The sequence below is a fragment of the Mesoplodon mirus genome (genome assembly GCF_964341445.2).
Source record: "Mesoplodon mirus genome assembly, chromosome: 7".
Classification (NCBI taxonomy): Eukaryota; Metazoa; Chordata; class Mammalia; order Artiodactyla; family Ziphiidae; genus Mesoplodon; species Mesoplodon mirus.
In genome coordinates, this window is record NC_138983.1 from 47,822,410 (window position 1) to 47,938,885 (window position 116,476).

Sequence of the window (116,476 nt, forward strand, 5' to 3'; positions counted from 1 at the left end):
CTAACAGAATTTTCTTTTGGAAGTAGATAAGCTGATTCTCAAATTCATATAAATAAAATTTAAAAGAATAGCAATAAATACTCTAAAAAAAAGTCCCACCATATATTAAAATATTTTAAAGTTAAAATAACTAAGACAGAAAGAGATCAGTCAACAGAGGAAAAACCATAAAAAATACAGTCAAATACACATAGGAATTTAATATATTATAAAGGTCTCATTTCAAATTATTGGGGAAAGATGGCTTATTCAATAACTGTTAAATAAAAAATGAGGATATCCATCTGGGAAAAAAAATTAGCTTGGAGCCATACCTCATACTGTATACCAAAAATAAATTCCAGATAAATCAAAGATTTCAGTATCATTTTAAAATTACTAACAGAAATCAGGAGGTATTTTGTAATTTCAGAGTGAAGAAAAGGAATAAACAAACTGTCATTATTCACACATGACATGGTTATATACACAGAAAATCCAAAGGAACCTACAAATAAATTACTAGAATTAAAAAGCGAGTTTAAGAAGGTTGCAGTATAAAGACCAAAATACAAATCAATTGTATTTCTATGCACCACCAACAAACAGGAATTAAAATCTTTAAAGTTTCAAATAATACTTAGAAATAAATTCACACCAAAAAATGTGCAAGATATTTGCATAGAAAACTATGAATTTTATTGTGAAAAATTAAAGAAGAACTAAAAAAAAGAAAGGAAGGATATACTATGTTCATGGGTTGAAAGACTCGATTATTTTATAGATAACAATTCTATTATCTATAGATGCATTGCAATTCCAATCCAGATCCCAAGAAGACTTTTGTTTTGTTTATGAAACTCCATAAGGTGATTCTAAAATTTATAGGGACATGGAAGGTCCAATAGTAGCTTAGACACTTTTGAAAAAGAACAAGGTAGGACTAACTGCTTCATCAGATATCAAGATTTATTATAAAGCTATAGTAATTAAGTCAGTATGGTAATGGCAAGGCAAGAAAATAGACCAATGGAATAAAACACAAAGCTTAGGAATGAACTGCCGCATTAACATCTGATTTATCATAGAGGTGGAACTTCAAAACAGTGAGGAAAGGATGGTCTTTCAATAAATGGTACTGGGTCATTAGATATCCATATACTAAAAAAAGGAAAGACAATATACAAAACTCAACACCAGGTAGATTATAGCCCTACATGTGGAAAGTGGAACAATACAACTTCTAGGAGATTGCATCAGGGAATATCTACCTTGAGATAGATGAAAAGTTCCTAAACAGAACCCAAAAAAGCACAACACAGAAAGACTGATCAGTTAACTACACTAAATGAAGAACTTCTATTCATATAGAGACAGCATTAAGAAAATGAAAAGGCAAAGCACAGACTGAGAGAAGATGTGCAACACATATAATCTACAAGGACTTATATCTAGTATATAGGAAAAACACCTACAAATCAATAGAAGTCAAACAACTCAAATTTATAGATGGGCAAAAACCTTCAAAGGCATGTCACAAAAGATGATATCCAAATGGTCAAAGAACATCAGTACTCAGGGGAATGTTAATTACACAATAATATACCACAACATATTCACTAAGATGGCAAGCATTAAAAAGAAAAAGAAGGAAAAGGATGTGGAGCAACATCTTTTCAAACATTGCTGATGAGAATGTAAATTGGTACAACCAATGGGGAAACTCTTTGGTATTTGCTGTGGAAGTTGCATTTATACATACCTATGACCCAGCAATTCTACTCCTAGGAATATACCCAATAGAAATGCATTTACATGTGCACCAAGATACATATACAAGCACATTCACAGCAGCATTCAGCATTATTCGTACGAGTGAAAAACTGGAGACAATCAACATGACCTAAACAGTACAATAAATAATAAATGGTGGCATATTTTTATAACAGAATACTATACAATGGAGAAATAAACCCACAACATATGAGCTAAAGAAGTTAGATATACAAAATATTGCTGTATGTATTATTCCATTCTTAAAGCTCAAAAACAAGCAAAAACTGAAACTATAGTGTTTAGAAATTCACTATTATGCAGTAAAACTAGAAGGAAAGGCAAGAAGTTATTACTATGAAAATTCAGGATGGTGGTTACCTTTAAATGGGAGGGAGTGGGCACAAGGGGGCTGTGGGGATGCAGGCAGTGTACTAGTTCTTGATATTGGTGTTGGTTATATGGGTGTTAGCTTTGTGATCATTCATTGAGTTATACATTTTGTTTTGTGGACTTTTCTGTATGTGCATTATATTTCACAGTTTGAAAAAAGCTTTAAAAAAACCCTTCTCTCTAGAGAGAAAGCAAATATGGCAAAATGTCCAACAATTGCTACAACTAGGTGAAGAATATATGGGTATGGTGCTATTCTTTCAACGTTTTACATTTACAAAAATGTAAATGAACATTTTTAAAAGTTGGAGGAAAAACTCTATTTTGACCTAACTTCTCCTGTGGCTACTACCTAATTTCATCCATTTCCTTATGGCAAAACTCCTTGAAAGTGTCTCTATTTTCAAGGTCTCCAGTTCCCTTACTCCAATGCTCTCTGAACATACTCCTACTGGGCTTTTGCTTCCAGTATAGCAGTGAAACTGATCTTTCAAGTCACCAATGACCTCCACCTCCACATTGCTAAATCCAATGATTGTGTCTCAGTTCTTATCTTTATTTACTATCTGCAGCATTTTACACTGTTGATCTCTCTCTTCCTTGAAACGTCTTCTAGCCTCCAGGACAATTGCCTGATTTTTCTATTACTATTCCAGATACTTTTGTCATTCCCCTTTCCTGGTGCTCTTCATCTTCCTTGACCTCTAAATATTGGGCTCTGCCCCTGGACAGCACATGGACACTTCAAATCTTTACATAAATGTAATTTTTTCAGTGTGGCCTTATCTGGCCCCCCTTATCTAAAATTGCGACCCTACATGTAACTCCTTTTCTTAGTTTATTAAAATATTCTCCTTAGCACTATCTAAAAATGCTATCTATTTTACTTATTTATTTTGTTTACTCCTTGTCTCCCGCACTAGAATGTAACTTTCAAGAGTTACTTTCAATGTTGCATGTCCAGAGCCTAGAACGATGCCTGGCACAGGTTAGACACTCAGTGTTTGTTGAATAGTTAGTAAATTACACTTAAAGTAAAATCTATAGTCCTAGCTTATAAAACCCTATTTAGTCTTCATTTCATTTCATACTCCTTTAATTTCTCTAAACATACCAAGCTCTCCCCCCTCTCAGGGACCTTTCCACTTACTGTTCCCTCTGCTGAGAAAGCTTCTTCCTGGCTTTTCTCATATTGGCACCTCAGGGCTCAATTTATTTATTTTTATTTTAAAATATTTATTTATTTGGCTGCATCGGGTCTTAATTGCAGCACACGGGATCTTCCGTTTTGGTGCGCGGGCTCTTTGTTGAAGCTTGCGGGCTTCTCTCTAGTCATGGCATGCGAGCTCTAGAGCTCATGGGCTTAGTTGCCCCGTGACATGTGAGATCTTAGTTGCCCAACTAGGGATCGAACCCAAGTCCCCTGCATTGGAAGGCAGATTCTTAACCACTGGACCACCAGGGAAGTCCCAGGGCTCAATTTAAATAGGCCCATTCCGACCACTCTGTTTCCCCTCTCTACTTACTTACTCTTTTATACATTACCTGTTTAGTTCTTTCACAGTAATTATCTATCACAATTTTCTTGTTAATTTATTTGATGACATGATTTTTGGTTTTTTGGTCTGTCTACCCTGGTCTAGTCTGTCTGACTTTTTCATTGATATATCCCCAAGATCTAGCACAGGCCTGGTACATAGTTGGTGGTCAATAAATGTCTAGTGGGGCTTCCCTGGTGGCGCAGTGGTTGAGAGTCTGCCTGCCGATGCAGGGGACACGGGTTCATGCCCCGGTCCGGGAAGATCCCACATGCCGTGGAGCAGCTGGGCCCGTGAGCCATGGCCGCTAAGCCTGCACATCTGGAGCCTGTGCTCTGCAACGGGAGAGGCCACAACAGTGAGACGCCCACGTACCGCAAAAAAAATAGTAATAATATAAATAAATAAATAAATAAATAAATGTCTAGTGAGTGAATGAATGAATAAATGATGAAGTAAATAAATGAAAAAAACAACTTTTCAGTGTTTAGAGCAGGGTTCAAATAGAAACCAAGAAGCTATGGCGTCACTATCCAGGAGAGAACAAAGGATATTTGTCCTGATGCATCAAGAGCCCAGGATGACATACTCAGCATTCTTCTACAGTCAACAACCTTTCAAGATCCTTTTCCCTTCTGTATAGTCTGACCAGTTACTGAGGGATAAAGAGCAAATGTGGAAATAGTCCACCTACATGCAATGGGCTCCTTTTGATGTACTAATCAGAGATGGCCTGAAATGCTTGGTTATGGGCAATTAAGGATGACTGGCCTTTAAGACCCAGTAGTTTGTTCTTGAAACAATGATGGTTGCATGGGAAGAGAAGTGGGAGGGTGGCTTCCTGGTTGGGGGCAAAGTACACTGTGTGTCCCACTCACTTCTCCATTTATTTTATTATTATTATTTGTTGGAGAGCAGTTTTACAGCAAATTAAAGTCAGGTTTAAAGGGAAAAAGAAACCACAACAAAGAAAAATGCAATTTGGAGGGGAGAGGTTGGAGGGGCAGAGGGCCGATCAATTTCATGACGAGGGGGAGCCACTAAAGGCCAAGCATATCATTTACATGACACCACTGAACCTTTATAATACCCTTTCATGGTAAGTATTTAGTTCCCATTTAACAGACGAGGAAATGGGGGGTTAGAGATATGAAGAAATTGTTCTAGTTCACACAGAAAGTAAGCAGCACCTTGATTCAAACCTTGATCCCTCTGATGTCAAGCTCATACATTTCCCACCATAACTGGTAGTCTGCCCCTTCTTCCTCCAAATGAACAGTCCTGGACCCCCAGAGCTTTGTACCTGAGATGATCGCCCCAGAGTTCCCTCTACAATGCTATTTTATGATGTATTTCTCTCCATTCTCAGTGACTAGCATAGCACCTGGTACATAGCTGGCTCTTCAATAAAGGTCCATTGAGTAAAAAATAAAAGAATGAACAAATGAACAAAGGAGGTATCTTCAACAATATAGCTTCCCTGTGAATCACATGTTGAGAACCAAAAACACTTAGTTTCCAGGGGTCTTCCTCCCCTCTGCAGCTCTCTAGGGAAAGGATGTCTCTTTAAGAATAGCACAAAAGACCTGGCAAAAAGAGGCTGCAGTTAGTCTGGGGTTGTGCTTCCTCTGCCTTGATCTGGGCAATACTCGGGTTGTAAAGCCTGTGGGATTATCTTCTGGTGGTATAGTAGCTGCCAATAACAATAAATGCCAACAACATTTACTAAGCACATAATATGTGCTAGGCACTCTGCTAAGCCCTTTCCATTTTTTACTTTATTTAATCCTAAAAAGTCTGAGAAAGAGACATAAATCTATTATCTCATGTCACAGGTAAGGGAAAGAAAGTTTTGGCTTGACTATAAAATTTAACTGCCAGAGAGGGGGGGATAAATTAGGAGGTTGGAATTATCAGATACACACTACTATACATAAAATATATAACCAACAAGGACCTATTGTACAGCACAAGGAACTATATTCAATATTTTATAGTAAGCTATAAGGGAAAAGAATATATATATATATATCATGGGTTTGATCCCTGGTCAGGGAACTAACACAACATTGTAAATCAACTATACTTCAATTAAAAAAAAAATCAACGGCCAATTTGTGAAGCAAGTATTTTAAAGTCCCTACTTTTCTTTCTCCTTTCTCTCCTTTGCTTTCCTTCTAAGATGTAAAAATATAATGCCTTTAGAAACAATTGTTTGAGCAGAGAGGCATCAGGAAAAGATTTGCCCAGTCAAAAGACTCAAGAATCTGTAAGACATTGTATTTACCCTGAAAAAGTGGTAGGACAGGGTTGCTCTCAAAAATATGCTGTTTATAGAAGAGAATGCATCAAATTTGATGTCAAAAGCCCTGGATTTGAGTCCCAGCTTTAGAGTTGACTATTTTTGGTTGTCATTAACCTTGAGGAACCTCAGCTTTCTCACATATGAAATGGGGGTATACAAAAGTGCTCCCCATAGGCTTGTACTAAGGATCAAAAGAAGGAATGTGATTTGGATAGAGTGAACCCATCTATAAATGCTGACTTTTCTTCTGTTTGGAGATGTGCTGGGCTTCCCCTGAACTCTCAAAGGTCAGGGTGTACCATGTAGTCCCAGTAGAGTGTCCCTTGACATCAGAGCTGGTGACAGTTAAGTTTGTGTCCAGGATTGGACACAACAGTGCTGAGACTATTAGGAGCTATTTCTGTGCAGAGTTTTAGTTCTTCCTTCTTATCCAGACATTTGTTTACAGCAACAAAGAGCTGGAGACAGGAAGGTTTCTGAAGCACCAGGACTTGGGTTTCAGAAATGGTATTATATTCAGAGCATTAAGAAGTGGGGTGAAAGACAGTTAGTCTGAACATGGAATATTTCTCTATTGTGTCTTCTTTAATGTTTCTGAATAAAGTTTTGGTCTTCTCTCTAGAGATAGACACATCTTTTGTTAGATTATTCCTACGTACTTGTTATGTTTAATGCTATTATAAGTTATCCATTTCAGATACTTTTAAAAACTATTTGTGGGGCTTCCCTGGTGGCGCAGTGGTTGAGAGTCCGCCTGCCGATGCAGGGGACACAGGTTTGTGCCCCGGTCCGGGAAGATCCTACATGCCGTGGAGCAGCTAGGCCCATGAGCCATGGCCACTGAGCCTGCACGTCCGGAGCCTGTGCTCTGCAACGGGAGAGGCCACAACAGTGAGAAGCCCGCGTACCGCAAAACAAAACAAAACAAAACTATTTGTAGCTGGTATATAAAAATGCAATTGATTTTTATAATTAGTCTTGTATGCAATAAACTTTCTAAGCTCTTATTAAGTCTAATAATTTAAATATAGTTGTTTTTGGATTTCCTTTCTCCCTTTCCAATCCTTAACACCTTTATTTATATTTCTTTCTTGCTTTACTGTGCTGGCTAGGATCTCCAGGACAATGGTGAATAAAATAAGTCTTTTATTCTTGATCTCAAAGGAAAAATTTTCATCTTTTAAACATTAAGTATTATATACTTTTAAAAGTTATCCTTTATCAATTTAATACAGCTTTTGCTTCCTAAAGCATAAGTTTTTAAAAAATAGATATCCTTTATCAGCTTAAGAGCTTCTCTTCTAGGAACTTCCCTGCTGTGGTTAAGAATCCGCTTTCCAATGCAGGGTGTGTGGGTTCAATCCCTGGTCAGGGAACTAAGATCCCACATGCCGAGGGGCAACTAAGCTTGTGAGCCACAACTACTGAGCTCGCACGCCTCAACAAGAGAGCCCACGTGCTACAAACTACAGAGCCCACTCATTCTGAAGCCTGCGTGCCACAATTAGAGAGAGAAAATCCGCACGCCACAACTGGAGAGAAGCCACAATGAAGACCTGATGCAGCCAAAAAACAGAAAAAAATAAATTCTAGTCCCAGTTTGGTAAGGTTTTCGGTTTTATGAATGGATGTTGAATTTTATTAAAATTTTTTCTGCTTCTATTGAAATGATGAAATGTGTTTATCCCATCAATCAGTTAAGGTATAAATTACATTTTGATTTTTTAAAATATTAAACCAAACATATTCCTGATATAAATACATGGTTATAATGTACATTCTGGATTTGGTTTGCTAGTATTTTAAGATTTTGTATCCATATTAAAAAAAATGAAATCAGGGACTTCCCTGGTGGTCCAGTGGTTAAGAATCTGCCCTTCCACCACAGGGGGCGTGGGTTCAATACCTGGTGGGGAAACTAAGATCCAGCATGCCATGCCACATGGCCAAAAAAAAAAAAAAAGAAAAAACAGATATCAGCCTATATATCCCATTTATCTTTGCAAAGTGGGTTTTACCATCTTAATTTTAGTTGTGACTCCTAAGAAGTGAATAACTGACCAGTGTCATATGTAGATAGTTGGTGGCTATGCCAGTACTGGAAATCAGGTCTCTCTGAATACAAAGCCTGTTTGTCTCCTCTAAGCCACATAGCTTCCGTGAACACTTATCAAGGCTTCAAAACCAATTGCCCAGCTCCTAAATGTTTTGAAAACATAAGATTCAGAGAAGGAGCATGATAAGGGTAATAGCAGCAAATAGTCGTGGGAGGCTGTGCTAATATTCTGATTCACCAAAGTCAAGAAGAAATAATTCATCTGCATTTGAGGAGAAAACGTGAAGCTAGAAGCCTAAGTAGCTATCCGTGCAATTCCATAGGAATCAACTTCGCAAATAAGCATAAAAAAGAGAGAAAACACAGCAAAAAGTTGCTAGATCAAAAATATGACACGAGGGCTTCCCTGGTGGTGCAGTGGTTAAGAATCCACCTGCCAATGCAGGTGACAGGGGTTTGAGCCCTGGTCTGGGAAGATCCCACATGCCGCGGAGCAACTAAGCCCGTGTGCCACAACTACTGAGCCTGCGCTCTAGAGCCTGTGAGCCACAACTACTGAAGCCCCCATGCCTAGAGCCCGTGCTCCGCCACAAGAGAAGCCACCACAATGAGAAGCCCACGCACCGCAACGAAGAGTAGCCCCCGCTCGCCGCAAAATAGAGAAAGCCCCCACGCAGCAACAAAGACCCAACTCAGCCAAAAATAAATAAATAAAATTTAAAATATATGACATTAGGGGCTTCTCTGGTGGCGCAGTGGTTGACAGTCCGCCTGCCGATGCAGGGGACACGGGTTCGTGCCCCGGTCCGGAAAGATCCCACATGCCTTGGAGCGGCTGGGCCCGTGAGCCATGGCCGCTGAGCCTGCGCGTCCGGAGCCTGTGCTCCACAACGGGAGAGGCCACAACAGTGAGAGGCCCACATACCGAAAAAAAAAAAAAAAAAGAAAGAAAAAAAAAATATATATATATGACATTAGATCATTCAAAAGCCAAGGGTAAGCCAAATTATAGAAATTCAATTCCTCGAGATAAAAATATGGCTCCAGCTAAATACCGCAATGTTCAGAAAATGTGTTAGAGTGAAGGAAGCTATTGATTATATATATAGGCTAACTTGAGGGAGAAATTGAAAACCCACATTTCAGCTCTTGGATTTGAATAAACAAGAGAAGAACATCAAGATGGAGGAAGGATTCCCAATGCAGCATAAAAAATGTATTCATACTTGTTATTATATCTTTATAAAACTTAGTGAAATGTGTTCACTTGATTTAGCAGCACAGCATACAAGATACTGTAGGGATGGTATCTTCATTCCTTGAGGTGTCCCCAGGGTGTCTATGAAAATCTTTGGAAACAAGAGTGTAAATCCTCACATTTTTCACACTTTACCTGAAGTACTTTAACAGCTATTTGCTCATAATATCTCCCATAAAGGTAATCGTCATCTTTTAAGTTAATGAGGTTAATCACCCTTTTTATTGTACATAATGAGCCAGACACTGTGAACAATTTCTCTCTTCCTTCTCTGGGTTCTTGTCAAACCTTGTTTTAGTCAGGGTACACTAACTGCTGTAACAAACAGTCACATCTCAGTGACTTAACACAACGAGTTTATTTCTGCCTCAAATCACAATCCAATGGAGGTTGCAGGTGGTAGGGGGAGAAAGAGAGACCCTTGCATAACGATTCTGCTGGATCCTCTGATAGATGAGGGAAGAGAGCATGGAGAATTGCATGGGAAAGCTTCATGGCTGAGGTTTGGAGGTGGTGTTGATCACTTCTGCCCATATTTCATTGGCCAGAACACAGTAATGTGGTTGCAAAGGAGGCCAGGAAATGTAGTCCCTTTACTTGCCCATGTTTTGATGAACAACTGGTTAGTCTCTACCACACTAGTAAATCAGGAAGATTAAATGAATTCTTGTAAAGAGTTTAGCTCAGCATCTCTGAGCACACAGTGACAGTTCAATAGCATCATGTTAAATTCTTCTCAGTGAGGTAGGTACTGGTGTTAATCATCCTCATTTCAGAGATGAGAAAAAGACTACAAGAGGGTGCTTTCCCCAAATTGCATGACTCGTAAATAGTGGAGCTGGGATTAAATCTAAATAGCTCTGACAAGGTCCGTTTTCTTAAAAAACAGAATGTATGCTTTTGAGCCACTCAGTGAATGTATGTTCTGCCTTTGTACAGACAGACCACACTCTCAAAGGTTCAGCTATGATCCGCATTTCTGATTTCTGGCAAAGTCATGTCATAGCCTTCCCATTTGTCATTCATAAATGAATCTGGACCAATCATTGCTAAAGATGAGACTGGGTATTCCCACTTCATTGCCCCGGGTCCTGTTGCTTAAACCACTGATCTCCAAAGTGGAGTGTGCTCACTCTAGAGGTATGCAAGACAACCCACTGAGGTTTGGTAACAATTTCTGTAGCTTCTACGCATGTTTGTTATTCATCAGAAATAAAAATTAACCTCTATTAATATGAATTGAGCTTGGCATTCCCACACTGTCCCTATATTTGATGTTCACATGTCACATGAGGTATGAATGGGGGTTCTTTCACTTTCAGCATTTAGCGACATATTGCAGTTCAAAAAAGGATTTATGGATTTTTAAAAAATCTAATTTTCACAAAATGAATTGGTTTAAAAAGATTGCTTTAAAAAACTCTGAACTGAAGATGACACATAGGACAAAAAATATGGCAGAATTTATACTTCTACTTAGTGTCAGTCACATTATGAGGCTAAATACAATGGTGATCTAATCAAATCTGACAATTTGACAAAAAAAATCCAAAACTATTAGTGTATTTGAAATATCAATTTATATCCACTATTAATAACAAGGTATAGAATTCTAAGTATACATTTTGCCCTGTGATAAAATTATTTAATTCAACTTCATTTTATCCCTTAAAATCTTTTATTGTATCTACATTTCATAATGGACATCTTATACTAGTAGAGTAATATACATATATTGTATGCCTAAATTAGTTGTACTTAATTTGAGATTACTGACTTAAAGCCTTTCCACCTTTCTGCAGTTAAGAGTTCTGGCCTGTGAACACAGCAGTGACTATAGTACCTAATGATCCTACAATAAGTGTTAGTTGTTATTACTTATATTAATTCAGTTACAAAGCCCAAGGTTATATAGATGCTTCTGATACAGACACACATCATTCATATATAACCCCCACCATTTTACTTCAAGTAAATAACATAATCTGGTCTCTCTGGAGATAGTTTCTTTGCCTGCAACTATAACATTTGCTGCAATTACAATGCTGGATCTAAAAGGCAGTCATATTGACTTGAGGAATTCCAGAAAGGCCTCCTTCTAACCACTCTCCTTTAATGTGACTTGAGGAAACCCAATAAGACCTCTCTTGCAAAAAAAAAAAAAAAAAAAAAAAAAAAGCCCCCAGGGCTTCCCTGGTGGCGCAGTGGTTGAGAGTCCGCCTGCCGATGCAGGGGACGCGGGTTCGTGCCCCGGTCCGGGAAGATCCCACATGCCACGGAGCGGCTGGGCCCGTGAGCCATGGCCGCTGAACCTTCGCGTCCAGAGCCTGTGCTCTGCAACAGGAGAGGCCGCAACAGTGAGAAGCCCGCGTACCGCAAAAAAAAAAAAAAAAAAAAAAAGACCTCTCTTAACTCTTCCTCCATCAGCAAAAGCCTCCTACCTCATTCCTACCCAAAGCCCCACTGTTGGCATTTATTCCTGTGAAGGGGACTCACTTCATTTCCCCCAGCCCCCCAAGTTCACCTTCCCTGCTCTGGACTTCCAAGCACCAAGTACAGTTGTCTCTCGGTATCTGCAGGGAACTGGTTCCAGGACACTCTGTGGATGCTCAAGTCCCTTATATAAAATGGTCTACTGTATAAACCTCAATAACAGCACTTTGAATATAGATACTTGTTGATGCGTCTGCCTGCCTGCAGAATAACATGCTCCAGGGGGCATAAAGGTTATCTTATTCACAAACTTTGGAGTTAGTGCTGACTAGAAAAATCTTAGGCATGTTACTAAACCTCTCAAGACTAGGGTCTCACTTATAAAGTGGGAAAATACTTCATAGGGCTGCTGTGAACATTGAGACAACACATTTTAAAAAATATCTGGCTCATTTTAGGTGTTCAAAGAAAGTTCTCTATCCCTCCCACCGAACACACTAATAAATGCCTTTTGGATGTATGTTAAGTGAAAGAAAGTGAAATTAATTAATTTTAAGCCTTGAGATTCTCATAAAATATGACTTTTCTCTGAATAATGACTGTTTCAAGAGTGTTTATTACTACATCTTAGGTACTGTGATATATGCTTTATACTCATTTAATCTTCACAATAACTATATAAAGTAGATACTGCCTTAATCCCCACTTCACATGTGAGAATACTGAGGTTTAGTAATTTATCCACAGTTGAGTGGAGGAGTCAAGACTGGAATCCAGGTCCATCTAACTCTAGGGCCCATATACTTTAAAAAATATGTATTTATTTGGCTGTGTCGGGTCTTAGTTGCAGCACGTGGGATCTTCCTTGCCGCGGGTGGGATCTTTTAGTTGCAGCATGCGTGATCTAGTTCCCCGACCAGGAATTGAACCTGGGCCCCCTGCATTGGGAACTTGGAGTCTTAGCCACTGGAACACCAGGGAAGTCCCTAGCACCCATATTCTTAACTGCTTATTTACTACAGAGGAATACTTAAGGTTTAATACCCAATTTTCAGCCATGCTTAGGGCCGGCCCTGGGGTTTTTATTGCCAAACCCAGAAAGAGCTGTATATATCTGGATTTAGAGCAAACACTGCACAGGCCTTTCACAAACACCTCATGGAGACTATCCTGTTCTTTCCCCAACAAGGCTGTGCCCTCTGAAAAGCAATGTGCATCACAGTGTCAGGAATCAGATCCTTTGAAGTATACAGCCCATGAAATAAACCTGTCTGGGCTTTGGTCAATCCCTCAGCTCTGAGTCAGCTGACAGGCAAAAGGCCCAGAGGCTCAGATGTAATCAGTTCCTGGACAGGCTCAACCATGCCACCTACACCTTCCTCAATCTTTCTTATCCTTCCCACCTGATGTCACTGCAAGAAACTTGTAGTGAAATGCACTTCTTTCAGAAATTGCCCAATAGCACCCCCTTAATCCTCCCCTTACTGACTCCCTGCCATGGACAGCCACACTTACTCCATAAATGACAATAGCGATTAGAGGTAATTAACAATGGAAGCGTTGGTAGTGGATTGGAATGGAGTAACAGACTTTGGTGTCAAATAAGCCAGGATACAAAGCCCGGGCTTGGCGATATTGCTGAGCAAATAGCCTAATCTCTTTAAATTTCAGTTTTCTTATTGATAATTTAATGATTACAATATTAACAGTATTTTAGTGAGTTGTTATAAAGATTGAGAAACACGTGAATGGAATGAATGTAATGCCCTTGGAGCAGCACCTTCGCTTACAGTAAGCACTCACCTGTTAGCTATAACTGTAGCCTGGGGTGAGTGAACAGTGGAAACCCAATTACTCTTCATCCAGAAAGTTCTTGTGTAAATTAAAAAGCCACTGGCACATAGTAAGTGATCAAAATATTGATCCATTTGATCAACAAACTTTTTGTTTTCCAGCTTAATAATAATACTAGTTCCATCACAAGCCTGGGTTAGATGTAGTCTTGCTGTCATGTATAAAAGGGACAACACTATTGGAGATTAGGTAAACATCCAAATAGCTTCTCTAGTTAGACTGTACTAGGCTCTGAGGATTTTATAAAAAGTTAGGGGCTAGATGTGTTTAGAAAACTTTATATTTTACAAGCCATTCAGTTTTCCCTTAACCAATTTGGCCCTCACAATTTTATGGGGTAGTTATCATTCCATATTTGGAATTACTTGGAATGTTTGTTTTACACAACATTCTTCTCCAACTATAAGACAAGGACAATTTTTTCATCATATTTCTCTACCCAGATGAAAATTCAGATAAAAACACAGGCCTAAGTGTTTTAAGTGGGTTTCTGAATGGGGAGAGGTTAAAAAAAAGAAATAGAAATCATTCCATCTAGAAAGCCAGAGATATGTTACCAACATAAAACAAGCTTTGGTACAAACCTTAATTTGTAAAATTACATAACCTCTACTTCAAAAACCTTAAAAAGATAAAGAATGTAATGCTGATCTTTTGGTTGGCACACAAATTAACGAACTTAAAAGCAAGTTGGATATAATTTCTGCTCATAAAAGGCAAATTGAACATGACTGTCAGTTAATGATCAGGAGGCATGGAGTAATTTTCTCAAATCTATAAAGGACGGATAAAGGACGGCAGCACTATACAGTACTAGAAGCACAACAAATTAATGGAATATGTATCTAAGCTGCCTAAATACCCAGAGATGTTTCCAGGGCTGTGTTCTTACTCAGGTACATGAACGAGTTACAGAGGGGCTGAAAACATTCCAAAATTATGGGTTTTGCACAAATGCAGATGTGGAATTAGGGCAAGGAGAGGGACTTAGCTGTTTCTTTTTGTGTGTAATAGGAGAGGTGACATCCTAGATGGGTCCACAGATTTTTCTAAAATCCTTAAGAGGTCCATGGATCCAGAAAATCCTTCTAGGGCATGAGTAAAATCCCTATTCATTCAGCAAACACCTGTCTAACACTTACTGTGTAGAGGCTTTCTGTGCCCTCATAGTGGAGAATGACATGAAAAACAAATATTCTGAACAATTCCCATGAATTCCTATGTCTTGTTATCAAGACAAATAGGCTCCCCTTTGTGATGTCTACCTATATGCTTATCTCAGTGACCTAAAGAAGATAGGTGTATATAAAGTGCCTAGCACATAGTAGGCCATCAACTGTTAGTTCCTTTCCCTTCACATATCAATTTAAAGCCATATACATCTTCCCCTCTCTAGTGCTACTTCTAATATTCACTGAAATGGGATCTTGCATATGGAGGAATGTTTTCTAGGATGAGGCATGGTGTGAGTTTCCCATACCTGTACACATATAAAGGTCAGCAGCACTATAAAAATCCTTAAATAATGTAGGTAAAATACCCTACATTAAAAGTTCCGGCACATAGTAGGTACTGAATGAATAGTGGCTCATTAAAATTAAAAAAAAAATCAATGTCAGAACAGGTGAAAACCCAGAGGAAGAGAAAATAGAAGTAACACTGGTAGTTTTAATAGGTTTCATAGTCATAAAATGTGAGAACTACAGGGAACCATAGAGTATATACAGTCATTCTATAAATGAGAAGACTGAGGGTCAGCGAGCTGTGTCACTGAAGCCCAATTCAGATCAGCCTTAACTGTGCTCTGCAGCTTCTGACATCAAACTACATAAAATTTTAGGGGATCATAATGCGTGCTAGAGTTTGGTTATTGTTATCTACAGATGGGTCTCTTTAGTTGAAACTGGAGGACAGAAATTCAGAAACACACACACACACACACGTTTGTTTCTAGTTGAAGAAAACTGAAATGGGCTTTAGAATATACTTAATCCAAACTTTTTTATAGATGATGAAACTGAGGCCCAGAAAGGGGATGTGACTTTTTGAGAACAGGTTACTGGCAGAATCAGTACTAGAATCCCAATTCTGTAGCTCCAGATAAAAAATCATCTTCACATGAAGACCTCCTCTTCAGGGCTCATCTCTTTATTTGGTGTTCCTTATCTCTGAGAACCCAGTGACCTTATACTAAACACAAAACACACTACCTATATCTACCCTTCCATGTACACAGTTCCACTGTCAGGCCCTAATCTCCAATTCTGCCCACTGACCCCTATCCTCTTTCTAACCTAAGACACACACACTACATACACCATGCACCCTTTACCTTTTCTGAGTCCTAATTCCTTTCAACAGCTTCATCTACAAACCAAGGTGTGGATGACTAACAATGGTATGATGATTCAGCCCCTCCCTGGATATCTGTATTTCTAAAGAGGCTTAAGATAAAAGGTGCTGTCCCAAAAGACATACTTTTTTTAATTAAGAGTAGATATACATAGAACATTCCAGCATTAATTTTAAAAAAATAAAATTAATCTTTATCACAACAAATTATAAAAAGAGAATTTTGGGGGGTGATCAAACTGTTCTATATCTTGATTGTGGTGATTACATGACTGTGCATTTGCCAAAACCTGTAGAATTATACATCAAAAAGAGTGAATTGTACTATGTAAATCTAAAAATTAAAAAAAAAATTAAAAAAGGGGAATAAAAAAGTGATTTCACAGCCCATTAATATCCTTTAGTTTTCCTGCCCAGAAGCAGCCACAGTGCAATGTCTTATAATGACATTCTAGTGGTGGAAATTTAGTCACTGAGTCAGATTTACTGGGGAGATGTTTTTGGAAATGATTTTTTTAGAACTCTTAAACCAGGAAATCATCTATTCCACTATAATATTACACTGCAGCTTTTTTGACTTACAGATCTATTTTTCCACTTCTCCTCCACAAGACTGTTAGACTCCGAATAGCATGTTCCCTGTTTAGTTACCTTGGTGTCCCCAGATCTACCTAGTATAATATCTGACACCTAGTGGATACTCAATGAATATTCATTGAAGAAACAGAAGTCCTGTTTTAAGCACAGAAGGAAATGTGAAAATAAATACGGTATAGCTCCTGGTCTCAAAGAATCTTCAAACTTAGTGGTCATGTTACCTCAATATAGTTAGTAGTACACAAACTAAGTGGGAAATAAGAAGACAAAAGGTAGGGAAAGATTTTTGTGTAGGCTGATAATGGAAGCTGTCATCTTATTTTAATGTTCTATAATGAGCATTAGTATATTGTAACAGGAGACCCTTCAATGTCCTTTCATAGAGCTGTGATTGATGAAAAACCTGGGTGATAGGAAAAGAGACCAGATGGAGGTAGTCTATCTAAAAATGTTTTACCTAATTGCAGAGTATTTTTTTATTTTTAAAGAAACTGAGGATGGAAGTCTTTGACGAAACTGCATCATCTTGGAATCTACAAAGAATCAGGTCCCAAAGGAAAACAACAACTAATATCACTAAAAACCAAGTCATTCTGGAAACATTTCACAGGCTTCCTTTAGAAGATAAACTTAAGTGTTACAGTAATGGCTTTATGGTCATGACATTAAACATATGATATAAAGCTCAGCTATTAATATTTTTATTCTTAAATATCAAGGCCCTCTCTGCACTGGGAATTAAGGATTCCAATTTAGTCTCCTGTCCAGGCTATCTAGGGTTTCATAAACAATGTTCTATTTCTTTCATTGTCTGTAACAGTACACTTCACTAGCTAAAATCTGTCATAAAAGAATAAGGTTATAAGAGGTGATGTAAGTCAATTATTACTTAAAGGATTAAGCAATCCATCAAAGTGTTATAATTTAACAACTTATTTATCCATTAAACCATTGCTGCATGCCTAACTGCATATGTGCCAGGCAGAAGAAAAAAGCGTATTACCTACTGTTAACAATAACATCTGGTGGCCAAAGGCAGTTTACTGGTTTATGACCCAGTCACATTGCAGCTTTGCGCTGAAAGGGGAGAGGTTAGAAGGTAGAATATTGTCACTGTATTTATGCTATGCTTCTAAGTACCAAATCACCTAGATGACTATTCTGGAAAGAAAGTAACTACAGGTCAACAATCCCTTATTGTTAAGCCCTTGGGACCAGGTGTGATTCAGAATTCAGAATTCTGAATGGCAATAAGGTCCATATACCACGTATTATGGAATATCTCCAGCAGGGACTGGGGCAGCATGCTGTGTTCAAACAGTATTTCTGCAGTGAAGTGAATGAATGCTCACACTAAGCAGCATGGATAAAGCCTATAAATGGTTTCACATAAGTACAGGCCAAGCCAGGTTTTACTTCCCAAGTAGCCAATTTCTTCATATGTAAAATGAAGTTCTATTGAACTTCTCCAAGTTATGGATTGACCAACATGAATGCTGAGTCAGAATTGAAATATGTATCTGTATCATGCATTAATTTAGATACTGGTCTAGTGCTCCCCATGTGGATCAAAAGGGCTTGAAAATCACTCCACTTTCATAAACATTTCCTTAGTCTAAACAATGATGTTTTTGTCTAAGCTGCTTTACTGCCTTCTAAACAAGCTATATGAAAATATACCCATTGATACTGGTGGGTATAGGTAGGAGAATGGGCATTAAAGAATCCTTTTAGCTGTAAATTACCAACAGAAACCCCAGAAACCCTGAAATGTTTTTCTTGGAGGGCAGAATAGAAAATATGAGAATATCAAGTACTAATACATTGTGAAAATAAAGCAGAGATTATTGCAGCATAAACTACAGCTTACCTATATTTAAAGTTTAAAAAATGTGTATTTTCAAATGAGACTTTAAAAAATGTGATTTAGGGGCTCCCTTGGTGGCGCAGTGGTTGAGAGTCCGCCTGCCGATGCAGGGGACACGGGTTTGTGCCCGGGTCCGGGAGGATCCCACATGCTGCGGAGCGGCTAGGCCCGTGAGCCATGTCCGCTGAGCCTGCACGTCTGGAGCCTGTGCTCCACAACGGAAGAGGCCACAACAGTGAGTGGCCCGCGTACCGCAAAAAAAAAAAAAAAAAAAAAGAAAGTGATTTAAAAACTTACTGAACTTCCGTTTTGTCATCAAAAGGCCTTGGTGTCACATGGTTGTTGCACCTCTGAGAAATGAAGGGAAAAAACTACATTTGTAGTCTTGGCCAAATGGAAGCCTACTTAGGTCTGGGACATTTACTTTTTCCTTTTTTGTTTCACCTAAAAGCAAAAGATACTAGCAGCAGTTCTTGTGTAGACTTAAAAAATGTCAAACAAACCTGGGTTCTATTTTCAATTCCTCTCTACTTGTTAACAGGTGACCCTCAGCTGATTTGTCCCTTAATTTTAAAATGCAGGTGATTTCTACCCTGAAGTACTGTTGAATGAAAATGGTAGCTAAACATATATTTATGGGGCCTCCCTGGTGGCGCAGTGGTTGAGAGTCCGCCTGCCGATGCGGGGGATACGGGTTCGTGCCCCGGTCCGGGAGGATCCCATATGCCGCGGAGCAGCTGGGCCCGTGAGCCATGGCCGCTGAGCCTGCATGTCCGGAGCCTGTGCTCCGCAACAGGAGAGGCCACAACAGTGAGAGGCCTGCGTACCGCAAAAAAAAAAAAAAAAAAACAACAAAAAAAACCCCATATATTTATGGCAGTACTTACTAGCTTGCTGAGAAAAACAATATCCCTCGATTCACTTATTGAATGTCTAAGGAAGAGGTATTCTTTTTAATTTCCATAGTTGCAGGTAGGTTAATGTTGAAATGTTTGAGCAGTGTCTAGAGAAATAGAGGTACCACAGATTTGAGGCTGATTAGGTAAGAATAAACTAGTTGAGCGTGCCAGGAACTTTCCTAGGTTTTTGGAATATATCAGATACAGTGAAAAAACAGACAGAAATCCTTCCCTCAGGGAGCTTACACTCCAGTACGACCACTTGAAGATACTAGCCCTATTCTTTCATTCTATCTATAAGCGATACTAGTTACAAACACCTCTAATCTGTTCACTTATGGAGCAGAGCATGTACTCCCTAGCATGGTATTCCATTTTTCATGTTACACCTTGATGAATTTAATATTCTCTAAAATTGTGAACCCCTTATGGTAAAGGTTCATTCATTTATTCTGTTATCAAGCTCTTAACCACGAACCAAGTATAGCAGATATAGACAAGCTTGGATACTTTCAGAAAACAGCAAAGCAGCCTCTTTCCCTGCCTGCCCCCACGAAACAAATGGAGATAATTTAGTACTTTCTAAAAGTATCTATGTCCTCAACATGAGAAATTTGAGAACTTCCTTAAGTCCACTTTATGGTGCAACTATTTTGATTTTGAATATATGAGGTAGAGCGTCACAAGTTTTTCAGCGCTTGGGTCTCTAAAGATCTTAATTGGGTCTTGGGTACAACAGTGAAAAAGAGAAAGTTCCTATATCATCAAAAAATTTAGCCAGGGTTCTTAATCAGGGGTTCATAGTCAGAATTCAGGGGTCCATGAAATTGGATGGGGAAAAATTACATCTCTATTTTTCAATAACTTCTAATAAAATTTGAATGCAGGCAACAGATCACAGTAGTGTTAGGCGTAAAAGTGTCACAGCTGAACTCTGATGTTTTCCTATTACGAATGTTGCAGACAACTTGCTCGTTAACGAATTATAAGGCATATATATATTTCTATGTCCAAAATTTGTTTAAAATTTTGATAATTATTTCAATATTATTGTCTCCCTTTATTATCCAATATACTGTATTCTATGGTTTTTTTTTTTTTTTTTTTTTTTGCGGTACGTGGGCCTCTCACCGTTGTGGCCTCTCCCGTTGCGGAGCACAGGCTCCGGACGCGCAGGCTCATCGGCCATGGCTCACGGGCCAAGCCGCTCTGCGGCATGTGGGACCTTCCTGGACCGGGGCATGAACCCGTGTCCCCCGAATCAGCAGGTGGACTCTCAACCACTGCGCCACCAGGGAAGCTCTGTATTTTATGCTTTTTAAAAACTTTTTTGAAAAGTGATACATAGACTTCACTAGATTAACCAAGGGGTATATGACAGTAAAAAGGTTGAGTCTAATGGTCTAAAGGGTCATAGTAATCTTTGTACCTCCACAGCCTCTCACTTGGTAACTAATCAATACATATGTACAGAACGAAAGAAATGGATTTAGAACTGGTTGAAACAGTGCCCCCTATCCCCAAATACTGACACTCTGGGTGTCTATAATAAGAAGTAGGGCTGCTTCTTATTCAAAATTTTTTAATCAAATGCTTTAGGTGAAGACATGGATCATATAATTTGTTCATTTCCCTAAAACGAACACCTGAATTAAGCAATACTTGATGTGTGTTAAGTATTAACACACATTCAGTATTATTGATGTGTTAAAGAAACATTTAAAAAGTTTTGGCAACTGTGTCTTGGAATTGCAGCAATAAGAAGTAGTGAGCACAATGGAAAGTAGAGTTAGGAACACAAAAATGAGAAGAGGCCTATGTATTGAGGCCTGACTTTGGCAAGTTAATTTACCACGGTGCTTTCAAGTAAAACTAGGTGAAGAGGAAATCACATGGTGAGTGCCTTAAAAATACAGGTCCCCAGGGACTTCCTAGTGGTGTAGTGATTAAGACTCTGTGCTTCCACTGCAGGGGGTGTGGGTTTGAACCCTGGTCAGGGAACTAAGATCCTACATGCCACGTGGTACGTGGCCAAAAAAACAAAAAAAAACCTATGGATCTGGTGTCCTATGTTAAATGTTACTGTATTTTTAAAGATAAGGAAACAGATTCAAAAGTTAATTTGCCTAAGCTGATACCCTACTTCCTAGTTTATTAGACCAGAAATCCAGAACCCAGGCCTGACTCAAAGGCAGTTCTTTCAAACTATGCCTTTGGAATGTCTTACAGACCTAACATTCTTAAAGTGAACCATAAAGATTGAACTCACTTCAGCTATTTGCAGACCAAACCCTGAAAATGGTTTTATTTTAGACAATACTTTCCTTATCTTCTCAATCTTTAAACTGTGATAGAATCCCTCAGTTAATTGTAAATTATGGTATGAATATCACACATATATATGTTATGCATAAAATAGAGTATAAAGTATCATTTACTAAGCTAGGTATTTGGTAAACTGTTAAAACTGATGAGGCATTAACTTATAACATCTAAAGCACAGAGAACCATACTCTTCATGGTTAAAAATGGTTTAATTTTGAAGGATGTATGTACTTTCAGCGAATCCTAATACATGGTGAGTAGATTTTCAAAAAACTAGTTTTTGCCTCAAGTGATCTCACAGGCGATACTGCTTTATATATGCATTCAATTCTCACAGCAAGCCAATGAGGGAGGTACTATTCCCACTGCACAGATGAAGCTGAGGCAGTTAAATAACTTGCTCAAAGTCAACACAATCGGCAGAAGTGTGACTTCAACCCAGGCTGACTGGCTCTGAGACTATGCTCTAAGCCACTACACTATACTGCCTTTTGAGAGCTTATTAAATTTCATATTATTTTCTTAATTCTTCAGAAAACTCAATGAAGCTGACAAATACTATTTGTATAGGATTCAAAGTCTCAGACTGATGAATATACCCCAAATCACTTAAGTACTGAGATTCAAACCCAGGTCTTTCCATTGCTAATGCTCATACTCTCAACTACTAAATCAACTTCTCATAATCCTATGGTGATGATCTTAAGTGGATTTAACCATCATAATGCATAATATAAACAAATACAATGTGACAGATAGGCTGTAGGTCTATTTTGACTTCAACTAGCACAAAAATATTTTAACAGCATGTCCTTGCCAGTGTTATCAGAGGAATTACTTTTCAGTTATTTGAACTGTTAAGTGCATTTTAAGTGAACTTTACACAGTATCAAGATATATTCTAGAAATTTAGGGTTCTCTCAAGCTATGATGGGTTACACATAACTTTTAAGTTTCTACTCAGATTACTGAAAAGCAGAATGGGTTCAGGTATGTAAATTAACAGCCTATATGAAGTTTATCTTTATCTGACCACTGAGCAGGTATTAATAATTAACAATTACATAACACCTTAAATAATTAACTCAGCAATAAACAGGGGTGTCCAATAACTTTCTGATTCTGGGTATAACTTTGGGCCCATGACAATTACTCTAGTAACGTTATTTTATCTTTTCCTCTCTCCAGATGGTTGAAGAGGTGGGAGACTGTGAGATAGTCTTAAATTTGTTAGAAATAGGTTATTAGGGCCTCCCTGGTGGCGCAGTGGTTGAGAGTCCACCTGCCGATTCGGGGGACACGGGTTCACGCCCCGGTCCGGGAAGATCCCACATGCCACGGAGCGGCTGGGCCCGTGAGCCATGGCCGCTGAGCCTGCGCATCCGGAGCCTGTGCTCCGCAACGGGAGAGGCCACAACAGTGAGAGGCCCGCATATCGCAAAAATAAATAAATAGCTTATTAGTCTGGACAGTCAAGTTTTAGCCTAAAATGGGGCATCTTGCTGGATGTATGGAGGCTTGTACTATGCACTGCAATCCAAAATGTAACTTATAGCAGAGAGCAATTCACGGGTAGCCCTAAGTTTGTCTTTTCATGGAAATACCTCAGGTTATTTCTTCTGGTACATCTCATGAAAAGCAATGAAACCTGGGTTACTGTGCCAAGATCTAGTAATAACCAACACCTTTGACATATTTTTTGATTATACAAAATCTTATCTGTCTTACCTGCTTCCTTCTTTCGCTGACATCTTTCCATTTATTCTGCCAGTTAAACTCCCAGAGAGAAACAGCAGCTCATTTACATTACTGGGTAATGGGGTGTGAGTGAGTACAGGTTATGGAAAATTTAGTTCATATCAGTCAGAATTGTATTTTCCACTTTTGTGGAGGGCCTGGTTGTCCTAAGGTGTTAGTTGCTTTTCTCTCCTTGTGACAATTATACCCTCCTCATTTAAGTAATCTAAAGAATTTGACTATCTCAGATTTCTACTCCTTTAGGTAAATGTACATTGATAAAATCTTAGCTGGGCAAGAAACAGACACGTCTTGTTGAAGTCTAACCTCCTGGTTCAACTGAGCACCATTTTTTCTAAAAGTGGTTGTGAAGATCATCCCAGTCAGTCTGGCTAGGAAGAATTAATGATGTAGGTATAAAGGGCAGATACCACCTTTTAGATCAAGGCATTTTTCAAAAGAAGCTGAGGTTCATGGTCATTGCTATGCTTTTTTTGGAACTGTCATAAAAACCACTATTCTTGGAGTACAAGTTAGGTTAAATGAAAAGACCTGAAAAAATAATCAAATCAAATGAAAAGCACTGAGTATTATGTACAAAAAAAAAAAAATCACAAAAATACTTCAGAGCTCTTCCTCCTCTCCTCCTGGCCTGATTTCAGGGCAAGGTAGAATTTTAAGTCCTGATTCCTTTGGGAAATGATCAGACTGCATGAAGTAGAATGTGATTTTGACCCCGAAGTAGGAAGATTTAAATATAAACCCTCTTTCAATCCCACATGCCCTCTGTAAACTCTTCTTTACCTCTTTTGAAGCCAAACTTTTTTTTTTTTTTTGCGATACGCGGGCCTCTCACCGTTGTGGCCTCTCCCGTTGCGGAGCACAGGCTCCGGACACGCAGGCTCAGAGGTCATGGCTCACGGGCCCAGCCGCTCCGCGGCATGTGGGATCCTCCTGGACTGGGGCACAAACACGTGTCCCCTGCATCGGCAGGCGGACTCTCAACCACTGCGCCACCAGGGAAGCCCTGGAGCCAAACTTCTTAAAAATTATCTACATGCAGTGCCTACTTCTTTCCCCATTCCTTTCACTCACTCCTTAAACTCCTGAAATCTGGATTCCTCTCAGTACTCCATAAATATTAGAATTTCCATATAAGAACCCAGAACTGCAACAAATGCAAAACGGATTCCAAGAATGAGAAAGACGAGAGTGCAGAGTTTATCCGGAAAACAAGAAAATCCAGCAACCCATCTTAGGCAAATAGACTGCCAGATGAAATGCTACAATAATTGCTCATAAATGATCTCAGGACTAGTAAGAAACAAAGAAGCAAACAATTTTAGAAAGACAAAAACATGAATACTGAAAACAGAATAGTCATGGGACTGAAACTCAAGAGGCATAATACCCGATATTAAAGATACAAAGAGTGAACAAAGCAGAGTTGAAATGGGGATTCTTCCATTGAGCTTGCCAAATGTAAAATAAATAAATGTAAAGTTCATCATCAAAAACAGTACTTCATGTACTTAGATTTCACATGACCTTTAAAAAACTGAGACTGCACGTTAGTATCAAAATCAACTTTTCAACCAAGGTTTTTTGCCTTCCAGGCCAATTCTCTTCCTACAGATGTGTTACCCACGCTGGGCACAGAACAGGACATTTCTGTCCCTTCATCTCAGGGACCAGATTTCAACCAATCCACCTAGCTGTCCTCAGGCTTTGCGTCAGAACTCTCCAACCTTTGCAACTTTAATATCCCAAGCTCAAAGAAAAATGTCATAAATTCCAAGTATAGGCTTTTTAGTAAGCCTATCCCCAGAAAAGGACCAGCATTTCTATCATGTTTTATCTAGCCAAGAAGAAAATCCAACTCCTCTGAAGCACCTCTGAAGCCTTCCTTTTAGTAGTTCGTATGGATTTCTTTATTCACTCATCAAGTCTTTGTTAATAGACTAATATTTGTCAGTTCTGCAGTTACTTTAATATTTCAGATCGTTCTGTTTAGAATGCTTGCTAACAGATCACTCTGATAGATATGCTTAGGTGTTTAGTAAATGTTGCTAAATTCCCCAAAGGGTATTACACAAACACATATAGAACTGTGTTGATTACTTCAGAGGTATCTTATGCTTTTTGATGGAGTTTTTGGTGGAAGGAACTGTATTTCAGATGTTTGTTTTAATCCATTGCAGTATTAGAAAAGTTATCTTTCTTGTACATAGTAGATGCTCAGTAAACATCTGCCGACTTGAAATACAAAAAACAAACAAAAAAAGCACTTAATTTTCACTACATTCTCAATTTTGGGGACAGAGTAAACGCTGTACCATCCTATTATTAGGAAAGTATTTCACTGAAATAGCATAGGACTGGTAAAGGTCATTTATATCACACTTATGTAAGACGTTATTTAGTTGCAGCTTAGCAATTGTAATGAAGTACTCTGTTAACGTTATTTGCAATTGTATACTTTTGTACATCACCACTTAGGCAATTGCTTTATTTCAGCATGTTTAAAAAATAAGCTTTTCTATAATTTTTCTGTCTTGTATATAAAATATTATGAAACGTTCACAAGAAAATGGCTCTACATATGCTAACACTGAGCCAACAGCACAAATGCTGTCCAGTTCAATGGGGACAACTGCCAAGAAACTACGAAAGATCCCACTTAATACTACATTAATGACTAAAAGTCTGGTGGTGCAGGGTAAGGAAGGAGGAAAGCTGAGTTTTATTTTGCCTCAAAGGTGAAAAAAAATTATCATTTAGGTTATGCCAAGCGTTATGGTTACTGAACTTTATCTTATGGTAGTGGAGTAGCTCAAAAAGTCTCCAAGCTGTTCCATTTACAAGCACCTATGTGCCAAATTCATCAAATCATGACTTAGGTGTAAAGAGGGTGACTCTGACAAACATTTCCTAAAATGTTTTAAGACAGAACTCACTGAGGACTAATCTTTACAGCAAGTTCAAAAACATACAGCACCATCAAATAGTCCATATCAAATTAAGAATTATGAATATGTACCAACTTACTGTACATTAATTGCTTACAATTGTATATCTCTGCACTTTCCTTAAGTGGCTATATTCATTAACATATTTATATTGGATTCAGTTCATCTTCATATTCTTGTGAAGAAATGTTTTTCTAGTGCCACTTTAATTATCCAAACCTATTAAAAACTGAAAAATAAAAATCATAGGATAGAGGGCTCACTTTTCTGGTTAATCATTAGCTATGAGCATCTTGATTTTGCATCTTGACATAGGGATATTTATATTTACTACATATACCTTTTGTGGCATATTAAACCCAGCAGGTAAAATTATGCCAACTTGTTACAAACACAACAGTGGGTCAACTAAACAAGACTAGAAAACATACGTTTTAGTTTTCTGAATGTTGTTAAAGTAAAATGCTTAAAATATGAAACATTAAAGTTTGCTGAGTGAGTTAAAGATCTTCCCTGGAGAAACTCCAACTGCTGAACCCTGTATGACAGGCTCACCTGTGTCTACTTTAAAAATACATGCTGTCAAAAACATTTAACTCAATATAAAGCTATAATATAATTATAATAATTATAATATATAATATAAAGGTAACTTTTGGTAAAATGTTTTTCATTTTCCCCCTTAAGTTTGCTTGTCTCAATTCTGTGATCAGCTTAAAATAATTCTTACTGTAACTGCTGGGTTTACATCACCTTTGGGTTGCCGGCATTTCATTTCTGAGAATGCTAAGAAAATTGGTTCTATTTTGGAAGAGACACAGACAGGTGGACAACATAACTGACGGCTGTTCTCTCAAATTTCATAGCTTAAAATATAAAAGCATTTTAGAACTTTGAAGGCATAAAACAATTCTAACATTTTTCATAATTTAGGACATCATCTTTTACAGAATTAATTAACTACACTGATTCTCAGTAAAGACAGGGCCTAATTTTCATAATCAACTGTCGGGATTTTTCAAACTATACAAGAACACAAACAAAATTTTATTGTAATGTAATTTTTTTGACTTCAGCCACCCCAGGCACTACCACGATCTCAATAACAAGAATTTTACATTCCTTACGTGGTATGGGCTGAAAAAAACTGTTGCCACTTTATCAAAGGAGAAACGGGAACTGTATTTTCCTAAGAATTTGGTCATACAAGTTTGACTTATCAACAAATTGTTAAGAGTTCAGCTGAGGTAATCCCTGTCCTTGGGTCCTAAGTACTTTGAGACTACTTTTTAAAAACTTAAAAAAAAAAATCCACAAGAAACTTACATGTTCCAAAGTCCTCTGCTAAATGCTTTACATAACTCTGTTTAATCCTCACCATCACCCCCACGAGGCTGCTATTACCACTGAGGCTTAGAATGTTACGAATTTCTGTAAAAAAAAATTAGCAAGCCATTCAAGATAGATTTAAAACTGAAGCAACAGGAGTCCAGAAAGGCCACTAATGTTACTGTCCAACACACTAAAGTCAGTCTTCATATACCATCTCCAAGAGGACCTCCCTCCTCTGAAGGAAGACTTACTGAGTGTTTGACTCTTGGGGCTGCTTTAAAATTTTCATATGCTTGTTCTCTTTGTCTTGTTTTTATCCTTTAGCAGATATGAATGAAAGAATGTTACATGATTTTGAATGTAAAGATCACAAATGTAGTAATGAGTCAAAGAATTTTGAGCTAAAAAAAAAAGATACTCTCTTATATATCATGTACCCAAATACCAAGAATACTACAATAGGGCTTCTCTGGTGGCGCAGTGGTTGAGAGTCCGCCTGCCGACGCAGGGGACACGGGTTCGTGCCCCGGTCCGGGAAGATCCCACATGCCGCGGAGCGGCTGGGCCCGTGAGCCATGGCCGCTGAGCCTGTGCGTCCGGAGCCTGTGCTCCGTGACGGGAGAGGCCACAACAGTGAGAGGCCCGCATACCGCAAAGAAAAAAAAAAAAAGAATACTACAATAACATCAATAATTAAAAAAAATTAGGATGTAGGGCAAGGAGTTAAAGAAAAATTATTTTCAGAAAATTCTAGTATCTTTTTGCCTCTGTCTAGATACTTCAGTTTCTTTTAAATATCTTAGTAACTTTACCATAATTACCATAATTCTGTCATAGCTTTGAGCTCTTACTGGTTAAGTGTCTCTTATGATCAGACCTTCTTCGTATTAGACTAAACCCTCACTCTAAGAAATATCCAGGAAGTCAGGATATTGTGGTATTCTTAAAGCTAAAATTGATGTCCCCTCCTCCACACCATGCATAAATTGATCCCTAGGTCATCTACACATCTTCAAAATTCATTTATGAATGTATTTAGTAATAAACCTAAAATCCTTGCCAAAACTTACAATTATTACTTGTGTGACACACCACAAAAAACCACAAATATGGGATGTGGAAGGCTGCTCTACCCCACCCCTGTGCACTCACCTCTAGTGTTTTAAAAATACAAAACAGCTGGTTACAACCCTGGACAATAATTCAGCTGGATGAATGGTGGGCAACAGCTACACATTTCTAGAGTTCTACAGGTGATCCAGACACTTGACCCTGTTGAAAAAACCCTTGATATAACAGCAACTAACTCAATACTCTTTAATGAACTACCTATAATTATAATACAAATCAATGTCCTAACTCCCTTTTGACAGAGAAAAAGAAGGTAGATTTCTTTATATACTTAAGACATTCCTAATTCCACTTTTCAGCTTTCTAACCCAGTTTTTTCTCTGGGACACTGAGGTTATTCTTTCAGAAGCTGGCATCATCAATTCCTCTAACACTAATTTTTTAAATGAAATTTCTATACAGAGTACATAATTTTTTTTCCTAAAAGTTAAGGGTCATGGAGTTGTTTTTTGAGATAGTAACTAGACTTGTTTCATTTCTTTATGGTTAGATGTCCATTGAATATAAGGCTGGAAAAATTTCTAACTACCCAATCACATGACAAATTATAGAAATCGCTACATTATACAGGTCTCATTTCTCACATACAGTATTTCTGTGAAATCTGCTGGGTCCCTCCCCCCCCACCCCCCGCCATTTGTCTTCCATAGTAACTCAAATTGAGGAGGTTATTGCTTACATAAAGCATCATAAAATGAACAAGATAAGCTCATATAAGACACAACACCACCCCTGAATCACCAAGCCCTAAAAATAATTTGTAAGAGTTTGAAACTAAGCCTAAATGTAAACCTGTTCAGTCTATTTCATCTCTATTAAGCTTAAAACACGTCTATAGTTATACTGATGATCAGAAAGAAAATAGTAAACATTCTGTACCTTTTCCTATACTTACCAACATTACTTGCAAAGAAGGTATTTATGAATAACAAATAATTTCATAAGCTCTTCCCATTGTTGTATCCATGGATAAGTGAGGCCAATACATATTACCTTTGTTTAAAAATGAAACAAAGCCACTCATCTGCCTTGTTCCCAGAAACATGACATATATAAGATCATTCTTTATAAAACTGTTTTTGTAGTTATCATCTGCATACATTTGAGACATGTTTCGACCATGCTTTTGTCGTTTATAATCACTCTGCCTAGTCTTTCCTTGATACGATAATCCATTTATCAGCTATAATTTTAACTAACAAGTGAAGTGCATACCCCTAATGACCCAAAGTGTCAGTTAATTTTTTCAGGATAATGCACAAAAGGAAAGGAGAAAAACAGCACATATATATCGGCATTTTTAGCCCTTCGGACACCCTCAGGAAGAAAGAAATTTCCCATCTTTTCATAGTGTAGACAGACTCTGAAAAAGAACAAACACACAGCATTGTTTTAGTAACACAATTGAGAAAAAAAACACAGTCCATTTGAAATACTGGGCAAAACAACTTAAAGACCAATGACTTCGGTTTCAGCTACCGAGTTTAAGAGAAAATTAGTTCCTAAAGTGGTCGTATATATGGAGTTCCACAAATTAAACACTAAATGTATTTTTTAAATAAGTCCGTGATCCATGCTACTGAAGATCCCGTCTCCGCAGTATTTTTAGCATAACACTCTAGGTTTATTCAAGAATCCCAGTTACTCCGGAACCAATCGCCAGCCGCCAATAGGTCTACCATCAATATTCCCTTTCAACACCTCCCTGCTTTCGTTGGCATGTATGAAGATGACGTTTTAAACCGGGTGTGTTACTCCTGTAGGACGCTTCCTGTCTTGTCTTTATTTCGGGGCCAAAGCACCGTCCCTTTCCACCTTAGCTACCTTCCAACATCGATTTCTTTGGGACCTTTTGCAAATCATTCCTGTATGAAAAACCAATGAGGGTACGACACCCTGGGAAAGGGTAAGGATGGTTGAAAAATGAATGATAAGAAGATAAAAATAAATTTGGGAGAGCCCAACTCCGTAGGTGGAAGCTTCTCCGACCAAAGGCGGCAGAATCGCCACCCGGGGTCTCCGCACCCCCCAAAAATCACAACCGCCCCGACTATCCTATTAGCGGGTCTCAGTGATGCTCTGAGCCCAGGAGTAAACTGACTCCCTCAATCCCTTAGTTATAAAATGGAGCAAGAGGAGTAGAGGGCCTCCGCAGCCCCTGCAAGACCGTGAGGTCAAGGCCCACTCGGTCTCACATGCCGCCACCAGACGGACGCGTCCTACTCAGTCCCCAGATGCTGCCTCCATCCCCCGGTGCCCAGGTTTGGAACCCAGGCTCTCCGACTGGCTTGTGCTCCTCCTCACCGTCCCCTCTGCACCACCACTCGGCTCCCGCGTTCCCTAAAACCTCAGACGGCTCCGCAGAAACGTCCTAGCACTCCTAACATGGCGGCCAAGTCCCCTTCTCTCCCTTTGCCCGCTCTGGGCGGGTCCGACCTTGGCGCATTTTGGGCATTGTAGTTCCGGCAATAGCCTCTGTGTCCCCGCCAGGCCTTGAGGAGACTACAATTCCCAGAATGCATCGCACCTGAGCATGGCTATTGGGGCCTTTTGGACAGAGGGATGATGTCATTGCAAAAACCCCACTGCATTCATTGTGCTAAGGTCTATCCACCCCCCTGCTGCTGCTAGGCTTGCGATTGCCGCTCGCTCCAGCTGAGCTAAGAGTAGCAGCAGCACCAGGGCAGGGACTGACTCCAGCCCTTGGACTTAGGACATCGCAACACCTTCCCTTGCGTGCGTGACTCATTCGCACATCCTTTCTGTTTATGCCTGGGGTGGGGAGAAAAATCCCAAACCAGGTGAGTTGAAGTGATTTATTCAAATGGTTCTTACCAAGTTATTCCTCCCGCTTAGTTCTCAAGCCTTTCTTTTGGGAAGATGGGGGCGGGAGGACTGGGGAGGTGCTCGCAAACGCTACTAAGCGAAAAGCTCTGTGCAATTTGGGTCACTGCAAAGAACAACTCCAGCAACCTTCCCCCGCCGGAGGACCTATGCCTGCCAGTTCCCTAGTCGCAACTCCCCTCAACCTTTTTGGAGGCTGGGAGAGGGGGCTGGGCTGGGGAGGACGTTGGGAAGTGCTCTTGGAAAATCAGAGGAAGGCAGAGGTTGGGGGACTGCAGTCCTGTCACACACGGCCCTAGTGCTGAGATTTGAGTGGGAAGGGGTGATGCGTGGGGAGAAATGGAGACAGTGATTTAATGTGGTCGCACTACTTTGGAACATTTCATGTCACTTGGGCGAGCACACACTATTCATTTTTAAGATGAGCGTGCTTCTGAGTAGGTTAAGTTTTGTGGGGCTTTATTTTATGTATGTGTGTGTGTCTACGTCGTTTGTCTCGCCTTTTCTGCTGATTTGAGGTGACAGTGTCCTTTAATGGTGCACTCCGTGCCTGTCAGAAATATTTCACGTGTCTCGTGAAGGTTCTCTTGGGCTTCTAGATGCAGCATTTTTGTTAGTGTTTTTCTTCTCCCAACTGCAGGATTTCAGGATTGTTTGGAAGTGGAGCCGACAGATTTGTGCTTGTGTGAGTGTTTTAAATTACATTGCAATAGGCTCCTTGCCACTGACAATGGTACCATAATGAGCTGCCGTTTCCTGAGGCACAGTCACCAGTAACGGTTTGGAGAAGAGATCATTAGGGACACTCCGGTTCATTTTAAAGCATTAGGGAAAGGAAAAGTTAGAAGCGCCATTAACCTTCATTTGCCATTACTGAAAGGTACGCATGGAAGAGTGATCCTGGAGGTTGAAACCGAGGAGGATAGTAGAGGTTTTTTTTGCTTTTTGGTTTTGGTTTTTAAACAAACTGACACGTTTAACAAGACAGAGAGCATTTTGACCCGTATGATATTGGCTCTCTTCTTGTAAGAGTTAGTAGGATGATTAGTACAATAAATATGTTATTTTGAAATAAACAGCTGGCTGACTCCAGAACAGATGGGGCCAGTCTTAGCTGAGAGATCTACAACCTTGGAAATGAATGGACCTGGGGTCAACCACACCCCCTCTTGGAATGTCAAAAGGAGAAATGCCAGAGTGTTTTATGCTTAACTTCAAAACGCTAAACCTTTCATAGCCAAGGCAGGCATTGGGGGAAAGTCATTACTGGTTGTCTTCTGTTGCTGAACCAATTTTGTTCATTTTTAATTCAGACCCTTAGGTCTCCAAAGTTGCAGCTGGGCGATGCTTCGTTAAATGCTGCTTGTTACTGAATGCAAAGGACAGTCCATTATATGGGCTTTGTGGTAGAGTGATTTATTGGGATGCAATGAGCAGCTTTGGGATTTGGGAAAAGATGGACTGCCTGGCTTTGCTTCTCTCTCTGTTTTTCTGTTGCTTACTGTCTGCTTTGCTGAGCATCCCTCCCGCTGTACCTTCCTTTCCCCACCCCTCTGTGTCTCTTGAAGTTCTTCCAGTTTCTTTCCCTGCCTCTCCATTTGCCATTCTCATTTTTCCTCTGTGTTTCAAAATCTCCCTCTTATCGCCAGTAGATGACATCTCTTTCTCTAAGTCACTTTCACTTTTCTCTGAATACCCTCTCATCCATTCTCTTCTTCACCCAGAAACTCCAGGGTGGATGAGAATGTGCTAATAGTTATTCTACAGAGTCCTCATTGAAGAGGCTTTGCCTTTTCTTTTTCTTGCAGTTGGTGCTTGGCAGGATGAACAGCAACGAACCTGACCCCTTGGCCTGGTTTGTGGCTTCTGTGACAGACATAGTTTGGCCTCAGCAGCACGTGGACAGTGAACTGTTGCGGTTGAGCCCATGCCACTTTTCCTTTCCTTGGTACCTGTATTAAGAGCTGCCAATGCATTAGCGAGGTTTTTAAATGCTCTACGCAAAATGTTCTCATAATTCCCAAAGAATAAGTAGACTTCGAATGGCTTCTGCCTCATTTAATACTTTTTTTTTCCTTTTCCTGCTTTAGTATGTGGTGGGAAGGCTGTCTTTTCCCCTCCCTTCCCTGTTGATTGCTGAGGAGCAGGTCCAGGTGGCCAAACTAGCCATTTGGGTTTTCTTTTTTCTTAAGGTGCTTGGAGCAGCAACAGCTTTTCCTCCTGTTATTTCTTCTCCTTTGTGGATGAAAGAAGTTTGTTATTTTATAAACTTCCTATTAAGGAAAAGGATGTGGTAGTGGTTATGTTTGTGTAAGACAGTGCTTCTCTAGGCATGAAAAGTCTAACTGCTGCCCATCTGGAGGCAACTAGTGTGACAGGCAGATTCAGAAGCTGTCATCTTGGACCTCTCACTCCTCATCTTTTCATCCCTCTTCTAAGCTGTGCCCTCTCCTACCCAGGGTTTTTAGTGTTTTAGGGAGGAGAAATGAGCAGAATGGAAGGTTAGTTTTGGCCCTATCACTGCTATCTCTGTGACCTTGAAAAACTATGCATTTCTTTCTCCCTTATTTTATTTTATTTAAACATTTATTTATTTATTTATTTTTGGCTGCATTGGGTCTTCATTGCTGCATGCGGGCTTTCTCTAGTTGCGGTGAGCGGGGGCTACTCTTTGTGGCGGTGCACGTGTTCTCATTGCAGTGGCTTCTCTTGTTGTGGAGCACGGGCTCTAGGCGCACGTACTTCAGTAGTTGTGGCACGCAGGCTCTAGAGTGCAGGCTCAATAGTTGTGGCGCATGGGCTTAGTTGCTCTGCGGTATGTGGGATCTTCCCGGACTAGGGCTTGAACCTGTGTCCCCTGCATTGGCAGGCGGATTCTCAACCACTGCTCCACCAGGGAAGTCCTCTCCCTTAGTTTAAATCCTTTGCAAAGGGATAAGAATCCTTTCCCCTTGGTTTACTTGGCCTGATGTTATGGCCTCAGGCTGTCCTTCTGTCAGCAGATATGGTGAGCAGCTACTATAGTCTAAGGACTGGATACCTCAGTGAAAAGAGACGCTTCCACTGCCATCATGGAGCTTATGTTCTAAATAGGGGAGATAATCATTGGAGAAGTAATTGCAGGTGTGATGAATGCTCCTGCCAAAGGGGGATGTACTACAAGGTGGTATAGAAGTGCCTAATGTGGTGTGCTTCCCTTGTTTGGGAGAATCAGGGAAGGCTTCCTGTAGGAAGTGACATTTCAAGAGACTTGAAGAGTGAGTGTAAGTAATTTAGGACTGCAATGGGAGGTGCTGAGAATGGGAACAAAGGGCAACTGCATGTTCAAAATACAAAGGAAAGCGATAAATATGAGGATTTAAAAGGTTAGTATATGGAGGCAGAGCAAGGGAGAGAGACCGGAATGAAGACAAATGAGGCTGGAGAGGTGGACAGAGTCTAGAGAGTGGGCAGTTTTCTGAGCCACAGGTGAATTTGGTCTTTATCTTAAGTGAACGGCTTTAATTAGCTAGATGAATTACATATGCAGGTAGAATGATGTTAAAACCATCACGGTGGCTGTTAAGTGGGAAAGAGACTGGAGAGAATTAGCCAAAGTGAACGTGAGATGAGGTAGCACGTCATTTTTGTAGTCTACATGTGGCATGGTGGTGGCTTGGATCTAGGGTGGTGGCAGGGGCTAGGAGAGAAGGGAAGAGATTGGAGAGACACTAAGTTTGAAGATTATAAGTGATAAGACTGTAGACTGATTGGATGTGGGTGGGTATAGGGAAAAGAGGGAGTCGAGATGACTTGAGTTTTTCCTTGAGCCACTGGAGATGCTGCTTACAAGAGAAAGGTAACATTCGCTGGGGACCAGATTTTTGTTTGTTTTTTCAGGGAGGAGGAACTTTTGGTCATATTGAGTTTGAGCTTCCAGGAAGACATCTAAGATCTCTCACTCACCCTGTCTGTGTGTAGGATGCAGCATGGTGGAATGGAAGAGAGCTCTGGTGAGGCTTTCTAAGACTGAGTACTACTTATTTATTAGCTGTATGATTTTGGACACGTCATATTTTTTTGGTGAGCTTTAGTTTCCTCATCATAAGATATATTTATTCCACTAATTTATACTGATCACCAGGTATACGTGCACTGTGCTAGGAATACAGCATTGAATAAGATAGTATTTGCTTTGGAAAAATTGCTCAGGTGAGGGAGCGGAACATAAACATATAATCACACACAGAGAGGTTTGTAGGCAGTGCTAGGAAAGCACAGCCCCAAGGAGGACGGACTTTCATGCTTCCTTGGCGGGGGAGGAGCAGTGTTCACAAAGTTGATGGTGACCTTTGACCTGAGACATGGAGGCCAGAAAAAACTCACCAGGCTGGGTTCTCAGGCACCTAATAGAGTGCCTTGCACAAACTGGGGACTCTGTGAATGTTTGTAGATTGAATAAACTAATCTAAGTCATAAGGGCCCATTCAAAAGCAGGAAATATCAACATATCGGAAGATGGCAACGAGTAATGCAAATATAAAATATAAAATGGGGGCTTCCCTGGTGGCGCAGTGGCTGAGAGTCCGCCTGCCGATGCAGGGGACACGGGTTCGTGCCCCGGTCCGGGAAGATCCCACACGCCGCGGAGCGGCTGGGCCCGTGAGCCATGGCCGCTGAGTCTGCGCTTCCGGAGCCTGTGCTCCGCAACGGGAGAGGCCACAACAGTGAGAGGCCCGCGTACCGCAAAAAAAAATTAAAAATAAATAAATAAATAAATAAACAAAACGTAAAATGGTTTTAACAAATGCATTAAAATGAGGACACCCAAGCTTCTGAAATGTTTTTTGGATGACTTAAAGGGAAATTTCAGAAATATTTCAGATCTGGTTTCTTTTTGGGCTGAACTTCATTTATTCCAGTTAGTTTCTCAAAAATAATTTTGATTGTATAGAATTCCCTAGATCAATGGGGACTTTTGAATTTTATAGATAAGTAAAAATACAAAAAATAAGATAAAATTGGGTGAGTTGTTGCCAAGGGTTATTTTTCTGTAGTAAAGATATTTTAAAAATATGTCCTCCTTCGCTTTATCTCATGAAATAAAGGACATTTTATATCAAAAGTTGTAGAAAGAACTTAATTTTAAAATTAAAAATATATTTAGCTTTGTGAAAAATTCTCTATTTTTTTTCATTTTGTTGCAGAATAGTAAAAAACAAGACAAACAAATACCAGAATGTTAAAATAATTTATGGAACCATTGCCCTATTTTCTTGGCTATGGTGGAAAGGTGGCCCATCTCCAAATATTTCCAAGTTTGGAATAATTTTGTATTGACCACAGATAATTTATTTTCAGTTTATTCTTCACAGGAATTCAACCCTTGAAAGCTAGGTAGGACTCCTCAAGATTAGTTTAAGGTAGGGCTTTTTTTTTGCTGTACACGGGCCTCTCACTGTTGTGGCCTCTCCCGTTGTGGAGCACAGGCTCCGGACATGCAGGCTCAGTGGCCATGGCTCACGGGCCCAGCCGCTCCGCGGCATGTGGGATCTTCCCGCACTGGGGCCCGAACCTGCGTCCCCTGCATCGACAGGCGGACTCTCAACCACTGCGCCACCAGGGGAGCCCTAAGGTAGGGCTTCTTAACTTGTCGCTGGAAGATCCTCAGGGAGACCATGAACCCCAGAGATCATTTGTTTGTGTGTGTGTGTGTGTGTGAGTTCACATGTGCATGTGTGCACTTTCCTATCACTACATGTGTGTCCTTGGGCAAGTGACTTAACCTCTTTGAACCTCTTTCTTTGCATGATTGTCCTGAGGTTTAAATGAGATAATACATTTTGAAATGTCTGGCACTGTGCCTGGAATAGCTGGTGCTCATTGAAGCTGTTTTTGACATTATTTATTACTTTACATATTTTATTTATTGGCTGATGCTTTCTTCGTACCCACAGTGACACAATGAAGAAAAAGATAACTCAGTGTAACTAGACAACTTGATGCAATGGGAAGTACACAACATCACCAAGGTAGAATTTTTGCCAGAAATGTTTAACCTAAATCTAATCATGAGGAAATAGTCAGGCAAGTCCAGATTGTGGGACATACTGCAAAACAGCTGGCCTGCGATCTTCGAAAATGTCAATGTCATGAAAGAGAAACAAAACAAAAGAAAACAAAATGAATGGGGGACTAATCTAGATTAAAAGAGACTAAAGTGCTGTGACAACCAAATGCCACATGCAACCCTTGATCGGATCCTGGACTTAAAAAAAAAAGCTATAAAGGACATTGTGGGGACAGTTGGGGAAATTTGAATGGGAGCTGCATAGGAGATGACAGTGTAACAATATTAGTTTTCTTGGATGTGATAATGATTCTGTCTGCTTAGCCTGCCGCATTGTGGATATTGGTGTCCAGGTCAGTTGCCCATTCCTGAATGTCATGTTTAGGAATGTCACAGCAAAGCTAGAAGACATCAAGGCCTGCTTCAGAAGATAGTGATTTTCTTGATAACTGCACATATTTAATTAGCCTATGGGCTGGAATACCATTTGTTGGCAGATATTGTAGGTGACCTTTTCTGTCCTTTCTAACCATGATTCTGTCATTCCCTAAGAGTGCAAACTTCTACAGCCAGCACTCTTTATTTCTAGAGGTAGTAATATAGGTAGAGCGCTAGCGGTTTCCAAAGTGAAGAGCAAAGATAAGCGGGGCTATAACTCAGGAGTAGAGCATTTGACTGCAAAGAGGAAAGGCCACGAAAGAGCACATAAATATATATCTTAAATTAGTTTTTTGATTCTAGACATAACATAAGATTAAGCAAAATTCATTACAGAAATATACAACGAACTACTGTACAAAGGGAAAATTCCCTTAATTCCACCCCCCATAGTCAACTGTTGCGATTTTGATGTGTATGGCGGTCATTTTGTCCCACACATATGCTAATGATATTATTATAATACGTATTCTGCTTGCTCTTTTACTTAATATATTTCAGGCATTTGCCCCGTGTATTTGCATGTTCCTCTAACTTGCCCTTTTCAGTGGCTGTTGGACACTGCTGCAGTGAGCATTTGAGCATGCATCCTTTTGTAATGAACTTGTGGGAATATTTCTGTAGGATTCATTTCTGGGGTAGAAATGCTGGGTCAAAGGGCACGGACAGTTTCCCTTTAATTGCCCCCTGATTTAAATTCTTATCGCAGGGACTTCCTTGGTGGTCCAGTGGGTAGGACTCCGAGATCCCAATGCAGGGGGCCCAGGTTCGATCCCTAGTCGGGGAACTAGATCCCTCATGCCTTAACGAAGACTGGTGCAGCCAAAATAAATAAAATAAGTATTAAAAAAAATTCTTATCGCAGTCTTTGACACTGCCATTTGTCAAGTCCATTAGCCACTTGGGCTACCCTCTCTTACTAAGGGAAGGAATTTGTGATGGGTGGACAGAAAGTGGGGGAAAATGGAATTAAGAGTTCCTGCTGGTTTTTGTGATGGCTGTAGTAAAGGTTGATATGTAAATAACATGGAAACCTCTGGAAGAGAGAAATAAAGTATATTTCCCAGTCTGCAACACAGCAGGGTGTTTAAAAAGTGATCTGAGGGCCTCCCTGGTGGCGCAGTGGTTGAGAGTCCGCCTGCCGATGCAGGGGATACGGGTTCGTGCCCCGGTCTGGGAGGATCCCATATGCCGCGGAGCGGCTGGGCCCGTGAGCCATGGCCGCTGGGCCTGCGCATCCGGAGCCTGTGCTCCGCAACGGGGGAGGCCACAACAGTGAGAGGCCCGCATACCGCAAAAAAAAAAAAAAAAAAAAAAAAAAAAAAGTGATCTGAAATAGTAAAGCAGCCAAGAATTTTCCCCCAGAAAATTCTGCAGAAAAATTTTATTTTTGAGTTAAGGTTAACTTCACTAAAATGCGGACACCATCAACCTTGAAGTGAAAATAACCTCTTCTGCTCACTTCCTCTCCATCTCCGTCACATAACCACACAAGAAAGGGGAATTTAAGCTCCACTGTTTTAATATCTGAAGCACGTGGTAAAAAGGCCTGATTTTTCATCTTTCTGAATATCCACAGAAGCAATCCCAAGGCAGATTTTTGGCATTTTTTTTTTGTAGAAAAGGTCTGAGTTTAGGAGTGGCCATCAGTGACTCACTGTCCCAACAGAGACCCTGGGATCGCTGAGCTGTGAATTATTTCCATTCTTTTAGCCAGTTATTTTCGTTCTTCTGTGGCTGGGTTGAGCAAACACAAATTTGAGTTGTGTGCTAGGTGGGTAATTTGTCTTTTCAAGCCTCAGTTTATTCATCTCCAAAATGGGGATTATTGTGAGGCTCAGATGAGATAATGTGTGTAATAGGGCTTTGGCAAATTTATGTGCACATAAATATGTGTTTTTGTTAAGGTGTTGCTGTCTCTGGCTGGGCCAGCTCATATTAATCTTTCCTCTAATTCCAGTGGCATCTGTTACCCAAAAGACTTTCTTTAGGCATTCTGTCTCATAATGTCTTATTATTATGTCTTCATCCAATATTTGTGAGCATAAGCTAAATGCAAATTCTTCTGCTGGGTGTTCTGATAGGGAAACAAAGGTGGAACCACCCAGGAGCTTTCCTTCTCTGCTTTTATTCTAGGAGACTAATATCATTTTTTTGAGACTAATATCTTTTAATGAGAGTCTTCAATAATATATACTTTACAAAGGTGTATTATGTACGCTGTCTTATTCTGTCAACCTGGGCGGTAGATTTTAGCTCCACTTTTCCATGTAAATGAGGAAACAAATTCTTAGTGACGTTAAGTAACTGGTTCTGTTTTGTTTTTTAAAGTTACCTAACTTAAAAAAAATTTGCAGTTGTAGGCCCCAGGTAGATTTTCTGGAACCGAAACCTTACTTCATCTCCAGCTGCTTCCTGTTTTTGCCTTGCCATCTGATCAGAAGTGTAAGCATTCTGAAGGCAGGACTGGCTGGCTGGTGGTGTTTACTTTGATTTGGTTTATTTTACCCATGGGCACAGGGGAGGAGCTTTTTGTAGTTGTATTGAGTTAGTTGAAGCCATGATGGGAACAATCATAGCACCTACTAGGTGTCAGGTGGTTTACATGTTTGGTTTGATTTTTTTTCCCCAACTTATTTTGAAAATTTTCAAACATATAGAAAAATTGCAAAAGTATTACAGTGAACACTCTTACACCCTTCATCTAGATTTGTTTGCTTTACCATTCTGCGCATGTGCACACACACACACGCACACATACACACACACACGCACGCACATACTCACACACACACTTTTTTTTTTTTTCTAACCCATTTGAAAGTGAGTTGCAGACACCACAACACTTTACCTCTAAGCATAGGAGCATGTATGTCTAAAGAACAAGGACATTCTCCCCTGTAACCACAATATCATTATATTGAAACAGTAATATTTTTCAGATTTCCCCAGTTGTTCCAATGTCGTTTATAACCTTTTGGGGGGAGGGGGACCCAGGATCTAATAAGGATTACTTACACAATGTAGTCGTGTCTCTTTAGTTTCTTTTAATGTAGCAAAGTTTCCCTGCCTTTTTTGTCTTTCATAATATTGACATTTTGATCTAAGCTGCTTTGTAGACTGTAGATTGGATTTGTCTGATTGTTTTCTCATTCTTAGACTCAGATTAAACATTCGTGGTAAGAATTCCCTGGAGGCGATGCTGCATCCCTCCCCTTGCATCACATTAGGTGACACATTCTGTCAGTTTGTCATGTCACTGGCGACATGAGGTTTGTATTTTGGATGAGGTGACATTGCCTGATATCTGCACTATAAAGGAACACTTTTCTCTTTGTAATTAATAAAATTGTCTGTGGGGTGATACTTTGAGATTGTTTGGATATCCTGTTCCTCAAAAACTTTCATTCAGTGGTTTAAACATCTATTGATAATCCTGGCCTAGGTTAATTAACATCTATTAAAGGATGATTTTCTAATTCGCTCTTCCGTTCTGTATTTGCTTCCTGACATTTTTCTTTTTTCTTTTGTTTTTTCACACACACACACACACACACACACACTGTATTTTATTTTTACAAGAGATAAATAAACTGACACCAAGCATTGTAAATGGATGACCAAAACAAAAGCAACAATGATTGCAATTGCCAAACACGAAACACACTCATACTATGTCATAATATTGACATTCAGTCCAGTAATCCTCCACTGTAACAGCTCCTATACTTTGCAGTGAAAATTGGTTTGTATATTTTTTGCCTCTGAGTCCTTGTGGGATTTTTTTTTTTATTCAAACAGAAAGTCACAAAAATTATAATCATCCTCATCAGTTCACTCAGTCCCATGTAATTAATTTTTTTTCATCTTGATCTTTTGTTAGAACTTTTATGAATTCATCAGTTTTCCATTAGAGTTCTGAAAATGCTTATTCATTCAGTTCAGCAGTATAGTCAGTTACCAGAAACCTGTACTTGTCAGAGTCTGACATTTTTCTTTTTTTTTTAATAAAATAAATAAATTTTATTTATTTTATTAAAAAATTTAGGCAGTAAATTTTTTCTGTATTTGTTTCCTGGCATTTTTCTGATAGATTAGCTTTCAGCTCCCCTCCTCTTTTTTTTTTTTTTTTTGCGGTACACGGGCCTCTCACTGTTGTGGCCTCTCCCGTTGCGGAGCACAGGCTCCAGATGCGCAGGCTCAGCGGCCATGGCTCACGGGCCTAGCCACTGCGCGGCATGTGGGATCTTCCCGGACCGGGGGACGAACCTGTGTCCCCTGCATCGGCAGGCGGACTCTCAACCACTGCGCCACCAGGGAAGCCCCCCTTCTCTTTTATTTTTGTATTTTTATTTTATTTTTTAGTATCACTTGGATTCCTGGATTCTTTCCCCCCCAATGTGTTATAATCCATTACCAACCTTCTGCCTCCCCTCCCCCAATATTTACGCTTTTTGATACAAAAATTGTCCCAAGTTTGGCCGGTGGGAGCCAGTCTTATCTTATTGAGCCTTAAAAGCAAACTGATAAAGTAGGTGGAATTTTGCCCACTTTATGAAGTGAGGAAATTAAGGCTTGGAAAATACAAGTAACTTTCCTAGAGGCATGTAGCTAGTAGCTAGTTAGCAGAGGAGGTTAGATGCAGACCCGGTTCCAACTAACTCTGAAGTGGTTCCTGCTATTGGTGCTGTCTCCTGACAGTCCAGGAGCAGAATGTTACCTGATAAAACCAAGTTAAAAAGAAGGCACACCCTGGTGGTGCAGTGGTTGAGAATCTGCCTGCTAATGCAGGGCACACGGGTTCGAGCCCTGGTCCGGGAAGATCACCTGGAAGAATCCCACATGCCACAGAGCAACTAGGCCCGTGAGCCACAACTACTGAGCCTGCGCGTCTGGAGCCTGTGCTCCGCAACAAGAGAGGCCGTGATAGTGAGAGGCGCGCTCACTGCGATGAAGAGTGGCCCCTGCTTGCCACAACTAGAGAAAGCCCTCGCACAGAAACAAAGACCCAACACAACCAAAAATAAATAAATAAATAAATTAAAAAAAAAAGAAAGCACAAACATTGTATCATTGTTGCTAATAGCAAATGATTGGAAACAACCTTAAGTGTGCATCAGTGGGAAACTGGTTAATTAAATGGGTATGTTCACAAAAGGGAAAGCTATTAAACTACAAACAAAAATGAGGGTTTCTCTAAGTATTGATATGCAAAGATCTCCAAGCATATTTTAAGTGAAAGAAGGATGATCCAAAAAGAAGAAGAAAAGAAGAACGCTGGTGTAGAAGAGTGCATACTTTGTGAAAGAAGTGGGGATAAGAAAATACATTTGAGGGCTTCCCTGGTGGCTCACTGGTTGAGAGTCCGCCTGCCGATGCAGGGGACACGGGTTTGTGCCCCGGTCCGGGAAGATCCCACATGCCGCGGAGCGGCTAGGCCCCTGAGCCATGGCCGCTGAGCCTGCGTGTCTGGAGCCTGTGCTCCGCAACGGGAGGGGCCACAGTAATGAGAGGCCCGCATACCGCAAAAAAAAAAACATTTGAATTTGGAAGGATATAAGATAACAGAATGGTTACAGGTACAGGGCAGTAGGAGTGAATGGGGTGTGTGTGTACATAGTGAGCTTTCTTAAGATTTACTATTTTATATAACACTGCCTTTAAAATTTTTTTAAAAAATTATTTATTTTATTTATTTTTGGCTGCATTGGGTCTTTGTTGCTGCACGCGGGCTTTCTCTAGTTGTGGTGAGCTGGGGCTACTCTTCATTGCGATGTGTGGGCTTCTCATTGCAGAGGCTTCTCTTGTTGCAGAGCATGGGCTCTAAGCGCACGGGATTTAGTGGTTGTGGCTCGCAGGCTCTAGAATGCAGGCTCAGTAGTTGTGGTGCACGGGCTTAGTTGCTTTGCTGCATGTGGGATCTTCCCAGACCGGGGCTGGAACCCCTGTCCCCTGCATTGACAGGCGGATTCTTAACCACTGCGCCACCAGGGAAGCCCTATAATGCTGACTTTTAAAATAGCTTTATTGAGATGTAATTCATACATCACACAATTCACCCATTTAAACTGTACATACAATTCAGTAGTTTTTTAGTATATTCACAGAGTTGTGCAGTCATCACCAAAATCAATACTTAGAGCATAGTGTTGTTGTGAAGATTAAACAGGGCCCTGTGTTTCAAGTCTCACCCTGGTGCCCTTCACCTAATGGACCTCGACGTCATTTGGGTATCCTGGGTGGGTAGGGCAGCAGTAGCCCTTAGCTGTTGTTTGGGAGCCAAATTAAAATTGACACGTAGCATATGGGGAAAGTATTGTTCTGAATTCAAAATTGGAAGGTATGGTCTGACAAAGAATTTTTACCCTTATTTATAAGTTAATTGCAAGGTCTTACAAAATATATGTATATCATCACATTTAGTCATCCATTTAACAGATCATCTCAGCACAGAGTTAAATTTACATGAAGTCATGATTGTCCTAGGAAAGTTAGGAGTTATGGTCCCTTGGGGTCACATTTGGGCCAATATTAGCATTCGGGCAACTTTGTCTTACCTTCTCTTTTTCTTCCCTTCCCTCTCCTCCACCACACAACTGAGTTTCTGATTTTGTCTCAGAGAGCCATTTAAATTAGCCATGGCAAATGTTAATTGTTTTGGCAGACAAAAAGAAACTCGACTAAGCTTTTCCTTCTAAGATTTAAGAACTCTACTTTCTAAGAGCTAACTTTGGAAGGAATGTTTCTGGTCTGGAAAATTTGGATAGCAACCTCAAAAGAAATTCATGTCCAAGAAGATCTGGGAGTGGCGTGGGGACACTCAATTTCCTTTGAGACAGATCGAAATAAATACTTCTGTCTGAAATAGTAATAAAGATCTATTTATTTCTTTCATCGTTTTGTTAAAATGTTCAAAACATGAATGATCAAATTCAAAATAGATTTAGCCCAGGCACCAAAAAAAAACCCTCAAGTCATCCTGATTAAAAAAACGTTTATGAGGGACTTCCCTGGTGGCACAGTGGTTAAGAATCCGCCTGCCAATGCAGGGGGCACGGGTTCGAGCCCTGGTCTGGGAAGACCCCACATGCTACAGAGCAACTAAGCCCGCGAGCCACAACTACTGAGCCCGCATGCCACAGCTACTGAAGCCCACGTACCTAGAGCTCGTGCTCCGCAACAAGAGAAGCCACTGCAATGAGAAGCCCACGCACCGCAATGAAGAGTAGCCCCCGCTCTCCGCAACTAAAGAAAACCCACGCGCAGCAACGAAGACCCAACACAGCCAAAAATAAATAAATACATAAATTTATTTTTTAAAAAAGAAAATTACAAACAAACAAACAAACACAAAAAACGTTTATGAGATCTTAGGCTGCTTTGCTGAGTGAGATGATTCTTAGTACAACATTTAAGTCTGTCCCTTTGATGTGACAAAGTTTCCAGCTCCCAGAACCGCAACTGTGTAGCTCAAGATTCCATGTTTAGTGATACCAATCTGGATTCATTGTAACTGCTGTATAGTGTCTTTCTGTTTTGACTATGACCTGTCATAAATTGTTTGGTTTCAGAATTCTGTACGTTCTTTGCTTTTAGAGTCATCTTGGCCAGGAAGCTAAATGGCATGTTTGTATGTGTAATAAGTTACTTTTATTATATAACTTTATAATAATAATATTGGCAAACATTTTTTGAGTTTATGGTGTGCCAAGTGCTGTGCTAACTGCTTTACATAAGTTATAGTATTTAATTGTGGCAAAAACCACATAAAGAAACTGAAGCTCTGAGAGCTTAAGCAACATGTCTAAGATCACATGACTAAGAAGAAGCAGATCCAAGACCAGAAATCAAGACTGTCTTACTGCAAAGACTGTGCTTTTCTGCTGTGTAATACTGCCACTTTGCAAATTTGTGTGTGGAAGATCATTACTTTTTTCATCTTTGGAGCAGATTACTGTCTTATTTATTTGATAGGTATTTATTGAGTGCTCATCATGTGTCAGATATCTTGAGAACTATAGAGACCCACCCTTTGTCATTGAAAAATTCACACTTAAGTAGAGGAGATAAAACAGATATACCTCTATACACCCATGTTCATAGTAGCATTATTCACAATAGCCAAAAAGTGGAAGCAACCCAAGTGTCCATCAACAGATATATGGATAAGCAAATGTAGAATGTACATGCAATGGAATATTGAATAATCATTCAATGTATTCAGCCTTGAATGTAGTTCAAAGCTGAATAGCCTTGAAAAGGAAGGAAATTATGACACATGCTACAACATGGATGAACCTTGAGGACATTACGCTATGTGATATAAACCAGACACAAGTGGACAAATATTGTATGATTCTACTTATATGAAGTACCTAGAGTAATTAAACTCCTAGAGACAGAAAGTAGAATGGTGTTTGCCAGGGTATGGGAGGAGGAAGCAATAGGGGAGTCGTTGTTTAATGGGTATAGAGTTTTGGTTTTGCAAAATGAAAAAGTTCTGGAGATAGGCTGCACAACAATGTGAATATACTTAACAGTACTGAACTGTACACTTAAAAATGGTTAAGATGGTAAATTTTACATTATATGTATTTTGCCACAATTTAAAAAACCAAACAGATACACCCCTCTACTCTAGGGTGGAAAGTAATTAGTGAGACAGGAAGGACTGAAGACATCATAGGAATGAGAGAGGGCTTTCTAGACAGGGCATATATAGCTGGGTAATGGAAGATGGGTAACAATTGTGTGGCAATGAGGAAGGTAGCAAGGGCAACCCAGGTGAAAGGAACAGTGAGCAACATTACAGAGGCTACTTGGCTTTAAAATCCAATTCCAGCAAGAAACAAACTCCAAGTACATGGCTCTATAATTATGGGTGTCCCAGCCACCTTCCACGTGGGCAGAGATTTAAGTATAAAGTCTAAGCCAGGATCATGAAGTCGTGGTATGCTATACAGGGACTCATTCATGATTCATTCAGTAAACATTTGTTTAGCACATAGTGCTGATGCTATGCAAGGCACTTTATGTATGTTGGCAGATTTAATACCCCCAACAACCCTGGAGTTGTTAATAGCCCCAATTAGCAGATGCAGCCACTGTGACTCAGAGAGATGTAGCAATTTATCCAAAATCACATGACTGATAGGTAGCAGAAGACGTCTCCGGGGAGCCCATGCTGTGTCTACCAAGCTACACTGCCTCCCCTTGGGGGTGAGTGTGAAGTGATGTCTGCCTTTGAACTCACAGTCAAAATGGCATGTGACTGCCACCACCTGTCATCTTCTTACTGCCTTTGAGGCTACCTTGGCTGAGTCATCTTACAGCTCTGAGCCTCAGCTTCCTTATCTGTGAAATGAAGCCCTTGTATTCGACTAGATTATTTCTAAGGTTTCTTGCAGATCTAAAAACACTTTTTGTTTATTCATCCATCTATCCATCCATCGATCCAATGTTAATTCAGTATCTGTTACGCACCAGGTACTGTGTCGGTAGTTTCTGGTAATCGAGATTTGGTAGAACACTGTTCTTGCCTGAAAGGAGATTGTAGACTAGTGAAGGAGGCATAAAATAGATGACTATTGTGTAGTACAGTCAAAGCACTGGTAGTGGTATATACAGAAGACCTAGAGGAGGGGCATGGCCCTGTCTTGGATAGGTGGATGTCAAGAGGAAATGGTCCCAAAGACCAGGAAGGTAATGAAGAAGAAGACCACAAGATCCTCATCCTTCCTGTTGTCCCTGTGTTCACAGGCACACTACATACTGATCAAATTCAGTAAAGCTTTGGTGAGCTCAAAACTCTTTTATTTTAAGCCTTGTGGAAAGTTTAGTCGAATTTGCCAGTTGTTAAGTGCAGCTATGTGCTAAATATCCATAAGGTTTGGATTCTCTTTCAGACTGGAGAAAGGTTATAAGGTTGCAGTTGTTTGTTTGTTTGTCTAAGGGAATTTAGTAAGCATGAAGTAGACTAATAAGAGGCCCAAGGGCCTGGAGTTATTTGAGATGTTCACAGCTAAAGTCGCAGATGCTTATATTTCAAAGAGGCAAAGTGAAATGGCCAAGATATTGGATAATATACATGATCCTGTCAAGACTACTAAGGACTGGTGAATTACTAAGAATTAGAATGACCAAGTATTAGAATTCTAACACTAAGGAATTGAAGTGAGGATTGAGGGGGAAAAGAACTAATATTTATTGAGCAGCTTTTATATATCAGACACTGTGCTATGCCCTTTACATTAATAATTTTGTTTTATCCTCCCCACAGTCCTGTAAGGTCAGTGTTGTATCCTTTACAGATATTGAAGCTGAGGCTCAAAGAGGTTGTGACTTGCTTAAAGTCCCAGCTACCAAGAGACTGAGCAGTGGCTCAAGCCCAAGTTGTTCAAATCAAGGCCTTTGCTCCTTCCACTATCCCATGTCTCTTCAGGATCCTGGATTTTTCTATTTCTGGGAGAACTGTACCAGGGTACAGGACCTCCCTCTCATCCTTGGAGCCTGGGAAATAGTGATATTCAGGAGAGGCCCACTCCTCAGTTTTCCCAACACCCCAAAGGGCAGCTCCCCCAATTTCCCATGTCTTCTTTCTGAGGTGGTGGATCACCAGCTGCCAGGGATGAATGGCTTTTACTAAAGCACTTTTTTTTTTTTTCCTTTTTCGTCTTTCCCAGGTAATATGTATGTGTTTGATCTTGGCAATTTGTCTCTCAGAAGCGGCTCATGAAAATCGTCTGAGAGAATGCTTTTTGAGGCCAGCTAAGTTTATGCATTTGATCCCCTCTCCCTCCAAAGCAAAGAGTAACTTCAGTTCATTTGCTCCAGATTCTATCTTTGGGGTCCTGAGAGAGCTTGCTGCCTGATTCTCAGAGGCTTCCAACCATGAGTTTCTGCCAGGATTACATGAGGGGCTCAGCACTCCTAACCCCCTGCTTCAGGCTCCTTTCTCCTCTGTCAAGGCCTCCCTGTGGGTACAAGCTGCGGTGTCTTGTCAGGGAGTGTTTTCCCAGCTAGGTTTGCAGGCAGACCAAGCATTTATCCCAGGCCCTTTAATGCTCCGCCACACCCCCCCGGGAAAGTTCCCACATATGACTGCATGAAACATAGAAAACTACCCTCCAAATGGGTTGATGAATTATGGTAGTGGGGAAAAGTCTTCTCCAGCTTTCTCGGCCCTGGCATTCCATAGTCTGGGTGACAATGAAATGGACAGAGGATATGGGGTCAGGAAATTGGAGCTCAAGTTTTGGCTCAAACCACAAATCCTGGGGCTGTGAGCACTTGACCTGTCTGAGCCTGTGTTTTTAGCTGTAAATGGAGAACTGACGACAATCCCAGCTTCCTACTGTCATTGTGAGAGTCAGATTACTCAATGTATAGTGTAGAAGTGCTCTGTAACGAGCCCCTAGAAAGTATTATAGATGTCGGTGCTTGTTATAAAAGAAACTTGGGCTCATTGAGAGACATTTCTGGAAACTGAGCAGGATGCATGCTCTGTCATTTCTGGCTCCCAGTTCAGGCAAAACTTTTCATTGCTCACGTAGGCATTCATGGCGTTACTCTTCTGTTTATTTTTATAATCTTTTAATTATAGTCTTATAAATGCTCCCTTAAGCTTTGGTGGTTCCTGAATATTTATTTTTGAAAATTCTGGTCAGGCTTGTATACTCATACCCAGGGCTTTGTGCCCCAGAGTAATTATCTGACTTTCTGGAGTTACATGTGGATCCATTTCCCAATAAATCCTGGGACAGCAGGGCTGACTATGTATGGTAAGTGATGTTTATCTTGCTAGGATTCTAGATGGGTGAGAACTCATGAGGGTATACCCTAAGGCAGGGTTATTACAACTTCATACATGTTTCTGTTAATAAAATGAGAATGGAGAGAGTATCTTACTGTAAGTGGCTTATGAGTTCAGAGCTAGAAGCCCTTAGAAACTGAAAAGAATCTTTTGTGATTTGTCATCAGTTTGTTGGAATTATTACTCTGTTCTGAGAAATATTCTAGGTGTTCCCTTGACACTTAGGGATTGTTGCTTACTTTTATCTTCTTGCCACTTCAAATGACGGCAGTTCATTTTTCTTGGCTGTGTTCTTCAGAATTCTTCGAGTTGTAAATGAAAGACACCCAACTCAAACTAGCTTGGGCAAAGAGGGAATTTATGGGAAGAATCCTGGCATGTTTTATGTAACCATAGGAACGTTGGGTGCAGCTGGAACCAGGAAATATTACAGTAGGCAATTGCCTTAACAATCCCCCCAAATTTCAGTGCTTAACACAAATGAAGTTTATTTCTCATTCATACAACAGTTCAACATAGTTTTTTTCTGGTTAGGCTACCTTCTATGTTTAGGGACCCAGGCTCCTGCCATCTTGTGGCTCCCATCTCTTTTAGGTATCTCAGAGTTCTCTCCTTTTAACCTGAAGATGGAGAAGAAGATTGAAGGATCTCACGTGTGAGGTTTTCATGGGCCAGGTCTAGAAGTGGCTTATATTAGTTCTGTCCTCATTCCATCAGTTATTACTCAGTACATGACCGCACCTAATGGTAAAGGAGGCTGAGAAATATGGCCTAAGAAGAAAAAGAAATGGGTTTGGTGAGCATGTAGCTAGTTTGAGCCACACAGGCACTCAAATGATATCAAAACTCTGTCTCTTGCCTTTGCTTCTCTCCTACATGACAGGGAGCATGGCCAGGGATTGCTCCTGAACGCTAAATCTCACTGTTGCTAACATCAGAGACAAACTGACCTACACTCTCATTGGCTTCAAGTAAAAAAACCTCAGGGCTTCCCTGGTGGCGCAGTGGTTGAGAGTCCGCTTGCCGATGCAGGGGACACAGGTTCGTGCCCCGGTCCGGGAAGATCCCACATGCTGCGCAGCGGCTAGGCCCATGAGCCATGGCCGCTGAGCCTGCACATCCGGAGCCTGTGCTCCGCAGCGGCTAGGCCCATGAGCCATGGCCGCTGAGCCTGCACATCCGGAGCCTGTGCTCCGCAGCGGGAGAGGCCACAACAGTGAGAGGCCCGCGTACCGCAAAAAAAAACCAAAAACCAAAACTCAGAGTAATAATGATTGGCTCGCTTTGGATCATGTGACCACCCCTGGACCAATCAGTGGTAGGCGGAAGGACAGGGTTATTTAGCATAGACTGGCCATTGGCCTGCTTTTAGAGAAGGGGCAGTCATTCTGAAGGGCATAGCCACTCCACTTGCCAGCCACTAAGAAGTCCCAAGCTCTCTTTTTGTTTCTACTCTTGTGGAAAATTCAGTGCAACTTTACACTCACCTTTCCAACCCTTCTTACTGCAGCCACATCAAATGATTGTATTTCACTGAATCTATGACTATTATTTTTGAACGTGTAAGACTATTCTATGTACCACTGAGAAAGAAACAGAAGGTTCCAAATAAACTATGACACAATGCCAAGATGCCATCCACTGTAAAATATATCCTAATTTCTAAGCTGTCAAAATGTAAGAAAACATGTTTTTAGAATTGACGAAAGATGATATTTATTACTCCACAACCAAGCTCTATACTTTCATGCCCTAGTACCACTGGTCTTTTATTTCTTCGGTACATCCATTCATTCAAAAAATATGTATAGGCCAGGTAACAACGAATAAGACAGATTCAGTTTCTGCTCTCTTAGTACCTACTGCATCTCCTGCTTTTCATCCTGGTGTTATGAAGTACCTGCTGGGTGCTAGACAGTCTATTGGACACTGAGGACTCAAGAAAGAATATGGGGGACTTCTCTGGTGGTCCAGTGGTTAAGAATCCACCTTCCAGTGCAGGGGACACGGGTTCGATCCCTGGTTGGGGAACTAAGAGCCCACATGCTCTAAGCCCGCACACTCTAGATCCCATGCGCCACAATTAGAGAGAAGCCTGTGCACCGCAACGAAAGGTACCTCGTGCACCGCAACGAAAGGTACCCCTTGCCGCAACTAAGACCTGATGCAGCCAAATAAATAAATAAATATTAAAAAACAAAGAATATGATGGGGTCCTTGTCCTCAAGGGACTTACAGCCTGGAGTAGTGGAAGCAGTGGGGTGTGGGGAGATGATCATACAAACAAACAAGTAAATAAAGGGTCACAGTTCCTGTTATTAACATCCTTACAGGGTCCAGTGGGCCCACAAAGTAGAGGAAATGGTCATTTCTGCTTTGAGGAGTGAGAATGGTTGTACCATGTTTACTAAGATGATTGTGCACTGTTAAAAGAATAAGCAGTAGTGTATTTTGAGTATTAATATGCAGTTTTCTCATATATACTTGATGATAATATCTGAGTAGTCCAATGTGTCTTCCAACACCTATTTGAATCACCTCAAGCTTCCTATGAAACTTTACATTCAAAAGGCACGTGTGGGTCTCTTTTCTTTGTTCAAATGATAATGAATAGTCTGTGAAACCTTTTATAGAGACAGAGTGAGTAGATATCAGATTTATCTTATGGTGGAGGCAGTCAGTCTGCGTTTCTGTACATTAATTACCTAGACTCCTTCCAGGGATTTTTTAAAAACCACGTGATGATTTTTTTTTTTTTGGCCCTAGTGGTTCTGAATCACATGCTCCAGCTGGGAGAAGAGGCAGGAACAGGTGCTCAGGGCTGTGCTGGGTCCCGCAGCAGGGGTTACAGTGATGGAATTTGGAGAAAATGTGGGTGAGGCTATTTGGCCCTGGGATCATTGCGGGGGCGGAGGGTCTTAGAGCTCCGATAATATAATCCAAGTGTTGGATTCTTTTTTAAAAAAATTAATTTATTTTATTTATTTATTTTGTCTGTGTTGGGTCTTCATTGCTGTGCACAGGCTTTCTCTAGTTGTGGTGAGCGGGGGCTACTCTTTGATGCGGTGCACGGGCTTCTCATTTTGGTGTCTTCTCCTGTTGCAGAGCACGGGCTCTAGGTGAGCGGTCTTCAGTAGTTGTGGCGCACGGGCTCAGTAGTTGTGGCTCGCGGGCTCTAGAGCGCAGGTTCAGTAGTTGTGGCACATGGGCTTAGTTGCTCTGCAGCATGTGGGATCTTCCTGGACCAGGGATCAAACCATGTTCCCTGCATTGGCAGGTGGATGCTTAACCACTGCGCTACCAGGGAAGTCCCCAAGTGTTGGCTTCTTATCTTTAAAGCAAAATGCCAACTGGGATTAAACCCTTTTTATTGGTTGAAAAACCCATGAAAACAAGACTGAGAAGGAATGGAATTTTTTTTAATTTTTTTTTTTTTTTTTTGAAGCTCATGCAGAGGTCAGCAGAGGGTCAGTGTCTGTCTGTCTGTTCTGGCTATTGGAAAAAGCTTACCTAATGAGTCAGGAAGAGAATCCAAATAAACTATTCTTCTCTCCTCAGGTTTCTGAAAAGCCTGGAATTAAGGGTTGAGATATACAGGTTGTTGTTGTTTTAACCTTCCGGGCCAGTATATTTGGAGCATGGTGCCTGGGGGTGGGGATGGGAGTGAGATGTATGAATCCACCTCTGTGGGCGCCTTCAGACTCCTCTGGTCATCTGGGAGAAGAGAGAGCTCTAAGTAGCTTCTTTAGCAGAGACTGTAGAGGGCAGAATCTCCAGATCAACTTGGTTTTCCTAAGGGACAGTCTGACAAGGGAGGTTGGGGTTGTGTGTGTTGCATGTGGACTGGAGATGCTCAACTGAGGGATTGTAGACAAGCACCCCCAGGTCCATTCAGGACTCCTTGGTAGCATCCAGAAAGAGGAAGAGTGAAGGTAAGGAAGAAAAAAAAAAAAAAGAAAAACCAGAAACCCCCTCTTTGAAACCAGCAAAAGATATATGCCCAGGAGTGATTTATGGGTGTACAGAGAAGGAACATTAAAAGAATAACTGCTAGCTGTTTATTTTGGAAAAGTATGTGTAGTGAGAGTGGAGGTAGGCCTTATTGTCTCTGTTACCTTGCTCCAACTTCCATTAGTGATAATAGGATCATATATTCTAGACTCTCCTTGGCTGGCTGCCCTGACATAAATGTTTGAATTCTTGTTTTGGTATTGTGTATTCTTTTTCTTTTTTAAAATGTATTAATTTATTATTTATTTATTTTTGGCTATGCCGGGTCTTAGTTGCAGCATGCGGAATCTTTGTTGCGGCATGCAGACTTCTTCGTTGTGGCATGCAAACTCTTAGTTGTGGCATGCGGGATCTAGTTCCCTGACCAGGGATCGAACCCCGGCCCCCTGCAGAGTCTTACACACTTAACAAGAGAGGAAAAGAGAAGAGAGGAAAAGAGAAACAGAATGTTGGGAGCTAAATTATCCTATATGCCTTATTTTGGATGGGATTTATTCTCTTGGGCCCATGGCTATTAAGATTATCTGTTTAGATGATCTGTGTTTCTGATAGCTACTTCTAGACAGTTTTACAATTTGCCCAAGGCGTCTGTTCAGGGGATGGCTAAGTGTATTTTTTATTTGGTGGAACAAGGTGAATCTTAATCCTGGTTATCTGAGCTCTGGGCCATTTTTGGTGCCGCTGTCATCCAAAGGGCCAGTAGAACTGCTGCATGGTCCCCGTGTTGTATCATTTGATACACATTGACCCAGTGTACCCTCGTGGTGGGGGATTTAGTTCTTAGGGTTACTGCTGTAGAATCCATTTATTCAATTAGACAAATAACAATTGAGCTCCTGCTGTGCGTACTGATTCAGACTTGGGAATGCTCTGTGTGCAGAGCCAGAATGGGATTGATTAAGCAGAATTAGAATGCTAACACTTCTGGGTTTAAAGGGACCTTAGAGCTCATCTAATCCAGGGTCAGCAAGCTTTAAAGGGCCAGAAAGTAAATATGTTTTGTTTAGAGAACCGCATTGGCTTAGGGGGGTCTCTGATGCATATTAGTCTTTATTTGCTTCATAACCCTTTCTTTTCTTTTCTTTTTTCTTTTTTTTTTTTTTTGCGATACGCGGGCCTCTCACTGTTGTGGCCTCTCCCGTTTCGGAGCACAGGCTCAGGATGCACAGGCTCAGTGGCCATGGCTCACGGGCCCAGCCTCTCCGCGGCATGTGGGATCTTCCTGGACCGGGACACGAACCCGCGTCCCCTGCATCGGCAGGCGGACTCTCAATCACTGCGCCACCAGGGAAGCCCTTGTCACAATTTTTTTCTGATTATATCAGGGAGAAAACCTCACTTAGGGATTGCTTGCTACTTTTAAACTGCAGTACCCCTGGTTTACTGCAGTTTCTATCTGTTCTGTCTCCCCCTTCAACAACAGTAGTCTCTATCTGTTTAAAGGGATGGGAGGCGGAGGATGGCAAAAAAAAGGATGAGAAGGATCTGTTCACTACATAGTGGTGTGCTGGGTTACCAGATAAATATTTAATGTCACCATGTTCTGGAGATAGGTGGATAATTTTTCTTTCTAACTTTTTATTTTGGAAAATTTCAAATGAACAGATAAGTGCAAAGAACATTCAAAAACTCTTAGATTTACTAATTGTTAACATTTTGCCACATTTGCTTTCTCTCTATATGCAGATTTATGTTTTTGGGGGGCAGACATCATCATACTTGGTCTCTAAATATTGTCAGTATTTATCACCTAAGTATAAGGACATCCTTCTGCGTAACCACAATACCATTATCATGCCCTAGAAACTTACATTGATTCCCTAATATTGTCTAATATACAGTCTATATTTAAATCTCACTTTTGATCAGTTACCTTTCACTGCATAATAAATCCTGCCACAACTTTGTGGCTTAAAACAACTACTATTTATTAATGCTCATAATCCTATGGGTCAACTGGGTGGTTCTTCTAATGTGGATCAGGTTCAGCTAACCTGGGCTGGGCGCCCTCAAAATCTGCAATCTGTGCTGGATCCACTAGGGGCTGGCTGGTCTGTGTTGCCTCAGTTTGGATGGCTGGTCTCTACCCTAGAGGGTCTCTCAGCCTCCAGCAGTACAGCCCAGACTTATCCACGGCACACAGGCAGATTCTGAGAGAGTGGAAGTGTGCAAAGCCTTTTGAGGCTTAGGCTTGGAGCTGGCACAGCATAACTTCTGTTGCAGTCTTTTTGCCAAAGCAAGGCACAAGCTCCTTTTGAAGGGAGGTGCTGCAAAGTCATATTGCTCAAGGGCATGGGTACAGGGGAAAGAACAAGTGCAGGCATTTTTGCAAGCAATCTGTCACACCCCTATTGTCCAAATAATAGGAATAATATTGTTAACTTTATAATGCTGATAACAGTTAATTGTCTTTAATCCAAGAGCTAATCAAGGACTATGCATTAAATTTAGGTACGTATCTTTAGTCTTTCGCTCTCTGTGTCTCTCTCTCTTAAGTCTCTCTTATTTTTTTATTTTTATTTTTAAAATTTATTTATTTATTTTTTGGCTGCGTTGGGTCTTTGTTGCTGGGCACGGGCTTTCTCTAGTTGCGGTGATCAGGGGCTACTCTTAGTTGTGGTGCACGGGCTCTAGGCGCGTGGGCTTCAGTAGTTGTGGCACATGGGCTCAGTAGTTGTGGCGCTCGGGCTTAGTTGCTCGGCGGCATGTGGGATCTTCCCGGACCAGGGCTCGAACCCGTGTACCCTGCATTGGCAGGCGGATTCTTAACCATTGTGCCACCAGTGAAGTCCCCTTTAAGGCTCTTTTAATCTGTGATTCTCCCTTCCTCTTTTTTGTGTTTCATGACACTGATATTTTTAAGATCCCAGGCCTGTTTTCTTAAGAATATCTCACAATCTGAATTTGTCTAATTATTTCTCCATGATTATATTCAGGTTAGCCATTTTTGGCAAGAATTCTAAATAGCTGATTTACTTCCCACTTCTTTCACAAGGGGAGGCACATAATGTTAGTTTACCCCATTACTGGTGATATTCAGTGTAATCACTTGGCTAAGGTAGGGTCTGCAAGATTTTGTAATCCTAAAGGTGCCATTTCCTATAGATAGATTTGTATTAAATCTGAACATTGGGTGCTAAAGTTTTTTCAATCACATAAACATGTATTTATTAGATACCTACTGTGTATCTAGTCTTGAATTTAGTGCTATGGCAAATCTAAAAGAATGGTAAGGAATGTTGACTGTCAGAAGGAATATATAGTTTGAGTTTGAGTTACTCTTTTAAAAACTGAACAGAATACAGGAGTGGTGATTCTAAGTTAATGACTGGTTTATGAAAACTTTATTGAAGTATAATGTACATACAGAATAGTGCATGTATAAGCATATAGCTTGATGGAGTTTTCAAACTGAACATACCAGAGTTACAGTACCCAGGTTAAGAAACAGAATATAAGCATATCTCAGGAAGTCTGATTTTTAACCATAGAGAACTTATATCAAAATGATGGTTATCTTTTTTTTTTTAAAGAAGATATTGGGGGTAGGAGTTTATTAATTAATTTATTTATTTTTGCTGTGTTGGGTCTTCGTTTCTGTGCGAGGGCTTTCTCTAGTTGCGGCGAGTGGGGACCACTCTTAATCGCGGTGCGCGGGCCTCTCACTGTCGCGGCTTCTCTTGTTGCGGAGCACAGGCTCCAGACGTGCAGGCTCAGTAGTTGTGGCTCACGGGCCTAGTTGCTCCGCAGCATGTGGGATCCTCCCAGACCAGGGCTCGAACCCATGTCCCCTGCATTAGCAGGCAGATTCTCAACCACTGCGCCACTAGGGAATCCCGGGTTATCTTTTTTAATACTAATTTTTGAGTATTAAGAAAATCAGTGTCATTTTGATACTGATTTCAAAATGGTGTTATCTAACTTGATCACTCTGTATTCATCCAGCTTGATTTGGAGCCTCTTTCAGAATGTCCATACACCAGTTTCTCCTCCTTGATTCCTGTCCCAGAGCAGGAGGTGACCTCTCCTTTCCCAAGGGTAGCCTTTCCCTATGCCTTCTGTCCCTCCCTTCGTGACTTCCTTGGGTCTGATCCTCCTTCTATTTCTTTTGTCTCCTCCATCTGTCTTTTGTCTCCTGCTCCTTAACCTTCTATACTTGTCAGTGGTCCTTCTGCTTCTCCTCATCAGGCTGCTGTTCTTTCCCTCTCCTTTTTATCCCCAAACTTTTTTTTTTTTTTTTTTTTTTTGCGGTACGCAGGCCTCTCACTGTTGTGGCCTCTCCGGTTGCGGAGCACAGTCTCCGGATGCGCAGGCTCAGCGGCCATGGCTCACGGGCCCAGCCGCTCCGCGGCATGTGGGATCTTCCCGGACCGGGGCACGAACCTGCGTCCCCTGCATCGGCAGGCAGACTCTCAACCACTGCGCCACCAGGGAAGCTCCCCAAACTTCTTAAAAGACTGCCTCCTCTTCCTCTTTAACCCATTCATCCAAACGCCTTATGCGACTTGGTTTCTTTCCTCACCATTCTAGTGAAGTTCATCAGCAGACTCCGAGTTACTAAGTTAGCCTTTTGTTCTCTTAGATTTCTGCTTCCTTTGGAAGTCTTACTCATCTTTTCTTTGAGACTCTCTCTTTCCTCAGCTTCCATTTATCGTGTGCTCTTGGTCATCTGCCTACTGCTCTGAGTGTCCCTCTAACAGTTTTGACTTAAGAACAACAGTAATTCCAGCTTCTTTTGGCCCATATGAGAATGACATTTCATAGTACCTTTTTTCATGGACTATGGGTCATAGTTATCTGCAGTTTGAAGATTGTGGTTCTAAAGGCAAATTCTCAATTAAATCGATGTAAATTCTCTATAACCTTAGTTTCTTGATGCTGTGCCTGGTAGGAAATCAATAAATGTTTGTTGGAATCATTTATTCATTCAATTATTCATTTATATGTTCAAAAATATTTACTAAATGGATTGAATTGTTTGTGAAATTTAACAGTAAGTTACTTTTTTTCAAATTATTGAAATATGCCTTCTTTGTCTTTTTCTTTCAACCTTTATTGAAGTTTGTTTATTTGCTTGTTTTTTTCCTAATTTGAATAATTACTATCTATATGACTCTTGGATAAGTTATTTAAGCTCTAGAGTCTGTTTTCTAATTTTAATACAGGGATAATAAGTGCCTACCTTCTGGGTTGTTGTAAGCATTAGATGGAAAAAATTCACTGAGAACACACAGCATATGCCTAGCATGTAGTAATAGCTCAATAAATATTGGTTATCATTATTATTCTCACTATAATGTGTCAGATGCTGGACTTGGGTCCACACAACAAACATCCTAAATTAGGTATTGTTTTTCTCATTGTTCAAAGAGAGAAACTGAAACTTAGAGGATTTAAATATGTTGCCAGATGTCACAGAATTCATAAATTGCAGATCTAGGATATCTGATTCCATAGCTTGTACCTTTTGCTTTTACAAAAAGCCTTTCATCATCTTATATGACACTTAGAAGTAAACTAGGAGTCACTTTACAGTGAATGAAATAAGCTAATATTGTTCTCATTTACCTTCTAGAGGGTAGGAGGGCTCTGCCCTGTTGAGCAAACTCCAGTCCTGAAGGTCAGATTAATAACATTTTATTGTAAAACCATAGAATTCTAGGGTTTAGAAGGATTTTAGGTTTCGAAGGATTTGCCCACCCAATTATTGAATTCTCTAACCATCTAGCCAAGGGGTCATCTGGTTTATTCTTTAACTCTTCCAGTGACAGGGAAGTCGTCATCACCCCAGGACACCTCATTCCACTTCCCACAGCTCTGACCACGAGACAGCCCTTCCTTACATATAACTGAATTCTGTTCCTAAATCTCCCTTCCATTCGTTGGTGCCGCTGTGGCAGTGATGGATGGCCCATGAAGTAAGTGGAACCCCTGTTTCCTAAGGCATTTATTCTCCATTTTCACCCCCAACACCTTTTCTTCACCGTTAAGTAGCTTCAAGCCTTTAATTCACAGCTTTCCCTGAGCAAACAACTGGGTCTACTTTTTTTTTTCTTCTTGATGTGATAAGAATAAAAAGCATGCTATCTCATGAGCATTTTGCTTTTTCTCTAGTCTTTCTCATAATACATGGTACTTCCATCTACCCAGTTGTTCAACCTAGAAACCCAGGAGTTTGTTTCCTTCCCCATTCACATACAGTTCATCATCGAGTCTGTTCAGACCTATCTCCAAATATAAAACCCACCTCTACTGCCATCATCCTGGGCCAAGCCACCATCATCTCTCCCCTGATTCCTAACTCTTGCCCCCTCCTTGCTCTCTGTCCTCCACACAGCAGCCAGAATCATCTCTTTAAAGCACAGATCAGATCGTGTCACCGCTTTAATTAAAACTCTTCTTTGATTTCCCATGGACCTCCCGACAAAATCCAAACTCTCTTCTGTGGTCAGCAAGGCCCTGCCTTATCTCAAATGTTCTTTCTTCCCTGTTGCTCACTCAGCCTTGGTCCCTGGTGTCCTTTATGTTCTTCAGCTGTCCCAAGCCTTCTTCTGCAGGCGGTACTTGCCCTTCTAACATATTCCTTCTGCCTGCACTCTTCTTCTAGTTTTGCAAATGCCCGGCTCCTTCTCATCTTTCAGATCTCAGCTAAAATGCCACTTCTTCAGAGCAGCCTGCCCTGATCACCCAGTTGAGGTCCTAATCTCATCATCTGCACCTCTCTTTCAGATCGCCTTGTTCTTATCTCCTCATGAGAACGTTAAGTTCTTGGGTAACTGGTCCTACGTTACATGTTAGCAGTCGGATCTTCTACAAGTGGCACAATAGCTTCCCAGAGAAGGTGCTCAGTAGATATCGGAGGAATAAATGCATGGCCTCATGACTGAATGTTGGAGTCCTATTAAAAACGCATTTGAATCTGAGCTTTGCCATTTTCTGTGTGACTTTTGGCAAATTATGTTACCTCTCTGGGCTTCAGGTGCCTCATCTGTACGATAGCCGTCTTATCTACCTCACAGCATGTTATGAAGATTAATCAAGATAGCGGCTGTGAAGGTACCTGCCACAGCACCTGGCAGTATTAAGGGTTCAGTCCTCCTCCAAGCCTGGTGCTTAATTCTAAACATGTGGAGGACAGTTCTATCAAGTTTCAGCCTGATTAATGGAACTGTTTGTATGGTGTGCCTGTGTGTGCGTGACCCCGTAGCCTGGGTGTAAGATGCCTGTGACTCCCCTCAGGTAACACTTGCCTGCCTGGGAAGACAGTTCCAACCCTGCATATCGGCTGTGGTACAGAGTGTTGCTCAGTCCGATAACTCAGAGGTGCCAAGCCCAGGGCCTTCACTGGGCTGCTGAACAGAGACTCCCAAAAAACTCAGTGAGCAAACATGACATTGTGTGGCCCATCTCTTGCCAGGATGGATTGCGATGCTCTGTCTAGACAGTAGTCTCCCTTGGGAAATCACAGTTGCTCTAAGAGAAGGCACATGGTCTCCTGTTAGGAATACGAAATAGGCCTGTGAGCTATTGATGGGAGAGGGAGGGGGGTTGCTGTGAGGTGTGTGGGCTTATGGAGCAGAGCCTGCAGAAAGGAGCTGTCGGCTTCTACATGCACAGGTATCACAGGCTACACCGTCACGGTGGTGGCCTTCTCCTTCATACTTGCAGTGTCAACAGAGCCCACGGGAAACAACCCTATCAGCCTTCCCAGAGCCACGATTCTGTGGATTGCTTGGAGGAATTGAAAGGTAACCCCAGAATGTGAATTACCTGCTGCGAAGCTGGCAGAAGTCTCTATGCAACTTGCTTGCTGGGCATGATTGGCCTCTGTGATTCCCATCTGTAGGCTGTAGGGTGAATGGTTTCACATGGGGGTGGGCTCTAGAACTAGATAGACCTGGGTTCAAATCCTGGTGGTGTCATGACCTTGGCCAAGTTACTTAGCATCTAGCCTTAGTTTCCTCATCGAAAATGGGGATAATAATGACCCCTATCTTGTCTGGTTGCTGTGAGGAGTAGATGATATAGTGTGTACAGAAATCTTAGCTTACTTCCAGGCACATAATTTTTTTTATTAAACAGGACAGGTCAGGATTTTGAGTTTATTTATGATGAGCCTCACCCATATTGAACTTTGAGTCTTGGTTCCCCACTTGCCAGCTGTGTGCCTTGGACAAGCTATCTAACTTCTCTGAGTTAGGGTCTTTATCTGTTCAATGCAGTTTACAATTCCCACCTCATAGTCAAGGTGGAATGAGACCAGAGTGCCTGACACGTAGTAAGTGATCAAAATATTCATTTCCTCCCTTTTGGTTCTTGAGTATCTGAAATACGGTCCCTTTAAGCTTGTTAAGATTCCTCACTAGCCTCGTATGCAGCTGTGTTCAGACAGCTTTGGCAGAAGGAAAGAGGCCCTTTTTTTTTTTTTTTTTTTTTTAATGACTGTTTCATAATCTGTTGGCTCAGACCTGCTGTTGCCACACCCTGTGCTTCTCAGGGTCCCTTGGTCCTGTTGCAATTAGCGTGTGCCTTGCCTCTCACCTAAATTACCCCGGAAGGTGGCTGCTATGGAAAGCATTGCTGAATAAAAAATGGATCTTCCTCCCTGCTCCTTGGGGCGAAGCTGGCTCAGGGATTCCTAGCAGCAGGGGGAGGGGCTGGTGGGCCTGGACTGCAGTTGGACTTAGTGGCCAGGAGTTTTCTGGTTTTCATTAAAATTCTCTGGCTGTCTTTTGGGATTGCTCCATAGTCATTGGCTATGACTCTGCAATAGAGCCAGTTGTGCTGTTCTCTCAGCTACACAGGCCCATCAAATCACAGTGGCCCCGAGGATGAGAGAAAATTGAAGGTGGGGAACAGGCTGGCTAAGGGGTCTTGCTCAGCAGTCTTTGTGATAAGGGACCCCCATCTACAACTGCAGAACTTGAGTTTTGCAGATTCTTAAGTACCGATGTGGAGATAGACAAAGCTGAGCTGGGAATTGGTAGCAGAGAGAATCCCCTTAGAGCTTACTCCTAATGACAGACTTGCTCTTGAGAGCAGATAGAGGTTTCTTGGCAGCTGTCAGAGGATCCCCAAATGTTTAATGAATGAAATCATTCTGGTCAAATCATTTTTCTAAGGTGCTGATACCCTCATATGCCCAAGGGATTGGGGTTGGATGTCACTTCTCTGAGGGTGACAGACGGTATTAGAGTAAAGAAGATTCTGTTTTTAAATGTTAATCTGTGGTGGCTGAAGAAATCTCACTTGAGATTGAAACTTGAATCTGAAAATCTAGGTTCAAAATCATGACTTTGCTGTTGACTTGCTCTGTGACCCTGGGCAAGTGACTTCCCTGGGTCTCAGCTTCCCAGTGGGGTTGTAAGGATTAAATGAGATAAACTCTGTTAAACTCTTGGCATATCATATATTCACAGTAGATGGTAGATGTTGAGATAAATTGGGCTAGATTTGACCTGTCACTCCAGCTCACCAAGATATATCCCAATTCTGTCATCTAAAACATTTGTTCCGTGTCCCTCTCAGCTTTGTGTCTTTTTTTTTTTTTTTTTTTTTTTTTTGCGGTACGCGGGCCTCTCACTGTTGTGGCCTCTCCCATTGCGGAGCACAGGCTCCGGACGCGCAGGCTCAGCGGCCATGGCTCACGGGCCTAGCCGCTCCGCGACATGTGGGATCTTCCTGGACCGGGGCACGAACCTGTGTCCCCTGCATCGGCAGGCGGACTCCCAACCACTGCGCCACCAGGGAAGCCCCTTCTTCTTCTTTTTTTTAAAAATTTATTTTATTGAGGTATAGTTGTTTTACAATGTTGTTAATTTCTTCTATATAGCTAAGTGAGTCAGTTATACATATATATGCGCTTTTTCATATTCTTTTCCATTGATCTCCTTTCTTCTTATAAGGACATCAGTCAGGTTAGATTAGGACCTACCCTAAAGGCCTTATTTTAACTTAGTTACCTTTTTAAAACCCCTATCTCCAATTATAGTCACATTCTGAAGTATACCAGCACATAGGGATTCAACATATAAATTTTTTTGGGGGGAGGGCAGATACAGTTCAGCCCACAACAGCCTAAGTATAAAAAGGCATTTTTGAGATGGTGGGGAAATTTTGTTATGGACTGATAAAAAGGAATTATCATTAATTTTTCTAGGCACGATAATAGTAATGTGGTGTTAGAAAATGGTAATGTAGAGATGGATTCTGAAGTATGCCGAGGTGAAATGCTATGATGTGGAATTTGTTTTAAAATATTTAAACAAAGAAAAAAATAGAAAAAAGAGGATAGATTAATTAATAGGCCAAAACATTCATAATTGTTGAATCTGGGTGATGGGTATCAGGAGCTTACTTTTGAGTATGCTTGAAAATTTTATAATCATGTATTTTAAATATTTAGGTCAACAATAGCCAAGAGGGTTTAATGGCAGTGGGGTTGTTGGTGATGACCGTCTTCAACATGTCTGCCCTTTGAGTTGTACTTCTCCAGTCTGGTTGACTTCTTTATGTGGTCCTCTTGGGGTCCTCTGTTGCCTGTCTCTACTAGATCCACTGTTTCTTTTATACAGCTTGGTGAAGGACCTCCTACACAAGCTTCTTAAGAAAACGTTCATGGAATGTGAATTTCTGAGATCTTATATACCTGAAAATGTCTTTGTTCTATTCTCATACTTGATCGATAGTTTGACTGGGTTCTTAGATTTCATTCTAAGTTGGAAATCATTTTTCTTCAGAATTTTAAAGGCATTGCTCATCATCTTCTTGTTTTTATTGATGCTGTTGAGAATTACTATCTTGTTATAATTTTTCTTTTTTCTGTTTTCTCTTTCTTGGAAAGTTCTCCTATTCAGACATTGGGCCCCCTGTACTGGTCCTCTAGAATATTCCTAACTTCTCTTTCCTGTTTTCCATGTCTTTATCTTTTGATTTTACTCTCAAGGAGATTTCCTCAGTTTTGTCTTTCAATCCTTTTGTTGAATTTAAAAAATTTCTGCTATTAAGTTGTCAATTTCTAAAAAAAAAATTTTTTTTTTGTTGGTGTCGTTCTCTTAGTGTGTCTTTTTTTATAGTGTCCTATTTTTGTTTCATGGGTACAGTTTTATTTCATTTTTGTGAGAATATTAATGGTATTCCCTGCCGCAAACCCCACTCCTCTCCACATAGTAGCTGTTTCCTTCAAGTTGCTTTTATGTGTTTGCTGTGGTCTGTATCTTCATTAGAGACTTCCCCAGTATGTCACTCTGAATGTGATCCTTGGTTGTGTTGCTTCTAATTAAGGGCAGGGCGGTTGGATAAAAAAAGCTGTTGAGACCTTGACATTTTGGTAAGTGAAAGAAGCCACTCACAAAATACCACGTAGTGTATGATTTCATTTATACGATATGTCCAGAATAGGAAAATCCATAGAGACAGAAAATAGATTAGTAGTTGCCTGAGGCTGGAGAGTAGGGTGACTGCTAATGTTATACGGTTTTCTTTGCGGTGATGAAAATGTTTCTAAAATCAATTGTGGTGATGGTTGTACAACTCTGAATATACTACACACCGCTGAATTGTACACTTTAAAAAACTGAATCGAGGGCTTCCCTGGTGGCGCAGCGGTTGGGAGTCCGCCTGCCGATGCAGGGAACACGGGTTCGTGCCCCGGTCCGGGAGGATCCCACATGCCACGGAGCGGCTGGGCCCGTGAGCCATGGCCGCTGAGCCTGCGCCATGGCCACTGAGCATGCGCGTCTGGAGCCTGTGCTCCGCAATGGGAGAGGCCACAACAGTGAGAGGCCCGCGTACCGCAAAAACAAACAAACAAAACTGAATCGAGTAAGTTACATGTTAATAAAGCTTAATATCATAGCTTAATAAACCACCCCAGTGGTGATGGTTATACAACTGTGAATATACTAAACACCATTAAATTGTACACTTTTTAAAAGGGTGAAATGAGTTGTGAGTTATATCCTAATAAAACTCTCAAAAAAAAAAAAGCTTTCGGTGGTGTGATGAATTTGGAGATTGGGATTGACATTTATACACTAATATGTATAAAATGGATAACTAATAACAACCTGCTGTATTAAAAAAAAAAGCTTTCAAGAAACCAAATATAGGATGGAGATCATTATCTCTGGGCCTCCCTGTAGCTTGAACTGGGTGGGCTGTTTGCTGGGAGCCCCTGGGACAGCATCTTCAGGTTTTCCCTTGGTTCTGTTCACCCAGGAGGACTCTTCCATCCTCCTAGCAGAGTGTGGTCCACTTGACAACGTTCTGGAAGTCAAGAGGAGAGGACATATGAAAACCTGTTACATTTCACCTTCAGTAGACACAGCGCCCTGTCTTTTTCTGTTCACCTTCAACTGTGCTGGGTATTCCTGGGCCAGAGACACTCTTACTTTTTCTTATGGGAAATTTCAAAGATTTACAAAAAGTTGAGAGGATAGTGCAATAATCCCCTATGTTCCTATTACCCAGGTTCACAAATCATCGCTTCATGAACATTTTCCTTTCATCTGTATCCCCCATCCCCTTCCTCAGATTATTTTAAAGCACATACTAGACATTTCTGTTTTATACTTTCTAGAGACTGAGCCTCCAGAATTTCGTCAGTCAGCGGGGGTGGGAGGTGGAGGTGGTGTCTGGGGCTCTAACTTCTTTTCAGGCAGCTTTCACTGTGGTCTCTATTTAAGCATCCTATACGCCTGCTCTAGGGATACCGGGTACCGCCAGTCCTGGGCCTGGTAAAGATTCTGTGGTTTAAATCAGCCAAATTCTCAGCTTTCCTTGCATCTGGTTTAGGATTCAGATTTCTTGAGTCTGCAAAGTCTGTTAACTACTTATTCATCTGTTTCCCAGGCTTCCCAAATTTGACACCATAATCTCTCCTGCCTCCCTGGCCTGAACGGTTTTGTTATTAAGAAAAAAAGCAGGGGTCAGTGAAATTAGATGCATCTGTTCAGTGTGCCCCCTTCTCAGGAAGATTGGCTGCTTTTTTTTTTTTTTTCAGTGTTGCTATGTCCATCCCTATTCTACTCAAACCTAGACCCCTCTTTTATTTATTTACAGATGATTGATTTATTTGCCTGGAAAACTCCTTTCCGATCTTCTGAGAAGTAAGAGGAATGTCCTTGTTTTAACACGCCTCTCTTCTGACCTTATGGCCAGGCAAAGTTAAGGAGTCCCTGCATTTATGCCTTGCTGGCATTTTGTCCTCACGTCTGATTCTAGCAGTGTTTGCCTGAGCTCCGCGTGCTGCATTGCAGTTGGTTTTTACCTGTCTTCCCTGTTGGTCTGGGAAGCAGGACTTGTGCCTAGGACTATATCTTGTTCTTCTCTGTATCATGAGCACAGTGCCTTGCTCCCAGTAAACATTTGTTAACCCCCAGACTGGGTAATCGAGCACCATGCTTCCAGGGTGGGGACAGGCAAGCAGACAATGCCCCTTTTCTTCTTGCCTCTCACAGGTCATGACTGTTTGATAAATATTAAGGAGCAAAACATACCTTGTTGGCTTGTTGTTATGCAACATTGTTCCCTTTGCTTTCAAGTCTGGTGTTTTTTTACCCAGTCAGCAGGTTGGAGAGGGTGGGAGGGCTGCTGTAAGGGTATAAACATCCTACCAAAGAAGGAATGGACTCACTCAGAAGAGGGTCATTTTCCCTCCCTTGATTGAAAGACTTGTAGTCTACACTCTGCCTCTCACTAGAGAAGGGAGGGAATTCATTCTGTCTCAGCTACTCACTCAGCCCTGCAGGGTCTTCTTCCTTTTGGACATGATGCCAGGAGAATTTTTTAAATTGCTGATTATGTTGTTAAAGAAATATGGTGTTAAGATATTATTTTGGAGAGGTCCTGTTAAAATGCAAATATATAACTTTGAAAGGGTACCATTGAACTTGTTTCTTAACATATGATCCTCAAGATGCTATAGATATCTTCCAGGGGGGAAAGAAATGGAGAACTAGCGGCTGAACAAATATGGGATGTTACATTAAGCAAAGTTAAATAGGGTCCCTTCCAGACCTCCCAGAGCCTTGCTGCTGTGTATTGTGAATCTCCTAGAGGGGTATGCAGTAGGCAGCATTTCCTAAGTTTAGTTTACTTTTCATCTGAGGGGCCAAGAGCATTTTAGTAACGTGTTTTGTGGAACACATATAACTCTAGAAACAGCCCCTCAACTTAAGTTTATCCTTTGAGGTCCACTTGAAATGCCACTTCCTCTAAAGCCTTCCCATCTTCCCCTAGAGATATCTAAACTTTTCCTTCTTTGAATTGCCCAGGCTTCATTTGTTTAATTGTCTCCCTACCTCTTCTCTACCCCCTAGTAGGTCATAAATTCCTTGTACATGTTGCGTCAGTTTCACTGCATCTGGGACATTGTCTTGCACAGAGGTACTCAAGAGATGGTTGCAGTACTGCTTTAGTGCCTTAACTGAGTCATCCTCAGAGTTCAAAGGGCACTGTCAGGGGTAGGAACCAGGGCTATGGACCAAGGAGAGGGCTCACAGTGAAGGCACAGGGCCAGTGTAAGAGCCTGGGCATGAAGGACAGAAAAAGAGAAAAATCTGGAGATGCTGAGAATATAAATCAAATGTACTGAAGGTCAGTTGTGTGCCTGACACTGTGCGGTAACCTCTGAATATTTAAACTTAATCCTGACCTTTCAAGTAGGTGAAATTCTTTCTGTTTCCTAGATGCAGAAATGGAGCATCAAAAAGGTGAAGCAGAAGTCAGTGCCTGTGCTGGGGATACAAAGATGAATAAAGCCCAGTCCTTTTCCCCAAGGAACCCTTGTTTTATGGAGTAGGTGGGCCTGTAAATAAATAATTATAAACAGTGGGGTAACTACAGAGATTAAGCTGTGGTCAGGGTCATATGGGAGAACCAAATGGGAGAACCTAACCTGTGTATGTGGGGAAAGGGTAGAAGCTGACAAATCCAGGAAGGCTCCCAGGAGGAGAGCAACGCCTGAGCAAGGTGGGTTAAGAGTGCAGGGACAGCAGGGACCAAAAAAACAAAAGCATGGGCGTGAGAAATCTCATGAGGAATTCATTGTTACTACAGTACGGGATGTGAGGTAGGTGAGAAATAAGGCTGGAGAAGTTGATAGGATGTAATAAACAGGTTGAAGAGTTTGGGACTTGATTTTGAAAACCATGGGAAGCCATCATAGGGTTTATAGCAGAAGAGTGGGCTGTCCAGCACATTTTGGATACCTACCTAGGTGGTGGGTGGTAGGTAGTAGTATTCCTGTTTTCTAGGTGGGGGAACTGAGGCTCAGAAAGTGACTTGCTCAAGATCACTCAGTGTATCAGAGGTGGAACAGAGCCACAATTTCAACTCAATCTGGATCTTTCCTCTCAAAGTAACAGTGGCCAACAATTGCATTGAATTTCCTACTGAAAAGTACTCTCATTCTGATATTTGACTCAGAGAATAGTTTTAAGACTTAATGTGATCAAGGAGTTCGAGTCTTTTGAGCATGAGCCACCCGTTCTTCTTGCTTGGACCTTGCAGTAAACCTTTTTCTGTTCCCCTCCCCACAAAAAACAAAAACAAACAAGAAAAGGCTTAATGTGAGCAAGAGCTAAATTTACATGGTACTAGTACTTAGTGCTCTAAAGTTTCAGAGAGGGAGAAATCAGGGAGGACGTCATGGGGGAGATGGCATGTATGTTGCCCTGAAGGAAGAAGTAAACTAGAACAGATAGTGAGAAACCAGGTGAGAGAAAGATGGGGCTGAAGGGGTGGTGCTGTACCCATGTGGTAAAGCAGGAGTGGGCATGGGAAACAGATGACAAGAGGCCACTTCCTGGCACAGCCATAGTCACTTGCTTCCTGAGGTCGCTATGTAAATAGGAAAGAAACAAAACGATCATATAATGATTTCCATCTTCACTTTGCTGAATATAAATACACAACTAACCTTCTAAAAGTATGTTTAACTACCTTATTACAGTCACTAGAGAGTTTATTCCCTGCAGTGTTCCCCCTTACTCTGCTCTGTGATTTATCTCAGCGTCCCCTTCCCCTCCTCAAACCCACTCTTTACATTAAGGGGCAGTGTTGGAGAGTCCTGCCGCTAGTAGGACTACAGCTAGATGTGCACTCATGAATGACATTTGAGTGAAAATGCAATAATAGAATTCTGTATGATGAACAGAGCTTGGTTACATACAAGAAGCGGTGTGTTTGTGTTAGCTCTCCCAGGTTCTCTTAAGATCCCTTCTAACTCTGTTCTGATTAGCTTCAGAGCCTGGAGTTGTGATCTTTTGCAAATGCTACTCTATTAGATTACAGTCATTGGTGTGGTGGAAAAAGGATGCATGTATGAGTCAAAACAGACCTGGATTAGTATCCCATCTCCCTGCCTACCATTTCTTTTGCCTTGGGCACATTATTAACTGTGTTAAGACCAAGTCTTGTAGATTCTTGATCTTCTAATTATGCCCCCTCTTTCTGCCATCATGAAATTTACCCTCATCACAGGATAATTCTCAGTAGCAAGTAAGCATTCTCTAGTATTTCTTACCTGAAAACAACCCCCCCCCCAAAATCCAAAATGTTTTCTAATTTTGTCTCTCAAATATTACAAAACAAATTCGTTATTTAATTTAAAACTCTGTTGACCTTATACTCCCCCCTAGCTATCTTCTAGTTTCTTTGTTCCCTTTCTCAGTAAAACTTAAAAGTTGTCCATTGTTTTGGTGTTGACTGCTTCCCCTGACTCTAATCTCTTCTCATCATTCCACAGGGACTATTCCTGTCTGTGTCTGCCAGTGACCTTGATGTTGCCAAGTCGAAGGTCACTGCTTTGTTTTAGTCTTACTTATTCTCTCAGCAGCATGTGACAAAGCAGATCTCTGTTTTCTTTGACACTCTACTTTCCTGGGTCTATTCCTACCACTCTGGACTCTCCTTAAGTCTCCTTCTCTTCTCAGCCTCTAAATGGAGATGTGCCCCATGTTCTGAAATGGCCCCCTTCTCTTCTCTATTTATTCACCCTCCACAGATGTCCTCTTCTAATCCAATGGCTTTCCCTAACATCCATTTGCTAATGACCCTCAAATCTGTAGCTTCATCCTCAAACTTTTTTCTGGAACTCCAGATTCATGTCCAGGTAGATCTCTAAGAGACATTGCAAATTTAATGTGGCTGGAAGAGAACTCTTGATTTAGTCTCTACCCTAAACTTGTTCTTTTTTCAATCTTCCCCACCTCAGTAAGTGGTGCTAGTTTTCCCTCCAAGTGCTCAAGCCAAAATATCTAGACATTACTTTTGATTTCTTTCTTTCTTCACCATCATCATCCAATCCTTCAGCAAGTTCTGTCTTCTCTATCTTCAGAAACATTCCCAAATTTATCTCCTTCCCTCCATCTTCATTACCAGCACCCTAGTCCAAGCCACATCATCTCTCACCTAGACTACTTGCAGTAACCTCCTAACTAGTTGCCCTGCTTCAACTGGTATCTATACCGCAATACCCTCCATTGCAGGGACCAGAGAAATCTTTCAAAAATGTTAATTGGTTTATGTCACATTCCTAACCACCCTTCTCCCTCCAGGTGGCCTCCTGTTGCACCCAGAATGAAGTCTAAACTCCTTGTCCTGGCTGACCAAGCTCTATGTGACCTGCCCCATGTCAGTCTCAGCCCTCTTCTCCTTGACCATGCACCCAGCCTCATTGTTCTATTTTTGGCTCCTTGCACATGCCAAGTCCATTCTTGTTTTAGCGCACTTTGCATAGTTATTCCTCCAGCCTAAAATGCTCTTCCAGTCTTCATGTGCTTGTCTTTTTCTTATTCAAATCTCATCTTAAATAGAGCCGCCTCAGAGAGGCTTTCTCTGACAACTCACTCTAAAATTGCTGTCTGGGTACACTCCGTCCCTTCCTTTACTTTTATTTTCTATTAGCGCTTGCTACTGTCAGGTATTTTTCTTGTTTATTTATGTATGTGCTCATTTCCACATTCATTCATTGCTCTCTTTTCTGCCTAGCTAGAATGTATACTCTATGAAGGTGTGTGGCGGGGGAACTTGTCTGCCTGTTCATCACTGTATCCTCTGCTCGTGGGTCAGTGACTTGCACATAGTACGTGCTCACTACAAGTGTATGGAATGAGTGAATATGTTTATCTCATCTGTAGAATGCGGAGGCTAATACTTATGTCTCAGAGTTGTTGAGGACTTGCATTATCAAATTTGATAATGCGTCTAAAGTGAACGGTTCTGTGTCTGGCACTTTCTGCTTAATAAATAGAAACTATATTATTTTTAAAGTATCTAGCTCATTATAGACATTGAGCAAAGATTAAGTCTCTCTTTTTCTTGCAGTCTGGGTCCCCTGCAATATTTTATATTGAAATAACCTGCACTCTGAACAAGGTAAAAAATAGTTCCCAATCAGCTTTTTATTTTTCCCTAAAGAAAAGGTTTAAAAAGTGCTGTTCAATGACTAGTCAACATCAGTTAGTTTAGAACCATTATTAATGTCACTTCTCCCTCCCCCTCCTCCAGTACACACAGAGACACTTCATTATAACAAGGTTTGGCTTTCCCCTGGGAAATTATCATTTTCTTTTCTTTGGTTATATGATCTTTGCCAATTAACTCTCCTTAGGATCAAAGTGTTTTGGGCTTTGCTTTCCTCATCCTTGTGTTTAGGTTCTCTGAAAATTATTCCTAGCTTTTGCATGTTCTGATCAATATTTCTTTTGCATTTATTTAATAAATATTTATTCAGGATCTCCTGAGTGCCAGGAAATGGGGATACAGATAGGAATTCATAAGAGCCTCTGTCCTTAAGGTCTAGTGGGGGAAGCAGGATACCTAAACCAATGAGGATAATGAAGTATCTATGAAGAGAGTCTCCATAGAACACAGTGGAGGCGTAAAGGAGAGAGCGGCTAATTCACATGGGGAGAGGGGAGGAAGGTTCCGGAGCTATGTGGTTGCTTGCCAGCAACAAGGAGAGAATGGCCCCATGTGAGTAAAGTTGTGGATGAACCTGCCTTGGGGGCCACACTCTGGGAGCTGGGCATGGCTATGTGATCATCGTGGTGATGGTAACTCAAAGGTCATGAGAAATGAAGCCAGAGATATGAGCAGGGGCTGGGTCATGGGTGGCTCTGTATGCCCTGCTAGGGAATTTGAACTTTCTCCAACAGTGACAATAATAAGAGCAACACCTAAGGTTTATTGGGTCCTTCCTGTATGCCAGGCTCTCTTCTTCATGCTTTGTTGTATTAATTCTTTTCAGCCATACAGTAACCCTATGAGGTAGGTACAGTTATTATCCCTATTTACAAATAAAGAAATGTAGGCACCAAGAGGATAGGGAACTTGCCCAAGGTCACCCAACTCATGAAGGGCAGAGGCAGGACTCAGACTCGGGCAGTTTGGCTCCTACGTTCGCCCTCTTCACCAGGGTCCTGTCCTTCCTCTCACAGAGGGCTTGTGTAGGCAGCCGGGAGCCCTGAGGAGACTGAAGTGTGGGAATGACATGGTCAGATTAGTTCTTTGGAAACGTAGTGGAGTCGCATTGCATCTTGTCCGGGGGTTAGTGTCTAAAAGCCTCTAAAGCAAAGAATGCAGCGTGACATTTTTCCTTGAAGTGGGGAGTATCTGAGTGAGGTTTGCTATGTTAGCGGTGGCATCTCATTGTCTCAATCAGCCCAGCAGCTTTCCCCCAACCTTGCAACAGAAGGCAGAGACTTTGCTAGATACGCATGTAAGAGATGAATAGTCAGTTTGTATTGAGGGGCCCTGTTTTTTTTTTTTTTAACATCTTTATTGGAGTGTAATTGCTTTACAATGGTGTGTTAGTTTCTGCTTTATAACAAAGTGAATCATCTATACATATACATATACATATATCCCCATATACCCTCCCTCTTGAGCCTCCCTCCCACCCTCCCTATCCCACCCATCTAGGTGGTCACAGAGCACCGAGCTGATCTCCCTGTGCTATGCAGCTGCTTCCAACTAGCTATCTATTTTACGTTTGGTAGTGTATATATGTCCATGCCACTCTCTCACTTCGTCCCAGCTTACCCTTCCCCCTCCCCGTATCCTCAAGTCCATTCTCTACGTCTGCGTCTTTATTCCTGTCCTGCCCCTAGGTTCATCAGAACCTTTTTTTTTTTTTTTTTAGATTCCATATATATGTGTTAGCATACGGTATTTGTTTTTCTCTTTCTTACTTAACTTCACTCTGTATGACAGATTCTAGGTCCATCCACCTCACTACAAAGAACTCAATTTCGTTTCTTTTTATGGCTGAGTAATAATTCCATTGTATATATGTGCCACATCTTTATCCATTCATCTGTCAGTGGACACTTAGGTTGCTTCCATGTCTTGGCTATTGTAAATAGTGCTGCAATGAACATTGTGATACATGTCTTTTTTTTAAAATCTTACAATTAAAAACTCTATTTTACCATGAATTTGGTTGAACTATGGATCAAATTTTACTGAATATGTATAGATTGAGCCATTTCTAGAATTTTTTTTGAATTTTATTTATTTATTTTATACAGCAAGTTCTTATTACTTATCTATTTTATACATAGTAGTGTATATACGTCAATCCCAATCTCCCAATTCATACCACCACCACCCCCCGCAACCCCGCTTTCCCCCCTGGTGTCCATACGTTTGTTCTCTACATCTGTGTCTCTTTTTTCTGCCTTGAAAACCAGTTCATCTATACCATTTTTGTAGATTCCGTATATATGTGTTAATATACGATATTTGTTTTTCTCTTTCTGACTTACTTCACTCTGTATAACAGTCTCTAGGTCCATCCACATCTCTACAAATGACCCAATTTTGTTCCTTTTTATGGCTGAGTAATATTCCATTGTGTATAGGTACCACATCTTCTTTATCCATTTGTCTGTTGATGAGCACTTAGGTTGCTTCTATGACCTGGCTGTTGTAAATAGTGCTACGATGAACATTGGGGTGCATGTATCTTTTTGAATGATGGTTTTCTCAGGGTATATGCCCAGTAGTGGGATTACTGGGTCATATGGTAGTTCTATTTTTAGTTTTTTAAGGAACCTCCATACTGTTCTCCATAGTGGCTGTGTCAATTTACATTCCCACCAACAATGCAAGAGTGTTCCCTTTTCTCCACACCCTCTCCAGCATTTATTGTTTGTAGATTTTTTGATGATGGCCATTCTGACTGGTGTGAGGTGATATGTCATTGTGGTTTTGATTTGCATTTCTGTTAATGATTAGTGATGCTGAGCATCCTTTCATCTGTTTGTTGGCAATCTGTATCTCTTCTTTGGAGAAATGTCTATTTAGGTCTTCCACCCATTTTTGGATTGGGTTGTTTGTTTTTTTGATATGGAACTGCATGAGCAGCTTGTATATTTTGGAGATTAATCCTTTGTCAGTTGTTTGAAAAGCCCCAAAGTGTTACACTCCTGCAGAAACCGAGCCCCTCCATGACGACAGCATACTCAGCCTCCCCTCACTCTCTCCAGGGACCACATTCAATGGGCAGCAAAGCCCAGGCATTGCTTACATAGTGATTTTCCCTGTTGCTGTTTCTCTCCCTGGAGGGGTCCATGCTGGCTTGGATATCAGTAGATATCAAGGAGGTTAACTATTCTGGATCAGCTGACCAATTGGATTTGATCCCTTCAAACTTTTTCTGATCTGAAAACTTAGTCCATTGTTATATCTATTATCTTTTCCAAGTCTGAGAAAATTCCTTCTAATTTCCAACGATGTCAGCTTTAGTAGCACAGCACTCTCCATGCTCCCCACTTATGGTTACTGATACTGGCCTGCGAGTCTTCCGCAGGTGTTAGGAACTTTGATCATTCCATGTGTTCTGTCACAATGGTGCGATATTGCTGTTTTTTGCTTACAGTCAGACATTATATGAGGTCATTTCTCTTGATAATATTTCAAAAAACCCATCGCTGTATGTTCCTACAGGCCTTATGTTACGTTCTCCTGTTTTTAAAAATTGAAATGATTTTGTGACTACTTTAAAGAAAATGTTGTCATGATTACATTGTGATCAAAACCAAACCAAACCATTTAGTGCACAGGAAAAAGAGACAGGGAAGAACACATCAAAATGCTGGCAGTGATTGTGTTCCTTTCGGTAATTCATTTTCCCTTCTTCTACGTTTTAAAAAAATGTTTCTGTGGTACATGCAAAATGTTAAAAGCTTGTTTAAAAAGCTGGTGTGGGGGGGGAATGAAACTTAAAAAACAAAAAGCTCCCTGTGATCTCATAATCCAAACACAGTATATGTTCTTGCTTTTGAAATGTCCTTGTTCACATACATGCTTATTTTTTTATAGCTGCAGTTCTGACAAATGCAGCTTTGTGTATTCTTTTAATTTTACAGCCTATTTTCAACATTATTTCATATTTCTACATAGTTTTCATAACTGGCATGTCTAATGGCCGCCCTGCATTCCATGGTGTTGATGTTCCATACAGAACTATCCCAAGTTGGACATTTGGATTGTTTCCAGTTCTTTTAGATAAGATGTAATGAGAATTTTTGATCATGTTGCTTTTTGAGTTTGTTCAGTTCTTTCCTTAAAGCGAATTCCCAGTAGTGAGCCCTTGGCATGGAAGGTTTGAACTCTTTTATGGCTTTTGGTCTGTACCAAGGAAGATGCTGCTTTCTAGAAGAGTCAGTTGAAAATGTGGATGATCACTAGCTGGGTTTGTGTGTACCTGTCTCCTGTTTCACTAACCAGTATTGAGTCCGTGTATTTTAATAAAATGTATTGTTTCTAAATGTCATGTTTATTGATGAAAATTTAGAAAAGATATAAATATATAAAGAAGAACATCTATAACCCCACCACCCAGACTAAGCATTTTTAAAATGTATTTTCTAACTGAAAGCATTTCCACTAAGATCAGGAACAAGACAAGGATGTCTGCTCTCGCCACTCTTATTCAACATTGTTTTGGAAGTCCTAGCCACAGCAATCAGAGAAGAAAAATAAATAAAAAGAATACAGATTGGAAAAGAATAAATAAAACTGTCACTGTTTGCAGATGATATGATACTGTACACAGAAAATCCCAAAAATGCCATCAGAAAACTACTAGAACTAATCAATGAATTTGGTAAGGTTGCAGGATACAAAATGCACAGAAATCTCTGGCATTCCTATACACTAACAACAAAAAATCAGAAAGAGAAATTAAGGAAACAATCCCATTTACCATCGCAACAAAAAGAATAAAATACCTAGGAATAAACCTGCCTAAGGAGGTGAAAGACTTGTACTCAGAAAACTATAAAACACTGATTAAAGAAATTAAAGATAATATAAACAGATGGAGAAATATACCATGTTCTTGGATTGGAAGAATCAATATTGAAAATGACTGCACTACCCAAAGCAATCTACAGATTCATTGCAATCCCTATCAAACTACCAATGGCATTCTTCACAGAATTAAAACAAAAAATTTTACAATTTGTATGGAAACACAAAAGACCCCAAATAGCCAAAGAAATCTTGAGAAAGAAAAACGTAGCTGGAGGAATCAGGCTCCCCAACTTCAAACTATACTACAAAGCTACAGTAATCAAGACAGTATGGTACTGGCACAGAACCAGAAATATACATTAATGGTACAGGATAGAAAACCCAGAGATAAACCACGCATATGTAGTCACCTAATTTACGACAAAGGAGGTAAGAACATACAATGGAGAAAAGACAGCCTCTTCAGTAAGTGGTGCTGGGAAAACTGGACAGCTACATGTAAAAGAATGAAATTAGAACACTCCCTAACACCATACACAAAAATAAATTCAAAATGGATTAAAGACCTAAGTGTAAGGCCAGACACTATAAAACTCTTAGAGGAAAACAAAGGAAGAACACTCTTTGACATAAACCACAGCAAGATCTTTTTTGACCCACCTCCTAGAGTAATGAAAATAAAAACAAAAATAAACAAATGGGACCTAGTGAAACGTAAAAGCTTTTGCACAGCAAAGGAGACCATAAACAAGATGAAAAGGCAACCCTCAGAATGGGAGAAAATATTTACAAATGAAACAACGGACAAGGATTAATCTCCAAAATATACAAACACCTCATGGGGCACAATATCAAAAAGCCAAACAACCCAATTAAAAAATGGGCAGAAGACCTAAATAGACATTTCACCAAAGAAGACATACAGATGGCCAAGAGGCACATGAAAAGATGCTCAACATCACTAACTATTAGAGAAATGCAAATCAAAACTACAATGAGGTATTATGTCATATGGGTCAGAATGGCCATTATCAAAAAAATCTAGAAACAATAAATGCTGGAGATCAATGGAACAGGATCGAAAGCCCAGAGGTAAACCCACACACATATGGTCACCTTATTTTTGGTAAAGGAGGCAAGAATATACAATGGAGAAAAGACAGCCTCTTCAATAATTGGTGCTGGGAAAACTGGACAGCTACGTGTAAAAGAATGAAATTAGAACACTCCCTAACACCATACAGAAAAATAAACTCAAAATGGATTAAAGGCCTAAGTGTAAGGCCAGACACTATAAAACTCTAGAGGAAAACATAGGCAGAACACTCTATGACATAAATCACAGCAAGATCCTTTTTGACCCACCTCCTAGAGAAATGGAAATAAAAACAAAAATGAACAAATGGGACCTAATGAAACTTAAAAGCTTTTGCACAGCAAAGGAAACCATAAACAAGACGAAAAGATAACCCTCAGAATGGAAGAAAATATTTGAAAATGAAGCAACTGACAAAGAATTAATTTCCAAAATTTACAAGCAGCTCATGCAGCTCAATATCAAAAAAAAAAAAACCCAATCCAAAAATGGGCAGAAGACCTAAATAGACATTTCTCCAAAGAAGATATACAGATTGCCAACAAACACATGAAAGAATGCTCAACATCACTAATCATTAGAGAAATGCAAATCAAAACTACAATGAGATATCACCTCACACCAGTCAGAATGGCCATCATCAAAAAATCTACAAACAATAAATGCTGGAGAGGGTGTAGAGAAAAGGGAACCCTCTTGCACTGTTGGTGGGAATGTAAATTGATACAGCCATTATGGAGAACAGTATGGAGGTTCCTTAAAAAACTAAAAATAGAACTACCATATGACCCAGTAATCCCACTACTGGGCATATACCCTGAGAAAACCATAATTCAGAAAGAGTCATGTACCACAATGTTCATTGCAGCTCTATTTACAGTAGCCAGGACATGGAAGCAACCAAAGTGTCCATCGACAGATAAATGGATAAAGAAGATGTGGCACATATATACAATGGAATATTACTCAGCCATAAAAAGAAACAAAATTGAGTTATTTGTAGTGAGGTGGATGGACCTAGAGTCTGTCATACAGAGTGAAGTAAGTCAGAAAGAAAAAAACAAATACTGTATGCTAACACATATATATGGAATCTAAAAAAAAAAAAAAGGTTCTGATGAACTTAGGGGCAGGACGGAATAAAGATGCAGACCTACTAGAGAATGGACTTGAGGACATGGGGAGGGGGAAGGGTAAGCTGGGAAGAAGTGAGAGAGTGGTATGTACATATATGCACTACCAAATGTAAAACCGATAGCTAGTGGGAAGCAGCTGCATAGCACAGGGAGATCATCTCGGTGCTTTGTGACCACCTAGAGGGGTGGGATAGGGAGGGTGGGAGGGAGGCTCAAGAGGGAGGGTATATGAGGGTATATGTATGCATATGGTTGGTTCACTTTGTTGTACAACAGAACCTAACACAGTATTGTGAAGCAATTATACTCCAATAAAGATCTATTAAAAACTGTATTTTCTTCCAAGTATATATTTCATAGTGTTATATCATGTTGCTCAGTAAAAGTGTAACCATTTCTCCATTGTTGGATAGAGGCTTTACTCGCTCCATTTTGGGGGTCTATTCTAAGTAATACTGGAATGAACTTTCTATGTGTGCTACTGTGAATAAACCGTTGTGCACATCTTGGAATCATTCCTTAGGAAAATTCCCAGAAGCAAAATTGCTAGATCAAAGAGTGTGGATGTTTTTAAGGCTTTTGATAATATTGAAAATTTGCTAGTGAGGAAAGTTGTGCCACTTTATACTTCAACTGCTTAGACGTCACTGGCTGGGTGAGAGGTGACAAGGGCCTGAGCCAGGTTGGTGTGGTAGAGACAAAGATAGTGCAGAGGGGGTATTCAAGATACATTTCTGACAGCACATCTGCAGGCCTTGGCGACAAATGGCTTATGGCAGGCTGTGTGCTTGTGCGTGTGTGTGTTGGGGGACCAGGCTAGAGGAGAATTTCTACCCATCTTCCAGATAGGAATTTGCTAGGATGCAGATAAGATAATTTACAGGACAGCACCTAGCAAACTTGAGGTGCTCTATAGATGTAAAAGCTTATTGATAGTAAGTACGAAATCCCACCCAAAAGGCTGTTTCAAGGATGAAATGGGCTGGTGTGTATGAAGCCTCTAAGCTCTAGGCAAATAGTCATTCTCCTGTGACCTGGCACAATCTTGGGAGATAAACTTGGGAGAATTGCTACATTTTATCCTCATCCGTTTGAGTCATAGAGCACGTGGACACTTGCTTTACTTTTCCTTTGTCTCCTGCTTCCAGTGAGGAGGGAATCAGCTTAAACAGCTGAGGGTAGGGTCCAGCCTGGAGTGACAGGGAAGGAGATACCTCCATCCTTGGTCTGCCTTGGGTCCCTAAGGCAGAGGGAAGTGCTTGGGGCTGCAGCTGTGACCTCTGGCCTCCTGGCTGGGCCACATTGTGCGCTCACCCTGGGGGAGGAGCCTAAAGATGCTGATAATGAGGCCCTTCCGGTGCAGCCAAACAGGCGCAGGAAAGCTTCTGCAGAGGAAAGATTAGACACAATCCCCGATTTAGAGAACACGATGGCGGGAACAAACCTCCTCCCCCTCCCCGGAGCTCTTTGTGGGTGGTATTGTTTATTGTTGGAGGAGAACAATAGAGGGAGCCTGGCCTGGGCTTGTGCAGAAGCTGGAAACAGCAAGTTGGGTCTGGGGAAGGCCTTTTTTAGATCAGTGCAACAAACATGTTTTGCAGACTGAGGCTCCCAATCTTGGAAAGGGATTAATGAGTGGGAAGGGTATCATCCTTTTCCCCTGGAAATCAAGGTGCCAATACTACCAAGTGCATCCAAGGCTCTTGGTCAAGCACCTGCCCCCAGGTGCTGTGGTACAAAATAAATTAGCTCTGCCTGGGGAATGAACTGAATGGGGGCCCAAGTGGGTCCTCAGCAGTGGCCCTCCCTCCTCCTCTCACTTATATGTGGGAAAACACATTTGGGCTCAGGGCAGTGACACCTTCTCACTGTGAAAGGTGAAAGAGCATTGTTTACTTTAACAAGATCATTTGGACTTGTGCTTTGGTTAACGTTCTGATGAAATGCTGTTTCTTGGATTACTTTTCATTTTTCTTCTTTGTCTGGTATCCCAAATACATTTTGTATTTCGAGGAAATAGGAAAATATAAAAGACAATATGTACAAAGAAGAAGGTAAAATATTTTACTGTCTTGGTTTTGAAAGTAATATTGTGGAGATCTCAGGCCTACTTTATTTATTTATTTATTTATTTGCATGTCTTAAAAACTATTCCCAAGGGCTGCTTTTTTTTTTCTTTTTCCTCTCTTCGAGATTCCTTTCATTGGACGTAATATCCCTCCCAGTGCAAGCAAGCCAAGGGCTGCTTTTGACCTGCCTTGCATCCACGGGTCCATGCCAGCTTCCACTGGTGGTTAGGCCCGTGGCCTCGCCCAGTAGGGATTTATATTTGCAGACTTTATTTGTCCTGGCGGCAGCTTAGCGTCAGGAGACCCACGTGTCTCTTCTGACTCTGTTGCTTGCATGCTGAGTGGCCTGAGGCGAGTCACTCTCCTACTTTCAAATGCCATTTCTGTGAAATGGGGAGAAAAGGACAGGCTTCTCCTGCTTCCTCAGGAAGATTCTGTGTCAGGGTACAGTGAGAGTAATTTCTGAGTGGTAATACATGATTTACATGGGTGAGAGTTTTGTTTTTATTAGTGACAAAAATAGACTATTTTTCTGTCCATTGGATTTGGCTGTCATACTTGGTACTTGGTTTTAAGGGAAGTTGATGTGAAAGAATGAGCCTACCATGTCGAGTCTCGCTGCTCTGAGACATGTTTTTATATACACCATGAACTAGAAAAAGCAACTGCAGAACCTGGGTGGGACATTCCTTCCTGAGTCTCTGTCACAGGAAGGGGTGCAGCAGGGCAGACAAAGAGAAAAACAAAAAGAGACAGAGCACCCCAAACAGATAGTTTTAAAAGGGCACCTTTCTCTGTATTAGGACAACTACCTTGCCTTTTAAGCACTATTGTAGACTGAATGAAAGGGCAGAGTCTATTAAGAGTTAGAGGGGGCTTCCCTGGTGGCGTAGTGGTTGAGAGTCCGCCTGCCGATGCAGGGGACACGGGTTCGTGCCCCGGTCCGGGAAGATCCCACATGCCGCGGAGCGGCTGGGCCCATGAGCCGTGGCCGTTGAGCCTGCGCGTCCGGAGCCTGTGCTCCGCAATGGGAGAGGCCACAACAGTGAGAGGCTCGGGTACTGCAAAAAAAAAACAAAACAAACAAAAAAAAAGAGTTAGAGGTTATCTTCTTTCCCAGAAAGAGCTACATACTACAGCCTCTCCAGAAGCAAACACTGTTGCTAGTTTTCTTTTGTATTTTTCAGAGATATTTTATGCATATGCAGATAAATAATTATATGCCCCTCTTTTCATACTATACACACCATTCTCCACCTTGCTTCTTTCACTTAATGTATCTTACAGATATCCATTGTGGGCTGCGTGGTATATTGATGTATAGTTTTCACCATCTGTACAACTATTTTCCTGCTGATGGATTTAGGCTGATTTCTTATTTGCTATTACAAACATTGTTGTAATGAATATCCTACTTCATGTGCCTTTGCACATGTGTATCAGTATAAGTGTAGGACAGATTCCTAGGAGTGAAATTGCTGGGTCAGAGGGGTTATAATAACAGCCCTTTTAGTTTTAACTCAGTATTGCCCTCCATAGAAGTTGCATTGATTTGCCTCCCACCAGCAGTATTCAATGCCCCATTTCTCTACACTCTGTCCAATACAGAGTGAATGTTGCCAATCTGATATGAAAAATGGCCTCTGATTAAAAATTGATTATAGTTTTCATTATAAATTATTATTTATAATTATAAATCATTATAGTTTGAATTTACTCAAACTATATGAGTGAGGCTGATCTTTTTTTTTTTTAATGTAAGTACCATTTTAATTTCCTTCTTGTAAACTATCTGCTCATGTCCTTTGCCCTTTTTTTCTATTGGGTTATTCATTTTTTCTTATTGATTTGTAGGAACTCTATGCACTTAAGGAAATTAGCCCTTAATTATATGCATTTCAGGTATTTTAGTCAGTTTATCTTTTACTGTTTTGCAATGCAGAATTTAAAAAAAATTAGTCAAATGGGTCAATATCTTTATTTTATGGCTTTGATTTTGAGCAATTCTTAGAAAGCCTGCCCCACTTTAAGATTTATATATTTATGTATATCCTGCTTTCTTCTAGCACTTTCATGTTTTCATTTTTAAAAATCCAAATCTTTAATCCATCTGGAATTTATTTTAGTATAACTCTCACAGAGTTCCAACTTAATTTTGTCACAGAAAAACTTGGATTTTGAATCCTGATACTTTTACTCATTAGCTGTGTAATTTTGAACAAATAGGTTAACTTCTCTGAACCTCAGTTTCCTTATCTATATATAGGAATAATAAGCCTACCTAGAAGGAAGAGATATGGGGATATATGTATATGTATAGCTGATTCACTTTGTTATAAAGCAGAAACTAACACACCATTGTAAAGCAATTATACTCCAATAAAGATGTTAAAAAAAAATAAGCCTGGGGCTTCCCTGGTGGCACAGTGGTTGAGAGTCCGCCTGCCGATGCAGGGGACACGGGTTCGTGCCCCGGTCCAGGAGGATCCCACGTGCCTCATAGCGGCTGGGCCCGTGAGCCATGGCCGCTGGGCCTGCGCGTAGCGGCTGGGCCCGTGAGCCATGGCCGCTGGGCCTGCGTGTCCAGAGCCTGTGCTCCGCGGCGGGAGAGGCTGCAGCAGTGAGAGGCCCGTGTACAGCAAAAAATAAATAAATAAATAAATAAATAAAAAATAAGAAGGAAAAAAATAAGCCTACCTAATGAGGTGGTTGAAAAAGTTAAATAAGATTATATATGGAAACAGCACAGTTCCTGGCACATAAGTGTTCAAATCATGTTCCAAATACCCAGGAACCTGGGAAAACAGTGTGTTCACGCAAGAGGGAGAAGTTCTAGGTGTGTAGGATACAGAGGTCACCTTGCAACTCACCAGTGTGTGACTTAGGATGAATCACTTCATCACCTAAACCCTCGGTTTCCTCACCTGCCTAATGAATGATAAGAACCAGTTCTTGTCGGCAGGTCCAGATTAGATCATGTCTGTGAAAACATTTGGTAAACTGTAAAGGGCCGAAAATGCTGGGGATTATGGCCTGATGAATGAGGAGCAGCCACGGCACAGGTGGGTGTTTGCCATCCCTGGCCAAGAAGAATAATTAACTTACAGTAACTTGAAATTAGCACTGATGTAAAGCAAGTGAGCTGCAGCAGTTGATTAAAGTAATGTTTAGTAATTGCCTTCTAGTAATTAAGCAATAATGACTTTCCTGAGACAGAACCTTGTTAGAGGAAAAGACAGATCAAACAGTTCCAATTCATCCTATACTTCTTTTTTTTTTTTTTTTTTTTTTGCGGTACGTGGGCCTCTCACTGTTGTGGCCTCTCCCGTTGCGGAGCACAGGCTCCGGACGCGCAGGCTCAGCGGCCGTGGCTCACGGGCCCACCCGCTCTGCGGCATGTGGGATCCTCCCGGACCGGGGCACGAACCCGTATCCCCTGCCTCGGCAGGCGGACTCTCAACCGCTGCGCCACCACGGAAGCCCCCATCCTATACTTCTTGAACACAGCCAGTGGAGTATGCAGACACGAGTATCTTGTTGAAGTGTGGTCCTTGTCTTTAAGGACAGACAGTAGGAGCAATAGATGTGTAGGGCATGGCCCCTGCCACCAGACAGAGCACGTGTGGATATGTACTTGGAGGAAGGTCCACAGTGCCCTGGGATTGTCCAGGAGGGAGAGCCTTACTTGCTCAGCCCTGTGTGCCAGTCTGAACCCAGTCCCTGGAGTCTGGCCCAGATTCTGAAGAACCCCAGCTCAGTAATGCTTTCTTCAAATGTTACTTGCTGCCCTTTTTTATTCCTTGTTTGGTTGTTTTTGATGTTTCTCATGTCCTGCCCATCTTCCTCCACAGCTGGGGTTGTGCTTAGGGCCTCTGTTTCTCCTAGACCTGATGAGTCAAATTTTCCCTGGGTAGGAGTTGCTAGATAAAATATAGAATGCCCAGAGACTTCCCTGGCAGTCCAGTGGTTAAGACTCCACGCTCCCAATGCAAGGGGACCTGGGGTCGATCCCTGGTTGGGGAACTAAGATCCCACATACTGCAACTAAGCCCACAAGCGACAACTACTGAGCCTGCGTGCTGCAACTACAGGAGCCCATGTGCCGCAACTAGAGAAGCCCACGTGTCGCAACGAAGACCCAGCTCAGCCTAAAAAAAGTATTTCATAGGAAGTATTTGGGTCATACTTATATACTAAAAAATTATTCATAGGTCCCATGTAATATTTGGAGCAAACATTAAAATTTATTTGTTGCTATCTGAAATTGAAATTTAGCTAGGTTTCCTCTTCCTTCCTTCTTCCCTCCCTCCTTCTAGCAACCCTACCTGGGTAGCCCTGATTTCAAATGCTATAAAATAGCATTTACCACACTAATGTTTCATGGAGGCTTAGAGCAAGTGATGTTAAAAGGTATTAATATAAGAAAAGATTTTTCAGCTAAAGTCATGTTTGGTAAATCCTGGATTAAACAGTTAGCCAGTTTTCTTCATTGTGGAAATTTTCAAAACCTTTTAAATCTCCAACATTGGGTTATAGTATTTAGTATTTCTCAGTTATGTCACTATCTTCCCCCTCCCCCTTCCTGAGTTTTTAGGGTCATAGGAGCAAGTGTTGAGTGAAGGCTGATGGGCATTCTGGGTGTCCATTCTTTTTGTAGACCGTGAGTTCTGATTCTGGGTTTTGGGAAAATAGCACTCTGTAGAAAACAAAAAAAGTTTTGTAATATTATGATTGTTTTTGTTTTAAAAATCCATAAATTAAAAAAACGCATAGATGTGAGAATATATATATTAAAAAAATTAGAAGGATGTATGCCAAAATATTAACTGTACTTACCCCAGGCGGGGTGTGGGTAGGGAAAAAGATTTTCCCCAAGTGATTTTATTTCCTTTTTGTTTGGCTATGTGCTCTGCAATCAGTATATGTGACTCTTGTCAGAGGGTTGGGGAAAAAAATTTTTTTTTGATTATTATATTTTTTAAAACATTTGATTATTATACATTTGATTATGAATCAGTTTTCCATATATTACCTGATTTGCCTCTCAAGCAACTCAGTGGTGTAGGTTCTAATACTATCCCGATTTTAGGGATGAGGAAACTTTACAGGGCTCTCTCGCAGACCCAGGTCTCTTGGTTTCCTTCAGCACTCATACTGCCTCTTTGGGTTAGAGAAGGGGCAGCACACACCGTCCTGGGGAGGGGCTGTCCTGGGGAGGGGCTGTCCTAGGAGGGGCCCTGGCGCCTGTTCACCCACCCCCTCCGTTTATAGACCAAGGTTGAGACCTTGAAAGAGAAAAGGACCTGCGTGAGACACACGTTTTTTGAACAAGGCCAAGTGCCCTGAGTATCATTTTCTTGGGCAGGGGCTGGGGGTCAGAAGGCAGGGCAGGGATCTGTCCCTGTGTTCACCAGAAGCCTTGACTTTATCTGTTACCCTGAGCCCAAAAGGGCAAGGGGAAAAAAATGTTCTGATGTACAGCAGTGAATACAGTTTGTTTTTTAAAAAGGTCACTTTGATAAATGGTTTATGTTGCCAAAATCACATTGCTTAGAATGTTTTTTTTTCTTTTAAGCTTTTCATAGTACATCTTGTTTCCTTATCTTTTTTAAACTCATTTTTTTCTTTTCTTCATCTATTTTTTCCTTTTTTGAATCTTCTGTACATATCCATTTATTTAGAGCCATTGTGGTGATAATGATATTTGAGGTTTGGCTTGTTTATCAGAGTAGTGTTCCTGTTTATATTCCCTGTGCCGATACTTGGTTACAGTGACATATGGTGACTAAATTGTGGGTGTGGTTTTCAAGGAAAAGTCTGGGTCCAGCTCCTAAAAGAGACCTGGGCTTTGAGGGCATCATGAGGAGCTGTGCTTGTACGACCTAGAATCAGTGTGTGGTCCTTTCAATGTGGGTGAGTTGCTCCTAGACCAGGGAGGTTCCAGAACACTGCAGCTCCAAGGGACCTCGGGGCACATTCAACTGACCCTGCAGTCCTCATGACAGTTACAGCAACACTGTCAACCACGAGGCAGGGGGCAGCAGCATCCTATTTCAGTAGGAGCCGGGCTCTGGAGTCAGATGGATCTGTCTTTGGGTCCTGGTCCTAAGACTAACTAGCTGCATGACTTTAGGATAAACTCTTTGTGCCTGTTTCCTCTGCTATGATTAGGGATGGTAATCATGGTACCCTACCTCATACGGTTGTTGTGAGGATTAAATGAGTGAATGCATGTAGAAGAATACCTGGCACATAATAAACATTGAATTAAGTGTTAGCTATTATTAACAATAATAGAATATACAGTTCTTAGATTTGTGCCTGGCCAGTAGCATATCTTTTGACATGTTTGCTCCCCAGACAAGGTGCAACTTTTGTTGTCAGTTTTAGGGCTGCGTGTAACTAACTGCTACTGAGTGAGATCCCCCTCCTTGGACGCTGTCTCATCACTTGGTGATTGGTGATGCCTGAGCTGTTACATTATTTCCCAGACAGAAAGGCTTCCTCAGAGCGTAGTTTCCAGAGATTCTTGTGAGCTTTTCATCCAGCAATGTGTTTTCTATTAGAAACAGAACAGTAACCACAGCCAGTAACCTGAAGTTTACAGTCCAGCCTTAGCCACAGGCAGCCTGCATTTCTAAAGAGACCAGACACTTTTCCCCCAGAAGTTTATTTAAAAAAACATTCAACGGAGCATTGAAGTAATTCCTTATAGAAAGGAGAAGGGCCTTCACTTTTTTTTTTTTTTGCGGTTTGTGGGCCTCTCACTGTTGTGACCTCTCCGGTTGCGGAGCACAGGCTCCGGACGCGCAGGCTTGGCGGCCATGGCTCACGGGCCCAGCCGCTCCGCGGCATGTGCGATCTTCCCGGACCGGGGCACGAACCTGTGTCCCCTGCATGGGCAGGCGGACTCTCAACCACTGCGCCACCAGGGAACCCAGGGCCTTCAGTTTTAGTCTGTGGCTTGCTCCAGGTGGTCTCTACCCGAGACTTGACTATGAACGTGACTCTGGCCACGTAACTCTTTGCCTTCCCTCCCTGAACGTGCATAATTTGGGCACTGCTGACCTTCTCTTAGGAGCCCTGTTTTTCAGATCTTTATTTTTGGACATTCTTCTCTCGATTCTCTGCTTTGTTTCTTTGACCTCTGCCAAAGATGGAGAAGTAAATGTGTTGCAAACGATCTAAGCACAGAAAAAGAATGTGGCCCAGTACTGTGTTCACTTTTTGTTGACTTAGGAAGCAGTGAGTTGTGGTCTGTGTATGAGCCACAGAGCCTCACATCTTCCTGCTCTCCTTGCACCTAGCCCTGAGATTTATTTCCTTTTCACTTTTAACAGCTTTATTGAGTTTTAATCCCTGCGTTTTTAGCCAGAGTCTGACCTTGATTCTTATTTAAAAGTGTGGTAGAAAGAGTTCTGGATTTGAAGCCAGAGGGGAAGAGAAAAAGGAAATCACATTTATTGAGTCTTACCCTTCATCATTCCATTTCTTCAGATCTTTCTTAAGATGCTATTATAAGCCAGGCATTGTGAAAGGCACCGTAGGGCAGTGCTTCAGGAATGTGGGAGGTGGACCCAGGCTATCTCAGTTTGAATTTCACTTCCATCAGTGAAGTGGGACCCACCATTAAGTAGGACCTTAATGACTTCTTATTTAACTTCTCCTGTGCCTCAGTCTCCCCATCTGTCAAGTTAGAATGCTAATAGTGTCTACCTGATAAGGAGTGTTGTGAGGATCAGTGAGTTAATAATAAAAAATGAGGTGATGATGTTGACGACGGTGACAATGATGATGATAGGGAGGGGCTGGGGTCAGGGCTCAGTCAGACAGAGACTTCATTGCTCTCATGCTGTTCACAGCTGTGTGTGCGCATGCACGTGCATGCTGAGGGATGAACTTGGAGTGTGAGACAGATATAAATAATTAAGTACAGTAAAACTTGGTGAGTTACTATAGGGCAGGGGAGGGGACTGTGGGAGCATATGGCAGTGAGGCTTATTTTGATGGTATGTATACCTTCTGAACTTGAAGTCTGGCTGTTAGCTTTATGACTTTGGGTGACCCTCAATTTACTCACCTGCGAAACAGGTAACATAAAATACCAGCCTCGTAAACTTGTAAAAACAAATGGAAATAGACATAAAGTGCCAAGTATAGTGCCTGGCATATAGTGAGTTCAGTGACCGTTTATGGACCCAGATTCTTGACAGAGAGATATTTTTCCTTCACAGTCCCGGTGAACAGAGACAGAACCCCCTGGGCTGCCACCTGCATGTTGGCTTGGCCATCAGTCATCTTTCCAAGGATCATTGGAATCCGCATAGAAACCACCTTTGCACACAGGGAATCTACTCCCCTGGCTCCTTCACGAGTCTCAGTGCAGTGGACTCTCCTTCCGTCCTTCCACCCTGCAACCCTCAGCGCTTTGAGCTTCAGCTGGCTGGTAGGGGTGACTCTGGGCTGCTTTAGCCTCCCAGGCACCCTTACCGTCTTGGGCTCGCCGGTCATCCTTTTCCTCTTCCTCCAGAGTCCCTCGGGCTTGTTCTGCCTTCACCTTATGAAATGAGGTTTTTTCTGGTTTTCTCAATTTTATTTAACTTTGTTATTTTTTTTTTTTAATTTATTTATTTTATTTATTTATTTTTGGCTATGTTGAGTCTTCATTGCTGTGCGCGGGCTTTCTTTCTAGTTGCGGCGAGCGGGGGCTACTCTTCGTTGTGGTGCGTGGGCTTCTCATTGCGGTGGCTTCTCTTGTTGCAGAGCACGGGCTCCAGGCATGCGGGCTTCAGTAGTTGTGGCACATGGGCTCAGTAGTTGTGGCTTGCAGGCTTTAGAGCGCAGGCTCAGTAGGTGTGGTGCACGGGCTTAGTTGCTTCGCGGCATGTGGGATATTCCCAAACCAGGGCTGGAACCCATGTCCCCTGCATTGGCAGGCGGATTCTTAACCACTGTGCCACCAGGGAAGCCCTGTTATTGTTTTTTAGCTTTTCTCACGTTGGTTTCAAGGGCAGAGACTGTCTCATCTCTGTACTTCCTATGGTGACTAGCACAGTGCTGTAGTAGGTACTCAATAGACAATAATTGTTTTTACCAGGATAGGGCTTTATGGGTAACCAAGGCTCTTTTGTACAGTTTTTTTTTTTCTTTCAAATCTGCACCACAGTCCTCTGAAGTAGACAGAGCAGGTAGTATTCTTTTTAGTACAATTAAGAAACTAAGGCCTACACTTCAGCCATAGGTCCATTAATTAATTATTTAATTCTACAGAGAAGCTATTTACTGAGTGTAACTCTGTCCCATGGGCTAGGAAAATAGAGCTGAAAGACATCATCCCTTCCCTCAAGGATGAGGCAGACGTTTGAACAAATAATTGTATGAAGTTTCAGGACAGAGGAACAGTGAACGTGTTTATTGGGGGAAGATCAGCGAAAAATTGAGAAAGAGATGCTTGCATTGGTCCTTAAAAGGGTTGACTTCACAACACAGAAAGAGTGGGCGGTAGGGCATCCCAGGTAGAGGAAATACCATGTACACAGCCTATGGGAATGAAAAGACCAGCACCTTGGGAGGTACTGCAGCATCAGCAAGGCTGGCAGGAGGTGTATAGCAAAGGGGTGGTGATAGAAGGGAAGATGGCGGTAACTCCCACTGGTAAGACCCCAAGACCCCCAGGACTTGCAGGAGACTGGAAGCTTCCTCCCTTTGTTCAGTCTCCCAGTTTCTAGCCCTTCCTCCCAGAGGCACTCACAGCATGTACATAAACCACCTTTCAGCTTTGGATGGGCTCCCCTTCGCTCTGCTTCCTTACACCCCCAGCTTGTCTGCACAGAGATTTGCAATCTCCTTTTAATGCTAAAAGAAAACATCTTATCACATGAGAGACCTGCGACCTGACTGCTTGGAAGAATAAAGTTTACCAGGTGAAATGACATCTGTGTCATTTGCTCTGTGGCGTGAGGTGACTGGGAAGGAATAAAGTCCGTCTGTGACCAAACACCTGTGTTCCTCTCTCGCTGGCAGGGTCACCAGAGGGGAGCGTTAAATTGCTCCTCAAATGAGTCAGCCCTGCTGTTCCCGAGGAGACGGGCTGGCGCAGCTTGAGCTCTGTGGGCAAGTCTGACCAGGCCCATCTCACTCGTGCCTGTGTTTGCCTTGCAGCTGTGTAAATGAGTATGGAAGATTATGATTTCCTGTTTAAAATTGTTTTAATCGGCAATGCTGGTGTGGGGAAGACGTGCCTAGTCCGACGGTTCACTCAGGTAAGAAGTCTGAAGTCTGGGGTCGGGTTTTTCCATCTGGCCTTCGGGGTTAGGGGATCCTGACAGGATGGGTGAGTGGTACCCACGCCAGCCTCTTGTCTGCCAGTGCTTAACGAGCCCTTTGCAAGTGTACCAGCTCCATAGCCTAGTCTAGAGGGTTTTTTTTCAACATTTAAAAATTTTCATCTTATTTGAAGTCTCAGCAACGGTGAACATGACCACTATTTTCTCTGTGAAATATCCTTTGCTCTTTCTTTTAACTTTTTAAAAAATTGAAGTATAGTTGATGTACAGTATTATATTACAGGTGCACAACATAGTGATTCACCATTTTTAAAGGTTAGACTCCATTTATAGTTATTATAAGATTTTGGCTGGATTCCCAGTGTTGTATAATATATCCTCACAGCTTATTTATTTTATACGTAAGAGTTCGTATAGACTAGAGTTTCTGAACCATTTCCAGGGAGCACGGCTCAATGGGTCTCCACCAGCCCTCCCACGCCTCTCTTGTGGCTTCTTTTAGTAAAAGGGGTGAGTGGTTTTTCTTTCAGTCCGCAGTATCAAAAATAGCTTATCAGATAAAAAAATAGATTACTCATTAATAATAATCCAAAGGTGGAAACAAACGAATCTGGATGTCAAGTTAAACCTAAATGTTAACTTTTTAAAAACTCAAATTCAAATTAAACCCCTCAAGCTCCCTGCTGATGCCCTCTCAGTTCCTCCCAGAAAACTGATCAAATCGTTTTGGTTTAGAACCAAATATGCTGATTTTTCTAATCTATTCCTCGGGAATGAAATGAGAACAGTGAAGGACTATTTGAACTAAATTAAATGTTCCCTCTGGGTTGAGTCCTTATCGTTTGTTCTAAGTACAAGTTCCCTTTGGGGCTGCCCTTTTGAGAGTTACTGCCAGAGATTATATACCTGATTTCACACAGAAATGGGTGGGAAGTCATTCTGAGGTTGACCTTCTTCTGTGTTTTCCTGGAAAATTATGAATGGCATCCTTTTCAGGATTTATCATGCATGCATCTTGCATTTTCATAAAGTGCTAATGGGGAAGGTTGAGAATAGCTCTTCTGTCTAAGGCACAGGGCAACCTGGTGCCCAGGAGAGAACACTGGCTCGAGAGTGGAGACACGGGCCCTCGTCCCAGCTCTTGCCCCGTGAGCCTGGGGAAATTCCGCCCCCTTGCTGAGCCTTCCTGCCTCCCTGTGATCTCCAAGGCCCCTTCTAGCTCTGACAGTCTGTGGTTCTCTGGAAAACTGGAGAGACAGATTGGATAACACAAACAGCTTGAGGGCAGAGAGTCACCTTTGGAAATGTCAAGGTTTTTCCCATGATAATGAACGCAGAATAGGACTTTTTACTAAGCCATGGCCTGGTGAAATCAAAAGTAACAAGCTGACAGGCATCTGGGCTCAGTCAACCGCCATGGCGTAATATTGGAAACTCCAACTGGTTTTACTTCCCCCTACCATTAGTAACCTTTCTGCTTTTGGCAGGAGGACAAGACTGCAGAGATGTAAAGTTTTCAGTCCCTTTGTCAGAAGTTCCCTTGACCTTGTCTAATTACTGAAAGTTCCCTTACAGACTTTTAAGCCCACTCTTCTCATTTTATAGGTAAAAAACTCAGGTCTTAGAGGGATGAAATGACTTATTAGCATCTCATATCATGTTAGTGGCAAGGCTAGGATTAGAATCCAGATCTTCCGGTTCACAGTGTGATATTTTTTATCTTTTGCATGTTCTAACCTCTGAGACCATAGGAGTCTGGCTTTTTTTTTTTTTCTTGGGTTTGCGGGCCTCTCACTGTTGTGGTCTCTCCCGTTGTGGAGCACAGGCTCCAGTTGCGCAGGCTCAGCGGCCATGGCTCACGGGCCCAGCCGCTCCGCGGCATGTGGGATCTTCCCAGACCGGGGCATGAACCCGTGTCCCCTGCATCGGCAGGCGGACTCTCAACCACTGCGCCACCAGGGAAGCCCTGGCTTTTCTTTTTAAAAGCATAATTCTTGTCATTAGGGGTAAAAATACTTTGATTTTTAAACAGTAAGTTTTACCAATAAGCACACCACCCCTTATTTTTCTTTTCTGTTTACTTTTTACCACTCCCAGTCCCTCAACTCCCCCCAAAGTTCATATTTCATAGACAGGATTATGTTTAGTTTTGTTATTTAGTCGACAGTTAAAATGAATTGGATTCAGCTGTTTTTGAGGCATGAGGAATTGGGGAACAAAATGATGAGGGAGACACTGGGAAGGATTTGTTTTCTTTTTTGGCATTTGTTATACTGCAAAACAGCTGGAGCTGTAAACTTGAAGCTTGGCAGCCTTGTGTTTGAGCCAAACCAAAATAGAAGAAAATTGATTCAATATTTGTAAGCAAAGTTATGAATGTTTATATTTACATCTTTTGCAGACATGCAGTGGAACAGTTTCTGTTGGTCTGATGCTCAGTCTTTTAAGATCAAACTTTAATTAAAGAACTCTCTTGTTAGGGAATGGACTTAATTAAAGATGCCCCAGTCTTAGCTCCCGGAGCTAATGAAGTCCATTTTACTTTAATTTCTGGAAATTCTGGAGTATGAATGTGAAGAGGGAAGAGAAACTAGGTGAAGGGTTCTTTCTTGATAGAATTCCTTCCCACTTCAACTCCCTCCCTAAGCTTACGGGAAATATTATGTGACAGTAAATTACATTATACATGTAATTTTACTAAAATCATACCTTTCTAGTTCAGCTTCCAATTTGATGTAAAGCTTTGTTTTGAAATACTTACATCAGACCAGAGAGAAGGACTGGTTTGCCTAAGGTCACTCAGAGATCCTTAGGCTGCTGCCTCCTGGTTTGGTGCTATTTCTACTATACTGTCTCCCTGGATGACTGCTTTTCTTCAGTTATCTTCCCAGGGTCATTGGCCCTGATCTCATATAGTTATATCTGTATGGTACAGAAATAGTTATCACTCTCAGGGCAGACGGAAATTCAAAGGATCACTGTCTCATTCACGTTTCTTGTGTTGAGTTCTTGTTTGTTTTTTCATCTTGGTTGTTCACCCCCATGGCTGTCCATGCCCTAGACTAATAGCCAGTTTTAATCTTCCTTGATCTTACCTTTTAGAGCACCTGTCCATTTTGCCCCCACCCAGACCATCCCAATCTCATCCCTGCAGCTCCGTGTCTTATCCTTGTGTCTGATTTTTCTGTTTCATTCTTTGAAGTCAGGTCCCCCGTCCTTTCCCAGTTCTCTCTTCCTTTACCCTCTCTGTCTGCTTCCTCCTTTCTTTGTCCCCCTTTCCCCTTCCTTCTTCTTTCAGCATTTCTCTCTCCCCCATGCACCCTCCTTTCTCCTCCCCTCAAAACATATATACAAAGTTAAATTAAACAGGGTTCCCATGACACTAACCAGAGTTCTCTCTTCTACCAGTTAACTCAGCCAAAGGAAGGAGCTGGCGATGGGTAGTAATGGGGTGGGGTGGGGGGAGAATCTCATTTAATTGAAAGATTTGCTTATTGTTATTTTCTATTATTTCTGCTTTAGGGTCTTTTCCCCCCAGGACAAGGAGCCACAATTGGAGTTGATTTTATGATTAAGACAGTGGAGATTAATGGTGAAAAAGTAAAGGTAAGATACTAAGTGTTCAATAGGGTTTCATTGTGTTGTGTGAGAGGAAGTAGTGTTTTCATAACATTTATTAAATCACCTAATGGAAACCCACACTGAAAATAACATACTCAGCCATGGCAGCTTATTTCCAAACAGAGTTCCTCTCTTCCGTTTATAGGGGCAGGAAGGGGTTATGGGTGATGTGTTTACAAATGGGAAGACAGCGAGAGAAGAGCTAAGGCAAGTTTGTCCTGTCTCTTGTCGTGTCAGACTTCCCTGGTGGTCCAGTGGTTAAGACTCCGTGCTTCCACTGCAGGGGGCATGGGTTCGATCCCTGGTCAGGGGACTAAGATCCTGCATGCTGTGTGGCATGGCCAGAAAAAAAAAAAACAAGGAAGAAATTTCTTTTGGGGATCTCTTGAGTTGGGCCATTATGCAGAGCTATTTCTTCTTCTTCTTCTTTTTTTAAGTTGGAGTATGATTGCTTTACAATGTTGTGTTAGTTTCTGCTGTACAATAAAGTGAATCAGCTATGTGTATACATATATCCTTTCCCTCTTGGACCTCCCTTCCCCCACCCCCATCCCACCCATCTAGGTCATCACAGAGCACGGACCTGAGCTCCCTGTTTCTTCTTAATAGCAGCTTCATGAAAGAGCCCCCCGATTCCTACATTCACTATGGGTCATTCTGTTGTATGAATCATTTATTAGAATTATTCTGTCTACCACCCTACCCCTATCCCTAGTAAGGAAGAAATACTAAATGAGGGGTCCAGGAAGGGTCCATGATCTGCCCCGTCCCCTTTGTGGCCTCTGGATGGTTTGGTACCTGTATGAGCTATGGTGTCTGAGTTCAGTAACAGGAGAAGGGAGGTAGTATTTTTCCAGTGCCTAATATGCATCAATCCCCCTGCTACCTATTTTTACATTTAACTTAATCCTTATTGTAAACTCTGTGAGGTAAGTGGTAAATTGTCTTCATTTTATAGTTTTCAGAGAGGTTGAGTGACTTATTTATCCACGGCTACACAGTTTAGCAAGGGAGGTAGGCAGGATCTGAAGCGGTTTTGTGTGGGCCAGTGCACCCCACTGCCTCCCTGGCAGGGGTCTCTACTGCTCTGAGAGCAGGGGAGAATGAAGGCATAGTAAGCCCATTATCTCGGAGCAAGGAAAGAGGGAAGTGATGGAAAGAAGTGTGCAGTAAGACTAAATTACTTGGGGGACTTCCCTGGCGGTCCAGTGGTTAAGTCTCTGTGCTTCCACTGCAGGGGGCACGGGTTCGATCCCTGGTCAGGGAACTAAGATCTCACACGCCGCGTGGTGTGGCCAAAAAAGAAGAAAAAAAAAGACTAAATTACTTGGAAGGAGGGTAGAGATACTGATCTTTGGCACTGTGCCCCTCAGAGTTAGTGAAATTCCACGGTCAGATCTTTCAGAGTTGAGTCCCATGGAAAGAAGGGATGACCTTGGCATCAGCAGCACAGTGAGAACCATGGCATCAGAGTTCCAGCCAGATCCCAACCCCAGCATCCCAAGTTTGAGTCCATGCCACTTGCATCCTTCTCCCATAGGTACCTGCACTCCTACCTTCAGATGCCTCAGGAAGGGCAGAGAAGCTCTGGGGTGCTCTTACAGCATGTCACAGACATACAGAGATGTGTTTAGGATGAGGCTTCTGAGTGGGGGACAGTATCTTTTCTAGTGTCTCTTCCAGCCTTGACTCTTCAAAGGGTTTTTTTTTTTTTTTACTGCAAAGACATCTACACCAAATACAGTAGTGATGGAGAGCTGGGGGCTCTGGAAAATAAAAGCAGGGTGTGGAATCCACATAAATGCCAACTGGAAAGGTCAGAAAAACTGTGCGTTGGGGTGGTGAGAAGGAGCTGGGTGGGGAGAGAAGGGAGCCAGGAGTGTGCACTCAAGAGGCGGCGGCAGGAAGAGCCACTTGTAGTTCTCTCTTGTTCCAGCAGAGGCAGGTGGTGCCATCCCAAGGAGCTGGGTTAACATAACTTCTGTTTTAGGCATTGTATTTCCAGATATTTGGGTTTCCCATTTATATACATATATATGTATGAGTTCATTCCTTTGACCAGAAAGGTTCATGCCTGCCATATGCCAGGCCCTGGGAATAGATAGCAGTGAATAAGAAATGGTCCCCATTGTTAAAGAACAGGCTTATTTTTCCTTCCTGAATCCTCAGATTTAGGTATTACATTTATGCCACTTTCCGTGAACCATAACCTCGTTTTTAAGTACTTATTATACTCAGCTAAAATCCATCTTTTTATAGCATCTAACTCTACCACGAGACCACAGGCTCCCCAAGAACAAGGTTTATATCTTACTTATCTTTGTATCACAGCACAGTACCCGTTCCCATCATCACTTTAGGCCTCTGGACCTTCGTCTATGAGAAGTGAGAGTTGGTTCATCTCCGAAATCCAGTCCTAATTAATTTGCCTGGGATTTTTTCTAGCCGTATATGTAGAATCAAGATAGAAAATGACCCTCTTCAACCACATTAGTCCAAGGGTCTCATTAACACTTGGACACGTGAGAAGAGCAGCCCAGGCTTCACTAAGGAAGCAGTTGTTGTCTTATTATTGTTGGTGTTCTTTAACATTAACTGAATACCTCTTTTTGGTGAGAGTTAAGTGTCTTTTTGCTAGTAGTTTGCAGGCTTTCTCAGGGCCCCATAGAGCCAATGGAAAGAGAATCCACCCGTGGTTTGTACAGGATCACCCACCTGGCAAGTGGCAGGGCAGGACCAGAACCCTGGTTTCTCTCCTGACTGCTCATCATCCACCCTCAGCCTCTCCTACAAGTCCCATTCTTTCTAGGATGACTCCCAACATCACAGGCAGCTAAGCAAAGGTGTTAGAAAGATTCTCATAGCTGTTAAGTCTTAGTGCCCAATCAGTAGAGGCAAAGTTGAGGAAGAGGCCCTTCTCTTAAAGTGGTCTGTATTATGAAGGTGACCTTGGGTAGAAAATATAATTTAAACTTATATAGAATTTTCTCCTTACCACTGATTTTTTTAGCCTATCATAAATTAATGAGTAATAAGCAAAACTCTAAGCTCAGTCTATGACATTTTAACCTTAGGAGATTAATTATAATAGAAGTAGAAGATTTGCTGGATTTTTCTCTCATCAGGTATATATTGCATAGATAGGAAAGTCTTGAAAGTATGCATGTGTATTTCCTCTTTCAGCCATCTGTCCATCCTTTCATTTATCCAGCCATCCTGTGTTAGGGTGGATGCTTTGTGCCAGGCACTGTGTTAGGTAAAGTATCTTTGTTCCCTAGTAACTTACTGTCATCTTGCTGAAATGTTTCATCTGTGAAATCTTCTTTAATACTCTGCTAATCATTTAAGCAGAATGAATCCATCCTTCCTTTGTGATTCCACCATCCTTTGTTCATTCAGTGAGCCATCATTCCAATGTGTCCACCACGTACCATGGCCTGTTTTAGGAAGGCAGTAGGGGTATAAGGTTAAATATAAGGCAACCCTTACCCTTAGAGAACCTAGTCTAACAAGGGGACATAGTAGTAAACCAATGATTGCAGTACGTTCTTGTAGCAGTGAGGCAATAGAGGTGTAAGTGGTGGTACAAAGAAGAGAGTAGACAATGGTGCAGCCCCATACTGGAGGTGAGAGTGGTTAGAAAGCCCAGGGCAGTGGTATTGAGAACATATTCATGGACATAAGACTAACACCAGGAGACACGCTCCTGCTGGCCCCTCTTTAATAAAACATCTCATATCTTACCATGGTTAGTCAACTATGTATTCATCCTCCCTGTACTAGGAGCTTTTTGAGATCAGGGACCGTGTTTTATTTATCTTTGCATCCTCTCTGTGCTTAGCACAGTGTTCTGCATCTGTTAATGATCTATAAATGCTGAAAAAGAGCAAATGAATTGCAGAGAGAATAGTGAAACCATTGAATAATAATAGTGAAACCATTGAATAATAAAGGCAGTGGAATATGGATCTCCTCAGGAATTAACCATAAGGCTAGAAACAGGCAGCCCCTTTGGGAAAACAGCCGACATCTCAGCCAAGACATACAATCACTATTCTAGAAAATATCTCAGTGGTTTTCATTCTCAGAGCTGTTCTCAAGATGTGCCAGTCATGAGAACATACTGATTTCTAATGATTGGCAGTATTAAATCCAATCACAAGTGTTTTTCGAGGCTCCGTGCAGCATTAAAATAATAGTCTCTTGTTCTAAGACACAGCCTGGCAGAGGGGAACCATGTCCCTAGGTTTGAGGCAGAGAAGAGAAGTAGCTTTTGTCCTGGCAAAAGCTGTAACATCTGTATGGTCGCCTTCAGCATACACAGGCTTTCATGTACATCATCAAAGGGCAGCTGTGACTCCAAATCAAAGGAGAGCCTGTGTGCCGCTGATTGGTGGCAGGGACCACCGGTCACTCATCAGCTAAACTGGTCTGAGCAGAGGGTGATACCAACTGCCTCATCCTCTTTGGATGCAGATGTACATTTAAATCAGTCTCTGGCAGCAAAGCAGCACGGTGTATGGACTGAGTCCTCTCCTGGGAGTCAGAAGGCCTGGAGTCTGCGTCCCAGCCTTGCGAGTAACCTGTTAATGAAAGAGAGGCATAAATTTGCCTACCTCACTGGGTTGTTGAAAGGATGAAATGAGACCGTGAATAAATATTTGAACATTTACTCTTTGCCAAACACTGGATTTGGTATAGGGGATAACGGAGAGTAAAATGGACCCCAACTTCCCCCTCATGAAGCTTTCAGTCTAGTGAGGAAGACGGTTCTGAAACAAGTTATTACAAGTAACTAAGTGATTCAAGTGTGTCAGGTGCTGTGAGGGAGAATTGCAGGGTAGGTTGCAGGAGAGATTATTTGGGGGTGGGGATGGGGAATCTGGCCTAATCTGAAGGTTCCAGAAGGTCTCCCCTGAGGAAATGATGTTCTGTTAATGGGGGTGAAGGCATTTTGTGACATGTGAAATTGATGCAGTTAGAAGGGAAGATTGTTGTTGGTGTGATTTTTCAAGGCCTTGGATTTGTTCTGCACTCAGCAGTCGCTCTGGGGAAGAGTTCTCTTTCAGAGGTCTGCTCTGTGCAGGGAAATTCAGGTTGAAGTGAGAAGTGTTTTGCCTTCTTTGTTATTAGAACCATCAGGTAAATGACTTCAGCAGGTTTGCATATTATTAACCTCTTTTTATAAAGAAGCCACCGAAGCCCAAAGAGATTAAGTGACTTGCCCAAGGTCACAGAGCTTACAAGTGGTGGAGGGAAAGTATTTTCTTTGCCTGCCATGGCATTGTTCCTGTTTTCATTAACAAAGATAATACCTTAATATATTCATTTGAATGGATTTTTTTTTTCCCTCTCCAGTTGCTGACTGAAATGCCAACAGTCACAGTGACAGCTTGCCCTGGATCCTGACTTTTGTAATAGGGCATTATGATTAAGAGCAGGGACTCTGGGACCACACTGCCTGGTTGAATCAGCTCTAGGACATATTGGCTGTGAGACATTGAGCAAGTTAATTAATCTCTCTGTGCCTCAGTTTCCTCATGTAAGAAATGGATATAGGAATAGTACTTACCTCATAGAGTTGTTGTGAGGGCTAAGTGAGTTATTCTATGTAAAGTATTTAGAATAGAGCTTGGCATGTAAGTGCTCAAGAGTTTGGTTGTCTTTTTTTCTTTTTATAAAGAATAGAGGGGATTGCTTATGACCAAAAGGAGAACATTTGAAATATGTTATATGAATGTAAAGCTTTAATAAGACATAGGAGGGCTTCCCTGGTGGCGCAGAGGTTGAGAGTCCGCCTGCCGATGCAGGGGACACGGGTTCGTGCCCCGGTCCGGGAAGATCCCACATACCATGGAGCGGCTGGGCCCGTGAGCCATGGCCGCTGAGCCTGCGCGTCCAGAGCCTGTGCTCCACAGTGGGAGAGGCCACAACAGTGAGAGGCCCGCATACCGCAAAAAAAAAAAAAAAAAAAAAAAAAAGACATAGGAATATACTTTCTGATTTAGAAAATAAACAAAATGGAAAATTAAAGATATGAGCAATGAAGAGTCTACAGATAAAAAAAGCAATTCTTATGGGAAATAGGCTTATAATAAAAATTAAGTAGATTATAAATACCCTAATTTCACTTTTTAAATGAAGTTATACAAAAATAATCTAAATGCCTTTAAAAAAAAGAATAAAGGGGAAACTCAAAATAATTTAACAAAGAAAAAAAAATCAAAGTGAATCCCTATCTTTAACCAGGCTCACCCAACAAATCTTTAAAAAAATTGTAGGTGCCTTTTTCTTAGGGCAAAAAATAACCATGAAATTATTTGGGTGAAGGTGCTTCTGTTTCTAAACTAAAGCAAGGCAGTGCTGTCTTTCTTTTTTGCTTCACCAACCTGATCCTTCTCTTATGCCTTTACAGCTCCAGATCTGGGACACAGCAGGTCAAGAGAGATTTCGGTCCATCACCCAGAGTTATTACCGAAGCGCCAATGCCTTGATCCTCACCTATGACATAACCTGTGAGGAATCCTTCCGTTGCCTTCCTGAGTGGCTGCGGGAGATAGAACAATATGCTAGCAACAAGGTCATCACTGTGCTAGTGGGTAAGTAAGGACTAATGAGGAGGGACACTGATTTGTGAGCATCAGAGAATTTATAACCACGTAAGGCCACATGCCTTGGAATCTTCCTGTATAATTCATGTGGTCAACGTTCAGTTCTTCTAAATGAAATTGAAGAGAAAATGAAATAGATCCTATCCCATGGTGATGGTTTAGAAAAGTAAAGTAGAAAATGTTGCTGATTGATTTTCCTATCAGTGCAGTCTCTAGGGAAGAAGGTGGATTGCCATGAAAGTTATGTGGGCTGCTAAACATTACAAAAAAATCTAGGCCATGGAAACTGCTGGTCTAGAAGTAAAATATATCTACGTTGATAAGGAATTCATTATTGAAGCAATTATTTTTTGCCTAAAAAATGGACTTTGGTTAATTTTTTCCCTTCTTACATTTATACTGATTTGGAAAATTCTAATTTTCAGAAAGAATAAGGGAAATTCTACAGTTTGTTTCCTCTTGTAGGAGGGTAGAACCTCTATTTAGTATGGGGGGAAAGCAGAAAATAACCATTTTTTTGTGTGTGGTGACAAATGCACCCATTAAAAATGAAATTGCGGCAAAACAGATTAGATTGTTAAAAATCCTCTATTGGTGATGGAAAAATGTTAATAATATTTGATTGTTAAAATGTTTTCTTCTCGAGAATTCCCTGTCAGTCCAGTGGTTGGGACTCTGAGCTTCCACTGCAGGGGGCACAGTTTTGATCCCTGGTCAGGGAACTAAGATCCTGCATGCTGTGCTGTGTGGCCAAAAAAAAAAAAAAAAAAAGAAAAACAAAGTTTTCTTCCTAAGAAGGAGCATTGTTGTATATTCTAGAAAGACCTGAATTTTGGAAATCCAGGAGAGAACCTCAGAAACATTAAGTTAAAAATCATGGTTAACAGTAAGTTAAACACTTTATAGAAAGCGTTATAGCTAGTGTATATGTGCCAGGAATCATATTAGGAATATTATGTGTCATGATCCCAAATTTACAGATGAGGAAAGCAAGGCTCAGACAGGTGAAGTTCTTTCCCCAGGGTCACTCAGCATGTAAGACTGACTTCAAAGCCTGTGTTTAACCAACTGTAATGTGCTGCCTTGTAACAGATTGCTGGACTTTTCCTTCAGGCTGCTGGGTTAAGTATCTGCCTCTCTATGAGCATTAGCTCGGTCCTGAAAACCCTCCTGCACACTGGAGAACCTTTGCTGTGAAGAGCTTGAAAGACCTCCACTTTGGACATAAAGCCCTTGAGAACATGAGTCAAAGCATTACTACTTGGGATTCTATCTAAGGAAGTTAAATGAAGATATGAGGGGACATAATCAGTCAGCTCAGTATGAAAGAGGCACTACCTTTTTTTTTTTTTTTGCGGTACGCGGGCCTCTCACTGCTGTGGCCTCTCCCGTTGCGGAGCACAGGCTCTGGACGCGCAGGCTCAGCGGCCATGGCTCACGGGCCCAGCCGCTCTGCGGCATGTGGGCTCTTCCCGGACTGGGGCACGAACCCGTGTCCCCCACATCGGCAGGCGGACTCTCAACCACTGCGCCACCAGGGAAGCCCGGCACTACCTTTTTATTTATTTTTTATTTTAAAAGAAGTTTGTTTATTTATTTATGGCTGCATCGGATCTTAGTTGTGGCATGCAGGATCTTTCGTTTCAGTGCATGGGCTTCTCTCTGGTTGTGTGCGGACTCCAGAGCACGTGGGCTCTGTAGTTATGGTACACAGGCTCAGTAGTTGCAGCACAAGGGCTTAGTTGCCCCGTGGCATGTGGAATCTTAGTTCCCCGACCAGGGATTGAACCTGCTTCCCCTGCATTGGAAGGTGGATTCTTAACCACTGGACCACCAGGATGGTCCCAGCACTGGCCTTTTTTTTTTTTTTTTAACATCTTTATTGGAGTACAATTGGTTTACAATGGTGTTAGTTTCTGTTTTATAACAAAATGAATCAGCTATACATATACATATATCCCCATATCTCCTCGCTCTTGTGTCTCCCTCCCACCCTCCCTATCCCACCCCTCTAGGTGGTCACAAAGAGGGGTGCTCTCCCTGTGCTATGCGGCTCCAGCACTGGCTTTAAAAATTTTTTTTATTATGGAAAATTTTAAACATAAGCAAAATAGAGAAAACAGTATAATGAACACCCATATACCCATCTCTCAGATTTGACAATTAACAACTCATAGCCCACCTTATTTTATCTTTTCCCCATCTCTTCTGTCTGCCTTCCCCTTCAGATTATTTTGAAGCAAATCCCAGATGTCATATTAATTCAATTTACATTATTTCAGTGTGTATCTCTATAAAAGATATAAAAATTTTTAAAAAAGAGAACCTAACTGCAATGCCATTTTCACACCTAAAAAATATTAACAGTTCCTTAATAGCATCAAAAATTTAGGCAATGTTCAAATTTCCTTGATTGACTCATCCATCAGAAATTTATTCAAATCAAGATCCAAATAAGGTCTGTATGTTGTAATTAATTTTTATGTCTTTTGATTCTCCTTTTAGCTGTAGCTTATCCCTCCATTTTTGCTCCCTGGGAATTTATTTGTTAAAGCATTTGTTTGTCCTGTGGAGTTTTCAAGTCTGAATTTTGTTATTTCACCCTGGTGGTGTCATTTGATATGTTCCTCTATCACCTAAATTTCTGGCAGATATGTAGGTAAATCTAGAGCCTGGTCAGATTTAGGTTTTGTTTTTCGTTTTAGCAGATATACTTTATAGTTGGTATTACAAGGTACTGTTCTCATAGGACAGTCAAGAAAAATGCTTGATTCTTTCTTTTCCATTTATTACTTTCCAAAGTAATGAGTTGGTTCCCTAGATTTCCAAAAGCAACTATTGAAGTTTGTTTATATTTTGAATATTGCTATAGATTTAAATATATTTGATGTATTCTAGCCCCTTGTAATTATTATTATTGATGCTTCAGTTGTTCCAACTTTGACAGTGGGAGCTTCTTCAAGTGGGCTCCTGAGTCCTTTTGACATGACCCAGGAATCTTTGATAATTTTCTTGATTTCTGGGATGACAAGTGTTCGAGGCACATCCAGTGCATTTCCTGCCCCAGACCTGGAATTAGCCATTTCTTCAGGAAGCAGTGTTTCTTTTCAATGGGAAGTTGTATTTAGAGGCTACAACCAAGGTGATAGGAATCGTCTTTACTAGGTGATGGCTTTTAGGCTTTTCAGTGGACAGAGCTGGTGTGTGTGTGCGTATGTGGTGAATTCTGTAGCATCCACAGGGGGTTGTCTCATTAGGCTCTGTGAAACATTTTGACTGACAAGACTACCATAGGCCACATGGTATCACAGTCACTTAGAAGGATACAGGACAGGAAACACAGCTTAGTAGTAAGCCAGCATCAAGCATTCCTCTTCAGTGGAAGCATCCCTCATAGCAGTCCACAGAGCTGTCCAGGACCTCCCGGGACAGTTGAGATGTGAAGGGAAAAGGTTCACTTCAGGCAAGTGCAGGATCTGCCCTGGCTAGAAGCCTCAATGCCCCATAGGAGCCCATCTCTCTTGTAACAACCCGACAGGCCTAACTTTCAGGGTCTCTTCAGATGAAGAATCATCACACTCAGGGAAGCCAAAAGTTAAGGCTTTCTATTAGGTATTTATAATTCATACATAGAATTCCCAGGCTGGATGGAATTTATCAATCAAGGGTCACTTTTACCATGAGCAATGTTGGGAAGTAACACAGTTGACATATCACCTTTGTCAGATTTCCAAAACAGAAGTAGAAAATTTTTTAAAGATAAAATAACACCATGAATTATTCACACTGATACTTCCATTTGTAATTCAGGACTACAGAAATTTTACTTAACCTCATTAATCTTATATCTGTATTTCCATTCTCCCATGCTAAAAATCCCTGTCCTAATGCCACTGGCGTAATTACTCATTTGCTTTATCCCCTAAAACATGTATAGCAGCCCCAGAAAAATGATGCCAACACTACCACCGACAAGATAATCACTGCGACAGTTCAAGATTTTTTCCTTCAATTCTTTTTGTCCTTAGGGTATGTGCCACTGGGGATACATGGTTAAATTACTGGTTACATTATCTTCAACTCACCTGAAATAGTTCCTCTTTGTGTGGTTATGCCACTTCATGATAAACAGGTTCATTTGTTTAATTTTGCTTTCAACTTTAGGAATTGCTTTTTAAATTTAATTTCATATTAATTGTGTAATCGTGTAAAACATTGATAAGATTCTGAAGTCAAATCTATAAAATGAAGTATATTTAGAAAGGTCTGGTTTTCATCCCTCAAACTTGTTCCTTTCGTAGGTAACCATTATCTTTAAAATTAAAATTTTGTTTTAGTCTTCCATTAAAAAAATAAGAATAAAGTGTATTTTTTCATCCCTTTTTCTTAGAGAATTGTATATTATATACACTTTTTTCAACTTTGCTTTATTTGCTTAACAATATATCCTAATGTCTCATTCCATGGCAGCCTACAGAGATATTCCTTATTGCTTTTTACGGTGCTAAGTAGCTCCAAATAACTATGGATGTGACATAGTTTATTCAGCCAGTGCCCAACTGATGGGCTTTTGGGTTGTTTCCAGTTCTTTGCCATTACAAATGGCATTGGTATTTTATTTTATTTTATTTTATTTATTTATTTATTTTTTAAATTTATTTATTTATTTTTGGCTGTGTTGGGTCTTCGTTTCTGTGTGAGGGCTTTCTCCAGTTGCAGAGAGCGGAGGCCACTCTTCATCGCGGTGCGCGGACCTCTCACTGTCAGGGCCTCTCCCGTTGTGGAGCACAGGCTCCAGATGCGCAGGCTCAGTTGTTGTGGCTCACGGGCTTAGTTGCTCCGCGGCATGTGGGATCTTCCCAGACCAGGGCTCGAACCCGTGTCCCCTGCATTGGCAGGCAGATTCTCAACCACTGCGCCACCAGGGAAGCCCGGCATTGGTATTTTAAAATAAATAATCCAGGAATCACAGTCACATTGGTTTTGCTTTACTTGCCCATCTCTCTGGTTTGACTTCAGATACGGAGTTGAATTTTGATGTTTCCAAACTTGCAATAAAGTCAAATGACGATTCCCTCTTTGATTTTACCGCTATTTTAGGCAACAAGATTGATCTGGCTGAAAGGAGAGAGGTCTCCCAGCAGAGAGCTGAAGAATTCTCAGAAGCTCAGGACATGTATTATCTGGAGACCTCAGCCAAGGAATCCGATAACGTGGAGAAACTCTTCCTTGACTTGGCGTGCCGCCTCATCAGTGAAGCCAGGCAGAACACACTTGTGAACAATGTATCCTCACCCTTACCTGGAGAAGGGAAAAGTATCAGCTATTTGACTTGTTGTAATTTCAACTAAAGGCTGAGGCAAGGAGAAGCAAGAGGAATCAGCAGTTGCCCTGATGGGCCACCAGTTGCTGGGGAGATCTGGCGATGACTATGGGTCCCGCTCTAGGACCTTCTGACTCCTGTGGGCTCCTGAGCTTACAAAGCATGGCAGGCCAAGGGCCTTGTCCACAGGCCAGCATTAGCAGAACATATAATGGTTTCACCCTTTTGCAGTCTGGAGTCGGATCAAGGAGAAAATTGCACTAGGCGCTCCATGATCTGCAGAGCATGTTGCTTTTGTTTTTTTTAAAAAAGCAAGTAAAACGCATTCCTGAACACAGTCCAGGGGGAGACGTACTGTAGGGATCCCTCCTGCACGTCAGTGGGTGCATGTGGGGGCTGCTCTTTAGGGCTTCTGGGGGCCCTGGTTTTCTTGTCTACCAGGTAAACCAAAACTGGGAACGCCAAGTCCTGTCTCTGGTGCGTGCTGATGGCTCCATGGAGATTTTGAAAAGTGTTATTTCTCTTTCCCATGGGCACTTTCAAGAACTTTGGGATGTAAAAATGAAATGAAACCTTTACCCGTGACAACAGTAGCAATCATTGTTTTATTAATGTATACAAGCTCCATGACTCCTTTTGGTGCTAATGATTCCACTCTTTCACAGACCAAACGTTTTAGTACATTGATGTCCTTAAATACATTTCATAGAAATAAAAACAAAACAAAACAAAAAAAAAAGAAAAAAGGGAAGTCCATGTCTTTCTCAAAATCTCATTATCACCTTTTCTAGGGTAGATTTGTTGGGAAAGAGAATACTTTTCCTTTCCTGTTCCCCTCTAAATCTCTACCACTTTTTTCTTCCATTCTCCCTTCTTTCCTGCCCTTTAACTAAATGAAAAAGTTTGAAAAATGGAAAAAAAAAAAGAGAGAATGGTGGATACCCTAATATAAAAGATGAGCTCTAAAACATTATGAGTAGTGTGAGAAAACAGACCCGATCTGACCAAAATACTGTGGATTAATGGACTGCCGTGCAGAGTTCCAAGCAGAGCACAGTCCTTGATAGCAGGTCACGTCTTTTACTTCCTGGTACTATCCATCTTGGACAGACCAAGGCTTAGGATTTTGTAGGTGTTTTTAGTACGGTAAGTGAGAATAGCAACAGATGAAAAGTCTCACGATTTTTGTATCTGCAATGATAACCTTAGAAAAATTCTGCTCGTAGCAGCAGATTGAGTAGTCTTTTGTCATCTCCTTGTAGTAATGTTACTTTCAGACTCATGACCATTCATTCTTTCCTGTTTCTTTTTCTTTTCCTTTATTTCCTGGTCTTCCCTTTTTACCTCCTCTCCTCCTTATCCCCCTCCTTCCCTCCCTTCCTTATATACATGTGTTACTACAAATCTCCAATTCAAATGGAGGTATATATGCCTTTACTTAGCCAATTTAAAAACAGAACTCAAAATGGAAGCCATGCTGCTGAATATGTGTTACTGTTTCTTCAGTGCCATACTTTGATACCTTCCAATTTGTTCACTGATATAAATGCAAATTGGGAAAGTAATTAAACGTATTTGCTGTTGATGCTGTCAGATGTTTCTGTAGCTTGCTGCTTAGTATAATTGAGGGATGAGTTATGGGATAAGGATATGATACATAATTCCACTGTTGCTGTAGATGGTGGCAGTCTTGGTCCTGATATATTGATGTGTGAAAGCTATTGAGTTTTAAAGCAATGAGTCATGTAGAGACGCAATATTGGTGAAGCCTTTCTAGCGTTTCTTTAGTAGGTTTCAGAGCGACCTATCTGCTCATGGGGACTGTACATATTGTTTAAGGGACTGATACTTATGGTTGGCCTCACCATGCTTGTCCTGATCCTATGGGTAAGAGAAAGAGATCCCAGAAGTTTGAATTGCTTTTATTTTAGAACCTATCTCTATAGGAAAGAAAAATCATTTTAATAAACACCAAACAAAATAATTTATCATGGTTGCCTTTCCCTCCCCGTTTTCCCCACCAAGCCAGCAAGTAAAGGTGTTCAGAAAAGTTCCTCAAAGTGGGCAGAAGAACTCTTTTTAAATGTTGAGGAAATGTCCCTAAGTTTAGGTTTACTATCTTTCATTTAGGGCAAAAATCCAAAGTCCCCAGCACATCATGACTCAACTTTGTCTTACAGAAGCAAGTGTGTTGAAAATAAAGTTGCTTTATGAACTTAGAAAATAGAACATTGTTAGACTGGACAAATTTAGTTGTAAAATAACAGGTTGTAGGGCCACTCTTGCATTCTGAGATTATTTCCTAGGGCTCAGTCTCCTTTATCTACTCTTGGCCAAACTCAGAAGGGTATTAGAAAGCTCTGCTCTTGGCCCCTTTCTTCCCTGTTACCCTTCCCAGCCTTTCTGTACTTACAGTCACCCATCTGTGGCACATCAGCAGGGACACATGAGAATGTAGGGCTTTGTTTCTTTTTTTCTCTTAGTTGTATGAATTCTAGATTAGGCCTTATGGACACTTGTTCACTGATGTATCTCAAGTTTGAGAACAAGCCCTGACGATATTGTAGGTGCTCAATAAATATTAGTTGAATAAACAACTTAGCGCCAAGAGGAGCTTTTTCAGTCAAACAGAAATTTATCAAATAGAACTTGAGAAAGGACACTAATTAAATGTGGCCATCTTAACCCAGGCCAGGACCTAAACTTACTGGTTTGCCTACTAGTCCTTATTGTCTTGGCAATATTTGCTAAGATGAGCCTTCTTAAATAAAAATGAATTCTCATTTAATGGTGGATGAAAAAGAGGGTTGCTTTCTCATAATTCAGTATGGCTTGATCTGACTCATAAGACTACCAGAGTCCATGTCGGCCTCCATTTTGGTGTGATCTTTTTCTTTTTTTTAATAATGTTACTAAATATATGGCGAACTTTTCTTCAATTTACAATACATCATATTCATGTCATATAGTCAGATTTGGGGAATCTGTGAAATCATGTAGTTTGCTTATATTAATGATATTATGGCTTTGTCTAGACTGTATCCTCAAAGGATTTTATGCTTTGTCCTTTACCTATGCAAGGCTTTTTAGTCCTTTATGTGCTTTTGTTAGATCTATTGAATTATATTAACATTTAAATTTGATTATATGGGGCCAGTTATCCTTTCTGTGGATTACTTAGAGTAGGCCATTAGTTTTTCCTAGCCATTTTTTCCTTCTTTTTTTTAAAGTCATTTCATTTTAGCACCTCTACCTGAGTAAAGAGGAAAGAAAATAAGTAAAAATGAAAGTGAAATGGATTGATTTGACAATGTGTCAATTTCTGAGTTAGAGTTTGTTAAGAAAGGTAAAAACCACTGGCCAAAATAAGACACTTGGATTAGGGCTATTTCCTGTAAACAATTTAGACTTGCTGGAGAGAGGAGGCAGAATTTAACCAAAGGCTGGATTCTTCTTTCTTCTTCTGTTTATGAATTTATGTCTTTGGAGGACACTGGTGACGTCCAGTGTTAGACCATGATTTGCCTCATTTGCCCTTTAAGCTACCCCATAATTCTTCTAGATCCAGCATCAAGTTTCAGTTAATGAATCTTTCTGAATAAATACCAGTTGCAAGTGATTTTGAATTGGTCCTCTGACTAAAATGAAAACTTCTTTTTTTTATAATAAACTAAGCTACGTGAATGAGATCATACTATAATCAGGAAAAAACTATTTAATTTTTTGCCCCACGTATCAAACCAATAGCTTTAAAGATAGACATTTTCTATTTCTTAATCCTGCAGAACTCTGTATTTCATAATCATAAGTACTTTAGGGACTGCTGCCCTATTAGCCTGTAGAAGAGCTCTTCTAGGGTTTTACCCTTTCTTTTTTCTAGAGTTTTTTTTTTTAACTTCAACTGGTTACTTATTCTCCTCAACCATGGCCCTGACAGATGTGTTTCAGTGCAACTATAATCCTCCTGAGACTTAACTTGAAAATGAAAAGCAGTGAAAAAACATGTGTTATCTCATCCTTCTGACAAAATGTACTCCATGTAAGCAGTGTGTGGTTGAACACTAATTTGGGGATAAGAGAGGGATGTGTTTGGTTTTTTTTTTTTCCTTCTTTTTGGATTTCATATCTGTGACATGAGCCTATTTGTGTTTGGAGGGAAAACTGGCTTCCCTTACATTCTCACACTGGGGAGAGAGCATACTGAATTAAGAAATTATCATCCCTTCCAACAGCTCATTAATAATGTTAGAGCAAGGGAGATGATACTTCATCTCCTTTCCTAAACCCATGGGAACATTGCAATCATTTTGGGGAGCCATAGTTTAAAAACAAATTGAGGCATAACAAAGATGGTGAAGGAGTTTAAAATTTAAGACATTTGAAGAATATTTGAAGGATTTAGGGAAATTTAGCTTGGGAAAGAGAGAGGAACACAGTACATTAGAGCAAGACTCTGTTGTTCAAAGGGGTGGAATGAGGCCCACTGAATAGAGGTCATAGGGCCACAGATTTGAACTTCACGTCAGGGAGAACTTTCTCAAAAAGTTGGTTCACCATGGAAGGGGCTGCCTCTGTCAAGCAAAGCCTAGATAAGAACTTGGCAAAGATGATGTGGAGAAGATCCCAGCGTTTGTTGGGGTGGCCCAGATGACCTATTAAAATTCTATGTTGTAGTACTTTGCTTCTCCTAACATGTTCAGTTAAATATCTGTTGACCCACAGCTATTTTTTTTTTTTTTTAAGGCTTTGCTCTTCTGCCCAAAGTGCATCCCACTCTCCAGGAAGGAGTTTGGTTACATGTCATTAGGTCGAGACTGGCTTGCTGTTATGCCCTAGGCTGGGATTGCTTTCCAAGTCCATTCATTGATGTCCTGTTGAAATCACAAACTGGTTCTTGAGTTAAAGATTAAAAAGGTATTGTTTTAGTAGAAGTTGAAATCTACATGAAATCATGGAAATTATGTATTTGTCACTTGCCAAACATAGGCCAAGCTCAGTGTTAGTGAGTACTTGGTATTTCTTCAGGATTTCAGGATAGGCCTCTTTAGCAGAGCGGAATCTTCAGTTAAAATCCCATAAATTACCAACTTAAAGTTTTGCACCTCCTGTCACAGATGGGCTGGTGGTCACTGGCAAAAAGCAGGCCCCAAAATCTATTTGGAAAAGTCTCAAATGACATTTGGTTACTCGGTTTGATCCTCTTGAAAAAGCATGATCTGAAAATAATTTTAAAAGAACAGAGGCCAAATTGCTTTATGTAGAAAGTAACAAGATATAGGTCTTTGATTTGAAAATCAGAGATAACTATAAGCAACATTTGCTAATGAAGCCCATTACCCAAGTGATTCCACCTGCAAGGTAACTTGCATCCTTGCAAGGCTGGTAGATGGTTCTTCATTGGTCTTTCTAAAAAAGTCATTGGTCTTGCATCAGTATGGTGAGAAACGCTTCAGTTTGGGTGAGAATTTCTTTGACTCGTTTGGATAAGAAGTCAGAGCACAAAAGCTACCCTCTTCTTTAACTGACTTTGTGACATGCAAGAGTCAAAATTTTACTTTCCTACTGAGTTAAAGCAGAATTTTCAGAGGTATTGTGTTCTAGTTCCCTTGGCGGGTTGTGACTTTGACACTTCAGGGAGTGATGTAGGGAGGTATTTAGAAGGGGGAACACTAGGCTAGGTGTGAGGGGTCCTAATATTCCCATGAATTAGCTATAACATTATGCAAAGCACAATCTCTTGCAGTTTCCTCCTCCTCCTCCACAAGATAGACTAATAGTAATAATACCTGTCAGAATTATTGTAAAAATTAGATAAATTGAAAATGCTTGGTAAACAGTAAACACTCAAATATTAGTTTTCTCCTTGATTAGGAGCAGACTTTGGATGGTCTGATACAACTATAGATCCTTAGAACAAAACAAGGAATCCTCCTGACGTAAAAAAAAAAACTCCATTTCTGAAAGGGCCTTAAAAGAAAATCACTCATTTGATCCATTCTTCTGCCTTAGGGCATAACTGTTACCCAAGAGACTCCACTTCTTTACCTACTTCAAGAAAGGCATTCTCTCTCTCTACCCAGTGGGCAATTCCAGGGTCGTAAAGTCATTATCAGGAAACTTAACCTTATTACTGAGATACCTCACAGTGCAATTTGAACCTCTCTCTTCTTGATCCCATTCTCCATTAGAAGAAAAATGGGTTGATCCTGTTTTCTTTTTAAAGGGCCATGTTTGCCATTTATTATAGCCCTTCTGCCTCAATTTTTTTTAAATTGACAGAAAAAGCTCATTAAGGTGATAATTATTATTCCCTTGGGGAATGTCAGGATAGGTATTTATAAATTCTTAGCTTCTTATTGATATCAGATTTAGATCACAATCTTACTTTTGATTAACTCTTCAGTTATCCATGTATTTTCTTCTTTAGTTAACATATAATTGATAACCAAGTATACTTCTGAAGAATTATTCTGGTTATGTGGCTCTTGTTTTCTCTTCTTGGTAAAAATGGAGTCATGAATCCCAGTTTTGTCAACTGCTTTTAGGATGTAATTTCATACATGACATTATTTGATGGACGTAATTACCAACACCTACATTTAGTAGGGTTTCTTTCCCTTTCTACATGTGCACTAAGTTCTGAAATAAAAATTGGTATACCAAATGCCTAATAAAGCAAAAATTCCTGCACAGAATAACAAAAGATACGAATCTGGTCTGCTAGGATAATTTGTCACTAGTTGCTTGAATGGTACAGAGCTTTTGTTTAAGGTTACACAGTTATGCCTGGATTAAATAACAATAGCAAAACTTGATAAGCCCTCTGAAAAACAGCTGCTAAACATACTGCTTTCTGGAAAGTAATCATTAAGAATATATATTCTCTTGTCCTATACAGTTGCAGAATGTTAGCAGAACTTTCTTGTAGGCTCCCTGACAATGAATGTCAATTGATTTATTAAAAAAAATTTTTTTTTGTGTGAACCCTTTTATCCCTTTAAGGTATGTTGGGGCTTTCATGTCCCTGTTGTAGAAAATTTCAAATGACTGGAATGCTGGCTTCTAATTTCTGCTCACTGAAGTGTCCTCTAGATATACCAGAAGGTTGGGGCTTCTTTGTTGATATGTAAGGGAGCTACTTAAATACACTTACATAAATGTAAGTGTGTGAGTAAAATTGCTATTTTCAGCAAAAAAAAAAAAACTTGCTTAAAATTTCAGATAAAAAAAATTTCAGATAATAAAGGGTTGAGATTTTTTTAGATCATCTAAAGGGAAAAAGTGTGCCCATATATATTGTTGCATACATTTTAATGCATGACTTTTAGTATAGGGATGAAATAAGATACAAAATATATAATTCTGGAGGTCTTCTCAGCAGCTAGTTAAAATATTTAGAGAAGCTGTTTTATGAAGACTTAGAGAATCCCTGATTTCCCTTTTCCTATCTCTTTTGATCAAAATGTAAACATAATTTTAACAAACATGTTCATCATGGAATCATATGAACTCAACTCTTAATTGGTTGTTGGTTTCAAGCATAGGCTCTCAGTAATATCTGAATACATCTGAATATGAAATCTATTTCAACACAAGCAAAATACTTGATTTTAAATGTTAATATGCAGATATTAACAGGATGCTGTATCATATCTTATGTGTTCATGTATTTTTTTAATAAAATGCCTATTAGAAATATAAGCTGATGATGACCTGAGTGCAATTAGCTGAAAACATTGTATAGAAAGGTGATTGTGTGAAAACTTCACTCAACATTAAAAAGGGGGATGAGGGAGTAGGAATCTGAGCAAAATATTTTAAAATGAAGTTGCATTTCTCTTTTAAAAATTAAGATATAATTCATACACCATTCAATTCACCCCTTTAAAGTGTACAATTCAGTGTTTTTTTTAGTATTTTCACAAAGTTGTGCAACCATCACCATTATCTAACTCCAGAACATTTTCATCATCTCCCAAAGAAATTCTGTACCCATTGGCAATCACTCTCCCTGCTTCCCCACCATAATCTAGCAACCACTAATCTATTTTCTCACTATAGATTTGCCTATCCTGTACATTTCATATAAAAAGAATCATATAATATGTGCTCTTTTGTGTCTGGCTTCTTTCACTTAGCATAATGTTTTCAAGTTTCATGTTATACCATGTTTCATGTTACAGCATGAATCAATACATTTCCTTTTATGGCTAAATAATATTCCATTGTATGTATATATGTACCAGATGTTACCTGTCCGTTCATCAGTTGATGGACATATGGGTTATTTTCACTTTTTGGCTATTATAAATAATGCTGCTATAAATATCTGTGTACAAGTTTTCTGTGTGGGCATATGTTTTCACATCTTTTAATTAGTCTAGCAAATCAAAGTCACTTGGGTTCATTTAAGCAGGTCCTCTTAAAATCCTACTTAGAGTATGCAACTTATAATCTTAGATCAACTGGACATTCCTGAATAATGGCTAACATCCTAATATGGCTATAAGAATTTTTCTATGAGCCTATCATTTAGATAGTCAATGAAGACTGCTTCAGTCTTGTAGAAATTGAGTTGTTATCACATAGAGAATTTCCAAGTCCTCCACGTTTTTTGAAAGGGCGGCTACAAATCATGCTGGAGAGCAGCACTCAATCTTCTAGGATTCAATGAAGGAGCCCTTTTTTTTTTTTTTGCGGTATGCAGACCTCTCACTGTTGTGGCCTCTCCCATTGCGGAGCACAGCTCCGGACGCGCAGGCCCAGCGGCCATGGCTCACGGGCCCAGCCGCTCCGCGGCACGCGGGATCCTCCCGGACCGGGGCACGAACCCACGTCCCCTCATCGGCAGGCGGACCCCCAACCACTGCGCCACCAGGGAAGCCCCAGGAGCACTTTTAATATACAATTTCCTTTACATATATCGACTGTCTTTTAAAGTTTGGGTTTTCCTTCTTGAAAAAACATTGTCAAATTGCCAAACCACTTGACCATCCATTGTAGCTTCGGTTTTTATTAAGAAATAATTCATACTGAGAGTAAAAGTAAAAAGAATGTATTTTGTGTGCAAAGGATGAATGTATTAACTTTTTATTTGTAACAGAATTTTTTAAA

General features: G+C 40.9%; 1 protein-coding gene across 4 annotated transcripts; it reads left to right on the forward strand.

The window, feature by feature from the left end:
• The first annotated feature begins 31,416 nt into the window (after positions 1–31,416).
• RAB30 (RAB30, member RAS oncogene family) lies at positions 31,417–115,490 on the forward strand. 4 transcript variants are annotated; one of them, XM_082626939.1, is made up of 7 exons: positions 31,417–31,599; positions 91,683–91,783; positions 95,330–95,413; positions 101,844–102,027; positions 107,140–107,324; positions 111,300–111,401; positions 112,106–115,490. In XM_082626939.1, the coding sequence occupies exons 2-6, from the start codon at positions 91,691–91,693 to the stop codon at positions 111,384–111,386; spliced, it is 633 nt and encodes a 210-aa protein (XP_082483065.1). In that variant the 5' UTR covers positions 31,417–31,599; positions 91,683–91,690; the 3' UTR covers positions 111,387–111,401; positions 112,106–115,490. The 4 variants fall into 4 exon arrangements, with proteins under 4 accessions (XP_082483065.1, XP_082483064.1, XP_082483067.1 ...); XM_082626938.1 differs by having other exon boundaries at positions 111,300–115,490; XM_082626941.1 differs by lacking the exons at positions 111,300–111,401; positions 112,106–115,490 and adding an exon at positions 108,820–111,292.
• Positions 115,491–116,476: the final 986 nt, after the last annotated feature.

Excerpts from the sequence above, each read along its gene's own strand:
- RAB30 (XM_082626938.1), top strand. The coding sequence starts at position 91,691 with ATGAGTATGGAAGATTATGATTTCCTGTTTAAAATTGTTTTAATCGGC. Across the intron at positions 91,784-95,329 it reads TAGTCCGACGGTTCACTCAG|GGTCTTTTCCCCCCAGGACA; the intron begins GTAAGAAGTCTG and ends TTTCTGCTTTAG. Across the intron at positions 107,325-111,299 it reads AGAACACACTTGTGAACAAT|ATGTGTTTCAGTGCAACTAT; the intron begins GTATCCTCACCC and ends TGGCCCTGACAG.